The following is a 116,788-nucleotide window of genomic DNA, read 5'->3' as shown; positions in this document are numbered from 1 at the left end:
ATTGCAGTGTCTGCAAACGGAATGCACGGGCTTTACATTAGTTACATACATGTGGAAGAAACCATGCTTGATCTTAGCACCAAAGATCAATCCCCACATATCATTAAACTTCAACAAAGGTGACTTTACAATAGTAACAGAAAATTGCTCCTCAAGCCTTCCATGTGAAGAAAACGAGCCATAAAATCCACCAAAATGGATTTTATATCAACTATCCAACTAAGTCGAAATTTCTCCAACAAATTGTTAATGTATCAATTAAAAATTTAAACACACTTCACTAATGATTTTTTAGTTGAAGTTTCTGCTTGTTCCTATTATTATGCAAGAGTCGATTACAACTTAAATCGAAAAAGCTAAAAAACTCCAAAACTACCTTGATTTCAACAAACTGAATTCATCATTTTGAGTTCATTCTCTTAGTTCGCTTAACGGTCATCAACTACAAACTAGGTGAAACCTACATCCCACATCGGATATGGTTTACACCTCGGGAAAAGAATTTCGCCACAAGTTTTAGGTAAAACCTACATCCCACAAAGGATATGATGTACGCATCCTCGAGGAAGAGAACTTACCACAACAAGTTCCACCGCAAATTAGGGCCCAATTACTCAAAGGCACAACAAGCAAAGTCTACCCTTATCATTGGATCCTCTCCTACTAATAATAGTTGTTAATTGATGTTTACACTTCAAAGAATGCTATAAATCACCATGAAATTATGAATTTAACCCTAACGACCTTTAGTTGCCGCCGGTCACTTGGCAACGATAGTTAGTTGTAGTTGCGATATGAAGTTAAACAGAACTGCAACTGCAATTAACTTCATAATTTCCAAACACATTTTTCTTCCAAATATCCTCCAGTCTCCTTCAATCTTACTTTGACGAAAAATAAATCATATCATTTCCAAAAAAATCACAATTAAGTAGTATTAATCATTTTAAATGATAATGTTAGTTTGTGTAGGTTTATTTTTGTTAATTTTGGTAGATTGCATGTGGTTAGAGTTGATGTAGAAATTAAAATTTTGGTTAGTTTAAGATGTTATAGATTAATGTAGTTGTTGTGAATGTTGTTTAGATTATGTTTAACTTCAATGTGGATGTGTAGAAGTTCAATTAACACAATTAGTCTATGTTTCATACTTTGCACTCAAAGTGTTTGATAAAATGTCTTAATGAGCCTAAATGAGCATTGCATTTATTTTTTTGTTAGTTTATGATTTATAGATGAATGCAGTTGATGTTAATGTTGTTTAGGGAAAAGAAAGAAAATGAAAAAGTAATTTGAACATGATATCAATGATAAGGGAAGAATTTAAGGAGTGGGTGTTTTACCTATGAGAGTATATGAAATAATGAGTTGCGGTTAATTTTATGAATTTATTGAAGGAGTTGGAGATTATTCGATTATTATGCTGCCAAAATATTATACTCATTTAGAAAATGCTAAATCAATTTAAAATGTTTAATAAACATGTATTTTTTTTTTAAGGATAATAAACATATATTTTGTCAACTCAGCTGAACATATATATATATATATATATATATTTTTCATTGTCTGGTCTCACAAAAGATTGACAGTGAAAGAATTCAAAATAATAGAGGTTGAATAAAATAAATTGCATAAAAATGAATGATATCCAAAAATTAAACTAATGATACCTAAAAACTAACCAAATAAATCATCATAATATTGAGACTTCTGCGAGAGTGTACATTGAATTGTATCATCATATTAGACTAAGAGTAACCACATAAGTGAGATTGACATCACATTATTATTCAAAGTCTTAAAATATTAGGTATATGGATCATCTCACGGACAAAGTCTTAAAACATTATATATTTGGGTCATCTCTATATACTGCTCAACATCTACTAAAATTTTAACTCACTTGACACATCAACATCTCTCCACTTAGTGTTGATCTCTCCACTAAGTTTTTTATATGGATCGACATATTGAAGAAAGAGCAACCACACAAGTGAGAATGATACACCATCTTCTTTCAAAATTTTAAAGCTTAAGTATGAGTTTTTTCACTTAATTTTGGTTCCACTTCCACTCTTTTATTAAAAGTTGAGTTTTAAGTGACACTTGATAAATTACAATATTTTCTACCTTAGTATTCTCTACCTAGAATCAAACCATTGACAATTAAAGCATTAGAATTGGAATGTATAACAAATGAATTCTTTGACGTGGAAAAGAGACAAAAAAGGGACGGCATCCAGACACTCTAAGATACCTTCAATCCTTGCTGTAAAGTTTGTACAAGAGGCATAATTTAACTTTAAAAATATTACTTTAACCCCTCAAAAAATATTTTTTATTGATTTTTAAATAATTTGTTATAGGGACTAATATGTTCTATGGAGTTATATTTTTAATCCCTTTTTTATGATAATTTTGGTCTCATATGCTTCCAGGTGCTGGTTTTGTGCTTCAGGTGACGTGATATCATTCAGATGTACAAAGTGTGACGTTAATGGACTTTCTATGGCATTGAAATATCATGGATAAATTGCAATAGGTGCAATGTCTTCTCTTCGGCTCCGAAATTAACACTGTCTGAACCACTAAGGTGTTTATATACTGAAACTTCGATTTTTCTATTATCTGATAGAGCAGCTCCAATATTCGCATACTTAGTTTAATTTTATCTATAATGTCAGTATCCATCTGTTCTTTCTCATTTTTCCTATTGTAAGTCGTAACTCATTTTTGATACAATCTGCTATGTGTATCCGTCTTTTTTTTTCTTTGTTCTTTGGGGCGCCTATGTCTATGTGCATGCACATGACAGTTTTGTAGTCCATTTATCTAGCCTTTTCTGTTGTGATTTTTTTTTGTTGGGTTATTTTGTAATATGCTCAGTTAAAAAATGGTGGCCATTGCAAAAAAATTATGTATGTGATAAATAGTTGGTGTCTTTGTCATTTTTTGTTATACTTATTTGTTACACGATTGAATAATTACAAATTCGTGTTAGATGTTAGGATGAATCAAGTGTATGCACGAAATTAACTTTGTATATATAAGGGTTTCCGCTATAGAAATCATGGAATTAGAAGGAAACTATATATAAGGGCATATGGTAGAGACATTTCGTTAGGTAAGGACAATTCATTGTGTATGCATTGGTTGGGCTCGAGACCCTAACACCCCCAGCTATAGGCAGAACTCCCAAATAAATTTTAGTCATCCGTGTAAAATATTCCGGCGTTAAATATTAATATTTCAACGTTACATCTGTTAAATCGTTATTGTTTAAAGATACGAAAATCCAAATAACTATCTACGCGTTGATATTTATATATAATATGCAATAAAAAAATACGGTAATGATACATTCAATTGATATATTGTGTATAAAATAATGCATTTGCCCTTTAATTAGATTTTAGGAAATAAAAAAAATAGTCGTAATTCTAGCCCGTGCTTGGCACTGGTGTCCATTGTAACAGCCCGATTTTTCGCTAGATTTATTTTATTATTTATTTTATTTATTTATGTGTGTTATATGTGCTCTTATGTGATTATTTGACTCTGTGTGTATTTTTGGTCGGGAATTGTAGAATTCGGTGTTAGAAGGGTATTTCGGTCATTTCACGAGTAGGGGTAATTTTGTAATTTTGATAAGATTGTTTTTAGTACTTAGTAAGAGTGGTTATTTTACTAAGTGCTAGGGAGTTGTAGTAATTTATTTTAATTACCGGTAGTTGACTGTTAGTGTTACATTTTACCGTTAAGTGAGTAGTAACATTTGTGGGTTAGAATAGAAATGGGTTAGGCCCATTAAGGTGTGGTGAGTTGAGCCCAATTAGGTGAACCTATATAAGCTCTAGTTGGTAGAGGGAATAGGGTTTTGCCAACATTTTTCATTTTCAATTGAGAAGAGATAGAGATAGAGATAGAGAGAAGACAAGGGTTTGAAGAGGAGATCTAGAGAAGGCTAGAGGGAGGTCAAGCTTCAAGGATTGGAGCTAGGATTGGAGCTAAAGTGAAGCCTTAGTTGGCGTTGAGAAGAATTAAGGTAAGGGGGTTAGGCTTTAATCATAATCCTTTAGTTTAATTCTTCCCTAATTCTTTGCATAATTGTGGTTAAGTGCTTAATTTGATTTTGGTTGTAGAATTTCATGCTTAATTTTATTGACATGATTATATGCATGAATTGAATGTTAATTGAGTTGTTGTTGTTGAATTTGTATGTCAAAATGGGTAGATATGAACATGATATGTTTTTGTATGAAATTGATGATGAATGAAGTTGTGGTTTGTTGAATTGTTGATGAATTCATGTTCAATTGTTGTTGTTGCTGCTTTAACATGTGTTGTTGATGAATTGATGCATTGGGTATCATGAATTTGTGAATTGGTGATGAGAAATGTTGTTGTTGTTGTTGAAAGTTGTGGAAGTTTGGTGATTTGATGAATTTTGTTGTGTTGATGTTTTAATCTCAAAACTTATGTATGTTTAAGTGTTTTGAATGCTATATGACCTATAAACACCTTTGGGATTAAGTTTTGGGGTTTGGAATGATCAAAATTGGGATTTTTGGGTGAAAATGGGTTAAAACCCGAAAGTTTAATTTCTGAACTGAAGCAAGCCTGTTCAGAAGCTGACGCAGTTCAGAAGTTGACGCTGTTCAGAAGCTGACGCTGTTCAAAAGCTGATACTGTTCAGAAGCTGACGCAGTTCAGAAGCTGACGCTGTTCAGAAGCTGACGTTGTTCAGAAGCTGACGCAGTTCAGAAGCTGACCCTGTTCAGGAGCTGATCCTGTTCAGAAGCTACTGTTAGATAGCACGCCTGTTTTGTGTTCTTGCGTCTTTTTCTCACATTTCTGTTTTGATTTGGCTTTTGACGTAAACATGAAAGGTGTAGAGAATTTTGTTAGCTTTCCAGAGGCTTTGGTTTGACTTGAAAATGATTTTTGGTTTGTTCTTAGGGAAATTTTACGAAAATTCCGCATAACTATTTCTAAGTCAACCCAAACTTTATGGAATGTTTCTTAACTTCAAACTTGAGTTTTATGAGTTCAATTAAGGTGTTTAATGGTATTTAAACTATGGTGTGAGGGATCTAACTTGTTTTGATTTGAAAATGGAAATTTCTTGAAAAGTGATAAAGTCAGACGAATTTTGTGATTTTCATGATTTCGTCACATTCGGCCGGTGAAACGTAATTGTATCCTCTATTGTACTTATAAGTAGCCTAGAGGTATGCTTAGTTGAGGCTTTGGAACTTGTTTACTCAATTTTAGCTTAAATGCTCAATTATTTCTAATGTTGTGATTTTGAGAGACAAACCTTGTTGAAAATGATTTTAAGAGTTGATTACTTTATGAATCCTTTGTGGATGGTTACTATAATTATGTGGAATGATTGATAATGACAACTATATGTTGATTGAATTATGGATGTTGTTGGTGATTGTATATATGTCAAGTGGTGGTGAATTGTTGTCGATTGCATATATACTAAATATTGGTGATGATGAGGTGATTATTGTTTGTGTGAACATAAGCATTGTAGTTGAGTCATATGTTCATGCATTCATGACTGATGGAGGCGGATTTTATATCCAATTGAGGTGATTACGATGTTTTTGTTGCATCGAAGGTGACGACCTTGAGGTGATTTGGTACCACATGCATGTATGTGTCAAGTTTAGGCAAATCACATTGCATGAGTCTTGTTTGTTGTATTGAATGGTGGGTGTTGATTGATGAGTGTGCTTTGTAAATGCATACTTGTAATGATTGAAGTTGTTATATGACTATGTATGTGGAGGTTAAATGTTCATGACGATTAAATGAGATTGGAACTGTTTTATATTTGTCAAATTATATTTATTGATTATGATTGATGTAATACTAACCTCCAGTGGTTTTGACCGCCTACCTGTCTGTATGGATGGGTAGACATTGCGCAGGGTTAGTCGCTTGGTGAGTTGCTTGTTGGATGTTTGGATAGCGGGAGCTTTCTCCGCTGTCGTGTCTTAGAGTAGGACGGGCTCTGATTAGGTTGAGTCAGTGTCTGTTAGTTGAGTTGGACTTATTTTATTTACTTGAGATGTACTCATCGTTGAGATTTGGAGAACTTTATGTTGATGTAGTTTGACCATGGCATATGTATTGATTTGATATGGAGATGTATGATTTTATATCCGCTGCGACTGTGAAGGTTTATATATACTAGTATAGTGACCCGTGCCAAGCACGGGAAATAAAAAACTTTTTTGATCAAATATATAGATTTTATATTATGTTATCTTAAAATTATAAATGTGGTTATAATTTAAATTTGATATGGAAAAAAATATCATCTTAATGTTGTTAATTTTGTATATATTTTGAAATATCTAAACATTGCACATAACGATTAAAGTATTTGGATTTATACTTATACTAATTATTTGTAGTATAAGATGTACTCATTGTTAAACTTAGCATATGTAATATTTATGCAAAAATACGCCGACGTACTGTATATTATTATTTGTTGACATAATATATTTTATTAATCATAAAAACTAAAAAGATTATATTTTTTTATATAATAGTCAGTGTCAGATGTATACCCATAGTCTGTGAATGCAAACGTTAAATTTTTTATGGGTGTGTCTAAATATAGTTTGGGCTACAGAAACGTCGATTGTTATTTGTTTTTATTTTTTACAAAACCAATGGTCTAATGTAAATTTGTATTTTGGGGTAACAACGATGTAAAAAAAAAGTTCTACGTACTGTTATACCTGAAAAGTGCATCAATTAAAAGTCAATGGCAGGAGGATCTGCTTATATAGAAATTGCATGTCCTGTAATGACCAATACGTAGACATGGCAACGGGGCGGACCGGGGGCGGGTTTGAGAATCCCTGTCCCCGCCCCCGCTTCCATGCACCCGTACCCGCCCCCCGCCTCCGTCCCCAAACCATATCAGGGGTAAAAATTGAACACCCAACCCCGCCCTCAACTCCCGGCTCCGCCCCCACCCCCACCCCCACCCGCGAAAACTTTATTTTTTATAAAATATTTAAAAAATGCATATTTTTTCATAGCAACAAAAACACAATAATTATATTAATAATTATTTATCTAATAAACTTTTTTCAAAAGAGCAAAATAATTATAATAAATATGTTTCTAAAGAGTAATATTATATTAAAATAGGTTGGTACTTATGGAAATAAGATTATAAAATTTAAGAAAGAAAGTTTTAAAAAACGGGTGCGGGGCGGGAGTAAGCATACCCCGCACCCGCCCCCGTACTAAAACTCCAAATTTCCCCCACACCCGTACCCGCACCCGGTTAAATCGGCTTTTCCCCGTTAAATTCCGGGGGGGGGGGGGGGGTGGCGGCCGGGGCTTGCGGGGGCGGGGTATGTTGCCATGTCTACCAATACGCCTTACAAATAAATTAAAAAAGAAAAATGACTTCCAAACAATACGTAACTTTAGTTTTTTAAATTATAGCAACAACAATTCTAAAACATAGCCAATGATCATACTTTTTGAAAAACTTCACGATACACAACATTTTTGGTTTCCTTGCAAACATTATTATCTTCATCCAAGATGAGCAGCTTCAAACCTTTTCTAGAAGTAACTCGAGAGACAACGACATAGAGTTGTCCATGTGTGAACACGGGCTTAGGAAGATAAACTCCCACTCGAGATAAAGATTGACCCTGACTTTTATTTCTTGTCATCGCAAAACAAAGCGTCAATGAAAATTGCATGCGTCTGAATTTGAAGGGTAGTTCTGGATCACTCGGAATAAGATTCATCCTGGGAATGAATACCCTGGTACCTGCCCTTTCTCCTGTAATTACAGTAGCAACTACCATGCTCTTCCCTAGATGTGTAACTGTCAGCCTCGTACCATTACACAGTCCATTGGCCTGATCGATGTTTCTCATCAGCATAGCCGGACATCCCACCCTTAGTTTCAACCGGTGATTTGGAATTCCAGAGCTCTTAATACCATTAAGAAATTCTGTTGTGAAATACTCCCTTTGGACATCATAATTTTCACACGATCGACAAACAGAATCAGAGCTTAAATACTCTTTCTCTTCACTTGGAATCAGCGACATCATATATTCGTTAACATGCTCAACTTAATCAAGCGTTGGTGCGAGTATTCCCCTTTCTTGGAAAAATAGCTGGTCACCAATGTTATCATTCAAATCAGGATACACAAAGTTTATAATTGACATCAACGGATTTGTTGTGTCCGATATGAGCAAATATTCAGGAATTTCTACCTTCATTTCACCATTCTCATCCGAAGCGTCATTGTCGTCTCCAGTTGAGAGTATCCACTTGCCAAAATTAGGAATTTCTTCCTGCTCTGCAGGTACCAAAGATGCACCCAATCTCATATTAACAGTAAGCCTCAACAAATTACAATAAGCCCATATCTTTGATGAATTGATTGAGGGATCAACAATATCCTGCCTCGTTCCTTTTCGGACAACAGACAATATCTGCCTGAAATCACCACCTAAAACTACTGTCATTCCACCAAAAGGTCTAAACTCGTTTAGGGGATCATTCTTGGACATCACACATTGATTGGTCAACTGCACTTGTAGGCAAACAAAACAAGCAAAACCACACTACCAAAGCTATCCACCACAAGCCAATACCCCTTAACAATTATTACCTTTGCAAAAAAAAAAAAAAAAAAGATACTACAAAAAATTTAATTTCAAAAAGATAGGCCAACGTTTTCACATACTTATTAGTTATAGACAATATAATATACCCTTCGTAACCTCAAGAAAGATTTCTAGCGATAGTTTAGCCCAGATCATGTCAAAATAATACAATGTAAATATAACTTAGAAATTACAAACCATTTTTACATAGCACACAACAAAACCATATAGAGTAAAACACAATAATAGTAAGAAAACAGTCACATAATTAACACAACAAAATGAAGCTGATATGAAAGAAAATGATTGACACCTCACTAACAATGCACCCACTAATTTTGAATGGACAGATTTGCTCTGATACCACTAAGATGACACCATAATTTCTAAAACACAAATGTTTATATGAAAAATATATTTTACAAAAATACTCTTTCAGAATCATTTTGCAATAGAGCAAAGTTTATAAAATATAAAATAATTGCTAATGAAATTATCACAGCCAGTTCAAGGTACCTAATTTTCTCTTACTCATCAGAATCAAATATAACTAAATTAAATCATTGTTGTGGCAATAGAATATGATAGCTTTCTCTTTTCTAAAATACATCATAGATGTTAAAACTAAAAACAAGGTATAAGATTATATAAAATACATCACAAACAACGAAGTTGTGAGTTTTGAAAACATGTAATAGTATAAAATAAATTAAAAGAACATGCAAGAAATCAAATTTAAACTAGTATGGAAACCCGTGCCAAGCACGGGCTAGAATTTTGTCATATTTAAGAGAGAGGATATTGTGATATATCAAATGCAGTTCAAGATCAATATATACAACAAATAAATGTGGTATCATTCTCACATGTGTGGTTGAACTTTCTCAAATGTGTCGATTCACACCAGTGGTTTGTCCTTCAGAAGGCCTAACAGTTGTATGATATCTCAATTTAACATTGTGAGAGAGTGCACGGGCGTGGTTATTTTTTGTGGATCACGAACACATATAGTCTGACATTTAACAAAGAGATGTGAATGTATCAAGTGAGTTACAATTCCAGTGTATGTCGGAGTAGATGTTGAACTACATATAAATGATATGACCCATACACCTAATGTCTTAAATTTTTGGGTGAAGATGTGATGTCAATCTCAATTGTGTAGTTGTTTTTAGCCTAATATGATTCAATTGTGTAGTTACTATTAGTCTAATATGATTATGCAACCCAGTAATCTCTAACGAAACTCTCAACATTATGATAAATTATTTTGTTAGTTTTTGAGATTTGTTTAAATTTTAGTTTCTGGTTGTCATTCACTTTCATGCAAAAAAACATTATTTAATCTCTGTTATTTTAAATTGCTTCACTTTTGTTCTTTGGTAGGATCTGACGATGGAAAAGTGTAAATGTGTTCTACTGAGTTGACAAAATACATGTTTATTTTACAATTTGAATTGATGTGGCATTTTTCCTTTAATAAGTATACTATTTTGGTAGCATAAATACCAATAATCTCCAACTCATTCAACAAATCTGTAAAATTACCAACAACTCACTATTTCCTATACTCTCGCGAATGAAACTAACATTCCTTCATTTTTTTTCCTTATCGTTTCTCTCTCATGTTCTAATTTATTTTTATTGTTCTTTTTTTTAATTTACTTTCTATCTTTTCATGAAATAAATGAACAATCCCTCAATTAAAAAAAATTAACAAAAATATTTATCTATGAAACCGCTACCAACTCACCCTTTTTTAGTGCCTTGGTCTGACTTTATTTGACTTTATTTGGATGCAATAGTAGATGTTGAGAAATGTATGAATGATATGATCAATATAACTAATGTCTTACGGTTTTAGGTGACGATGTGGTGCCAATCTCATTTGTGTGGTTGCTCTTAACCTAATGTGATGATACAATCCATTGTAGGCTCCCTCAGAACTCTGAACATTACGATGAACGCTTTGGTTAGTTTTTAGATTTCATTTGTTTAATTTTTATATCCAATTTAATTTTTTGGGTGTCATCCGTTTTAATGCAACATTTTTTAACCAATTTCTATTATTTCAAATTCTTTCGACTATGATCTTTGTTAGAATTTAACCAAATAAAAACGCTGATGTGCTATGCTGAGTTGACAAAATACGCGTTTATTAGACATTTTTAAATGTTCAAACATTTTTTTAATTGTGTCTAATTTTTTGGTAAATTAATAACTCATAAATCTTCAACTCCTTCAACATACCCATAAAATCACCAACAATTCACTCAATCTAAAGTTTCTTTTTCATTAGACATATTTCTCAATTTCAAATATATTTTTCATCTTCTTTCTTTTTCTAGTTTTCATTATCTCTTTTCACGAAAGAAAAGAACATAAACCTCCCTCCATTTGATTACAATCAAATCACCTTTTTGACCATGTTGTGCCTTCGTTTAACCTTATTTGACTATGTCACATAATTAAAGACGCGGATAGTCACACACTTGAGGGTGAGATGTTAATGTGTCAAATTTGAGTAAAACTTATACAATGGATGAAAGAGTAGATGTTTTTTTTTTGATGGAATGAAAGAGTAGATGTTGAATAATATATAAGTGAGATTATCCACGTACATGGATCTAAAGACATTTATAATTGATAAAATACATGCTTATTAGACATTTATAATTGATGTGACATTTTCTTAATGAGTCTAATTTTATGGTAGCATAATTATTCAATAATTTTTAACTCCTTCAACAAACTCATAAAATTACCGGTAACTTACTATCTTCCCTCATCATTTCTTTCGTCTTCTTTCTTTTTTGTAATTTACTTTCTCTTCCCTCGTAATTTATTTCCCTCATGAAAGAAAAGAGCAAAACATCTTTTGTAACTTACTATCTTCCCTCATCATTTCTTCCGTCTTCTTACTTTTTTACCATGTTGTACTGACACCTTATTCGGCTATTTCACCATACCATAGACACAGTGAGTCTCACATTTAAGGGAGAGATATTAATTTGTCATGTGTGAGTTAAACTTTTATATTAGATGCAAGAGTAGATATTGAGCAACATGTAGGTAAGATGACCAATATACCTAATGTCTTAAGTTTTTTGATGAAGATGTGTTGTCAATATCATTTTTTAGGGTTTCTTTTAACCAAATATAATGATCCAACCCATTGCAGACTCCCTTATAACTTTGAACTTTATGATGAACTGGTTTGTTAGTTTTTTGATTCCATTTGCTTAATTTTTTTTTAATAAATATAAAAATTATTTCAAATAAAAATTAAAAAATTAGAATAATTTAAAAAGTGAAAATAAAATTACATTCATAATATACATAGGCATATCCATGAGAACCATATCTAGATAAAACGGATGTGTGTCTCAGATGACATCATGAACGAACCAAGCATATATTTTTGATTTGAAGTAAGAAAAATGTTTATTATATTAAGAGTAAAGAAAAATAATTTACGTGTTCATTCTTAAAAAAAAATTATGTGTTCAATAATGTACGAAATAGGAAATTATGTGATGATGTTTGTAATAACTTAGAATATGATACAAATATACAAAAGCATGTCATTTGATTGACTTATTATATAAAAATGACACATCTTACATTGGAATTAGTTTAAATAATAAAAGGTGATGATTTAATAAAATTTGATTTGTTAACCTAATATGTATAATATATATGAAGTAGGCGGTGGATGTTTGTGGAGGGTGTCAATCTAGTTGGAATGTTGTGGATCCATCTTGATGTCCTCCCTACCTCTTTGCTTATAAAAAAATAAATAATTATGTATATTTTTTTTTTCGTAAATTAAAACAATAGTTAAAATGATTTTCCTCGCATTGCTTTTTAGCTACATGATTTGAAATCAACCACGTGATATTGTTTTCCTCTCAATATCAGACTCAAATATTAGCTATACGTTTTTTTTTAAATACCCGTAATCTCTATTTTAAAACATACACTTTTTTTAGCTATACGTTTTTTATGACACGAAGAAATAATTAATACTCTTTAGAAATTTAAGATGACATGTCTACTCTTGAAATATGGAAAAGCTTTTGTTAATAGAGAGATTAGTTGATAGATTTTTTTCTTTATAAAAAAATTAATTTTTTTCTTCTTTGTCCGAGTTCCTACCAACAACCTCTAACATCATGGAAAAAACACAATCAAAGAAAACCAATAAATACGTTGAATTAGACAATTGTTATTATAATTAAATGCTAACATTATTTTGGGTCTAAGCTCTGAGCGATGAGAGGGGGAGTGCGAGTGGTACGCGACGGCCAGCGGCACCGCCACGGGCAATCGCGCCGGTTCATCATGCCGGATGAGAGGTACAAAGGGGGGGTTAGGGTTCCAGGCAGGGTGCCACAAATGGGGGGGGGGGGATGAAGGGGATTGGATCGATGTGAGACCTAGAAGGAGGAAAGCGCTGCGACAGGAAGGAAGCGGTCAGGACAGGATTGATGCAGGTGAATGGTTCAGACAGAGGGACGGCTTATACAATCATCAGTCTAGGTTTAGGGCTAACTTGCGGGAGGACCGGTTTGCTGGGAATTGTGATTCAGGGTCAGAATTTTCTATCGACAGGCCAAGATTGTGGGGAGACCGTTATAGTGTTGAGGATTATGCTGACAATGATGGTTATCACGAGGAGGGTGAATGGGTTCCTCCATCAGGACGGATGCGATCAGACCTGAGAATGCAGAAATGTGAAGCAGCTGCGATGCCAAAACAGCTGCTGCGAACAGGAACTGTGGACGGGACTGAGACAGACAATGCTTCATCTTTTAAACGGTTCGTTACTTTTTATATAACAAATTTTCCTCCACAGGCATCGACGTTTTTCTTGCGAAAAGGGTTCGAAGTGTGTGGAATTTTAGAAGAAGTATTTGTTGCAAAAAACAGAAATTTGAATGGTGAAGTTTATGGTTTTGTACGGTATGCTAAAGTCCGCGATGTGGATAAATTATTAAAGGCTTTAAACAATGTCTGTTTTGGTCAGTTTCATGTCTGTGCTAAACTAGCGAGGTTTGACAAGAGGGTGCCTAGAGAAGTAGGGAGGGTGATCGAGGGAGAAGGAGGTAGGGTTGAGGGTAAGGTGACTGGTGTAGGAGGGAGGAGAGTCACAACGGAGAAGCGGGTGTCTGAGGGAGAAAAAAGCGTGAGTTTGGGGAATGAGAGGACGGAGGAGAGGACGAAGATGGGGATGGAAGGAGAGGTGAGAGTGGGTTCGGTGGTGTTGAAAATGGGGAGGGAGGTGAGGTCGAAGGTTGGTGAGGGTGAGAAGGTAGCGGAAGTAGGAACGGGGAAGAGTGTTAGGAACATTAGCACGGACATGCAAGCTGTATCAAAATCATTTGTGAGACGGTATACTCCTCGTGATGACGATGTTGCATGGGCACGTAACGGTTTGGTTGGTACGGTGTTGAATGGGGAGTCGATACCGGTGATTCAAAAAAGAGTAGAGGATGCGGGTTTTAAGGATATTAATATTATTCCATTCGGAGCCGACAAGGTCTTTGTTCATTCATTAACAGATGTGAGTGTTGTGGATATTGTGGGGAAAGCTAGACCATTTTTTGATCTTATTTTTTCGAGCATTAGTAAATGGGAAAAAGGTGTGGTGCCGTTTCATAGAGGTGCTTGGTTACGTGTGTATGGGATTCCGTTTCATGCATGGAATGAAAATTTCTTTAAATTATGTGTGTTAGATTGTGGAAGGTATTTGAGAACGGATTCGTGCTCGTTGAGCCGTGACAGGTTTGATTATGCAAGGGTCTTAGTAGCTACGCCGTCTCTTGACGTGGTGAACGTGAAGGAAAATATTCTAATTGAAGGCGAGAGTGTTGAAATTAAAATATTGGAAGAATGGGGTTTCAATATGGGCGAGGATGTTTGCTTGTATGAGGAAGATGAGCAGTCCGAAAATCATGGCCAGGATGAAGATGTTTTTTGTGATGAGGTGGAAACAAATAATAAAGGGGAAAATCTGGCTGAAGCACTAGATAAAGAAATAGCAAAAGTGACAGAAGAGGAGTATTTGTGTGATGAAAGGTGTAACGAGTATAATATAGTGACTACGGAACCACACGCTTCAGTTGGTGGTCCGGACAGTCCTATACATTCTTCGAAAGTCGCAACGTTTTCTTCTAATGCGACGGAGATTTCATCAAGTGGGGGAACAAAGATGGTGACTCAAAGTAAACAGCAGGCTGAAGCGGGTAGTGAAGTGATGGTGGCGTGTGAAAAAATAATGGTTCAAGCATCGGATGTGCATTGTGATCAAGTTCCTGGAGGTGTTCGGAAACGAAGGGTTCAATCGACATCTAATTGTAGCAAAGCACCGCAATCTTCAAGGTCTGGCCCGTGGAGTGTTGAGTGGCTTTACAATGCTCAAAGTGGAGATGTAGGCTTAATATCTTCTAAACATAAACGCTTGAAAAAGAAATCAATGGGAAAAAGCGTTAAAGGCGGTGAAAAAAGATTTGTTGAAAGAAAAAAGAAAGTGGGAGGAGTACTACGCCATCCGGTGATGACTTTAAAAAAGGTGGCACGGCTGCCTAGCAAGGATAGACTTGAGGTCATGAAGGTGTTGAAGAAGGCTAAGATTATGCAGGGTTTGAAACAAAAAGTTCAACACCGTCGCCGGCTAAGAGCGAGAGTCACAAAGTCTTTAGAGGTGAACAATAGTTCCAATAATGAATCATCTTCTTTGGCATCAGTTAACAATGATTGGATCCATTGGGTAAAGTTGCAAGGAAAGGAGGAAGCGGTGGACGACGACATACAGGATATCGGTATAGGTATTGGTGTTTCTTTTATAGGCGATTCCAACAACAAATTTAGTGTGCTGTCCCGAGCCAAGAAGCCTGAGTTCGGACCAATTTTGACACCGGTGGGGCTGGATGGCCGAGAGTTGGAGGGGGTCGTTTAGGAGGTGTGCTGGCGAAGTGGGGAGTTTGCGGGGTGGGAGGTGGAAATGAAGTTGATTTCGTGGAATGTGAGGGGTTTAGGCGGGATGGAAAAGAAGAGGGAGGTGCGCAAGTTGGTGGTGGAGAAATTACCGATGATTCTTTGTTTACAAGAAACTAAATTGATGGCGTGTGATGGGTTACTGGGTTCCTCTCTGTGGGGGGATTCGAGTCATGATTTTTCTTATCGTCCTTCGGTGGGGGCGTCTGGTGGGTTACTAACTTTGTGGGATACGTCGAAAGTGGAGGTGTGGTCTTCAGTTAGTCAGGAACATATGCTTCAAATTCACGGTAGATTTGTTCGTTCTAATGAGGAGTTTTATTTGTTTAATATCTATGCTCCTTGTGATGTAAGAGAGAAAGAAGAGTTGTGGGCGGCTTTGTCCATGAGATTGCAAGCTCTTAGGGGCCAGAAGGTGTGTATATGTGGTGATTTCAATGCCGTTTGTAGCATGGAGGAACGTTGTTCTGCTAGAGGTGGAGGATTGGCTTTAGATAGTAATCAATTCAATTTGTTTATAGATGGTAATGGGTTGGTGGACTTACCGTTGTGTGGTAGGCGGTTTACGTGGTTTAAGGGAGATGGTACTTCGATGAGCAGGATTGATAGATATTTGTTGTCGGAGGAGTGGTGCTTATGCTGGCCTAATAGTTTTCAGGTAGCTCTTCTCCGGGGACTCTCGGACCATTGTCCACTTTAGTTATCTATAGATGAGGAAAATTGGGGACCTCGACCGTCAAGAATGTTGAAGTGTTGGCAAGATGTACCAGGTTACCATCAGTTTGTCCGTGATAAGTGGAATTCTTTGCACGTTGAAGGTTGGGGCGGCTATGTGATCAAAGAAAAGTTAAAATTGATCAAAGCAGCCTTGAGGGAGTGGCATTCGACTCATGTTAAAAATTTACCAGGAAGGATGGACATTTTAAAGGCCCGTTTGTCAGAGTTCGACGACAAAGGAGAGGAAGGTGGGTTGTCAGGTGAAGAAATAGATGAGATGAGGAATATGACTACCGAATTACATTCTCTGTCACGTGTAACAACAAGTATCAACTGGCAACAATCGAGGTTACTGTGGTTGAAAGAGGGAGATGCTAATTCTAAGTATTTCCATTCGATTTTGGCTAGGCGGAGGAGACGCAATGCTATTGTATCACTTATGGTGGATGGTTCTCTTGTTGAAGGGGTTCATCCTATTCGTCAGGCAGTTTTCTCTCATTTCAGAGATCATTTTGCGAGTTCTAATGTCAGTAGGCCGGGGGTTGAGAATTTGGTTTTCAAAAATCTATCTGTTGGCGAAGGTAATGGGTTGATCAAGCCGTTTTCAGTAGAAGAGGTTAAGAATGCAGTTTGGGATTGCGACAACTTTAAAAGTCCAGGACCGGATGGTGTAAATTTTGGTTTTATCAAAGAATTCTGGGAAGTAATACATGGGGACATCATGCGCTTCATCACTGATTTTCACAGGAATGGTAGGTTAACGAGAGGTATAAATTCTACTTTTATAGCACTTATTCCTAAGGTGGATAGTCCTCAGAGTGTACATGATTTCAGGCCTATTTCCCTTGTTGGCTGTTTGTATAAAATATTATCGAAAGTGTTAGCAAATCGGTTGCGGATGGTCATGGGGAGTTTGATATCTGAGACTTAGACAGCATTTGTGAAAGGCAGACAGATTCTAGATGGAATTCTTATAGCTAATGAATTGGTGGACGAGGCTCGAAAATCAAAGAAGGAGTTGATGCTATTTAAAATTGACTTTGAGAAAGCATATGATTCCGTCGATTGGGGTTATTTGGACGAGGTAATGAGAAAAATGGCGTTCCCGGTTTTGTGGCGAAAATGGATTAAAGAGTGTATGTCAACAGCAACGGCTTCAGTTTTAGTCAACGGAAGCCCTACAGAAGAGTTTCATCTTAGAAGAGGATTGCGTCAAGGGGATCCTCTGTCACCTTTCCTTTTCTTATTGGCAGCGGAGGGATTGAATGTCATGATGAAATCGTTGGTTGAGAACAATTTCTTTACTGGTTATGGGGTGGGTCACGCCAATGACATGGTAGTTTCCCATCTTCAGTTCGCGGATGACACTTTGTTACTGGGTACTAAGAGTTGGGCCAATGTTAGAGCGCTTCGAGCGGTTTTGTCTTTGTTTGCAATGATGTCGGGTTTGAAAGTGAATTTCCATAAAAGCTTATTGGTGGGAATTAATATCGCAGACTCTTGGCTAAATGAGGCAGCATCGATTCTTCACTGTAAGGTTGGTAAGATTCCTTTCCTTTATCTTGGCCTGTCAATTGGAGGTGATCCTAGAAAGCTAGCATTTTGGGACCCCGTAGTGCATAAAATTAAATCTAGACTGATGGGTTGGCAAAGTCGTTTTCTCTCGTTTGGTGGTCGTTTGGTTTTGATCAATTCTGTCCTGACATCTCTACCTGTCTATGCTCTTTCTTTCTTCAAAGCTCCATCAGGTATAATCTCTTCCATAGAATCTATGTTTAAAAATTTTTTTTGGGGAGGGAGTGAGGATAACAGGAAAATTGCCTGGATCGCTTGGAGCTATGTTTGTTCTAGAAAGGAGTATGGGGGTTTGGGGGTGAGACAGTTGGGTAATTTTAATTTAGCTTTGCTAGGTAAGTGGTGCTGGAGGATGTTGGTTGATAGAGGTGGGTTATGGTATAGGGTTTTGGTGGCGAGATATGGTGAGGAGGATGGGCGGTTGGAGGTAGGGGGCCGGAGTGGTTCTATTTGGTGGAGACAGATAGCGGAGATTAGGGATGGAGTTGGTGTAGATGGAGAGGGCTGGTTTGCTGATAGGGTGGTGAGGAGGGTGGGAGATGGTTCCGATACTCTTTTTTGGCAGGATAGATGGTTAGGAGATGTTCCGCTGTGTAGGCGTTTTGCCCGTTTATTTGGCTTAGCTGTGAATAAACAAATTACGGTATCTGATATGTTTAGACACGGTTGGGAGGTAGGCGGAGAGGCTTGGCGATGGCGGAGACGGTTGTGGGCGTGGGAGGAGGAGATGTTACACGAATGTAGAATTTTACTTAATAATTTTGTTCTGCAAACTAATGTTAATGACAAGTGGCAGTGGCTTCCTGACACTGTGGGAGGTTACTCAGTCTGCGGAGCATATCAGATTTTATTTTATCAATTGGCTCCTATGATAGTGACAGCGGGAGAGCTGGTTTGGCATAAGCAGGTACCCCTGAAGGTGTCGATTCTTGCTTGGCGATTGCTCCTTGACAGGTTACCTACGAAATTGAATCTTTTCAGACGTCATATTCTTCAGCACGCGGACCTCTTGTGTATGGCGGGTTGTGGGCATGACGAATCGTCATCTCACTTGTTTATTCATTGTGCATACTTTGGATCTATTTGGCAGCATATAAGGAATTGGTTGGGCATTTCAGGAGCTGATCCGTTTTCATTGCATGATCATTTTTTTCAGTTTACAAACTTCTTTGGAATGTCACGAAAACGACGTTCTTTTATGCAGTTATTGTGGCTCTTGGGAGTGTGGTTAGTTTGGAATGAACGTAATAACAGAGTTTTCAAGAATGTTCAAACGACCATGTTAGATTTGTTAGAAAAGGTTAAATATCATTCCTTATGGTGGCTTAAAGCTCATAATGTCAATTTTGTATATGGCAATCATAATTGGTGGTCGAACCCATTACTGTGTTTGGGTATTGACTGACCTCTCTGATGTAATTATGAATTGATTGGTTGTTTCTTTGTGGGTTGGCTTCTTGAGTACACCTTGTGCTTAAGAGGTTTCAGTGCCAGTTGTTAATATATTTCATTTTAGTTTCTTCAAAAAAAAACATTATTTTGCATCTTTTGTAAAACAATAAAATGAGACTACTCATAACATTATAATTAAATCAATTGTATAATGAATAATCTGACATAATTTTAGGATCCGATTTTTTTTTAAAAACATATTGACCATAAATAATTTGAATTAATTCAATTTTATAAGGAATTCAATGGTCCTTGCAATGACATATACTCATATTCAATGGTCGTTGCAATGACATCAATTGTACATTTCTTATCTGAGAAAAGAAAAAAAATGGAAATTAAAGATCAAGGAAAAAATGTCACGTCAACATGCTATGTTATTGTTGAAAGTTGAGAGGAAAAACATTTAACATTTTCCTTGTTAGGAAGTTATATTTGTTCTACCAACAAAATTTATATTTGGCTTATTTCATTTGATTGGTTGAGAAATCAAGAAATGATGATAACTTGATGTCTGCCATTGAAACATAATTAATAAGTAATCGAAAATTCATTTAGTTTTGTCAATTATAAGACTTTTACAATTTTCCGCTTATAAATAAGGTAATTAATAAAAATATTAATGCATGTTTACACAGACACATTGTCTTGTCAAATATATCACATGTGTAAACTTTTTTATGAGGTATATTAGTATTTATAATAGAGATGTCTTATTGTGGTCTGTCAAAAAACTTCTCAAATAAAAAACTAAAATATTACATGATAAAAAAAAAATTAACTGAGGAAGTGAGACATTAGGTTGCAATCCAACACAAACAAAATACAAAATCAAACTGTTAGTAGCATGAACCAAAAAATCATCATTAAATAGAATCAAATCTGCAGTACATATCTTTGCAATATCATTTTTTTAAAAAGGAATTGGTGTAAAATATGATGAAATATTTAATCTGATTATTCTTAGAAAAGTAATAATGCACGTTTATTGGAAATTATATTGTTTGATTATTTATAGGAAAAAGGATAATGAGTATTTATTCCCTAAAAAAATCGGTATTTATCCGTCTTGATATTTTTATTGTGGGTGTTAACCGTACAGTTCCTAGGAGAAATGAACTTTACTAATTCAAATTTCTATCGCTAAGTAACTAAAATTCAGATTCTCTCAATAAATTATTTATTTGATGGAGTTAATAAACGACTTGAGCCAAAATACCTGATTTCCATTTTATTAAATTATAGTAATTACAATTTCAAAATCAATCAATTTAATTTTTAAAGTTTGTAGAAGTGTGAAAGAATTGTTTTTTTGTAGAAATGATGGATGAAGCGAAGATTACGGAAAGAGTTAAATATGTAGTCGGTTTTAAAGCATTTGTGATTATTAGTTTTAATAATAGAATGAATGCATTGAATACAAAAATATGGATTTGAATAAAACAATTAATATTTTTCTCTAAAAAAACATAATAATTTAATAATCATTAATTAGGATATTAATTTTAATAATTGTATGAGTTCATTTATATATTTAATTTGGATAAAGAAATAAAACATAAATGATTACTGGGTTTATTATTTTTTAAAATGCACTTAAAATTTTAGGATAGCACCTCGCTCCCTTGTAGTTAAAAAAATGAACTTTTTACCCAAAAAAATAAATTAAAGATGCCATAAAAACGATTTTCTTTTTTGACATATACAGAAAAGTATCATCTTCCTCTCAAAAAAATATCATTTGGAAGATGTCACTCTAAAGTTATCAATTCAACCTGTTTTGTGAAAATGAGATGCATTTCTTCTTGTCTATCTGGTTTTCATCTCAAGTATCAAGTATAAAGTAGGAAAAATAGAGAAAAATCAAATATAATCACCAAAGTAAAATATAAAAGAGCAAATTATCAAAAGTAAAATAAAAACATAAGAAATATAAGAAAAGTTAAACAAAGAAAAATAAATAGATAGAAAAAGTTGCGAGTATCGAGAGATTAAAATAAAATAAAAGGGTTATAGAAATCCTCGATATATTTTTTGGTTGATATGTGATGCATTTCTTCTTTTCTCTTGATTGACTTCCACGTCTAAACTAAAGATCCAGTCAAAAACAAAAAACTTATAAACACAAAAAAAAAATTGAAAAGAGAGAATATGAATAAGAAAACAACAACATAAGAAATCACAATATAAAGTAATATAAGAATAAGAAATGTTGAATAAATTAAACAATAAAACAATAAAAAAATAAGAAAGAAATAAATAAATAAAATAAAAGAGAATGGGGTTGAAAGCAATGATTTTTTTATGGAAGAAAGAGGTAGATGAAAATAATGAAAATCAAATTGTCTATATATAGGAAAGAATATTTCATAATCAACTTTGATTGGTAGATGAAAAATAAATGAGTCATATGATTCATTTTGATTGGCTAATAGAAAATGAATGACTAAAGATCCATTTTGATTGGTTGATGAAAAAACATTAAATGAGATGGAGAATATGAAGACGCCACGTGTACTATTACTTATAGATGTATGCTTTTGTATTATATAAAGATACCGTATGATATTAAATCACATTTAATATAAATGATCAACAATAAACATCAACAAAATTCAAATCAACAAAATATAAACAGTGCATATAAATCATCAAGTATGAACAATGCTACAACAATCGTCTTTAACTAGATTCATGAAGATAAAACAATAATATAAAGTATTTTTTCTGTTATTTTCTGTTCGCTATTTAATTTTCTTGTAGTGCGTAAGATTTGTCACCTCTGATGCATAACCCTGAATTAGACACTTAGGGAGGTGACATACCTAATCTTGATTTATATTCGTCTAACCATGAAGTAATTAATTAGTAACTAGTGAAACAAACTGAAAGCGAGCGTACCCTGATGATAAGTACTTAGGGAGGTTACATACTTAATATTGATGAACATCTACTGAAACTAGGTAGTAACTAATTAGTAATTAAGGAAACAAGTGATTTCACGACTTAAATCAGCCCAGTAACTCTATTCTTCATTCACCTTGGTAAGTTAGACATTGATAGGGCTTCCCGTTTGTAGAACTACCGAGAGGGATAGTGTGCTTTGTACTTCTGAGATTCATAAACGAGGGAACCTTTAGGAACACTGGGAAGTCATACCTTTGAAAATTTAGGAACTCTAATTTAAGTTGTAATATCCCGCCTGTCAGCATCGGTATATTACCCGTGATAGTGCCAGAGGAATTAAATTCATGGAAAAGTAAGTTAAGGGAAATAATTTATGACATGTCAGCTCTTTTACGGGAAAAAGAATCAGAGTCGTTTTAAACACGTTCAAGGCAAGGGCAAAATGGTAATTGCGTGTGGAAAGGATATTTATTTGGATTTGGACCAAAAATATCTCATTCTTCAATCTCTTTCTCTCTCTAGATTTTGGATTGGTTTTTGCTCTTCCTTCTCTCTTCTTTCTCACGCCCCCTTTCCTCTTCCTCTCTATCAAATCTTCTTCCTCTCCATGGCAAGTGAAATGGTATTGCTTCCTCGTGGTCTCTTGAACTTGTAGAAGCTTGGTTAAGGTTTGATTTCTCTTATCCACCTCATGTGAAGTTCAACCCATCTATTCTCCTTTGAAGAAATTCTTCCAAGTTTGTTAGAAGTGAACCAAGCAAGGATTGTTAGGAACTTAACAAGCAAGAAGCAATTAGGGTTTGGATTGAACTCTTCCTTCTCTTTGGTTCTCAAAGGTGTTTGATCAAGAAGCTAGGGTTTTGGTTGTTGTAGCATGAAGCTTGTGTTGGAGCATGTATCAAGGAATTGTTGAACAAGATCAAGAATTGGAGTTTGAGGATGTGAGGTGTTAATGTTTGAAAGCTTAAAGATCAAGTGCAAATCATTAGGTGAGTTCCATAGATAGTTTCCCACCCTTTGGGATTATGTTTATGCCATGTTAGCTCTATATGAAAACTATGAATAATTCTAGGGTTATGTATGAAAGTTTTTGCCCTTTTCATTGCTATGCTTTCTACACTTGTGAATGCTTGCTTCCAGACAGTTTTTCAGGTTTCCATGACCACTAGAGATGTCATATGCCTTGGGACACTTAGTGATGATGATTTGTGGTTCAAAACAACAAAAATGCAGGTGCTGCCTGCACCAACTCGCCACGGCGAGTATGGAGCTCGCAACTGCGAGCAAGATGGCCAAGAAGGGGTGGCTGCTCGCCACCAGCTCGCCACTGCGAGTTCAAGGCGAGCAAATAGTGGTTGCTGCCCTGTTTTCTCGTCTTGCCTTTTTGTCGTGCTCCGGTTCGGCTTCCTTTCACGTAAATTTTTATAAATGTAAACCCTTCATAACTAATCCCCAAGGCATAGGTTTTTCAATGTAAATCTCTAGTAAGGTGAAGCAAGTATTTTTATAATGTAGTAAAGCATAACATTCAAGAGGAACATGTCACAAAACGAGTAACCAGTTTTATTGTAAGCAAGGGAACTAGAGCCTCGACGTAGTTGTCGAGAACTAGCTAGTTAGCAAGAATCATTAGAATGATAAGACGCAAAGTTTGTTATCTTCGCACATGAACAAGATTAAGGTATAGCAAGCATGTTAAGTTGTGGTTTGATTAGTTAATTACTCCACCATGATTAAGGATGTACAAGCATGAACAAGTAAGACATTTACCATTAATCGGATCGATCAAGGTTCCGAGGTAAACATGTATGTATGATTAGGTTTAACCTAAATGAATGAAAAGTCCATGACATGAATAAGTAGGTGGCAGGTCTCTTGCAATCCATGAAGGTATGGATTCAAGGGGTTCTCATCATGAGAACGATTCAAGCCGTAAGGGACCCGCATGTCACTGAAATCGCAAGACTAAGAATTATAACCGCATGTCGGTGTTTGTGTCTCTTGTTATCCGTGAAGGTATGGATACAAGAGGTTCTCGACTCAAGGGGAATGATTCAAGCCGTAAGGGACCCGCACGACACCGAGGGAGTCCGATGTACGTACATCCGTCATGATGGGATTGTTTTCGGGGTTACTCCACCCGGGGCTTTCCGTAAAATGAACCAAGATAATGATTGTTTGTTCAACGCTATCATAATAAGAATGAACTTATGTACGACCATGCATGTTTTATTTAAGATTATGTTCATGATTATGCAAGAATGAATCCATGTATGTTTAGGTTTAAGAACAAGAGCACTAGATGCTATTTGGCAAGTACAAGGCATGGATAGAGCAAGTAATGAACATGATACCGAAGACGATCTTAGGTTTCCCCTAATCGTCCGGTTTAGAATCGTGCCATGATCATGTTATGTTTAGGCCTCGATACGTAGAGCGTATCTTTGGCAATGCGGTCTTAGGTTTCCCTTGATCGACATGACACATATAGGAAGTGAAACCCATAACAAGTGAGATAAGATTATGACGGCTCTAGTATGCACTACCGTCTAAGTATGTAAGTCCCCGCACACGTATAATCAACCGGCAGGTTGTAAAGTAGACACGTGGTGACCGTAGGTTTCCCCCTTGAGGTTGCCTATAGCCTAGGATTTAGGGGAACTCACTGAGACATTATGTCTCATCCCAATCCTTATTTGTTTCAGATATCAGGTTGGACGTCAAGGTAGTAGCCGGATGGATTTTTCAGCAAGAGCTCGTTCGTACCCGAAGCATGAAGAATATGGATCTCAAGGATGTATTTATTTTAAATTAGATAAGACATGATGTATTGATAATGTACGAACGCGTTTTGTTGTATATAAATTCATTCGAAGTTTTTATGTTGTATATTTTAATGTATCCAATACTAAATTCAACACACATGCTAGACTTTCTAGATACGTCTAGTATGGGTGTTACATTTGGTATCAGAGCAGGTCGATTCAGACCGTGCCTTGGGTCATTAAATTGCAACTAAGGAAGGGGGACCATTGGGTTTCGGGTAAATGTTCTAGTTGTTGTTGTTAGTTGAGCCTGATCAACTCAATTTAGCATTCAACGATTAAAATGGATGGCTGAAAGCTGAATAGGACCCAGGAGGAATGAAGTATGTGATGAAGAAGTTTGATCGTGCCAAAGGTGGCCGGTGAACTACTCATGTAGAAGTTTGAATCCTCCGGGAATATCAGGTCATGTTAAGAAGGAACGTTCCGACAATGTCGGGTAAGATGATAGTGATACTTCATGTACCCGTAAGTGAAGAAGGTGGATATATATATCTAAGCATGACCGAAGGTTTTGGTTTGAGTTGTTGTTGGAACGGGTTTATGATATTCTGGGATGTCAGAACAAGGCTACAAGAAAGTGAGAAGTCGACATATGTTGACGGGGTCAGCTGACTCTCAGGAATAGTATTATATGAATGAAGTTAAGGACATGTATGTTTGGAAAGTTGCGTAAGTGGCAACGTAATGAGAAACGCTATTCGTAGTGGAGGAAGTTAAGGATTCAAGAGAAAGTTTTATGTTATCAGGATTAAGGCATTGATTTCCTACGCACCAAGAATTGTATCAGAAAAGGTTGATGTTGCCATGCATATGTTGTAGAATATTTCACGGTGATAGGAATGAATGATGTGCATTGTATACTTGAGGATAAAAACTTTATGAAAAGAATGTTTTCTGAAAAATAGAGTCGGAGAAGCTCACCAATAGCAAGTCTGGGACGAAACTTTCTGTTTTTATGAAATCTACCAATTCGTTCCTGTGGTTTGCAGTGACTATTGGGGAGATATCTTCACAATAATCTTTTATGTGATGAAAATCTTTTGTGATATCAAGTAACGAATGCATATCATATCCTAAGATTTTCAAGGGAAAAAGGCATGGGCAACAATCAACGAAATCGATATGGTTTAAGGTAGCTTTGGGAGTTAATGTGTCAAGAGTCAAGAACAAGCCAAGACCAAGAGTATAGAAGTTCCGGTGTTTAGAAGGAAAGTCACAGATGTTTATGCATGAGGTATGAAGTAAGAAGTTAAAGAGATGTATAGTTGTGGGAAAACACAAGGTTCTCAGAATTATGACGTATCTCTCGAATCTATGTTTTTCTTAATAGACTTGCTAAGGCTCGATATGATGTTGAAATATAAAGTTTAAATAATTTTAGAAAGATTTGTGCGTATGGGTGATTGAAAATGACATTTTGAAAATTCATAGGAAATTTTCTAGGAACCGGGTTGCTACGACACTCGTAGAGTGGGCTAGACTCATTAGAGTCTAGGTTTGGTGGCACGTATGTGTTATCAACTCGTTCTATGATTCCCGAAGCAATGGTCGGGGCCTAAACTTAATATATATTTATAAAGTAGAAAATCATCAACGTCAATGACCCGTGCGTTAATTTACGAAGTTTTCTTTAAAAGGAAGATCAACGAGCAAGCATTGGTATGATTAAGCAAAATATAGTGTGAGAAGGTACCAGGCTAGATGTTCAAGGAAGATATGTTCAAGTGCTAGGTGAGTTTGTTAAAGGAATTCGAGTTTACTCGGAAACAAGTTCAAGTATGTTATGTATACCTCAGTAGGTAAATCCAACCAGCAGAAACGTAAGGTTTACCCCCAAGTCAAGTATCATGAGCATAAGATGAGTTATCCCGAGTAATGGTTTAAGCCAACCGGTGGGAATCAGAGTAGCGCCATGGAAGCTAAATGTTAATCATAGAACATGGAATTTTAATATGAAAGAATCTTCGTAAAGAACATTCGGTTGGTAACACAAGTTTAACAAGAAAGCGTCAAAAGACAAGCGAGGAGTTCTCGATGTGATAAGTAAGGATGGATGCTTATTCAATTAGTGTTGGCTAAGGTAAAAGTTTTAAGTATGTGTGTCTTTACCTAAGTAAGATGAGAAAGACAGGAATTGCCATATACGAATTGGTCAGGATGCATGAATGATGATAATGGGAAATATGTAAGGTTCAGAAGTTTACCTTCCGTGACTCGAGTAAAGAATCAAAGCATCAAGAATGATGATCGGTTTCCAGAAAAGGTATTAACGATCAAGCGATAACCGAATGAGATGATGTGGAGAATCAAGTTATGTGTTCCTGAAGAAGAGGAACAAGTTACCGTCAAGTGGGCCAAGGATCGTCTATGGTCTATGTTATGCAGTAATACGTGTCTGAGCTACGTATATCAGTTAAGAAGGTAAGAATCCACCTTCGAAGTTAAGTATGTTATCATGAAAGGAGATGCAACTCTCGAGTTTGTGCAATGAGAATCATACTCTCGTATGTAATACTTGTTGATTGAAAATGATACTTGTCAAGACATGTTAAGTCATGATTTTATAACTTTTAAAAGTTAAGGTTGGTATTAAGGAACTTGGGAACGAAGCTTATTTTAAATTCATGAAATTATACATTTTTGAAACTGATAAGATATGTCATAAGTTAACTCACTTAAGACGTACGAACTTCAGGACCAACTTGTCGTGGACAAGTCATAGACGAGTGGTAGAATCTTTTTCAGAAACATAGAAAACTCGTCTGGTGGTTCTATGGTACCATTACAAATTCAGTTTTGGAAATAATAAAATCTTTTTAGTCGTGTATATATTCGTTCCAAGAACCCGAATACCAAAGTTTAAAAAAAAAATTCTTCAAGAAAGATTTTAGAACACGTATCGTTATCATTTAACAAGAGGCGGCACTTGAAAGTATGCACATGTTATAGAAACGACAGTGTTCGTATGAAGCCAATATCCTACGAGATACACGGAAATGTGTTAAGAATGTATGATGTATGTGCAAGTGAATTTGCTAGAAAGTTTCAAGAACATGTTAACCACAATGTTGGTTATTAGATTGTCAGATGAAGTAATAGTTTGATTTCACTCCTTTATGTCAAGCTATATGAGGTACCAATTAGTTCAGGTGCAATAAGATGCAATGAGATTCCAATGACATCGGAAGATTTCCTAAAGCTCTGAAAGGTGATAAGAGATATGTGGAATTGTTTATATGAGTAAGGCAAGTGAGAGGTGTGTGTCTCAAGGTTCAGTAAGAAAAATTGATGTATGAATTATATGTTTACCCGATAAAATTATGTATGCATGAAAAGATGTTTTAAAGTTACAAGTAAGCACTGCAGGGCAAACCTGGTTTCCGTAGGATTCCAGTTAAAAGGCAAATCCTGAGTGTTCATGTTTATGATAGAATACCTTTATGAATGGTTTATGTTAAGCGGGTAAGATACAATCCGAGACAATAAGTTCATGTATAACAAGGAAGGTTCCAAATCATGATATACTAAAATAAAAGTTTGAGTGATATTAAGATCAAGAAAGCTATATGTTTATGTATGTGAATCAAGAAACAAGAAGAAACACAAGCAACAATGAACTTCTTGAGAATCTGTGTTTCGAATATGTATGGCTTAGACCAAAGATGGTAAGATTTTGTCATGATGATCGGTAGATGATCTCTAAATTTCGAGGACGAAATTTTTTTTAAGGGGGTAGGATGTAATATCCCGCCTGTTAGCATCGGTATATTACCCGTGATCGTGCCAGAGGAATTAAATTCATGGAAAAGTAAGTTAAGGGAAATAATTTATGACATGTCAGCTCTTTTACGGGAAAAGAATCAGAGTCGTTTCCAAATGATTATGTGTAGTTTGTTGAGATATTTCTGCTACATAAGATATTAGAAATTCAATAAAAATTATAAAAAAATATTGAGTGCATATGATCGAAAGTTTGTTGAGATATTTATGTTAAATAAAATATTAGTTTTTAAAAATAGAAAAAATAATAAAAATATTGAGAATGAATGTGAAAGTGACACGTGGCATAAAAAACCTTACTTTATATATATACTATTGATTGATACTATTGATTGATTGATTGATTGATAGTATCGATTGATGATTTATAGTTGAAGGGTATCGTATGTAATTTGTTGAGATATTTCTGTTACATAAAATATTAGGAATTCAATAAAAAAAGTTAAGAAAAATATTTAATAGATAACACAAAAAGTTTGTTGAGAGATTTATGCCAAATTAAATATTGGTTTTAAAAAATAGAAAAATAATAAAAATATTGCGTATAAACGTGGAAGTGATACATGACATAAAGAACCTTACTTTATATATACTAGATTTTTGACCTGTGCGACGCACGAGTTTATTATTAAGGGATTGACATACGAATAATAAAATGCAATATATAATTGGTAACGGTGAAAAAAAATAACAGGTGATAATATATAGTAGACAAAATAAAACACTCCATAAAATTTATAAAATCTGAAAATATTATAAAAGAAAATTCGGCAATCCTATCAATAATTCAGTAAGAGAAATATGAAATTTTTAGTACATTGGCATGTAGTTTCATCACACATTGCGAAATACTTCTTCATATACGACGTTAGACGTCACATTGCTGTGTGTGAAATTTACCACGGTTTAGGGGCTTTTTTTTTTAGAGAAACACGGTTTAGGGCTTGGAATATATAGCCAAGTTGTAACATCCCAGACTGCTTTTAGGATTGCCGACTAACCCCACAAACCAACACGAGTCTTTTCAGCGTGTTTTGTCCTCACTCGCACGCTTACCGGGAAACTTCCCGGTAGGTCACCCATCCCAAAATTGCTCCAAGTCAAGCATGCTTAACTGTGGAGTTCTTATGGAATGAGCTACCGAAAAGAAGATGCATCTTGTTGATATGGGTAGTACCTAACAATTCTTATAAGCCTTCCTTCAACCATGTAGTCCCATACCTACATGGCCTCCGGATCCCTCTCATTTCGATGTGATTCGGTTCCTCTTATTAACGTAGGGTCATCCTTACGGATAGTGCCCGTTCCAACTGGCGGGAACCTTTCGTATCCAACTGGCGGGATATCGAAAGCCACGTCGTGGGTGTTACATGCCCACCAGCTTCCGCCTGGTTCGTCCCCGAACCACACCGTACTGGGAGAGGTCTGCTCTGATACCATTTTGTAACTTCCCAGACTGCTTTTAGGATTGCCGACTAACCCCACAAACCAACAAGAGTCTTTTCAGCGTGTTTTGTCCTCAGTCGCACACTTACCGGGAAACTTCCCGGTAGGTCACCCATCCCAAAATTGCTCCAAGTCAAGCACGCTTAACTGTGGAGTTCTTATGGAATGAGCTACCAAAAAGAAGATGCATCTTGTTGATATGGGTAGTACCTAACAATTCTTATAAGCTTTCCTTCAACCATGTAGTCCCATACCTACACGGCCTCCAGATCCCTCTCATTTCGATGTGATTCGGTTCCTCTTATTAACGTGGGGTCATCCTTACGGATAGTGCCCGTTTCAACTGGCGGGAACCTTTCGTATCTAACTGGCGGGATATCGAAAGCCACGTCGTGGTTGTTACACAAGTTTGCATGGAAATTAGGGTAGTCGAGTTTGCATGAAATTTAGGGTATTCTGTTTGTAAACGTATTAAATAAGTGTACAAAATATTGTCAAAAAAAAGGATGCATTTTGTTAGAATTAAAGAAGTGTAGAAAATATTGTCAAAAAAAAAAAGGTAAGAGGATAGGAACGATGCATTTTCTTAGTATTAAATAAGTGTACAAAATATTGTCAAAAAAAAAAAGGCAAGAGGATAGGAACGATGCATTTTTTTAGTTTTAAATAAGTGTACAAAATATTGTCAAAAAAAAAAAAGGCAAGATGATAGGAATGAAATTGGTGCGATGCATTTTTTTAGATGGAATTTGTTAGGTTAAATTACTGCTAACCTAATACAGCATATGAGCGGGAAAATATTAGGTTAAGTTGCTGCAGACGTAACAAAATAAGGATAAATAAGGATTACTGCTCACCTAATACAGCAAATGAGCGGGAAAATATTAGGTTAAGTTGCTACAGACGTAACAAAATTAATAAATAAGGATACTATTGATTGATTGATTGATGATTTATAGTGGAAGGGTATCGTATGTAGTTTGTTGAGATATTTCTATTACATAAAATATTAGGAATTCAATAAAAAAGTTAAGTAAAATATTTAATAGATAAGATCAAAAGTTTGTCGAGATATTTATGCCAAATTAAATATTGGTTTTAAAAAATAGAAAAATGATAAAAATATAGCGAATAAATGTGGAAGTGACACGTGACATAAAAAACCTTACTTTATATATATACTATTGATTGATATTGATTGATTGATTGATACTATTGATTGATATATATTATATATATATATATATATATATATATATATATATATATATAAACACACACACACACACATATATACACACACTATTGTTTGATTGATATAAATGAAACTCAAGAAAAATATACTTAAACCTAGACAAGTAATAATTATTTTCCAGAGAAATTTTTTAATAATTGACGGAATCCTTGATCAAAAATTAATTGACTAAATCATATTAATTTAGTTCCGCTATTAGCTCCACCAAAACTGGATCAAAGAAACGAAAACACACTATTGTAGAACTGTATCATTCCATTTATAAACAACCCTTATTTTTGTTATTCCAACACATCCAATTCTTATCATTTTCATCGTTCCTTCCATTCATCGCATTTAAAACAACCATACTTTCACTCTTTGCATCATGACAACAACGTTGATGCCGTATTCTTATGCAACAACCATATGTTATAAACAACCCTTATTTCTGGGTATTCATCGTTCCAATCCACCCAATTCTTATCATCTTCATCGTTCCTTCCATTCATCGTATTTAAAACAACGTTGATGTTGTAGTCTTATTCAACAACCATATTTTAAGGCCAAATCTACCTTGTTTCCCTTTCTCAACAAACGGAACTAAGGATAGTTACTCCAGATGCTGCAACTTATGGAATGATTATCTGCGCTTCGTCGAATAAAGGTGCAAATGTTAAGGCATGCAAACGTAGTGAAATGATTGCGGAAGGCCTATTATATGACGGTAAAAAGGTATGATGCTTCTCTTGTTACAGATTGCAATTTTGTATTTATATTTCGACTTTATGCCATTATTTTAATTTTGTCTTTGCCTCGCCTAATGAAAAATAAACGTGTTTCATCTGTTGTAGAATATAATTGTTATTGCTGTATTGGGATTTTACCAATTGTATTACACTTTATCAAAAGCGTTTCTTTGAAATAATTATCTATAAATCTTACAAAGGAGAAGTCACCAATTTTACTGTGCGATACACTTCCAGCTGAATCCGGCCTTCTCCGCATTTGGCGCTGACTACCTGCCATGCTTCTGCGTTCTGGGCGTTTGTAGGCTACGGCTGCTGCTATTTTTTTTTAACTTTTATGTGGTTTGTAGGGTTATTGTGTCCTCCTGGAACCCCTTTTCTGAGATTACTGAAAGGTGCTACTGCTGTGCTATTTTAAAGTGGTTCAGCCAGCTAGAATTTCCTTTTCAGTTGTTTAAAGTGGTTCAGCCTACAGATCCTTTTTGTCAGTGATTTTTTTGTTTTTTCCTCTTATCAGGTTGAAGGGGAAGGAGCGTCTATACTCTATTCAAACCATAGGGTTTTTTTTGGATTTTCAAAACCCCATAGATCAGCTTTTCAGAGAGAATAGAAAGACTCCACACATCTCTCTCTTTCCAAACCATTGCTTTTCTTCTCCTCCCTTCGTTCTCTACGGATCTTCCTTCTTCCTCTTCTTCTTCATTCTCTCTTCACTTTAATGCATGGTTGCTGAAACAGATTGGGTAATAAAGCTCAACAAAGGATTTGCAAAATCAGTTCACTCTCCACACATATCTCTCTTCCAACCATTCTTTGTCTTCTCCTTCCCTTCATTTACAATAGTTTCACATCAACAAAGGGCTTTATTTTCTCTTCCTCTTTGTTGCAACAAACTTCTGATATGGCATCACCTTGACAGGTTTATTTTTGAATGTTTGTTATTAGTATCAGTATTAATTATTAGAAATGAAATAAGAATCTTGCTTAAGATGTTTTCTTATTTTAATTTTTCATTTTGAAGATTTTTGTTGAAGTTGCTGCAAAATCTGGTGGATATTGATATTACATTCCAAGAGTTGAAGGTGATTGATGATATTTTTTTGCTTTGAAATTGTTATTTTCAACTTTTCATGTTTGTGTCAATTGTTATTTTTGCTTTGTTTTGTTTTGATGATAATTTGTTTTTAATTCGTGTAAGAAACTGACATAGGGAGGAAAATGAATCAGTTGAGTAAACATTCATCGAATGATGTTCTCCGATTATTGAAGATGCTATTGTTATGTGCAGGAAGTAGAAAGAAATTATAGATGAATGATTGAAGCTGAATCCACAAGTAGTCAAAAAAACACTCTCATGGGTAATCTTTATATTTTGAGAAGTATTTGTCAGAGAAATATTTTATTCTATTCACTTTTTTATTTTGGAAAATTTGAAGCAATTAAGCTTTGATTTTGAGTGGCTAATGTTGTATCTAATCTTATTCATTTTTGTAGATTCCTGATTTTGTGTAATCTCCAAATCCACATAAGTGAGTTTTGATTTCATTCCTTACATCATTTTTATTTTCATTTGCTTCCATCCTAAAATGTTATGTGGTTATTAATTCGCTTTTATTTGGCTTTGGGAATTCATTAAATGGGTTATAATTCATGCCTATAGATTTGACAGATTACAACTTATTATTCTATGGCTTTTGTTTTTGGTAGATTTCAATTTTATGGCTTCTTACTCTTATGCTTTTTGTTTCTTTTTGAGTTTCTGGCCAAATGAATTCGATTTGAGCTCCTGTAAAAATTGTTTAGTTTATGAGATATGGTTTTGGATTTATGGTTTGATCTTTTTGTGTTGTAATTTGGAACATTTTCTTCAAGATTTTGTGTTTGGTCATTGGTGTGGATGTGATTATGACATTGAATTTGTGTCAGGGGTAGTTGAGGCAGAGAGGTGGGTTGGTGCAATCCTCACAGTTTTCTTTGGCGAGTTATGCTGGACAATCATTGCAAGGAATGCAACAAAATGGATGATGGGGTTGTTCAATCTAGCCTCTTTTGAACATGATGAGTTTTCTTAAGCCTTGAGAGTTTTTTCGTTATTTACTTTTAATTTATCATGATGAGTTTAGCTTTGCGTTTTGGCTATGCACTGACCTTAGTTTGTGCAACCTACCCTGGTCTGGTTGAAAATATTTCCAATCAACAATTTTTCCAAGATCGTGCTATTCTTGCACCGATACTTGACTTGGTTGAGAAAGTTAATGATTACATCATGGGGATGATCCCTGGGGATGAAAAAGAGTACTTGAGTGCTGATTCGGTTTGTAAGTGTGATGACGACATAGGTCTTGATGACATTAAATGTTCAGGTATGCCCAATCATAAGCTCATGCTAAAGGTCGGTGTTCCTATTATGCTGCTTTGAAATGTCAATCAAGCGTCCGGGCTTTGTAACAGCACACGTTTGACTGTTGTTTCTCTTGGAAATTCCTATTATGCTGCTTTGAAATGTCAATCAAGCGTCCGGGCTTTGTAACAGCACACGTTTGACTGTTGTTTCTCTTGGAAAAAATGTGATATGTGCAAGGGTGATTGGTGGCACACATAACGGAGAGGTTGTTTACATACCTCGGATGAATCTTATCCTATCTGGTGCGAATGTCTCTGTTACCTTTGAGAGGCGGCAGTTTCCATTGGTTCTCTCTTTTGCGATGACCATAAATAAAAGTCAAGGGCAGATTTTGTCTCGAGTCGGTCTTTATCTCCCAAGATCGGTCTTTACTCATGATCAATTGTAAGTGGCGGTGTCAAGGGTTAATAGCAGAGGTGGATTGAAAATCTTGATTACTAATGAAAACAGAGAACCTTCAACATCAACTGTGAATGTTGTCTATCAAGAGGTTTTCCAGAAGATATGAATTATCCTTGAATTTTCTGTGAGGTCAGTTCTTTGTAATTGAATTCTGCTGTTCCTGCATAATTATATGGTGGTATTGAGTGAATAATGTCTGCTCAGTTGTTTAGTGTTTTGTCGTTTTTTATCGTTGTTTGTGTTTGCAAATGCTAGACTGGAATCGCAATTAAACTTATTGCACCGGTTGTTTTTTGGTATATTTCTGTTTCCTCTTCCTGAGGTCTGCTTTCTTCAGAATCAGCTGGGAATTGTACCATGCTTCGGATTCATTGTTTCTGCCTGTTGGCTGTTTCTTTTGCTGCAGAATTTGTTTCGATCTTTCCCTTAAGTTTATGTTATCCATTCTGCAAGTGTGCTTGGTTTTATAATTTCCCTGTTGCTGTTGTTTTCTCGGATCAGATGCCTCCAAGGCAATGTTCTGAAGTTGTTTTATCACAGTAAGACTCAGTAGATGCATGTTATTCATTTATCAGTGTATTGGTTAGGATATGTTGTTCACTTATGAATTGAACGATTTTATTCGGTTATGGATAGCGCGCAGACTGTTGTATTCACTTATGGATAACATGCAGATATTATTTAGTTGATTGTTGAATGATGTTATTGATTTATGGAGAAGTCGTAGTTTGTTGTAGTCCCGGATAAAAATTGTTTATAAATTTTATGTCGTTGAACTGTTTTGTTTTGTTCGAATAAATTAGATATTTTTTTTATCGTGTTGAGTCTAATGTTATCCGTTAATTTCAATTGATTGGTTTTTCTTATTCGATTGGAATAACTATTCATATTGTATTTCAATATTGATTAGGTAATTGAAAAACATCACAACCAATTGTAATCCCGTGCAAGGGCTATGGGTTGGCTGTCCCTTATGAGATGTTCAAGGACTATGTCGTTGAAGGCAACGCTGGTGCTTTTGCTGTGGATGGTCTTTTTCAGATTCCTGACAATGATGAACCGATCCATATCCCAGCTGCTGATGATGAGGCTGAGGAGTATATCTGGACCTTGAAAGTTACCCGGGCTGTGGCTGATGGCAGAAGTGTGCTGGTTAGTGTTTTTCATGCTATATGTTTTTTTGTTTTTAATTCCCTTGTGTTTGTTACTGACACATATCCCCGTTTTCACTTGCAGCATTTTCCTAGGTATGTAATCGAGAACTTTGATTTTTCGGTTGGGACTCAGATTGATGTCATGGATGATGCCACCGGTGAAATGTTCCAGGGCAAAGTCAAGATTTCTACCAGGCCTTCTGGATATGTTATTAAGCATCTCTCACAGGGTTGGTACCAGTTCGTCAGATCAAAGGAGCTGAACCCCTATGATCGCATTGTGTTTGGCGTTGTGAATCTTGTGGCTGATCTCATTCTTCGCATCCATCGTGCATGAGCACTTTTGGTAGGCACATGGAATTCGTATTGTTGTCCAAATGTGTTTGAACTATTTGCTTTAAGACTGTGTCTCTATGGTATTCCTGTTTTGGGTTGTTTTATTGTGTTCTTTGGATTCAAGTTTGTCCTTCTACTCTTCCAGTAATTCATGTCTATTGTGGATGTAAGGCACTTTTGATGTTTAGTCATCACGTTGATGTTTATTTTAATATTAATGTTAACTTTAATTATCTGGAATTGGTCTGCTTATTAGATTGTATTTGTGGCCTATGTTTTGTATTTTCATTCTTACTGGTAGTAGAATATTTCCCGGGTTTGATTCTTATTGTTAATTTTTTTAATTAATTAGGTTCCCTTGCCATTTTATAATCAATCCGACCCTGCCATTTTTTTTGCCAAGTCTGCATTGATTTTGATGCTTGAATATTTTTGTTTAAATTTTTTTTTCCCTCTATTTTGTTATGAAACTGCACTAAGTCGTCACATTATCTGCCGGGTTGTATTTTTTTGAATAAATTTATCGGGAGATTTGCAAACCTTTATCTTTTCTTAGTCTTTATTATGTACAATTTTGATTCATATTCATGTTTTTAGTTTTATTGTTTGATTAATTGATGATCGCTGCAATTTTTTTGAGCCCGTGGCATCGACACGGGTATCACACTAGTACTTCTTCATAATGATTCTATACTGCTAAGACCTGAGTTTTACATACAACATGCAAAGCTCTATCAGATATATGTGAATCACCAAAGCTCTATATGTGAATCCTCCATTTAGACTCTTGAATTTTATATTTAAGATTGAAATACTAACAATGTCATGACAAAATGGAAAATTGTAGGCATTGCTCCCCTGAACGAAGTGAAACATAGCTACAAGGCTGAAAGCTCATGTTTGCAACAAGGAGGTGAACAACTGCAACATCAGCACAAAAGATGCATTCACAACTCACAAGTAACTCTTTCAAAGAAAAAAAACTCACAAGTAAGGGTCCATGTTCTATCTTTTAATGGAAAAAATGAAAAGTAAAATATTACCCTTTTGGTTATTAGTCCTCACCAAGAGCAACTTTTGTGCATGATGCACTATGCCAAATTTTTTATAAATGATGACAACAATAGAAAACTTACATTGAAGTGAGCATGACATGGTATTGGGTGAACTAAAACTTAGAGTACATCAACTATAGAAGCAACCTAAAAAAAATCTCAAACATTAAAATCATTAATAAAAAAATCTTAAGCATATGGGCCTTTGGCCCTCTTTGGTACCAACAAAAAAAAATCTTAAGTATTAAATATTATTATTATTTTATAGCATTAATTTTTTTATAACAGCCAATGACTATATCATGAAAAATGATGAATGTATTACTTAAAAAAAAAAAAACAAAAGCTAACCTAAACATTTATATCTTCCTATGAATACGGTAGTACTAACTTTTTTTCCTTTCAAAAAAGACATATATTTTTACACACTTTTTAACTTTCTATAATTTTAGTCCTTTGTTTTCCTTCAATCTTCTATAATTATGCCATTGAAAATGTAGTTTTTATTCATTATTGTTGTGTACTTTGTATCAATTTTAATTTCAAAATTTATATATTTATTACTATTTAAAATTTGTTTAGCTAAATTTGATTAAAGTAATTTTTCTACACCTTGAATATTTAATATTTTTATGCATTTTAATTAAAATAATTCAATTAATATTAGTTTTAAATAAAAATTAATTACAAATAATAAAATATAAACAGGATGCTCAAATTTGAGTTCTTTATAAACAACCACCATAAAAGTAAAAACTACTTAGATCAACTATAAATTAGTTACATCTGACATAGCAATTTGACCCCACAAAAATAAACATTATTTACCCACTTTAATTCATCCCATTAAAGATGCTCCAATATGATCAGTCAGGTGCTACTTTATTTTCATAAAAAAATTAATAATAATAATAATGACAATAATAATAAAAGAAGAAGAAAATCAAAGTGATATTAGCAAAAAATTAGAAAAGAAAAAAGTCAGATAGAGAAAGAGTGGGGCATTGCATCGTAGTGTTTGATTTCTCGTTCCTTGTTTATTTCTTTCTCGTTGATTCTTTAATTTCAATGATAATCATACCCAGACTATTTTCAGGAGAAAGAATTATATTAATATGTACTTAACTGATGACATGTATATATAAAAACTAAAACTATGCTACAAATATTTCCTTTACTTTGATGTTTAACCCATGAAAAGATTTCAACTCTAATTAAAATAATAAAGTTTACTTGATTAAGCTGAGATTTGTAGAAGTTGTACTCTGCTAAATTATCATAATTTAATCATTGATAAATTACATTGTATTGAACTCTTGCATGTTGGTTGAGATTAAGATATTCTCTCCCTCTCTTTTCAAAATAATTATGCAGATCAAAGAAAAAAGAAAGATGAACGTGTGATTTATATATGAAGTAGGACAAATACGGAGGTGGATCATTTAAAACATAATAAGATGTTAAATTTGGATAGATCATTTAAAACATAATAAGATGTTAAAACAAATAAGCAATATTATTGAAATATTCATGAATAAAAAAAAATAAAAGAATAACATCAAACCTTATTATGCTAATGTTTATCAAAATTCACTATAGCACTTTATCAAACACATTGTATGCATATATGAATCTAAAAAATATTTGAATATAAGCAAAAATGCATGACTTGAAGAAGACGCAACAATACATGAAAACAAAACATGAGAACTGTACTTGCATTAAGTACAATATTGATAGATTAGTCTGTTTTGGTTATGCCTTGAAAATGATCCCAAGGTAGGTATTTATAGCTCTTTTTGGGCTTGTATTTTCGTGACTTTGGCCCTAAGTAACTTAAGCCCTAGTCATGTTTCATATGTAGAACACAAGCTCTACATGCTTATAGAAATCTTTGAAGCGGTGACGAGATTTTAGGAGAGAGGGCGCTGCCTTAGGTTAGTTAGCCCTTGTGAAAGGATACTAAGCCCTTAATAGAATATTGATGGTCCACAGCCCCCGAAGCACAAGTATTGAGACAAGTCAAAATGGTTTGTGTCTAAGTTAACGGTTCAATTATGTTCGGCTTTTAGGTTCCACATGTCGAAGGATAACTTTTAGGGAACAATATGGGTATATGTTTTCAAGTAGTATGTTTTAATAAACATAACGTTGTCTTTCTTAAACACGACAATAACTTCCGCCCCCAACATACCTATGCCCGTTGGGTTTATACCCCATGAACACCAACCGTCAACTTTTGGCGGGGCAGCTATGAGGACAACAGATAGACTTGATTTTGGTCTATTATATGTGTAATAAAGGGTTGCGTTCAAAGTGGGGAGGTCTTTGCAAACGGCGTATCTTTGCTATGTTTTGGTTGGAACAGGCCGCAGATGAATCTGACAGGGTAAGTTTTAGTAAGAGACATAACATAAAAGAACACATGAATATGTTTCATCCATGTGTTTTTTATGCTATGTCTTTTACTGAAACTTACCCTGCTTATTCATCTGTAGCCTGTTCCAACCAAAACATAACACGATGCACAATCTGCAAAGAACTCCCCATTCTGAACGTAACTCTCTATTACACATGTAATAGATCAAAATCCACTCTATATGTTGTCTTCGTTGATGCCCCTCCAAATTCGGATGGTTGGGTTTCATGGGGTATAAACCCAACCGACATGGGTTTGTTAGGCGAAAGTTATTGCCGCGTTTAGGAAGAACAATGTTATGTTTATTGAAGCATACTACTTTATACCCATTTTGTTCCCTAAAAGTTGTCCTTTGATGTGTGGATCCTAAAAGCCGAACAAAAATGGACCATTAACTTAGACATAAACCACTTTGCCATGTCCCAAGACTCGTGTTTGGGGGCGGGCCGTCAATATTCTATTAAAATCTCATCACAAGGGCTAACTAACCCTAGTGCGCGCCTTCTCTTCTATAATCTCATCACCACCTTCATGAACGCTAGTAGCTTCTAGAATTCGCGTTCTACATAAGAAATGTGACTTAGGGCTTATGTTACGTAGGTCCTAACTCACGGAAATACAACCCCAAAAAGGGATATAAGTACTTGCCTTGGGATCATTCTCACGGCATGACCAAAACAAACTATACCCTAGTTATTGATATTGTATTCACTGCAAGTACAAGAACAAAAAGAGATTTTTATACCTTTCATATAACAAAATCACTGTGTGCTAAACATAAAAGTTTTCACAAATCCAAAGCAGCTTTGGCTTTATCTAGCTTAGTGTTCTCTCATATGGAATTAATATTAGTAGTGTAGTTATTTTAGAAATATACCACCACTTATACAATTACATACAAATGGGAGAAGTGAATCATGAAGATGACACTTCATATCATAAACAACCATGTTTCAATTTTCTGATATCAAAATTGCCCAATGTAATTTTGCATAATATTCTGCTTGCAATTACAAAGCTTTGCAGGTCGGTTAACTATCATTTGGAGAATACAACCTGTAAATCATGTACATCCAACACATATAATCATGGTTTGCTAACAAGATATGTTATAATTATTTTGTTCAAAGTGGATATTATAGGGATCACATGACAAAAAAAAAAACCTACAGTGCTATTATTCACTCATGTGACAACTCAAATACACGAATAACGTCAAAGACACTTCATGTGCAACTATTATCCTACATGACATCACAACAAAAAGTCATGTTGGTCTCATAGAAGATAGAATATGAGCGTAAAGCTTGACAGTGCTTCGACAACACCAATCAGACTCAATGTTTCCAACATCACCATTGGTTCAGAAAAAATGACATCTTAACAATGCTAGAAGGCTTCAACATTCCGCAACAATGCTAACATCATCGACATTATTGGTTGTCGAAGTTTTCTATACAAATTCAATAAAAGAAATTCTCTTACTTGGATCGATTCCTCCTCGAAATGGTTTAACAAATTCAATAATATTGTGTCAGGATTGTATTTGGATTCTTTCACCTTCTGCTATGTATATAAGTGTCAGGAGTTCTGCTATTGCCAGGCTTGGCAGTTGTTTTGTATGGATTTTCTTTACTTGTAAAGATATTTCTTCCATTTCTCACTCTCAAATTCTCTACAATTACTCTTTCACTTCACCCTCTCAATCACCAAAATTTGAAGCTTCTTCTTCTCCTTTCTCATTGAGATATCTTCAAATGACAGTCAATTCCAAATTGTGTAGATTCAAAGCATTGACAGCCAAACAAAATGAGAAAGAGGTAATTCTTTTTTTCTTTGTACATTGTTTGTTTCTTGCATGAGCTTCTCCTCAAGTTTCTACTCATGGGCTTCATCTTCACATAATATCTATTTTCATTAATGCTAGCAATGTTCATGTTTTTCATCTCTGATTTACATCAATGTTTTCGTAAATATACTTATTATTAGAGTTCTATGGTGGTTTTGTTATCAAGTTGAAGAACACTTTTTTTCATATCAACCATCCGAAAGAGCATATGGATCTTTATTTAGCACCTAAACATGGAAAGTAATCTGATTGAAATGGTGTATACCAATGGAGCTGCTGTATTATATGTAAGTTATTGACATAAAATAAGGTCAGTTTAAAGACTGGGTATGATCAATTCATCATCATTTTTTCTATTTGATTTTATGCTCATAGCATGTTTGTGAAATTAATGTGAAACTGATGTTGAATTGACACAATTTTTTTTCTTCCAAATTTGTCATTTCTCTAGATTATCATATAAGGGTTGTTGTCATTTGTATTGCTTTTGTTTAGTTAGTATTTTTAAGCTTCTCAAACTTTACAAGTGCAGCAATTCCTAAAAACATTAAAGTTGAAGAATTTTTATTATGGCGTGGTTTTGTCAACTTCTGAATTTATAGTTGCATTTGAAAATTTGAGATGAGTTATGCAATTTGAAAAGGCAGGTTTATGATGTTATGCCATGGAGCCTTTTATTCTTTGTTTGAATAATTGTTTTGAAGTTAAGAAGTTGTCTCAATGTTTCATTGTTTATTGAAGTTGGAGGAACTTTGACTTTTTAGCGAATGGCAATTTTGTTTGACACAACCAAATATCTAAATGAAACAAAGGACATGTGAAAGCTTCTTTTTACAATTGTTGATCTCAATAGAGAAGAGGCTTAAGTTCAACTATCTTCCTTTTTTCTTCATTTTAGTATTAGAAGTTCTCACCATTTTTTTCAGGTTTAAAATGACATGTCTATGATCTCATACTATAAACAAAAATAAAATTCCAATTATGAATTTCAAAAGTCTTTTAAGCTTATCCTTGAGATAGTACCACACATACTTTTTAGCATTAAGATTTATTGATCCCTTTGTTCTGAATCAGGCAATAAAACTCAGGAACATTACAAACAAGCGTCATGAAGAAGTTTTGGAAATAGTCTTCAAAAACATTTGTGAGATATGTAGAATGCAGCATGAACTGGGTGCTAGTGTGAGATAAATGTATAGGTCTGTTGCAAATATATGCATATTTTATTGTTTTTTATTCATCTCAACCAACCATTAGGTGTTAAAATTCTGGATAAATTTATTAGTGTATTCTATATAGATTGAGTTATTTTTTATTGGTTCCTTGCTTTTTTGTTTTTTTAATTTTTTGTTGTTGTCGAATTCAATTGCACTGTTTCCTTTGTTTGAGATGGAAAACTCATTTGACTGACACAAAGAAGAAAGAAAGTTGACGAAAGGAAGAGGATGCTAGAAAAGAGTACAATCCGATGAAGGAACAAGAAATGAGCAAGTGCCCATGGAGTTTTCTAGTCAGTTTTAATTTAAGGGAATTTGTTCTTCTTTTCCTTTTATCCCCTTTCTTTCCGTACCATACCTTATGTTTGTACTTATTTATATAATTTAAGGTAACCTATACCTATGAACACACACACACACACACACACACACACATCAGTTAGTTCGATTGTTTGCAAAAGCTGTAGACCCCCAAGTATTTCCCAATCTATTTCCCGTGTTTGTTTAATTTGTTCTTGCATGTGGTTTCATTTGCAAAAGCTTGAAAATTTTGTCAGATTTTCTGATTTGCGCCGCAATTTGTTGAATTCCAGTCGTTTTTATCGCTTTCTCCGCCTGACATAGATGTGTGATATTCTTTTCCAGTTTTTGTGGGATCGCAATATGTAAGTGTTTGAATCTTTTTTACTTTGTGAGTAAGAATGTCAGAAATCTTAATTGTAGAGTTTTTTTTCGTTGATGAATCAAAATTTATATTAATTTGTAATATAATTGCAGAGTAAGAATGTTAGAAATATTATCTATTCAGTGGACAATTGTGAGTTTTGACAGGTAACTCTAAGCATATATCATTTTAAATATACAATTGAAAAAAGTTATTTTTCATAAGCATAATGCTTGGTCTTGAGATGCGTGATGTTTTGCTTCACATTAAATAAGTTCTTAATTTGCACATCCTTTTTTAGAATATTCTTACCAATTGAATTTTGTCCTAATCAGAAAGTGTTATTCAAGAGTTCTTGAATTCACTACAAGAAAATTTGCATTTTGCGACTTTTAAAATGACTTATTACGACTGTTAGAAGGGTCGCAAATGTACATTTGCGACTGTTCCTCAATAGTCACGGATGCTGGGGTTGCAACTGACTTTTTCGACAGTTCAAGGAAGGGTCGTACCAACTGCCGCAAAAGCTATTGCGACGGTTTAAACTGTCGCAAAAGACATTTTTTGGATAAAAAAAGAGGAATTGCGACAGTTTGCAAGGGTCGCAATGCATAAAATTTATTAAAAAAACTCATTGCAACAGTTTAGAACTGTCGCAATATGTTGAGTTTCTTTAAAAAAAATCAAGTTTTTCATGAATTTTTAATATAACTTTTTACTAATAAAAAATATATAAAACTAAAATGATTATGACAACACTAAATTAATTCATAATAAAAAAAAATATGAACAAATTCATAAACTAAAATATGAATTTTGAATTCATATAAAATACAAACAAGTGATACAATAAGGTTTCTTGAGTTTCTAACATGAAAATTTAATCAATTATGTAGATGATCTTTGGCAAGGAAGTTGTTTTGATCAACTAGAGATGAATAGACTCCAAAGAATGTTACATTCTGTTTGGTGATTCCAAGTCTTCCACCTAAAAATAAGTCAAAGATTATATAAGACACACCAATTAACAAAAATAAGCAATAATGTCACGCAAGTCATGATTCTAACTTATCGCGCAATTAAACTATAATTACTTTCTGATATATTTCTCAAAAATAACCACTATGGAATAACCATTAGCTATTTATTACAGAGAAGCTCACAAGACCACTTAATTGCATTCGATGTGAAACAAATAAATCGTTACCCTCTCCTTCTTAACTCCTTACAAAAGTGCTCCTGAAGACAAGAGTGCTCCTGATGACGTCATCAGAAGCAAGTTCATCAGAAGCAAGATCACCATAAGCAACCTCATCAGAAATTGGAATTCACCAGAAGCTGAAATTCATTAGATGGAAGAATCAAAGCTTCAAAAGTTGTTTAACGTATTCGAAAGCAATGCAGAAGACTGGGAATGCAAAGCAACTGTCATTTTGAATGGATTTGAAGGCATTAGATGCTTATCTTCAAAAAGCGTTGACAAAAGTACAATTATACGAAGTGTACAACCACTACCTCCACTACTCTGCTTTGTCCCTGCTATAAGACAAGAAAAACAGCTCTGGCTGCAACAATGTTCCTTCACAATGGGAATGCATTTCAAATTGATCCTTCGTAGGACAACTACCATATCAGGCAAAAGATCATTGGTGATTGATCAAAGCTTCAAACGACTCTTTTTGATATGCTGGAAATTTCACAATGTCTCTTTCACACCTCTATATAAAGGAGTGAAGACTCATAGATTGGTAATGCATAACATCAGACTCAATAACAATTTACAAGTGTCAAAACTCTGCTAAAATTGTTCTGCATTCAAAGTTCACTTAGAATTTCTGTTTTCAAGTTCATATCTTAGAAATTCTAGAATCTTAAAGAGTCTGTATCTGATTTGTAATTGTGAGCACCTCTGATTGTATATCAAGTGTTCAACCTCAAACATTTTTCCTTGTAATTGTGTTTGATTAGAAGTCTCTTGCAGTTTTGCTTAAGCAATAGAAGTCTCTTGATTGTGTTCAGAAGCATAGGAAGTCTCTTGCTTGTTGTAGCAGTGAGCAGTTATAAACATTATATTGAACTCTCCTTGGAAGTGCAAGGGGGACAGGACTACTTCCAGTTTGTGGAAGGAACCTGTATAATTGCTTTGTGTCTTTCTTCTTTCTCTCTTTCTGTTTTTATCCGCTGGATATTAGTCCTGAACTTCATTTCAGAAGCAGTTCTCACTTTGCTTCTGATCAGTGTTTTCAGCTTAGGAGAAAACGAAGAAAAAGCTAACCCAATTCAACCCCCCTTCTTGTGTTTTTTCTCACCTTCAATTGGTATCTAGAGTCTTGGTCTGTTGTCTTAACACTTGACAGTGTCACAGAAAAAGATCTGAGAAAAACATGTCTGGTGATACTTCTAGTTCTGGATCTGATCATAATCATACTGCTGTTGCATATGATTATGGTGACAACAAAAAGTCCAACTCTGGAAAAGTTCCTAAATTCAATGGAGATCCTGAGGAATTTTCTTGGTGGAAAACCAACTTCTACAACTATGTCATGTGTTTAGATGAAGAACTATGGGACATACTTGAAGATGGTGTTGGTGACTTGGTTCTTGATGAAGAAGGAGCTGTTGTTGATAGAAAGAAACATACTCCTCTCAGAAGAAGATTTACAAGAAGCATCTTATTATCAGAGGAGCACTTGTCACTGCTATTCCTAAAGCAAAGTACATGAAGATGAGTGACAAGTCAACTGCTAAAGCAATGTTTGCTTCTCTTTGTGCTAACTATGAAGGCAGCAAGAAAGTTAGAGAAGCAAAAGCTCTTATGCTTGTACATCAGTATGAGTTGTTCAAGATGAAGGATGATGAAACTATTGAGGAGATGTACTCAAGGTTTCAAACCTTAGTCTCTGGACTACAAATATTGAAGAAGAGTTATGTTGCTTTTGATCATGTTAGCAAGATACTAAGAAGCTTGCCTGCTAGATGGAGACCAAAGGTTACTGCTATTGAGGAAGCTAAAGAATTAAACACTTTAAGTGTTGAAGATCTTGTCAGCTCTCTCAAAGTTCATGAGATTAGTCTTAATGAACATGAACCTTCCAAGAAGAGTAAATCTATTGCTCTACCATCTAAAGGGAAGTCATCAAAAGCTCTGAAGGTTGTTGAATCTGAAGAAGAGTCATCTGATGGAGACTCTAGTGAAGATCCTGCTGAGAAGATGACTATGCTTTTCAACAAGCTTGAGTATCTGGCAAGAAAGAACAAGAAGTTCTTGAGTAAGAGAAGTGGTAGCATGAGCTCCAAGAAAGAAGATCAGAAGGGATGCTTCAACTGTAAGAAGCCTGGACACTTCATTGTTGATTACCCTGATCTTCAGAAGGAGAAATCAAAGGATAAGTCAAAGAAATCAAGCTTCAACACAAGGAAATTCATAAAGCAGATTAAGAAGAGTTTAATGGCAACCTGGGAAGATTTTGATAACGAATCAGGGTCTGAAAAGGAAGAAGCTGATAAAGATTCTAAAGTAGCTGTAGGGTTAGTGGCTACTGAGACTTCAGAAGCAGATCTGATTCAGATTCTAAAAATGAAAATGAGGTATATTCTAAGATTCCCAAAGAAGAACTTATTGAGTCTCTTAAAGAACTCGTTACACACTTTGAGCTTAGAACCAATGAGTTGAAACACTTAAAAGAAAAATATGTTGTGTTGATGAAACAACAAGAATCAACTCTATTGGATCTGAAAGCTTCTGAAGAAGGACTTAGAGGCTTTGACTTCATTTGTAAAACTTATGAAGAGAAGCTCAAGTATCTTTGTCATAAGCTACAAGAAAAGTGTAATGGAAAGTCTTTACGCAAACATGAGATAGCTCTTGAAGATTTCATTATATCTGGTATTGACAGAAGCAAAGTTGCTTCAATGATTTACAACATTTACAGAAACAATGCTAAAGGGATTAGATTTACAGGAGGGAAACCTAATGAAATCAGTCTCAAAGCATGTTGTGAATGCATCAAGGAAGGATTGAAATCCTTTTTTATACCTGAAAGTGCTAAGTTGGAAATTGCTATTCAACCAGAACCTGAAGCTTCTAGCTCTAAGGCTAAGATTACTTCAAAGCCAAAGAACTCTAAGCCAAAGTCAATGATAAACTCTGATTCTAAGACTTCAAAGATCAAGATTCTAAAGAGATCAGAACCTGTTCCTCAGAGTCTGTTGAAACATGAATCTGAGGTCCTGAAGTCTAAGTTTCAGAAGAAGACAGTTACTGCTTCTGAAGTACCAAAACCAAAGGTTGTTAAACCTAAGGTAATGGTTAACCAGAAGCTACCAAACTTACAGCACAAGGTACAAGAAGTGAAGAGTAAAACTTCTAGTACTAACCTGCAAGGACCCATAAAACAATGGGTACCTATATCTGAAATTGTCAATACTGCAGATATGTCTAAGAGGAAAGGATAAGCAAAAATCATAGTACCAAGACAGCGGTTGCTCAAGGCATATGACAGGAGAGAAGTCAATGTTCCTCACCCTCACTATGAAAGAAGGAGGAAATGTGAAGTTTGGAGGCAACCAGTCTGGCAAGATCATTGGTACGGGAACTATCGGTAACACCTCTATCTCAATCAATAATGTGTGGTTGGTAGAAGGTCTTGAACATAACCTATTGAGCATTAGTCAATTTTGTGACAATGGTTATGATGTGATGTTTGAAAAGACCAACTGCACTGTAATCAACAAAGAAAACAAATACATAGTATTCAAAGGAAAGAGGATGGAGAATGTCTACAAAATTAACTTCTCTGAACTGGTTGACCAAAAGGTAATCTGCCTTCTGTCAGTGAATGATAAGAAATGGATGTGGCACAGAAGGTTGGGACATGCTAACTGGAGATTAATCTCTAAGCTTAGTAAGTTACAACTTGTCAAAGGCCTTCCAGACATTGACTATCATTCAGATGCCCTTTGTGGTGCATGCCAGAAGGGAAAAATTGTGAAATCATCTTTTAAAACAAAAGACATTGTTTCAACCTCCAGACCCTTAGAATTACTTCATATTGATTTATTTGGACCAGTTTGCACTGAATCCTTATATGGAAGTAAATATGGAATGGTTATTGTTGATGATTACAGCAGATGGACTTGGGTAAAATTCCTGAAAAGTAAAGATAATGCTTATGATGTATTCAGTAACTTCTGCACATAAATACAGTCTGAAAAAGAAATGAAAATTTTGAAAGTTAGAAGTGATCATGGTGGAGAATTTGAAAATGAGCCATTTGAAAACTTTTGTGAAAAACTTGGAATTTTCCATGAATTCTCTTCTTCTAGAACTCCACAACAAAATGGGGTTGTAGAAACAAAGAATATAAATTTGCAAGAAATGGCTAGAACCATGATTCATAAAAATAATTTGGCTAAACATTTCTGGGCAGAAGCAGTGAATACAACATGTTATGTCCAAAATAGAATCTATATCAAACCTATCTTGGAGAAAACAACATATGAACTCTTTAAGGAAAGAAGACCCAATATCTCTTACTTTCATCAATTTGGATGTACATGTTACATTCTAAACAACAAGCTCTACCTAAAGAAATTTGATGCCAAGACCCAAAGAGGAATTTTTTTAGGTTACTCTCAAAGGTCAAAGGCATACAGAGTGTATAATTCAGAAACATTATGTGTTGAAGAATCAATGCACGTTAAGTTTGATGACAAAGAGCCTGGAACTAAAACTCCAAAGAATATGAAAGTTTTGCAGAGATACAGGTTCCTGAAGATACTCCAGAACTTGATCAGACAGCTGAATCTGAAGACAGTCCAAAAGCTGAACCCACCTCAGAAGCACTAGATGAAGTTGCTTATGATGAAGCTCACGATGGCTCTCAGCAAGCTGATCAATCCAAGAATACATTCAAGTACAAGTCTTCACATCCTGAGGATCAAATCATTGGAAATAAAGAAATTCCTAGAAGAACAAGATCATATTTTAGACAAGAAGAGTCTATGATAGGATTGTTATCAGTGATTGAACCTGCTACAGTTGATGAAGCACTTTCAGATGATGGATGGATACTAGTTATCCAGGAAGAGCTTAATCAATTTCAAAGGAATGATGTGTGGGATCTGGTACCCAAACCTCAGCATAAGAACATTATTGGAACAAAATGGGTATTCAGAAACAAGTTGAATGAACAAGGTCAAGTAACCAGAAACAAAGCAAGACTTGTTGCACAAGGTTACAGTCAACAAGAAGGCGTTGATTATACTGAAACCTTTGCTCCAATTGCAAGATTGGAAGCAATCAGGTTACTTCTTTCCTATGCAGTTAATCATGGCATAATATTATATCAAATGGATGTCAAGAGTGCATTTCTGAATGGAGTCATTGAAGAAGAAGTGTTTGTCAAGCAACCTCCTGGTTTTGAGGATCTTAAGCATCCTGACCATGTTTACAAACTTAAGAAATCACTATATGGCTTGAAACAAGCTCCCGGAGCTTGGTATGATAGACTAAGTAATTTATTGATCAAAAATGGTTTTAAAAAAGGCCAAGTTGACACAACACTCTTCAGAAGAACACTTGAGAAAGACATTCTTGTTGTGCAGATATATGTTGATGATATAATATTTGGTTCTACTAATTCATCTCTTTGTAAGGAATTTTCTAAGTTAATGCAGGATGAATTTGAAATGAGTATGATGAGAGAGTTGAAGTTCTTCCTTGGAATTCAAACTAATCAATGCAAGGATGGAGTGTATGTTCATCAAACAAAGTATACTAAGGAGCTTCTGAAGAAGTTCAAGCTAGAAGATTGTAAAGTGATGAACACTCCAATGCATCCAACCTGCACCTTAAGCAAAGAAGATACTGGAACAAAAGTTGACCAGAAGCTGTACAGAGGTATGATTGGTTCTCTGTTATACCTCACTACATCTAGGCCAGATATTTTATTCAGTGTATGCTTGTGTGCAAGATTCTAATCAAATCCTAGAGAATCTCATTTAACTGTTGTTAAGAGAATCTTCAGGTATCTGAAAGGAAGAACTAATCTTGGACTCCTCTACAGGAAATCCTTAGATTATAAGTTGGTTGGATTTTGTGATGCTGATTATGCTGGTGATAGGATTGAAAGAAAGTCAACCAGTGACAGTCGTCAATTTCTGGGTGATAATCTGATATCCTGGGCTAGCAAAAGACAAGCAACTATTGCTATGTCTACAGCAGAAGCAGAATACATTTCAGCTGTAAGTTGTTGTACATAACTACTTTGGATGAAACATCAGTTGGAAGACTATCAGATTAATGCTAACTGTATTCCCATTTATTGTGATAATACTACTGATATTTGTTTGTCTAAAAATCCAATTTTTCATTCAAGAGCTAAGCATATTGAAATCAAACATCATTTTATCAGAGACTATGTTCAAAAATGAATTTTAGATATACAATTCATTGATACTGAGAATCAATGGGCTGATATATTTACTAAGCCTTTAACTGTTGAAAGATTTGATTTTATAAAGAAAAATTTGAACATGCACTTTGTGTCTAATTAAAGTTTGCTTGCTCCTGAATAGGTATTTAGGTTCTGAAGTCTGTTCAGAAGCTATGGTCCATCAGAAGCTCTTTATTGAGGTTCTGAGGAAAATGTGCTTCTGATGATGACGTCGGCATCTGAAGTCCAGAAGCTGGGTTTTGTGCTCCTGAATAGCAGAGTTAGTAGAAACGCTGGAAGTTACTTTTTAGTGACACCTTGCCCACTAACTTGGCAGATACTCTGAGAACTTCTGACGTGGTTTATGTGTACGGTTGTATAACGTAAGAGGGGAATGATAATTATAGCTTTGAAAATACATTCACGCGCCCCCTTTGTCATTAATGTTGTGTTTGTTTGTCCCATTTACTGAATTGCAAACTTTTTTACTAAAAACACTTAGACAATTCACCCACTACTCACTTCACAACAAACACTTTCTTCTTTCAACCGTTCTTTGCGAAGTAAGCGCAATCTCTCTGCAACTCAAAACCTAGAACCCTAAAACTTCTTCAATCATCAATGGCATCATCTAGTTTGCAACAAGATATTCCAGAATCAACTTATAACATACAAGAAGGTGCTCCAGAATCGTCCTCACAAGAAGCCCCTTCCTACGAGATTAAGGGAAAGACCATGTCCTTAGAAGAGTGGGAGTTAAAGGTTCAAACAAAGAATCTTGTGGATTTCAAACTCTCTAGCGTTTCATGGGTGTGACATCAGAAGCTACTACGAAGCTCAAGGGCTTATGCCATACTTCAACATGCTGAATGCACCAACATATGAAACACTGGTAAAGCACTTCTGGGTAAGAGCATCAGTTTATGACAAAGCTGCTTCTGAAGCTGAAGAAAGTCAGAAGATTCTGCTCAATCCCTCTCTCGCTGGGAAGAAGAGAGAAGAAATGGGCTTGGCACCATTCACTTGTGTGGAAATTAGATAAAGTGTTATGGGGATTCCTGTATTTATTGTTGAATGGGAAATAGCATCTGTACTCAGAATAGATGCTTTTGGTAAATACTCAGGAGTAGAAATTCCAAATGCCAAGAACAACCCCTGGAATGAAACTGTCAACATGACCATGTTCAACTCCAGTACTCCAGGAAATTATGCTGATTTAAGCATTGAGAAGAAAATGCTTCTGAAGATTCAGAATGAAAATCTGTTACCAAAAGGTGGTTGCAGTGATCAACCTTCACTGGGTCAGAAAGTTTTCCTTCATCACTTCATTCAGAAAGAAAAGGTAAATGTTCCCAAATACATTTTCAAGTACATGATCAAGGAACTGAGGGAGAGTCAACAAAAGAAAAGGTGATGGGCTCCTTATGGAAGGCTGATATCAGAAATCCTTCATCAAGGAGGGATTCTGGATGTACTTTGCGGTGTTCAAATCTATTCAGATGCACATATGGCCACTCTAACAGGAAAGTTCGTCAATGGGAGCACACTCAAGCACATGAGGCTGATTAGTGCAGTTACTAAACATGCTACTGACTTGAGTGAATCAATGGCTAAGTCTAACTTGATGGAGAACTTCCCTCTTATCTGCAAGAAGGACCCAATTGAAGTTCAGATGAACTTCATCAATGACCACTATGAAACCTATGGGAAGGTCATCAGGTTGGATGATGTTCCTGAGGAAATGTATGGAGGAGCACTTCCTGTGGCCAGAAGTAGAAAGTCAAAGAGGAAGATGACCTCCAAAGAAGAATACTTGGAAGCTGAGAAACTTTCCAAGAAGGCCAAGAAGGAGAAAGCTTCTGAGAAGCTTAAGATTGGTGGCTCTGGCATGCAATCAATTGAAGAAGAAGTTCAGGACCTGGACACTGATGTGGTTCTGAACAAGAAGACCAGAAGTGGTAAAACAGCTACTTCCACTCAAGCTGCTCCTGAACAGCTTTCAGTGCCTAAGAGAAAGAGAAAGCCAGTGCTCAGGAAGATCAAAGAGTCACCCTATGTGACTAAAGAAGTAGAAGGTATTGAAGGTTCTACAGATTTGGTTACAAGCGAGGTCAAGAGGAAGAAAGATGAGGATGCTGCTGCACTCCAGAAGGCTCTGGAAATTGTAAAGGAAATAGAGGTCCCTGCATCAAGCATTACAAGGAAAGATGTTGGAGTGGTTGCACAACAAATGGTTGAAGCCACTGAAGATCTGCAAAAAATGGCATCTTCAAAAGTGGGGAACTTGCTTTTGGTTGTGAATGCTGAAGATGGAGTCCAGGCGGACATTGTTGCTGGATCAGAAACCGCTGCTCCAGAAGACACTTCAGGTAACCCTGAGTCTTCTCACACTCATATTGTTGTAGATGTAGAATCAGACTCAACCCAATCATCATCCTCCCAATCCTCACCTGCATCATCATTCTTTGACTTAGATGACATACCCATTAGTCTAGCTTTCCCTCTCACTAAAAAGAGCTTGTCATCATCAACCAAGACCTACAAAAAGCCTTCTCAGAAAATTCCTTTTGAGCCTATGGTTCCTTGTATCAATGAAAGGATAAGCGAAATGTCTGAGATGAGGAACAAAGTCTGTGAAAGACTGCCTCTGAACCACCCTTTTCAACCACAAATCATTCAACCCCTTAACATGGTTGTACCTGATGAGGTAAATGTTGAACCATCATCATCTCAACCACCCTCAACCAACCAAACACAAGACACCACTGTCATAGACAATCTAGTTAGTCACTATTCTGCTGAACTACCAGAGGTTAGGCCAAACTTAGAAAGAGCCTCTGAAGTAGCCTCTATGGAAGATGCTTCAGAAAGCCCCCAACAACAACTACCTAACCCACAGATGACCTCAACTACTAGCCCGGAACATGTCTCTACTTCTGAGCATGTTTCCTCACCTGAACCTGTTGTTCCTGAACACATTGTTCCTGAACAACTTGTTCCTGATCAACCCCAACCATCCACCATTCCATTACCTGAAATTGTACATAGAGGCTAAACCAATCTGCATAAACAACTTTGTTTCTATAGCCACATCTATGGATACTGAATCTGAGGATGATCAAGTTAATCCTCAATCATACACCATGGTTATAGAAACTACCCATGATCAACCTTCATCCAGTAACACTCAATCAACTAACTCCACAAATAGCCAACCTTCATCATCCAACTTAGCCATTGTACCCACAGCTCCACCTAAACCTACAAAGATACCCTCATAACCAACCATCTTTCTTGATTCTACTCTACTTCAGCATGTGTGTGAGAATGTAGGTCAGGAGTTGGTCAAGCTTATCCAAGCTAGAAATGATCTAGTGCATAAAGAAAACTATGAAAAGCGATGGAGCAGACTCCAGGAAAGAGTTGACTACATTATGTCTGCGCTCCAAACAACATGCACAAATGCTCAAGATCTAGCTTAGAAGAAGCTTCAAGACTGGCTGAAAGGAATCAATGACAGTATGTAGGAAGTCAAGATTCTCAGGACATGGGTGCAGAATCCTCCAAGTATCAAAGGAAGAGAAGTTACAGACTTCATCCCTTCAGGAGTGAATCCAAGAGACCTAGACTTGACTTTCCTCAACAAGATCAATATCAAAACAACCTCTCCTGATCTAGCTCTGATTCAAAGGAATACAATTTTGGAAAAGGAAGTTAAGAAGCTTCAGAAGGAAGTGATAGAACAGAAGCTGCTAATGCTTGAATACAAGTATTCTACTGAAGCAAAGCTAGAAGAAGCTAAAGAAGCCTTGACAGAAGCCAAATTCAGAGAAGAGAATCTGATAAAGAGCAATGAGGCCTTCAAGGTTGAGCTGAAGAATCAGCAGGAAGCTATGCAGAAGAAGCAAGATGAAACTCAACTGATGATCAGACAGATCATGGAAATGATGAATAAACAAGCCAACCCTTAGTTGCACACATTTAGCTTGTTTAGTTTTAGTTTCTTTCTTTTTGCTTTGATATTATTTTTGCTTCGGTCAAACACTTTTTGCTTCTGAACATATTGCGCTCCTGATCAATTCTATATGCTTCTGATCTCCTTTATCATGCTCTGATCTTTCTTATGGTTATGCTCTGATTTATATATTGTGTTGTGCTTTGGTATATATATTTATAATTTATGCTATGTATTTTAAAAAAATTTCTCACTATCCTTTTACTTCTTTCTTTTTGTCTTTAGTTTTTCTTTAAAAACTTTTTGTTGATGACAAAAGGGGGAGTAGTATGTATAGTATTTATAGGCTCTGAGCCCCATTAATTTAATGTTAATCAAGTTAAATTAATAGGACCAACTTCTTTTCTCTTAGTCTATATAATGTGAGAATATTCTGAGAGTTATTACGTTTTTAATGATGAATTTAATTAACTTGGATAGAACTCAGGGGGAGCTTACAAAACTCACCATAAGAACTATTAGACTCAGGGGTAGCTTGCAAACCTCAAACCCTTAGTCAACTTGTTAATTAGATTAACAACAATTGCACATTTTAAATACTATTGTTTTGTCATCATCAAAAAGGGGTAGATTGGTGGAACAAAATGTGTTTAACAATGAACCTTGAGAGTTTTGATGATAACAAGGTATTAAAAACTGTCAATTGGACTAGCTAATATTTGTTCAAGTGTACAGGACCATAGACAAAATTTGACATCATTTATAGGTTCTGAAGAACAAAAGAGAGCTTAGAAATCAAGAAAATGGAAGCTTAAAGCATCAGAAGAGAAAGCGCTCCTGAAGACAAAAGTGCTCCTGAAGACAAGAGTGCTCCTGATGACGTCATCAGAGGCAAGTTCATCAGAAGCAAGATCATCAGAAGCAACCTCATCATAAGCTAGAATTCACCAGAAGCTGAAATTCATCAGATGGAAGAATTAAAGATTCAAAAGTTGTTTAATGGATTCAAAAGCAATGCAGAAGACTGGGAATACAAAGCAACGGTCATTTTGAATGGATTTGAAGGTATTGGATGCTTATCTTCAAAAAGCGTTGACAAAAGTACAATTATACGAAGTGTACAACCACTACCTTCACTACTCTGCTTTGTCCCTGCTACAAGACAAGAAAAACAGCTCTGCCTGCACCAATGTTCCTTCACAATGGGAATGCATTTCAAATTGATCCTTCATAGGACAACTACCATATCAGGCAAAAGATCATTGGTGATTGATGAAAGCTTCAAACGACTCTTTTTGATGTGCTGGAAATTTCACAACGTCTCTTTCACACCTCTATATAAAGGAGTGAAGACTCAGAGATTGGTAATGCATAACATCAGACTCAATAACAATTTACAAGTGCCAAAACTCTGCTGAAATTGTTCTGCATTCAAAGTTCACTTTGAATTTCTGTTTTCAAGTTCATATCTTAGAAATTCTAGAGTCTTAAAGAGTCTGTATCTTATTTGTAATTGTGAGCACCTCTGATTGTATATCAAATGTTCAACCTCAAATATTTTTCCCTGTAATTGTGTTTGATTAGAAGTCTCTTGCAGTTGTGCTTGAGCAATAAAAGTCTCTTGATTGTGTTCAGGAGAATAGGAAGTCTCTTGCTTGTATGCTTGAGCAATTTGAAGTCTCTTGCTAGTTGTAGCAGTGAGCAGTTGTAATCAGATATTACATTATAGTGAACTCTCCTTGGAAGTGCAAGGGGGACAGGACTACTTTCGGTTTGTGGAAGGAACCTCTATAATTGCTTTGTGTCTTTCTTCTTTCTCTCTCTCTCTGTTTTTATCTGCTGCATATTAGTCCTGAACTTCACTTCAGAAGCAGTTCTCACTTTGCTTCTGATCAGTCTTTTCAGCTTAGGATAAAACGAAGAAAAAGCTAACACAATTCAACCCCCCCTTGTGTTTTTCTCACCTTCATAATTCTCTTTGGAGTCTTGTATAATATGTTTAGTTGAACTAATGTATGCTTTTGATAGTAATTTTAGTTGTCTATGACAAAATCTCATTAATACTTTAAGATTACACCAACACCTTAGTTGTTTGAATGATTTTAAATATTTATTTGGTCCTCAATGTGCACTTTTTAAATTTAAAATGGTCCAAAAGTCGTAGGAACTAAATTATTGTCATGCTGATACGACTAAATATCATATTTCATGAGCCAAATTGTGGGTTTACTCTTAATTTAATTATATAGAGTTCATAAAAATAAATAATATTCTTATTCTCTATAATAGTATAAATACCAACATGTAAATACAGCACTTACTACTACTAGTAGATCACTAAAACCAGCATGTAAATCTAAAATGAGACGAAGTCCAAGGAAAAGAATACATGTGATAAAAACAGATCTTGCCGAACATGATGTGCAATTTCTGCCAAAAGACTATAAGCCAAGGGCCTCAAGATCTCAAAGCATGCTCACCCAGCCCCAAGCAGATCCCTGAAAGTTTGAAAATCTATGAATTAGAATATGCTCAATACATTTGTATGTTGTTAGGCTTAAACAAAGGAAGCTTAATCTAACAGTTAATCATTTGACATTAATATTGTAACTAAGTAAATAGTTTTGATGAAGTTGATCTCAAAAACTCTCAAAATCTAGAAGAAAAGGTTCAAGTGACATACCTAGAGCCTTATTGTTAGAGACTTGGCTACTTGCCTACAAGTTTTTGAGGTTCATCATTTGGAATAGGTACATTCTTAACCTATAACATGACATACCACAATGGTTAACCTTTTTCCAAAACACACTATTCTTTTTCCAAAACACACTATTCAATAATTGGTGCATTTGTATAGAAAGTTAGAAACAACCAAATTCATGAATAATAAGCTAGAGATCATGAATAAAAATTTATTCGTTCATCATTTGTAAAAAGAAGTATTTTGATTTAGTTTGACATACTGCTACCAAGTCCATTACTAGACTTTGTATTGACATCCACCTTAAGATGTCTTCAACGTCATCCAACTACCAATGACTTTACTGAATATCAATTCAGTAAACAAATTGTATTTTTATTTAACAAGTCAAAATCCAAATATCAAGACAAAAAAGTTAATTATAAAATATGGTCATAAACAAGGACAGAGGGAATTCCACACAAATATATCTCTTTGTTTAATAAGTATCTCGGTTTACCTTCATTAAAGCCATCTTGGGTCTTCTGTGTGTTCAAGAACTTTCATTATGTCTTGTTCATTGCTGCAACTTAGAAGAACAAGCCAAGGCATTCACTCCTCAGCTCTAGTGTTTCCACAACCTTGTACTCCTCATCTTTAATCATAAAAGGGGTGAGCTTTTTTGCAAATTAGTCTGGCAATATTTCAACCCATCACAGTTTAAAGTAAACTAAAGCATTAGATAGCAGTCAAACACACACACACACGAACCTAGTTAAAATCTCAAAAGAGCTTACATAGTTACACACAAACACATTCACATCACATTTACACACTTGTGCAAAACATTTATAAATCTTCATAAAAATAATATTCATCTCCATAAGAGCTTACATAATCACATTATGCTAACTTCACTTATCAAATATCCAACAACTTTTTCCTTCAAAAAACAATATCGAACAACTTCCTTTTATAATATTGACTTTTAATAATCACTTCAGGTTTCATGAAGCATCAAGATATTGCAAGTCATCGCAATTAACATAACAAGCAAAATAATCAATTATAATGAAATCCCCAATATCTAATAGCAGCTTTGCAACCCTTCACTCTAAAATAGACCCCTTTTTTACTGAACAATCATAAGTCAAATTGTTGGCTTGTTAATAAAAAAATTCAAAATATTAATTGGAAAAAAAATCTTAGGTTATGAATTAAACATTGATATTCTAATAAATCACTAATTTGGGTTCCAAATCCCAATTAGAAGTGCCATATCATAGGGAAAACAAAGAATTCATAAATAAAAACACAACAGAACTGAAAAAAAAAAAAACTAAACAACTCACTGGTTTTTGATTGATTGAAAGCGTTGGATTTGGGTTCAACTTCTTTCTCCTCCCTCTCTCGGATCTCATGAATGATTTTGAAGATTTGGGTATGAGATTCAACGAAGGTGTCAGCTCCAAAGGAATAACGGCGAGATGTGCTTTCCTATAGACGGAGACAAAGTATTTACCTTGAGAAAGTGAAGTATGAGAGAAGCAAATTTGACGTGAATAAAGGTTATATGAAACAATAGTCGTAGTCAGAACAATACAACAATCACAAAACACTCCATACAAAACCTTCAATAGTCGTAGTCAAAACAACACAACAATCACAAAACAAAAGACACGTCACAAACACGATAGTCATCGCATCATGTAACATACTCCCTCCGTCTCACAATATTAGTCGTTTAAGGTTTGTGCACGATTATTAAGGAAATGATTAATTGTGTTGATTTCAATGGTAAAATTAGAAGCATTTACTAAAATGTCCTCATTAATTGTAGTTAGTGGAGTAGTTAAGTTGGATGAAATTCAATAAAAAAGGGTATAATAGTGGGAAAAAAATAATAAATGCTGCATTGGTATTATAAAGTGACAATTATTTTGAGAAAAAGAAAAAATGTTAAATAGACAATAATTCTGAGACGGAGGGAGTACAACATATCATAAACCAACAGGTTCCAAAACAATTTAACTAACATCTCTCAATCTTCCTCCCATTACACCAATATATCACATACTATTTCCAAGCAATCGATAACATATACAAATTAGAGAAAAACACAATCAAGAATCAAATACAATATCAAACAGTCCGAGAGCACAACCTTATCTTATAAAACAACAAAATGAAACTTGAACATTGTCTTAAAAAAATCACAACAAGAAATTAAACTTCAATAGTATCTTAAAAAACAACAAGATGAAACATCAACATGCATGTTGATTAATATACCCAAATTTTAACAACCACCCGTTAAACCATTTCACATTAACACCAAATCAAAACTAAATTTAAATTCATAGTTACACTTTCAGCAATCCCATATCAATTAAAATTAACCTCAGATCAAGCAAATTTGACGTGAATAAAGGTTATAGGCAACAAGGTATTTACCTTGAGAAAGTGAAGTATGAGAGAAGTGCAAAACACGGTGAAACCCAGTGGCGAAACCGAATTGCACTAAACTGAGAAATTAACAAAATCAAGAGATTAACAAAAATAATCACTAAATTAACAACAATAAAAAGACTATGAATTCTTTAAAAAAATAAAAAAAATAACCTGAACAGATTGGGTCGCAGCTGTTTCGCAGTGAGAGAGTCAAATTGAGTGTGGTGAACGATTGAGAGTGAGAAGGATAGAGAGAACAAAGATTCAGAGTTAAGCACCGACTGAGCGAGGTTGAGTTCCGATTCAGAGATTCAGAGCACCACACAGATTGAGCCGATGGAGTGAGATTGAGCACATTGAGCACCGATTCAGAGACCATTGAGCACCGATTGAGTGAGATTGGACCGATTGAGTTCCTAGGTTAGGTTTCGGCAAGATTGGAACAATTGAAAGTGAGAAGATTCAGGGAACACAGATTGAATGCAAGTGAGAAGGCGTTGGAGCGTGTTTTGGGAAATTGGAGATTTGGGAAAATTTGGGTCTTAGGGTTGTAGCCCGTTTTGGGAAAGTGAGATGGAGAAAGCTAGAGATGAAACTGAGTCTTGGAGTAAGATGGAAAATTTGGCCAGTGGTAATGGGTAATTTCAACGTGCCTTTCTAATTTAACAAAAAAAAACTGCGACTGTTGACTAGAACAGTCGCAACAACCGTCGCAAAGATGCACTTTGAGGCAGTTATAAGGTAAGGGTCGCAAACGAAGTGTCGTAAATTGCTGATTTTCTTGTAGTGATTGTGTATTTAAATATGATCTGATTCACACCTTCCAAGATCCACGAGGCTTGCCAATATTCTTATGAATGCTACCTATCTGTTTCAGCAACAGAAGAAATCTGAAATGACTTTGTTAAGTGATTGTTTCAATTTTGATTTTAAACCTTTTCATAGGTTATTAATTATTCAATTTTCTTTCTCTTAAACAAATGTCAGATGCAGGGTTTCACTGCTTTGTACTTGACTGAATGGGATTTGGTTTCAGTGCAAGCCACAACATGTAATGGTTTTCATTAAATATGTGCAATTAATTATTATGAATGATCCTATATCATAATTAATTTTTGTTGCATAAACCTCATACATGTTCTTTCTCAAAATTCCTATAGAAAAGGAGTTCCATGATGCAGAACCTATTTATTTTTTAATTTTTTAGAACATTTTAATAGGTATACACATGTTATGGTTTTTAACTACTGTTGTGTTTGGTGTAGTGGCAAAGTTGAGTGTGCTTTATTCGGGGATTATGTTGACTCTACAGAAATTGATGGGCAAGGCTGTTGAAGGAATGCTCATTGTTTTTTTCCACTTTGCTAAGATAAATATTTTACTCTGATTTTAGAGGCTGCAAAAACTGTGATTTTAGTGGTTTTTCTTGGTGAAGTGTATATGTTGTCTCATTTCAGGTTGATGCTTTGTCTCAAGGAGCTAGAGCACTAACAATGGTATGGTTCTCTCTTTTTCTGCACATTTGTTTATCCATCATTGTTTATTTTTGTTTTAAGGTATTTCTACTTTTACTCATGTAACACTATTATTTCTATGTGAGCATTTTGAATGTTATAACACACATAAACAGAAATAAATATGTTATTTAATGAAATCTGATGTGTCTCATCCTTCTTCATTACAACAACTTCTTCCATTGCACCCATGATATAATGTTTAGGCTTGAAATCCAATGTCACCTTTTTTGGACATACTTACAGAAGACAAAACTCATGGGTGTCAGAAAAAAAAACAAAAAGAAAAAAACTAGAAGTACAATTGAAGGAGATATAAGAATTGGATGATATTCCAAAATGAAGAAGGTATTTGTAATGGTTTCGGGGTAGTTTTTTTTGGGATAATATGGTTTCAAGCTACTTGTCAGTTAAGGAGAGTGACAGGACATGCATTCTTCCTCTCTCTCTCTTTATAGTTATAATGTTTGAAAAAAATTTAGTATCAAAGTTATTGGTGGAAAGACATGAAGAAGTGGGATGCAATTAAAATTATTGAGTCTCAAAAAAAGAGGACAAAAGAGGGGAATATATAATTTTGTATCAAAATCTTCATCTTTTCTCTATTATAATTAATCTGGACATTTGTTTTGCAACCTGGAACAACATTCTTTGTGCATGAAGACATTATAAAAGTGTAAAAGATTAATATCACAAGTAGAATTATGTTTGATTGGAGATTTATGGTAGGCAACACCAGGGCCGTTCCGATTAAATCGGAGGCCATGTTCTAATAAAAAAAATAGGCCCCTAGTAAACAAATGCAATTAAAAAAAAATCACCAGAAAATCTAGACCGTAAATAACATAAAAATAGAGTGAATTATACTCTCCTCCCCTCAATGATGTTGGAATTACTCTTCCCTCCCTCTTATGTTAAAATATACACTTCCCTCCCTTGAAAAATAAAAGTTATACTTCTCTCCTCTTGAATTACAACTTCATCCCTTAATAATTAAATATGAACTACACTTTAATCTATTTTAACATAAATAATTTTTTTTATGATATATACTAATTTTGAACCACCATTTTAGAAAAATGGAAAAATTACACAATTAGTCCCTTAACTTAATTTTAGGTAACACTTTCGTCCTTTATCTTTTTTTTGTAACGGTTTAGTCCTTTATGTTATAAAATAACAACATAGTTATCCTTTTTTAAGAAAAAAATAATCAAAAACTCCAAAAAAAAAATCATCAAACTCATAGACAAACGCAAATCTTCATCGTACAAGCCTAGAAAATCAAATTTCATCGAAAAAATCTCATAAAAAATGATAAAATATTGTCATTTTATAACATAAAGGACTAAATCGTTACAAAAAAAAGATAAAGGACGAAAGTGTTACCTAAAATTACGTTAAGGGACTAATTGGGTTAACATAAATAATTTTTTTTTATGATATATACTAATTTTGAACCACCATTTTAGAAAAATAAATTCATTTCTTTATAGTTTTAATCTATTTTAACATAAATAATTTTTTTTATGATATATACTAATTTTGAACCACCATTTTAGAAAAATAAATTCATTTCTTTATAGTTTAAATGTCAGTGATAAATAAATTAAAATATTTTGCTATTAATTTTATTAATTTAGAGTATAAAATTAACTTTTAAATAACCATATTTTATTGTCTTTAGTAATTTTTCACATATTTAAATTTTATTTTGAGTTGTTTCATATTCTATAATAGGGTTTAAAACTATATGTTAATGAAAAAATATGTATTCAAATTTTGGTTATATTAAAATAGACCCGCAATACTATTTATTTTTGAAGTGTGTTAAATTATTATTTTTTGCTAGATTATTAAAATAAAAAAATTTATTGACAGAGTAAAGTGTAGATTTTAATATAAGAGGGGAGGGGAATGTAATTCATGCTTCTCTAAAGGGAGGAGATTGAAATGTTTTCTAATATGTTTTGAATAAGAGGGGAGGAAAGCGTATATTTTAACATAAGAGGGAAGAGAAGTGTAATTCAAGCATCTTTGAGGGGAGGAGAGTGTAATTTACTCTAAAAAATAGGTATACTTATAACCAATCAGATAAAAAAGGTTAAAATGATGGGAACCAGCACATGTCAGGACCTGTGATGGTACAAATCCACTGCAGCAGAGTGCGAATCTTGACAATTTAATGGCCCCTAAAAATGTGTGGCCCGACACCATAGAGCTGGAAAAATTGTTGTTGACACATTTAAAAAGGCTGAAAAACACCAGTAAAAGACGTAAATGCCTCGGCAGCAATTAACTGTGCCGAGGAAAAGAACCAGCGGCAGTTAAATGACAAGGAAAACTTCGGCAATTAACTACCGCCGATTCCATCGACAGTTAACTGCCGATGCTTCCTTTATACAGAACAGAAGCAACTGAAACGTATCAGTTCCTTCATTCTTTAAAATTCTCTCAAATTCTCTCCAATTCTTACCAAAGCCATTTTCACGAATTTCAAGTCAATCATCCCCACATTATCACAAGTAAGTAGCATTAATTAATCATTGTAATTTTAATGTTAGTTTGTTTAGGTTAAGTTTTTTAAAAAAAATTGAGTAATTTGCATGTGGTTAGGGTTTATGAATGAATTGACATTTCGAAAATTGCATGTGTAGTTTATGAATTGATAAATGAATGTAGTTGTTGTAATTGATGTTTAAATGATGTTTAAGTATAATATGGTTTTGAATGGTGCCAAATGAACATAATTTGAATATGTTTGATACTTTGGACACAAAGTGTTTGATAAAATGCCTCAATGAGAATTATATTGATTATTTAGTTAGTTTAGGTTATGGAAATGATGTTAATTGTAGTTTGATAAAGTGTATATTGATTATTGATTATTTAGTTAGTTTAGTTTATGAGAATTATATTGATTATGTAGTTAGTTTAGGTTATGGAAATGATGGGAATCCACACAAAGTCTTTGATAAAGTGTTTGATTATAGATAATTGTAGTTGATGGAAATGATGTTTAGGTTATGTTTAGGTTGAATGTGGTTGAAAGTGGTTTTGATTTTCACCGATGAATGTATGTTGTGAATGATATTTAGTTTATGTTTAAGTTGAATGATGTTAATTTTTTAAATTTTTGTGTAGATATGTCTGATCTGGAGCAGAGCCAACAGATTGATCCATCTAAGCTTATAAGTTGAATTTAACTTGGCGCATGTAATTTATATTGAAATTATACATGCGTGCCAATTTAAATGTTTAAATTTTTTTATTTAATGTTTACAATGTTTATGTTGTTTAAATTTTTTATTATTATTTCAGATTCGTAAATAGCGCAAAGTAAAAGCCATTAATTAGGGGGTTAAGATTTTGGATCCCTGACGTCCACATGGTAATCAGGAACGGTTTTGGGGTCCGCTTAAGGCGAGCAGGCTACACGATTTGGTTTACACAAGGATGCGTAATTATTCTTGGGAAGTGATGACATAGGCATACATATACCACTGTCTATTTGAGGTCTCTTTTCCTGCAGGCAAAGCTCTTAGGGGAAGTGTGACACTGCTCACTGTAAGAAATTGTCACATTTGAACCTTAACTTTTTTTTTTTTGTTTTTTTCCTGCGTAATAACCTATAAATGTGATTTGTTTGGTTTGTGAGAGATGGTTTTTGGCACATTTTCCTAGCTTTTATAGTGTTGATCCAGATCCCAACTATATCCCAAACTATCTAGTTGCGGCAAAATGGACGTTACAGAATGGTCATGGAGAGGGGGTGACGTATCGCTCATTGCTTGATAAGGTGGGGTTTGATGACGTTACCTGGAGGTCATACGAAGAGCATAAGGAGATCAAGGATTTTGAGGAGATTTTATGGTATTCAGGATGGATTATGTGCGGTGTTGACAAGGTGTATCGTCACTTGCCCGAGAGAGTTAGGCGGTAGTACAGATATGTGCAGAACGTCCCTATACATCCGACGGATGTTGTTGAGTTGCGACCGACTCAGATTGTGCAAGCTTTCATTGACTTCCGTTATCACACAATTAAGGAGCCCGATTGGGGTGAGCCAGCACAAGAGGCGGCATGGAGGATGGAGGATGTCTGTATACTATGGTACACTAGGGTGTCTCACCCTCAGATTTTGCCACTTTTTCTAGGACATCTTATGAGGCCAACAAATGAGGAGCAAATCATTGCACATTAGTGGGAGTTGTACGAGGCAAGAGGCTCACCTGATACCAATGAGATGCTCAGTGGCGTTGTTGCCAACGCTGATGAGCAGTTGGGTCAGGAGGTGATGAGCCCTAAGCAATCGTTTGCGGCCATGCGCCATGCGAGGGAGCAGATCGCACCGATATTGACCAGGAGGCAAGCCCGGAGGCTGAGGAGGCACCAACAGGAGCATGAGCAGGACCATGAGTAGTGTTATGTTGTTTGTTATAGGACTAGTTCGTTTTGGCCTTAGTTAGTTTCATTTTCAGACTTTGATGACTATTGTCCATATTTGGTTGACATTTTGTATTTTAACTGATGTTGGTACATTATTATTTCATCGTGGTAATTTGCGTTTATTTTGAATCAAATGTTGATAATTTATTATTGTTGTTGATGTGAAAATATTGGAATAAGTTGTGTTATGTCTTTAAAACACATAGGTCCAGAAACTGAAGCTTCTGCCAATTCATAGGCTTCAGGACACATCGGCAGTTAGTTGTTGAGGAAAAGGAAACCGGCGGCAGTTAACTGTCGAGGAAATTAAAACTGGCGCCAGTTAACTGCCGAAGGGTATTTTGGTCTTTTACTAGTGTATTTTTGTTTAAACACATGTGTGAACAACAATTTTCACAAAATAGTGAAAGACATGGACCATATGGAAGCTTTTAGAACTGGTTTGACAACTTGGGCTAATTGGGTTAATGTAGAAGTTGATACAAGCAAAACAAAAGTTCTTTTCCAAGGAATTTCTCCTATATCCACTACAAGTGAGTTTGACAAATCATCTCACTTTTAATTAAAATTGTGCCTTTGTTCTACTATACCGGATCTAAGCTTTTTACAAGTGATTTTAATAACCATCTTACTTTTTTATCAAAATCAAGTCCTTTTTACTTTTAGAGATTGAGACTCTCAAATCTTACATATAAATCCTATCTAAAATTGTCTGAAGCGTAGGTTAACAAACACCAAACCTAGATTGAAAATAAACATGTTTGCAAGCGTTGAAAATAAACATGTTTGCAAGCAACAAACCTATGAATTACGACTCTGGAATCTACCAATAAAAAGGAGATAGACTCTCTGAAATTTTATTGAATGAAAATGTGTCTCTTTGGCTACAACCAAAGTGTTTAAATACTAAGGGAAACCCTAATGGGCAAAATGTCCTAACAGAAAATTAATGAAATTGGGCTAAAATAAAAAAAGCTAATTTTCGGGCTTCAGACAAACTCGGATGACTTAAAAAGACTATATGTCAAGGCAAAGCGATGGAGTTCTGCTTGAGGGCCAATTCCCTTTCGGAAAAGGTATAATAATAGTCATTTTGACATCGGACGCCAAACTTACACAATTCCTATTGAACCTTTCTTACACACAACTTATTATATACTAGCAACCAGCCTTTCTACGTCATTGTCTTACTTAAAACAAAACAAAAAAAAAAAAACAAAAAAAAAAGTCTCTAAAAATTTAGGGCCCGTTTGTTTTAGGGTCTATAAAATCATTTTGAATGTTTTAGTTATGTTTATTTGTAGGTTATTTTCAAAATTCATATAAAAAATTAATTTTTATGTTGAAAGTCAAATAACTATTTTAATGTGTTTAGCATGATTATTGTTTATTAGTGTTAATGTCTCTCTAATTATTTTTATTTTGTGCATATAAAAATAGTGGAGCATAATGGTATGAGCCAGGAGTGACAAACTGTGGAAAAGAGACAACACCAATAAATGGATCATTATTCTGTTTACCTTGATTTTTGGTAAACAACCGCTGGTTTCTAAAATGGTTTACTTGCAAGATCAACCAGTAAATCTTGGGACATGTTGTGTTTATGTTTTTCAGAAAGTATGAATGTTCTTGATGTAAAATATGTATGTAACCGTCGGAATCAAACACGCATCGAATCCGTTGAAGTAAATTGCTAGAAAGAATAAGTAAACTACAAGGAATTTAAAGGGATAAACTTAAATTGTATAAATTGAATGTAAATTGGTACACAGATTCATACATTTGCAACTTGTTACTTGTTTCTCCTTGAATGCGGATAGTTTGAGTGTGTAAGTTTTGTGTGTGATTGAATTGTGACCCGTTTTTCCTATGAAAAACTCTTATTTATACTAGATAACTGCCTATACAGAAACTATCGAACATAACCGTTAATAACTACTCTAGACATCTTTTGAATTTCAAATGACATCTTTCGATAGTAACTGCTGCTTGACTTATTAATCCGGCACCAACTTATCTTCGATGTCTTGCTTGCTTGTCGAAGCTTCACCATCGAACTGCAAAATCTCTTTAAGTCCATAGACTCGATCCAGCTTGTGAGTCGAACTCATTTAGTCTTCTTCAAAAACTAAGTCAAACTCAATTGACTGCATTTATTGTAGCCTGTCGAAAATACAAGCTAACACATCCTCACTTGGATTGCCACCAGCATCATATGCATTGCAAAATGTGTTGCAAAAAATAAACAAGCCTGTTCACCTTCTCAACATTACAGCTCTCTCAGAATTGAGAAAAAATGGAAATCCTAGAATTCACAATAATTTCCATCAGATGGATTGTACTCATTGGTGTATAGCAGGGGTCCAGATACTTGGAATGAGATTTTGTATGCATCAATCATGAATTAGAATTAAGTGATTATCAATATTGGTTTCAAGCATTAAAGAAAGATGAACTCATTCCTTATTTCTCTCTCCATTAGAGGAACTTAACGCGACAAATGAATAGCATAAAAATTGTAGAAATAGCTTAAATAAGGAATGGAAACACCATTGATGTTTGGATCCATAATAACATATCATGTCATCATTAATATAATGTATCTTATTTTCTTACTATACTAGTTACAAACCCGTGCTTCGCACGGGTTCAATAACGTGTTCGATTAAAAATTTCTTCGAAAGAAGAGATGTTAAAACGACGGAACATTGTGATTCATCATAAAATATGTATGGACTGATTAAGAGTGCATGTAATCTGTTTGTGAGATTAGAAATTGACATAATATTTAGGATGAAAACAATTGGAACCAATAAAGGAAACAATGATGTGTGAATTATGATTACATATTATCCAAAATTATAAAAAAGAGTGTTGTTGTTATAGAGTTACCAAAAAAGGATTGATACCCATATTTACATCAGATGAAATCAAGCAAAGAAGTAGTATCGGTGAGTGAAGATAATCTAGTCTAGGATTAGAGTTAAGGTGATTTGTTGAAAGTGCGGATCATGAACACCAAATCTTTATTTGGGAACGATTTGAACGATTTTTAGGTGGTTTCTCTAGATCAAAAATTAGCTTATCACCTACCTCTAACATATGTTCTCGGCAAAAGTTGAACCATTGGCCGCCTATGTATTTTTCGTAACTTTCTCTCTTTGCCGTTATCAAGCGACACTTATACCTTTTTTGAGCTTGTTTGTCGATGAGTGTGAATGTTTTTCGTGTTCCTTTTAAAAATGTCCTTGATATCTCATTTGGGAAGTGCTAGTTACGAAACAAATTGCAGTGTTAATTAGATGTTTTATATATATATATATATATATATATATATATATATATGTACATTTCTAAAACATTTAGCAAAGCATTATAAAGATCTTCTGTAGGAAAAAAGCATGTTCTATTTTGTTCAAGAGATTAGGAAAACAACATTATAATTAACATGATACTAATTGGAACCAATGAAGGAACCAAAAATGTGCAGATTAACGTTACATAATAGTTAGGTTTATAAAAGAGACTGCAAGTGTCATAGACTAACCAAAAAGGGATTTTTGTCAATATTTACATCAGACAAAATGAAAAGAACAAATGGCATTACCAAAGTCAAGATAGTTTACGATTACAGTCCAAAGCGATACGTCAAATAGTAGAAGTTCAAATAGTTTAGCAACAAAGATCTACTTTGGAACAACTCGAACGTGCAAGTTCTTTGGTGACTTTTCAAGATCAAAGATGAGCTTACCACCTTCTTCCATCACAAATTCTCTACAGAAATTGAACCACTGCCCACCCAAGTATTTTTCATAGCTTGCTCTTTCGGCGGTAATGAGGCGACACTTATACTTTTTCTGTGTCTGGTCATCAATGAGAGTGATTGTTTTGCGCTTTCCTTTCAGAATTGTTCTTGACACCTTGTTTGGGAAATGCTAAACATGGAAATAACTGCAATATTCGTCTAATGCATATTAACATGGATAAGATATATGTGAATATATTTACATATAATTTATAAAATAAAGGTAGCATAACTAGTTTTAAGCTAAAGAAAATGTACCATGACTTCTAATTTATCTTCATATTATCTTCCTATAAAGTCTAGATAAATGCATGCATGTGCATTATATGTACCCCGTTGACCAATTAACATTGTTGAAACAAATGGAAATTAAGCATCACTCCCGCATGTGCATCTATAGAGAGCACCATTTGACATTGATGTCTTCGAACATTTGGTGCAACTCTCATAATACCATCCAAACTGGTTAGGATTGAATTTAGTTGTTTTCCAAATAGTGATGCAGTATGTATCCTAACACAAATTATGCACATGAAATAAAGAATAATGCAATATGTATTTTTAATTTGTGCGTAAAAAAACTCAAAGCATGTTTGTGCATAAAAAAATCAGACCTTGACTAAGTTTATAAATTCAACAATTGGCCTAACCTGAGACAGATTGGAAAAATCGTTGTACGAAGTACGTTGAGTAAATTCAACAATTGGCCTAACCTGAGACAGATTGGAAAAATCGTTGTACGAAGTACGTTGAGAAGAAGCCAAACTCTGACTTAAGTACTGACTGAAGCTTTGACTCTGAGTTTGAGAAGTGTTAAGGTCACGACAACAATTCAAGAAACATGGTCAAAAAACAATCAAATCAGATTGTGAAATAATAAGTTACTCTAACACTGTATTGTGAAATCGTAATGCAAAGTAAGTCTTAAACTTCTCAACAACCGGATGATGTAGGTTGATAAGCAGCCTCGAACCTGACCAATTGTTACATATATTTGGATGACCATTGTCTACAAAATGGAAGCAAAGAACTCAAGGTAAATAGATGTTAAATGATAAAGCTACGGAGTATTTTTCCCATAGTGTTACATCCACTATGTTCCCACTACATAAGGAAAGACATCTTTCAGGTCATTATCAAACTTATACAAAATCCTATCATCTGATGCTGACAAATTAGAAATCAATACCTTTTATCTTTCAACACAATGTTCGTACACGATTTCTTTACAGTCCCAATTGGCGTTGTCTTGACAATCTCATGAAGATGCCCGGTGATTTCTTAAAAAAAAAATTACATCTATAAGAACATTATAATTGGAGCAAATACATAAATAAATTAAAGCACATAACTATACCATATAAAACGTCAGTTTTGAATTTTCCATCTTGTATTTCCTTAAATGACTTAAAGCGAAATTCATGAGTAAGAACGTTAGTTAACTTGTCATACTTCTGCACCTTTGTACCAGAACCAAATACAACCTTAAAGGAACTAAATGCAATGTCATTATCAAACACATGACAATTATACAAAGTATAAGTCTTGTTTTCCTCTATCAAAGTCTTCCAATGCTCCAATTCTCTATATCGAGTTATTACATGAACTCGATCACCCTAAATCCGAGAAAGAAACCAAAAAATATAAATAAATCAAAATGTACACTAATAAGTAACATTGATAAATCATAAAGGAAATTACAACAAATCTTAACTAACTCATCTAACCTTTGCATCACAAATAATGAACTTCATGTGTTGATTTTCATTACTACCAGTCACAATCCAAGAATCCAGCACTCCAAATCCTATTTTCCAAATGTCCAAATCATTTTTGAGATCCTTAATGTAGTGATAATCTCTTGACATTGAAAGTCCTATATAGAAATACAATAATACATCATTTAATTTTATTCTCTTTGTTCATCCTGATATAAAAAGAAGCTAACATATTTCTATGTGATCAATTTTTGTATCATCAAATCAACTTGGTCTTAAATGCACAAATTTCTGTATCATCAACTTTCTGGACCTCGATGATATGACCAAAACAAATTTACACCAATCAACTTTCGTACGGCCCAATGATATAAGAAAGACTAAACCAAATATGAAAACTATTACAATACTCACAAAAACTAAAATAACCCACATGCATCAATTTTTTTTCAACTACAGTACCAGAAGCTAAAATAACAATTGTGTCAAAACCTTACCATGAGCTAAAATTCAATCATCATGACCTTTACTATATTCCACATAACAAAGGAAGATTTTTCTACAACCATGCAACATAACAATTTCTGGTACATAATCCATTAACAATTGAAAAAAAAATAAATAAATAAAACCCTTAAAATGCAGAATCGTGAAAAAAGGAAGGAAACCACCTATGATGAAGCAAAAACTAAAACAGTGTCGAAAAATGAACTCCTCAAGCCATAAAAATCAGTCAACTCAAGTCATGCATGGTCTCAGAACTATGAAAAAAAGGAAGAAAATGACTTCTTATGAAGAAGAAAGTGAAAGAAGAAAGTGATATAGTGTTCCTAGCGGAACTTAGATACCGTTTGGCCAAGGTTTTTTACGGTCTAAAAGTTACTTCAAAACAAAGTTAAAATAATGGTCTTTAAGAAAGAAGCTTAAGTAGTTTGATTTCTTTGTTTTTTTAGTTTTAAAGCTATTTTTAAGTTAAATGTTGTTTGGCAAAATATTGTACAAACTTTGAATTTTTTTTATGGTGTTCGAGGTTCGAACTCTGAACTTGGCATATATTTATACATTGTTCCTATCATCGGAGCTAAACTCACGAGGAAAAAACTTTGAATTTATTATGAATTAACATAATAAATAAAAAAATGTTTAAAATATTTTCTGAAGGCTAAAAATGTTAAAAAATAAAAGATAATTTTTTTTACAAATACTATATTTACTCAATAACATTTATTTTGTGTAACATGAATACAAATATGTATCATCATATAAATGACTTGTTAAATATTTGAATAGGAGAAACAATTTAAGGAGCCTGAAATAATAATTTAAATAATATCAAAATAGTTGGTTTTTTTAATTTCAATTATGCTCTATAACAAATTTCGTTATAAGAATACCATATTTTAGGTGTTTTTCAAAAAGATAAGAATTTATATTATATGATATTATATTTGTTACATTGTTGGTGTCATGGAAACATATATGTTTAGTTTTTTTTAAATAAGAAAAAGATATGCATAGTTTGTTACAATATAAAGGGGTGTGGTTATCATGCATAAGCCATAACTTATGCACCATGCTTAAGCCTGCATTAGTCCAGCCCATTATGCACCTAGCCCAACAGAATTACTTCCTACACCTCAAAGAAAGACAGGTGAAGAAAGCAAACAAACCAAAACAGAGCATCACGCGCGTTTTCTCTCCATTTCCAACTTCAACCACCACCGGTAACAAACTTTCACCACCGGAAACCGTCTTCGTGACCGTTGTTCAACTCGTCACCATCGTTCAACTCAACAACACCGTCGTTCACCACCGCATTCACCATAACCGCATTCACGTCGGAAACTGCATTCATCACCACTGAAAATCACGTCGCAAACTTCCACCACTGCAAATCACGTCGGAAACAAACTTCCATCACCGGAAATCGCATTCACCATAACCGCATTCATCAACTTCATCATCATCGCCGCAAGCATCTTCATCATCTTCAACAAAACAGCAAAATGATGAAAACAAAACAGGTTTGAACTTAACTTGTTCTTTTAATTTCGAATTGGGGAAAATCAAGTAATTACAATGAGTTTTGAAAGTGTTTCTGTTAGTTAGAAATGGTTTTTGTTTAATTTGAAAAGTAATTGCATGTGTAACCCAAAATTGACATTTTAATTTCGAATTGGGGAAAATCAAGTCAAATAAATGGTTTCTGAGTGTTTAAATGTGCTTATTATAGTATGTTTTGTTTAAAATTTATGCCAAAACCAATATGCTGTGTAAATGGTTTTTGCAAGTTTTACTCTGAAACCATTTTGTTGTGTACATGGTTTTACTTTGGTTCATTTCCAAAACATTTGTAGATCTGTTATATATGCAAATGATAATTGTTATAGTTGAGAATACATGACAAAATTAAGGAATCTGATACACAATGCATTTATATGCATCAAAATGGTAGCATGATAAATCTTTGGTAAAAATTGTAGCATATTTATATGTTCTGTTGCAGATAGATATGTATGTCTCAACTTCTTTGCTGATCTGTGCTTGAAACTCTGCCATACTTAGCTTTCAATTTTGTGTTTAAACTCTTGTTATCAAGTCTAAGATTGGTAGAATTTTAGTGTTTATGATATGACGCTTACTATATACCACTTTAAATGCATTCTAACCATTGACCGGTTAAATTTATCGCTCTTTTTACTTCTGTCACTCACAAATAAAATATTTGAAAGGATCTAGCTGCAAGTTTCTGATCATGTGCTTGTGATTTTGTTTTGGTCAGCACATGAATTTACTGTCTTAGATTTATTGAAAATCCAATGACACATGATCCAACTTAACAGTTGGATATCATATAAACTGAGATCAAATGTTTTTCTTTCAATGCTTTTGCCGATGCACTGGGATCATATAAACTGAGATCAAATGGCCAATGCACTGGCTTTCTTTCAATGCTTTTGCCGCATTTCAATTACTTGCTCCATCCTTATGAAGCCTGACACTAATATGTTTGGTTTTATTGTATGTGCGTATGAATTATTTGAATATAACAAAAAATTCATTATTGTTATTTTTGCTAGGAAAAAATACACAAGAGCCAGAAATATAAGTGAAAATAAGATGTAATATGGACATAGAGATTTAGAAGCCATACACCACAATGCACTTTGTTAGAACTTTGTTAAACTCTAAAAATTATGCTAAAACCATTGTGCTGTGGAAATGGTTTTGGTGAGTTGTACTCCAAAACCATTAGATGTATTTAATGGTTTTCTTTGATCATGCAGGTGAAAAAAACTAAAAAGCTAGAGCCATTGCCATCATTCAGTTTTGGGCTAACACAAATGGATGAGGAGGAAAGGAATGACACAGCTTCATCATCTGATGGTGGTAAAAAGAAGGAGCAGAAAACAAGAAAGTCCAAGGGTAAAGAAAAGAAGCATCAAATAAAGAAACAACAACATGTTGCACAAGATTCTGACGAAGGAAGTTCAGATGATGAAGAATTGATTCAAAAGCTAGCACGTTAATGTTTTTTTTATTGAATTTCTGGATTTCTAGATTAGTGTTAAGTTTCTTGTTAATGTTTGTATCAAGTTTATGAATTTCTGGATTTGTATAAAGTTTATGGTGAAACAAACTTAGGGGTATGGAATACTAAAACTATAAGTATGGTTTAACGGTTTTGATAGTTAGGTGTGTCTTTTTATAGTATCTATCATATTATACTATTCATCTTATTTAATTTTTGGCCTAATAATGTTCAATTTAATTTAATTTTACTAAAATTAGGGGCATGGAATACTGAAACCATAAGTACGGTTAAATGGTTTTGATAGTGTTCTATGTGAAACCAAAATAACTGCCTAATGGTTTTAAATGAAATTATTAATTTGTTTTAAACAATTTATCTTCTAGAAAAAGAAAACATACTTTTGCTTTTTTTTATGTTTGTTTTTCGTGTTAAACCTCTCGAGTTTCTACGAAAAGTGACAAAATCAGTTGGTTGTGTCTTTTTATAGTATCTATCATAGTATACCGTTCATTTTATTTAATTTTTGGCCCAAAAATGTTCAATTTTATTAAAATTAGTTTTCAATGTAACCACTTAATAGTACACATTTTGACAGTTTTCAATGTGAAACCAAAATAATTGTCTAATGGTTTTGTAAGAAAAAAAATGTGATAAACATTAAAATCATTATTAAGTAACCACTTAATAGTACACACTCATAACCTATTAAATAATTGTCAAATGGTAAATAAAATAAAAGAATAGTGAAATTTATTATTGATAAATGGTTTTAAATAAAAACAATTACTGAAACAATAAGTATGGTTCAATGGTTTTACTAGTGTTCTATGTGAAACCAAACTAACTGTCTAATGGTTTTGTAACAACCTATAATCATGAATACGTAACAACAAAGAATGTGAATGTTATAATTTACAATAACAAGTGCTCCACAACAAGTGCTCCTAAAAGATGCTAGCTATGCCAAAAATGCTAGCTATGTCTTCCGCAGCATCAACTTAGATGTCATAGTAAAAAGATGGTTTTGAGAGAGCTTCATTTCTAAAGAATTCTTGAATTACAGTTGCTTCACCAACCACCATCTCCTTTTGACGAATTGTCATTAGATAGTTCTTTAAGTCTGAAAACCGAAAAGGAAGATTCTCCGTGCCTCCAACTCCTTGACCCATAACTTCATAAGTCGTTCTCATCGACATTCCAGCTTTAGAATTTATTAGAGCTAGTTGTCCTTGAACTTCATTTACTTCTCGAAATGATCTCAGGTAACACAAATGCTCTAGTTTATGTAATGGATGACAGTGATCCACATCCCATCTATATATCTTATACCCATTCAAAACTTCATCCTGCTTCAAAGATATTCCAGCTTTACAACCAACCTTTTCCTCAGGTTTTTCTTTCACTTTCACAAACTCAATAACCAGTGGACTGTCTGATGTTGGCATGTTGTTAGGATTAAGCAAACTTCCCTTCTTGAAACCTTGTTTGTTACAAAGATAACGCACATAATGTACCTTATCTGATTTCTTATTTTGTGAATTGTTCTTCGACTTCAACATAGTCCTAATAGAAAATCCAGTGTTATATGCATAATTACCATAAAAATCTTCAATCTCTTTAATAGATTGAAAGACTAAAGACTTCCATGATTCGTTATTGCTAGGGAATTAACATTGAGAACTATCAGCATGAATCAGTGATGAAGTTTCAACACTCAGTTGTCCACTCTCAAATGAAGTTGATATCAAATCCATCCTGCATTTTCGTCAAATAGTTATTCATATTCACATTCCCAAATACACATCCATCTTTATTCTTTATTCATATTCACCTATTTTAATACTTATATCATCAAGATGCAGAAAGCTAAGAAAAAGCTGCTGAAGAGGAACTTAATTGTTAGGAGTACATTGTAAAGAGCTCCTGTAATGAGATGTAATGAACAATAGTTGTATTATTAAATGTAAAAAACTCTTGTAACATATGTCAAAAAAAAAACTCTTGTAACATTTTTCTGGAAAGGACATGAATGCATTCACAATTAACTTTGTGTGAATTGAATTTTGAAACATCAAGCTAAATTTACAGTGTCATGAATAAATGGAAAAATATACTTTTCCAAATGGATCTTTGTTTAACTTTTGTTGTGATATACATGATACAAATGTATAAAAACCAATTATTGCTATGGGCGAGGCACAATTAAGAACACTATTTAGGTTTGTTCGACTTGGAATGGTCTCGAAGGAGCTTCCAAGCGAATGCAACCACTTATCAAACTCATTATCAATGCAGTCTTATTAACAATTTCCCACTGAAGTGTAGACACACAAGGGTATATGACATGATAACAAAGGAAAGGCACTTAAAAAACAAAAGAAGCTTCCTTTGGAGAGTGACTCACACAAAAAACAATGGCAAAACATATATATTTTCTTGTACATTCTAATGAAATATCCATCCATTCTAGTATTATCTCCCATATTTTGTTTTGTGGCTCATTAATGTCTTTCACAGGTAATTTTTTTCTCACTCTCTCAGCAACCATAGTTAAATTTCTAACTGGATTTTTCTCACTCTCTCATTATTTCATCCTGTTCTTAAATTTGAACCAAATTGTAATTTTGCAAACCATGTTGTTTTGAATTATGACTAAATCTTTGTTGAATTGTTATAGCTTATAGCTTGAAACTATGTCTGCTTATGCACATCAAATGGAGTAGCAGTACGCTGCAGCTAGTCTTTCAGATGATTCTGGTATGTCTCAAATTTGAGAATACATGTCTCTAAATTGATAACAAACATGTTCAACTATGTTTTTCTGCTCAATTATGTAATGTAGCAAACTAGTAAGTAGACACTACATGGTATGACACAAAAGAATATTAACAAGTTCAGTAATAGAGGATCTTTTCTTCCAACTCTCACAACGAGACAAGACCAGAAAGGAAACAAACTGAGAGAGGATACACATTTTTCATTCAATATACAAAACGATTAACACATCAATGCATGTCAATTTGCAGATTAAGCATTCAAGATCATAAAAGTAGACAAGGACTGAAACAACTACAAACAATAACTCCTTCAATTGAAGCTAAATTGTTCATTTCATATCATAAATTGATCCTAATATCGACAATTTGAATCAGTAAATTGATCCTAAGAACAGAAAACAATTAACAAATCCGAATTTTGAATCAAAACCTAAATACAATTTACTGATTACCTTAAAATGCAAGGGTGAAATTCGTGCAAGCTAACCGGAGCAGTGAGCAAGGGTGAATGCCGGTGAAATCAAGCCGGAAAACCACGTCGGAGCAAGCGTAAACGCGAGCAAGAGAGCAACGTCGGAGCAATTAAGTCGGAGCAACGTCGGAGCAGTTGAGTCACGCCGTGACCTAGCCGGAAAACCACGTCGGAGCAAGTTCCAGCGCGAGCAAGAGAGCAACGTCGGAGGAATCGAGTCGGAGCAGTTGAGTCGCCGTGACCTAGCCGGAAAACCACGTCGGAGCAAGGGTCAGCGCGAGCAAGAGAGCAAGGTAACGTCGGAGCAGTTGATTCGGAAAACGCGTGCGAGCAAGAATGAGTTTTCTGCGATCAAAGTGTGGGGTGTGGGGTGTGAGTTGTGAACCGTAGGATTATGCATGATTTGATGGTTGACAAGTCCTTATGCATGGTGCATAAGTTATGGCTTATGCACCATAACTTTTGCCAATATAAAGGTGCAAAATATATATATCACATTGTTGGTGTCATGGAAACATATATGTTTAGTTTTTTTGAATAAGAAAAAGATATGCATAGTTTGTTACAATATAAAGGTGCAAAATATATATATATATATATATATATATATATATATATATATATATATATATATATATATATATATATATATATATATATAGTATATATAAAGTAAGGTTTTTTATGCCACATGTGACTTCCACGTTTATTCACAATATTTTTTATTATTTTTCTATTTTTTAAAAACAATATTTAATTTGGCATAAATGTCTCAACAAACTTTTAATCTTATCTATTAAATATTTTACTTAACTTTTTTATTGAATTCCTAATATTTTTTGTAACAGAAATATCTCAACAAATTACATACGATACCCTTCAACTGTAAATCATCAATCAATCAATTAATTGTATATATATATATATATATATATATATATATATATATATATAAAGTATGGTTTTTTATGCCAAGTGTCACTTCCATGTATATTCACAATATTTTTATTATTTTTTTATTTTTTAAAACCAATATTTAATTTGGCATAAATATCTCAACAAACTTTTGATCTTATCTATTAAATGTTTTACTTAACTTTTTATTGAATTCCTAATATTTTATGTAACAGGAATATCTCAACAAATTGCATACGATAACCTTCATTCATATTTAAATATTTTATTTTTTTTAGGAAAAGAAGCTTTAATTAGTTACCATGTAATCTTTCAACACCATATGATTCAATTAGTTTTTCTTTAACAAAAAAAAGACTTCGGTCAGTTATTATATTATCTTTTAACAACATATTCTAATAAAAATGTTAACTATAAATAAGGAGTTTTTTAATTAAAAAAATAAAATTAATGGAATTTTTGTTAATCACATATTCACATACTTTGAGCATAATCCGAAACACAAACCTTCTTTTGATCTAACCTTTTTTTTCTTCAGGTTTGGCAAACACCTATTCTTTTGTTATTTCTATTACTTAAATTTTGATTTTTATATTATATATATCAACCGCATTCCAATGCAACTTTTTAATATAATATGTTTTTGTCTTTTTGTTATTTTTATTTTTGAAGATAACTTTTCAAACAACATCTTAAATATTTCTAATGATGTTTACACACATACTTACAATACCTTCATTCAATTTTGATTCCTAACTAACCAATAAATTTCATCACTCTGATTATTCTTTTTATTTTCTAAAAATTATGGCTACAAAATTTGACCTCATTGATATCATAGCCATCTATAATAAATACAAAGTATTGAGATTCAAGATTAGGATCGTTTGAATATAGACTGTCAAACTTCAAAGATCGAGACCAGATTGATTTATTCGATATGGTTTTCATGGATAAAAAAGTATGCATTAGTTATTTTTCTTTGTTAACTTTTACAAACTAATTAACATGATTTTACATTACCTAAAATTATTTTTTATGATAATTAATTTTTACAATTTTTATTTGTTATATTTTGTTATTGTTTTTAGAACATTTGTATGTATAGTTATTCACAGTTTTTGTTGACTTTTGTTGTTTCTAATATTCTGTGGGAGCAAACTTCAATGCATTGTGTGGAGTGACAAAATGTCAAAATATCAATTTATGTTGGTTGAGGAAATGTGTTATGAGATAACAAATATCTTAGTTTATAAGAATAACTGTAAGTTTAATCCAACTTGCCATGACTATAGACTATTCTTTTTTAAGGATATGACTATAGACTATTTTTTTTGATGTAGTCAATTTTTTTTGATATCTATTGCTTGTTTATTTGTTATAGTTTTTTTATTGCATTGGATATCAACTTCGCCTTTCATATTTTTTTAAAGATATTATTGGAGTATTAACTACAAAGGGAGAACTTACATAATAAAAAGGTGGTGTCCAACCAACCAATTATATGCAGGGAGAAACTCATGTGCACACTATTGAAAGAATATGCAAATCAACTTATTGACTATATGCCTAGAAATCCAGATGTACCCATTATGTTGATATTGCAATTGGCTAAGTTTAAATTGTATAGAGGTATTTTTCTTAAGAAATTCTTATATGTTTCAAATTAAAGTTTACTTTGTATATTAAAAATTGTTTGCAAATGTTTATTTATTTTTTTATATTTTGGACTTTTAGAAGAAAAAAAATGGAAGTATCAAACACACCCTATAATAATTCAAAACTAATAATTAACGACGTTGTTCCAGAAGTTCAATAACTCAAAACCAGGTATTCACAAATTAATAATCAAACAAAAATCATTAATTAGGAGATCCAGTTATATACCACATTAGATAAAATCAAACAAAAATCATTAATTAAGATATTCATCCTATACCAATCCATGATAAATTTTATTTGCGGATATCACACATAGATTTTTTTTTATCTTCTTGAATATGTCTAACCCGAGCAATTTTCATTTTCATTTTGATTTTTTTTATCCTATACCAATCCGTGATCTTTTTTAGTTGCAAGTTTCATTGTGAATATCCACATTAGAAGTTTTATTTGCGGATATCATACATAATTTTTTTTTTTATCTTCTTGAATATGTCTAACCCGGGCAACGCCGGGTGAATACACTAGTGTGTGTGTGTGTGTGTGTGTGTGTATATATATATATATATATATATATAAGTATAATTTTTTTAGGCATCTATGCCTTTTTTGAAGAAAAGACATCTACAATTTTACTTCTAATTAAAATCAAATTTTTATAAAAGTAATCGTACGCATTATGCAATGCCAAAAAAAATTATACGCATTAGCATAACAAAAAAACAGACACACATAAAGTATTACTCTAAACGCTAATGTGTGTGTGTGTGTGTGTGTATATATTTGTGAGGTTGAAGAAAGAAAATAAAAATATTTGGTATCTACAACGTGAATAAAAATATTTTTGAGGTTGTGATGATTAAACGATATTGAAATTATATATAAAAGTGATAAAAAGATAGTAAAATTCCTTTGAAAAAAGGTAATAAAATGAAATGGAACCTCAAAAAAAAATTAAATGGAACGGTTCAAAAAAAAATTAAATGGAAGAAAAAAACATATTGAAATATAATATTAAAAAATAAAAGAAAAGGTTCCCAACGTGAATTGAAGAGAGATGCTTGTGAAATAAATTGTCGAGAAGTAGTTTTTTGAAGTAGCATTCAACAACTTTTGGCCAAAGCTCATTCCATTCAATTTTATGCATTAAAAAAAAGTACCTTTTTTAGTAAGTACTTAATTGATATTGTATTTGGCCTAACTACTCCTTAAAAATGTTTAGAAGTTGGAAAAAAAACCGGGTCAAACGGTATCTTAATCTCCCACAACGGCAGTCTAGAAGCAACTGAATTTGGGAGAAAAAATTGGAAAATAGTTAAAAATAAAAAAATTGGAAAATAGTTAAAAGTTTTTAAAAATATAAAAATTGGAAAATAGTTAAAAAAAATCGTTGGGGTAGCACTCAACCAAGCAACACTAAAAAAAATTATATGCATTAGGGTAACAAAAAACAAACAGACGGACATAAAATATTAGTCTAACCGTTAATGTGTTTGTGTATATATTCGCGAGATTGAAGAAAGGAAATAAAAATATTTGGTATCATTAAATGACAACGTGAATAAAAATATTTGTGAGGTTGTGATGATTAAACGATATTGAAATTTACTATATAAGTGATAAAAAGATAATTAAATTCCTTTGAATAAAAGATGATAAAATTATATGAAACCTCCTTAAAAAATTAAATGGAACGGTTCAAAAAAATAAAATAAAATAAAGTTAAATAGAAGAAAAAAACATATTGAAATATAATATTAAAAAATAAAAGAAAAGGTTCCCAACGTGAGTTGAAAAGAGGTGCTTGTGAAATAAACCGTCGAGAACTAGTTTTTTAAAGTAACATTCAACAACTTTTGGCCAAAGCTCATTCCATTCAATTTTATGTATTCAAAAAAATTGCTTTTTTTAGTAAGTACTTAATTGATAATGTGTTTGGCCTAACTTCTCCTTAAAAATGTAGAGAAGTTGAAAAACAGCCGGGTCAAACGAAACCTTAATCTCCCACAATGACAATGTAGAAGCAACTGAATTTGGGAGAAAAAATTGAAAAATAGTTAAAAACATAAAAATTGGAAAATAGTTAAAAGTTATTAAAAATATAAAATTATAAAAAAATTTAAAAAAATTGGTGAGGGGAAAAATGGGAAAATGCACCCACATCATAGTGAGGTGGCAACAACTAAATTCAACTAATTAGAAAATTACAAAAATACCCCTCCTAGGGGCAAAATGAGAAATTCATATGGCTTCAATTTTAATAGTAGTGCATATAGATATAGATAGATAGATGAACGTGTATATAGATATAGTAGTGTATAGAGATGGCTTCAATTTTAATACCCCTCTTATTTCGATGTTGTTACATTGCATATATTGTTAGGACATCTTATTTGTAATAATTAAAATTGCCATTATTGATGAAATTAGAGTTATGATATTGACAATTAGAGTTGTCAACCACCGTGGTCGATGATGTTAAGTATGTCTCTTTGCCTCGTTTAGTTCTATAGCTTATTTTTCCATACATCAAAAAAGGGAGTAATTCAAGATATCCATCATCATTAGTAGATCCTGAATTGGTGTTATCTTTCTATGAGGAATAAAAATGATGTCAACCATATAAGGCCCTATTTAGATAAACTACTTAATTTGCAGCTTACACTACTATATGCATTTACGCATAAGCTATTTTTATAACAAAAGATAAACTCAAGGTAAATTCTTTTTGTAAAAACCGTTGTTTTCAGAAACTATCAAAAATCCATGGCCAAAAGCTACAAAATTTGATATTACACCTGCCAATATTCATCGCTGAAGGACATTATTGTGTCTCGCTTGTATATATGGAGACTGAATTTCGGGTAATTAATGATTAAAACCCTCGTCGGAAATTTAGTTTTCATGTTTTCAGGTGTGGATGAATAAAAAACATATAAAGTTATTCCCTTCAAACAACAATCACTATCCTCGAACACTTGAAAGCATACTGAAGGTCCTTCACTTGTATGGGCTAACCAAGAAGGATAATTGTCACCAGGAAGGAAAGAATCACTAAAATATCTTCGGTTGCCGATCCCCGTATCATGAACACAGGCTTAGTTATTTATGTAATTGTGCTATACAAATGGACATTTTTGTGCCATTTATAAGGTCAACATACAACGTAAAAATATACAACGAAACCAATTTAACCGTCGAATGTTAGAACAGATTTATGCTTTTATAATAGCAGCAAAAATTATACGCCATACGCATCTTATATCATTGACTTTTTGATAATGGTTTTTTCATATAGGTCTTGAAATTGTGGAGGAACCTCGGTTTTTGTTGCAGATATAGTTTTCTATTACGGCTTTCTTCCTACTGGTTCTACCATGCATGCTTTCATCCATACATTAGGCCAGTTTGAATTGTATCACCCCCAATTCACTCATCATTCATCTATAGCATTCTTGAACTGCTTTTAGTCTCAATGTAACAACTGTTTTCAACTTATCGATAAGCTCCAAAGGATAGCTTATGAAAATAGTTTCTTTATTTTATAGAACTAGCAAGCACTTGTATGAAACATTTATGCCATAAGCACTTAATTATTTGTCCAAACAAAACCTCATGAGGAAAGAGAGACTTTCTATATCAAACTTTGGTCAAAAAATTGTTTTCTAAATGCCTGAAAAGAAAGACAGAATAGTGTTACTTGGCTATCACTCAACCTCATTCCTCTAGTATCATTATCTCCATAAATGTCATCATTCAACTTCTAACAGAAAATTACATATTAATTATGTTGTAATCATTATCATATAAAAAAACTTGTGAAAGCAATAAACAATTATATCCAAATACTCGTGAATTCGCAAGACTATCTATCTATAACTGTGACCTGGACCAAATTGTGTTGAATCAATGGAATGTGAAAAGGTGGTTCACATTATTGATCTTCGTTGTTCCGAACCAGATCAATGTATAAATCTTCTACAAACTTCAAAGAAAAATCATGGAGGTCCACCCCATCTGAAAATTAACAAGAATTCATGAAAAGAAAAATGTATCGGACCAAATAAGCTTTCATTTGATAACTGAAGCAGGGAAATTGCATTTTCCTTTACAGATTAATCCAAAGTTAGCAAACTCAAAGTTGACAATTTCGAAAACTTGTTTGTGACGACAGAAGATGCTGTTGTAATTACATCTGTTCTGCAGCTGCATTCTCCCCTCGCCACTGATGATGAAACGGCTGGGAGAGTCTCACCAGCAGGACCAGCATTTATCAATCTGCAGAGAGCAGTACACATAGGTCAGAGGGATTTCGTAAAGTGGCTTGAGAGAGAGACATGATCAATGCATATATATCTCGAGTCCTGATTCGTCATTGATAGCTCTCTTTTTATGCAGTTCACCTAAGATGGATATTTTTCTTAACACTATGCAAAATCTACAACCAAAACTTTTAGTGATTACTGAACAGGTTCAAATCTTTATAGTTGTAATGTAATGAAGAGAATCAACCGAGCATTGTACTTTTACAGTGCCTTTTTTGACTGCTTGGACTCAACTGGTACAAGGACATCAGTGGAGCAACAAAAGAATGAGAACATGCTTCTTGAGGAGCAAATAAAGAAAACCATTACTTGACAGGGAGTTGATAGAAAGAAGAGACGTGAGATGGTTGAGAAATGGATTAGTAAGCTTGAAATGGTTGGGTTAGTGAACGAACCTTTGAGTTACAATGGGAGGACAGAAGCAACAAATCTACTGCAGCGACATAGTCATAAGTACAAGTTTAAAGAAGAAAATGATTGTTTGCTTGTCTGTTGGAGTGATAGACCACTATCAGCCTGGAATTTTAAGAGATAATGTTCAAATATATGTTGGCATATATGAAGGTCACCTTATAATTGGTAGACGCAAGTTATTCTCACGCCTCTTTTTTCAAGTCTCGTGTTTTCTGGGAACCTGAAATTACAAAGTCACAAAAATATTAAAGAGACCCCTAAAAATGGATACAAAGTTACAAGAATAACAAAGAGAATATTGTATGGTTAATTAAATTAAAAACAATTACAAGCGCAACAAGTCTCCGCGTCCACACATCCAAATGTGGGGCCTACAACTGGACCATGCATGAGCTTTGTGGAAGTGGAACAAACAGCCACATCCTTCTCGTTGTGTGAGAGAGCGGTGACCATGCCATTCATCTGGTCATGAATGAGAATGGTTTCAGGTCAGATGTAAGCAGTCAGAAACACGATGGCAATATATATACCACAAAAGGCATGCACTTTTCAACATAAAACACGGTACGTTATGCGTTGTTTTTACTATTCAAAAGAAAATTTACTAATGTTTGACAACTATAAATAGATTGGTGAATGTTGTGCACCTGGCTACAATAACATCTCATCTCAGCTGCCAATCAGGAAATTGTCACATAAGGAATGTGAGAAATTGTATGCCAACGCTCGCCTTGCTCCTTTTCGTACAACTGCTTAATTAATGGACAATCATGAACGGACAAAGTAGAAAGGGAGATGGGAAGACCCTCCTCTGGCAAGCTCTCAAGACAAGGACAGTCTTCAATATATAGAGATTCAAGTGAAGTGAGGTGGAGAAGACCCTTGTAGTTTATTTTTCTTAGGTTGGAACAATTTCTCAACTCAAGAGAGTTAATAGTTGATGGCAGCATATTCTCCTCTGGAAAGGATTCCAAGATTTCAAAATCATCACTAAGACTGAATTGTTTCAGAGATTTGAGTTGGAACAAACCCCACTCCTCTATTGAAGCCATCAAATTAGGGCATCTTTCTATTCGGAGGCTGCCTAGGTTGGAAGGCAACTGCCTCCCAAAAAACGTTTCCAGCCATGGACAATCGTACAACACGAGAGAATTAAGATTGGTGAACAAGTGCAGTGCAAAAGGCAAGGAAGAAGAGTGCCAACTTGTTATAGTTAAAGTGTGAAGGGAATTATAGCTACACATATCCAAAGAGGACCATTCTAAATTTGGAGCAAAGAAGTCTTCCACTTCCAATTCTTCAAGAAAGGCACTGCTAACGAGTATTTTCTCTAGGGTGGTTTCAATGACCTGAGTTCCACAAAGGATGGCCCTTTTCAAGCTTGATGGCAATTCATTTATCAAAATGCCATCACATCTCTTTAGCTCTATATCACTGATAGCAGCCTTGGGAATTGAAGCCTCCAACTCTTCGCAATCAATAATCCCCAACTTTTGCAAACAAGGAAGGTGTTGAGGCAGGGCACTTTTCAACTTGGGACAATGCTTTATACAAAGCTCTTGCAGCAAAGGGAAAACTTCAAGACATAACCATTCCTTCAATTCATACATATGCTCAACCCGCAAAGTTTCAAGGGATCTAAATGGAACATTTGATGAATTATAGCCACAAAACTCTGTTCCTATTATCTCTATTCCATCACAGCCTGAAATGGAAAGCTTCTTGAGAGAGGGGAACTGCCAAAGTGGTGGAAACTTGGAACATACTTTACATCCCAACAATTCAAGAGATACTAAATTTGGTAAATGATGATCCCCAAGCCAATTAGGAAAGCTACTACCTCTGTAGTCATTTATGGTTAGCCTCATGAGATTTCTATTTGGTTGAAGAGCCTCCAAGACCGAGACATGTGCTTCAGTTTCTGAGCCATCCATTTCTCTCCAGTCATCGTACGACATACTTAATTCTTCTAAATGTTTCTTATCTTTCAAATTTGCAGCCAATGCATCTGCTGGATCAGCCACATTTTTCAACCCTGAAATTTGAAGCCTTCCTTTAAGGTGGTTGAGTTCTGCCAACTGCTTAATATCAAATCCACGCTGCTCTCCCACAACAAAATCAGTCAGCATCTCAAGATTGATTAACCCTCTGATCCCCTTTGGCATCTTCTTAATATGAGTGCCTTCAAGATTAAGTATTCGTAAATTGATCAGTTTGTAAAAATCTGAAGGGAGCTCAGTCAATTTAAAACAATCTTGCAATAAGAGTGTATCCAAATTGTACAGCATGCAAATGGAATTAGGTAAGTTTGTAATCTCGGTGTAAGAAAGGTCTAGATAGCGCAGAAGCTTTAAATTTCTTATCTCATCCGCTAGCACTGAGAGATTGCAACCATAGAAAGATAACATCCGCAAATATTGTAGCCCTGAATATAAATTATACTGCACGTTGGTGGATATCTTAAAGCGTTTGTCACCGTAGCCTTGTGCTTCTACCATCAGACCATGTAGTCCGTTAATTTCATTAATCTGCTTTAGTTTTCTATCACCATCTTTCAAATCAAGGCAGCACCAAATATGACGTATCCTTCGAGGGATAACTTGCTCTTTCTCACCCTCTATTCGTAAGCAAAATTCTCCGGACACCGATTTCGCTAAATCACGGGCAAAATCATGCATGATGTAGTACTTGCCATCCCATAATGGCATAACTGTTGATTGTTGGAAAAACGACAATGACACTAGATCATTAAAGAATTCATTACCCAACTCTTCTTCGTTTTTGTCTCTTCTCCAGCACTTTAGCAAACCTTCTGCCATCCAAAGCTTGATTAATTCATCTTTCTCAAACTCATAGTCCTTGGGAAATATAGAAGAATAAGCAAAACATTGCTTCATATTGGAAGGGAGGTTAAGGTAACTAATTCTCAGAACAAAAGCAATGGTGTTGTGACCCCCAAGTAAACAACACAACTCAGTCTCTGATATTTTAACCCATTCAGGTTCAGAGAATTTTATTCGCAAGAGATTCCCCAGTGTTTTCAGGGCTAAAGGCAACCCCGCACATTTATCTACTATTTTCTTGCCGATGGATTCAAGATTTGGATATTCAAACACATTCCTTCCTTGAAAAGCATGTCTCACAAATAAACTCCAAGAGGCACTATCCTCCATTTGCATTAACTCAACTATCCGGGTGGATCCCACGATTGATGCTACTTTCTTGTTACGTGTTGTCACAATAATCTTGCTTTGTGAAGATCCATATTTAAAAAGAAGTAGTAAGTGCTCCAAGAAATCGTCACCTATATCCCAGATATCATCTAGAACAAGCAAATATTTATTGCCAGTAAGCCTCTCTTGCAATTGACCTTGGAGTATTTCCAAGTCTTCACTATCTGATGCTGAAGCATTAAATGACCTGAGAATTGATTTGGTAAAATCAAGAAGATCAAAAAATACTGAAACTTGGACCCAAGCTTTAAGTTCAAATTGCTCTTGTATCCTGTGGTCATTGTAAACAAGTTGGGTAAGGGTTGTCTTACCCATCCCACCCATACCCACAATACTGATTATGGGTACCTGGTTGTCACCACCATCACTTTCCGAAAGTAAAAAATTGATCATTTCCTCTTTCTCACGCTCTCTACCATATATGACATATTCATTCACCGCAGACGCAGTTGGTAATACTCCGGCAGTGGCTACTTGACGTTCGTAATAGCCACTAGTTGATTCTTCAAGTCTCAATCTACCTTTTTGATCTGCAAGAAACTCTAGCCTCTTCACCTTTAGTTGAACCCAATATTGAAATCGTCGATTATTAAAACGAGAAAGAAAGCGTCGTATCTTTCCCTTTCTCTGTGCCTCAGTAGTAATAACATCCAATAGTTGCTCCACTTGGTATGTCTCATTACTGAGATCATCAAGCCAAATCTTCACGTTCACGTCTAGGTTCACGTACTGCTTTGTCTCTGCGTCATCCAGTACTCTATTGATAGAATCCAGTGTGATTTCAAGTTTTTTCCCCAGCTCTTCTTGAAAGTAGTCACTGAACTCTGTTGAAGATAACCTCTCACAAATCACTTTAATCATAGACGAAAGAAAGGCCACACCTACCATGATATGATTGATATTGAACAAAAACAAAATGATCTTAGATCTGAGCGAGCGTGGTTCACAACTCTGGGAAGCTGGCTGTCTATATGCAAGAAGACTATATGCAAAAAGACCAGAGTTTCGTCAACTAATCCCCACACCTAACCTGAATTCTATGGTTTAGAAATTCCACACAATTACAGGCCGTAGTGGATCTAAGAAGTATATTTCAGGTCGAACTATTTAAATTTCAAACCATAGTCACCAGGTTCGCGATTCGCTTGGTAGGCATACGCGGTTCGTCATATGTCAAGAATTCGATACGTTAGGGGTACATAGAGTCGGTACGCTTGGGTTCGTATAATATACATATGATATACTAATAATTATACTATCAATAATTTTTTTCCTAATAATTTTGTAAAAAAAACAATTTATCTTTAATTAAACATTGAATTACAAATTAAAGCATTATTAATTATTAATTAACAAGAAAGGTCACGTGGACCAAAGCATTTAATTTTATTTACTTTTTAATTTTACACGAACCAATGTTAGGTCACGTGGACTGGAGAGTTGATTTTTTCTTTACCAAAGCATTTGACACTGTGCATTTAAACAGTTTTTAATTCTTTTCTCTCATTTAGGACTTGATATTACTTTTATATCCCTATTATATGGAGGAGAGAGAACCGCTTCATCTTCACCATTTTCTCTCTGGCTTAAAGCTTTACCACCGCCGCTGACCACGAATTTGAACGAACCGGTACCGCGAATCGGTACGAACGAACTGGTTCACGGTTCGCATGGGTGGAGAGCGAATTCTGTGACTATGTTTCAAACACAGTTTCATATAGTAAAACAATCTCAACCACCTATTTCAAATCAAACTGACCATATGTTACAACAACAACATGGCGATATCCAATTTAAGTAAGGATGTTTGTTCATTGTTCTTACCCTTTTTTTTTTTGACAAAAACAAAAGGATATTCATTCATTCAAATCGATAGAGTACATCAGATACAAACATCGCTAAAAACGTAAAGGGTGAATCTGCGAACAAACTCACAGCACCCATGTTAATAGCATACAACGGCAAAATGCCTACAAACAATATGATAAAACCTAAATCACCGAAATACCTATGCTTCCGGATCTGCAACGTTGAAGTCCAAATCATTGGTTGAATTTGTAATTGACTGATGTAGATCTTTCAATAGGAATTAAACGAACACCACGACAAGACGAGAAATCAAACGCCGCACAAGACGACGAACAACACAACGCCGCACTTAGTCGACGAAATCACAAAAAACACAAGGAAAAAATTGATATATGTGAAAATCACTTATTTAGATTGAAAGGAAAGGGGAAAAAGATGTAGATGGGTGATTCTAGGTCAAAAAATGACCTAAAACCACCCCTCCTCGATGAACGAAAGAGAAAGAAAGTTTAGTTTAGAGAGAAGTTGAAGTTTCTCTCACTAAAAAAACTAGAATTGTAAGTGTGACAGTCAAAAACGATTTGTTCTTACCCTTCTATCCACTCATTTGTTTCAAGAATATTTTGCTATTCAATTTTATATTATATATCTATATCTATCTATCTTTATATTATTATTAGAGTAAATTACACTCTCCTCCCCTCTAAGATGTTTGAATTACACATTCTCCTCCTCTCTTATGTTAAAATATACACTCCACTCCCCTCTTATTCAAAACATATTAGAAAACTTTTCACTTCTTTCCCTTAAGAGAAGCTTGAATTACATTCCCCTCCCCTCTTATGTTAAAATCTACACTTTACTCCCTCAATTTCTTTTTATTTGTAATAATCTAGCAAAAATAATAATAATCTAACACACTTCGAAAAAAATTGTATTACGGGTCTATTTTAATATAATAAAAAATTGAATACATATTTTTCACAATTTCATTAACATGTAGTTTTAAACCCTATTATAAAATATATTTTTTTTGATAGGCAAATAGAGAGGTTAGATAACAAGGAAAGCTGAAACATCCCAACTAGGTTGGCACCCAACAGCAAAACCCATCCCTTACCGCCTCTCTAATACGTAATAATATTATTAAAAAAAGGGAAAACTGTACAAAAGAGGGGGGACTAGGCCAATACCCTCCAAGAAAGAGAAACAGAACAAAAACAGTAAAAAAACAGAAAGGCTACGGAAATCTATAATTGGGCAGCCCATTTCTATCCCTAGTGAAATCAAAGGACAAAGAAACTGGCATAACATGGAACCACGTAGTGTTAGTCAACTCGTGCCCCAAAGAAGCGAAAGCATCTGCACAACAATTTCCCTCCCTGTAAATATGGGAACAAATAACAAATAAACCAAGCTGCATGCAATTGTGCCAACGGTTTTTAAAACGCATAGGAATGGACGAATGATGTTTGAAAGCATGAACCGCACTAGATGAATCACTCTCCAACCACAATCTGGACCAATTATGTCGTGCCGCATATTCCATAGCAATCATCATCCCTGAGAGCTCCGCCTCAAAAACAGTTCCCTCTCCAAGGTTGCTAGAAAAACCGCCCAAAAAAGCACCCGTGTAGTCTCTAAAAATTCCCCCACAAGAAGAGATGAGACCAATAACAGATCCGTCAGTGTTCGCCTTCACCCAAGTGATTGTCGGAGGCTTCCAAATAACTGGGACAATATCCTTTATTCTCCGGTGTGATGGAGGAATCAAAAGATTATTTAACAAATCAACATCACCAATAACACAATTACCGGTAGAATTAACACCCGACATGGTCACCAAAGAAGCAATTTTCGTCAAGGTGTTATGAATAGAAATTTTTGATGAGCTGAACCGAATTGCATTTCTAGCCAACCAAATGGTATGTACCGTATGAACAATGGCAGCAGCAAAAACATCCATAACCTGGGAGCTGCAACGCTGCGGAATGCAATCAATAAGGGAAGAAAAAGATAGCAGCGAAATATTGCTATTTAATTTAGTGCCCATCCATCTCCAAATAGAAACCGCAAAGTCACATTCAAGAAATAAATGTGATGATGTTTCCGCCTGTTTGTAGCAAAGAACACAAACCGAAACTAAGGTACAACCTCACAGCCGTAAATTCTCATCCGTTGGAAGCTTTGCTAGCATCATTCGCCAGAAAACAAAGGAATGCGATGGAGGAATGCATGTGCGCCAAATAACAGCCGGCCAAGCAAGTTTAACATGAGAAGGCCGCAAGAACAAATGTGCAAGCCTAGCAGTAAGCACACCATCTATTGCATGTTTCCAAACATGTTTGTCCGGCAAAGGCGTTACCAGAAGCGTGATATTCAAAATCCGATCTGCTACATGAGGAAAATCAATAAGAGGGCGAGGAACCTGCCATTTTCCATCAGCAATCACCGTTGAAAGCTTCGCCGTTAGGGAAGGATACATATGCATCGGAATATTTAACAAAGAAACCAAAGAAATGCCCATCCAATTGTCCAACCACAAATTAATATCATTACCGTTACCAATAGCCCAAACTGAATTCTCATTTACCACACTCAAGAATTCTCTCACCCCAGGCCAAATGGAAGACTTGAAGTATCTTGTGTGAGGGAGGCCAAAAGAAAGGAAACGTTGCTGAAAAAGGCGAGCACATTGCGTGTCTTGCGTAAACAAACACCAGCTACTATGTAATAATAAAGATGAATTGATGTTGCGAGTAGACTTTAGATCAAGGCCGCCAAACTCCCAAGGAAGACAAACTTGGTTCCAAGAGACAGTACAAATTTTGCGAGTGAAAATGTCGCCACTCCAAACAAAATTTTTTATCCATCTATCCAACATTTTCAATAAACGAACAGGCCAACGGTAAATATGAAATGAGTATACGAGCATACCATGCACTATCGACTTCACCAATTGCACTGTACCCATGATGGTCAAAAGAACTCCTTTCCAAGTGGCAAGCTTCACCTTAATACGATCCACAATCGGCTGAAAATGAATGCATTTTGGCTTACCTTAGAAAATAGGGCAGCCTAGATATTGGAAAGGTATTGTACCTAGTGCAAACCCGGACAAATGGGATAACATATTTTTCCTTGTAACAGTCATAGCCCCGGTAAACAATTTGCTCTTCTCAACCCTATTATAAAATATGAAACAACCCAAAATAAAACTAAAATATGTTCAAAAAGATTACTAAAGACAATAAAACAGGGTTATTTAAAAGTTAATTTTATTCTCTAAATTATAAAATCAATAGCAAAATATTTATCATTGACATTTAAATTATAAAGAAAAGAAATATTTTTTCTTAAATGGTGGTTCAAAATTATTATATATCATAAAAATATTTATTTATGTTAAATAGATTAAAGTGTAGAACATATTTAATTATTAAGAGATGGGGTTGTAATTCAAGCATCTTATAAGGGATGGAGAGTATAAATTTTACGTTGTAAGGGAAGGGAGTGTATATTTTAACATAAGAGTGGAGGAAAGTGTAATTCAAGCATCTTTGAGTTTTATTATTATTATTATTATTATTATTATTATTATTATTATTATTATTATTATTATTATTATTATTATTATTATTATTATTATTATTATTATTATTATTAGTATTAGTATTATTATTATTATTATTATTATTAGGGTTATATATGGTTTTTTTTTCTCTTATAAATTTACCAACTTTTCGTTTTAATCCCTATAAAATTTTCTTCCACTTTTAGTCCTATAAAATTTTCATAACTTCTTTTTAGAGACTCAAAAATACGATTAATGGTTTGGATTTTATGCGCGAAACGATGAAAGCGGAAAAATCGGAAAATCTATGCTGTCAGACGAGCACAACCGTGCGCCCTTCAGGCACAGACCGTGCGTATGATTCGACATTGAGTTGCACGACCGTGCGTCCTATAGGCACGACCGTGCGTGCTGTCAGAACTTCGATTCTTGCGTTTTTTAGCCTTTTCACTCTTTTTTATTTTGAATTGGCTTTTGGTGTACACATGAAAGTTTTAGATAAAGATGTTAGCTTTCTTATGGCTTTGGTTTTACTTAAAAATGATTTTTATATTTTGAGTTTCAGTGAAAATACTCCAGGTAGGTCTTGGTGCAATTTTACGAAAATTCAGCATAACTATTTTTTAGTGAATCCAAAAGCTACGGTTAGGTCCCAAACCCGAGAACTTGATTACTAGGAGGTTAATTAGGATGTGTGGGAGTAATTAACCTATGATTTAATAGATCAATTTGGTTTGTTTGAAAATGAATTGGTTTTTCAAAATGTAGGGAAACGAGACGAACTTTGTGAAAACTTGGAATTAATCGAAATTGGCCTATGAAACGTATATGTATATGCTACTGTACTCATACGTGAAACATGCTTTTACTCGGTGGAGGCATTTGAACTAGTTTACTTTGATTTCGAAAAAATAATCAGAAAATGCTAGTTTTTACAACTATAGAAGAACTTTGTCAAATTAAGACTTTGTGACAGGATAACTTACCACGTGCTTTATATTTGTGATCATATGCTAGAATAGCAAAATACTGACCTCTAACTTCTAATATTCCTATTTATACCTGGGCTCGCCATCCGTTATGATATTTTTCTCCTCTATGCACTACTCTTTTACTCCCCCTCCCCCACTTATTTAAATCTTACTTTCCACACATCTGACTCTATATTATTTTATTTTGACTCTTCCCTTCATTTAATTAAATTCGCATACTACTTCTCAATCATCATCAATATTCTATTTTTCTCAATCAACAAAATAATATTCAAGCACAAGCAGCGTCAATAATAATATTAACCACAAATTCACCTATTCATGTAGGTAACTACTCTGGATAAAACTTCCTCACTCGATTCTACCATGTTATACCTATTATTTACTCCTGCGATTACTGTTCAGTTTTAGAAATCAAGATATTAAATAAATAACAATTCAGCTAGCTATAGTCTACACCTTCACATGTCATTCATCTTCGACATACAACCAATACCTGATATATATATTAAATCCTTCGAACATTCTCTTGGATTTATCGTACCTCGCCCTTCGTTTCTTCATGACATGGCCAGTCAGATTCTCAACCTACTCTCTAATAATCCACACGAAGGCTTAAAATACGACGCAAGGTTGCCTACACTTCACTCGTACTAGGATAATTCAACTGGTCGAAATTTATACTCCCTCATTCTGTTAGTGAATACTACTTAACCTCTGTCCTCAAAAAATATCCTTTTCTTTAACATCTTGTGATTATCCATCTGAAATACATCTCGCCAAATAACCTCCATCTCTGATAACTAACCTAAACCACATCCATCATTCTGCTACAACTTACTCACCCACAGTTAAACTTATAAAGTCAAACAAAAAATCCTCAACTCATATCACCATCCTAATTTGTTAAGCCTCAATACCAAACTCATGCCCCCTATCCCTTCAATCCTATATCTAACCTAATCTTAACTTCGTTCAAATTAAAAGTTATTATTATCGTCAACCATTATAAATATTACCTCTTATCCTCTTTCCTATGCATCTTGCTCTCTTCTAATCGATCCCCGTCTTATTCATCGTTATCATCATTCCTATTATCTTTCATTACTTAATATACAATCCCTTACCTTCCATTATATTTCTTCTTAACGACCCTCTCTTCGTTTATGATCATCTAAAAGTAGACTTCTTTATTCTTTATTCATTTTTACACCTTATACGTTACTGTCAAACAATCATCTTAAGTTCTTTACCTACCCTGACTCTTTTACTCTTTCACTTAAATGTATTCCTAAATTCATTATTGGTTTAAGGAGATTATGATTAAGCTCATTAGTTACTCAGAAAAACACCTACTTCATACCACTTATTATGATCGTTTTACACCCCTTTTACTAAATCATATTTTTTTAGACTCACCACGTACCCACACTATTTGCTCTATTAAATTCTCGTCTTATTAACCTTAATTAACTTGATATCTTTACTCACTGTTATTATCATCCCCTACCTTACCCAATGCTTTAACTCCTACTCACAACATAACCCACTTCATCATTTACTCGTCACCCTAAACAAGATAAGTCATCATCATTACTCTCCATTCACATGCGTTATTTATCACATCATTCAACAATTATTATCTCGTCGTAAATCATCCTCATACAGCAGTAATTTCTCATCATTAATTAACATCTCATACGATCATATATACATATTCCCTTCCTTCATTAATCAATACTACATTTTAGAATCTACTCTCATCATTTGTTCTGCCCATTACTACATCTTTCTAGTTAGTCCTACTCTTGGCTAATCTTCGCTCTAAGGGAACTGCCCTGAACACCTAGACATACCCCACATAATGATTTTCGTCTATGCGACTAGCTTATTAAGTTTTCAAGATCTTGTCAAGCGTTAGTTCATCATTATTGTCGTCTATTACCTTAGACTTCTATCTTCATATTCTTGGTTTGCTCTAGTTCTTGCTCTTCTAATTAGTCTTATCTCCACCTTTATTCTTCTCTAATACTCTTGATACTAATCTTATTTTAAATACATTATGGCTTACAAAACTACTCTTATAACTCATAGTTAAACCCCTCCCATCTACATATCACTTCTCTTATTTTAACTTAAGATATTTATCTCTCGTCATTAGTTCTCTTTGCATCCTTGATTATCTTAAATGATTGTATTTTATGCTTCCTTTATTTTAATCTTCTATTTGGACAGCATCGCGTTTTGAAACTTCCTGTCAAAATCGCCTCATGATCTGTGGAATCGCCTCATCATTTTGACAGCATCAGACATGCTGAAATCACAGATTGCTGCCAAAATCGCTTCATGATCTGTGGAATCACCTCATGATTTTGACAGCATCAGACATGCTGAAATCACAGATTTTTCTACGATTTTCTACCATAAGAGCCTCCTTGGCTCCGTTTTTCGACCCTAAATTCACCAAAATCATCCCTAATCATCACCCTATGATTACCCTATCATTAGAACACTAATTCTTCATTAACATACTGGATTATCCACTCTTTTTAAGACTAAAAACTCAATTCAGAACCTAAACTAGTTTTCCCTCAATTCTCATCTTTCAACTTCATCTTTTAATTCATTCATCTTCATCCTGTCATCCAAATTCACACCATAACAACAACAATATTTTAAAATTTAAGACAACCTTCCCATCAAAGATTAAGATACCCTAAAGTGCAAAGATTATCCCCCTTACCTCGAATTCTTCAGAAGTTACGGCTTTTGGCTCTCTTCTTAGCGGCTAGGGTTTTCTCCTCCTCTGCTCCTCTTTACCATTCTTTTTCACGTTCAGCAAAATACTGACCTCTAACTTCTAATATTCCTATTTATATCTGGGCTCACCATCCGTTATGATATTTTCCTCTTCTATGCAGTACTCTTTTACTCCCCCCTCCCCTCTTATTTAAATCTTACTTTCCACACCTCTGACTCTATATTATTTTATTTTGACTCTTCCCTTCATTTTAATTAAATTTGCATACTACTTCTCAATCATCATCAATATTCTATTTTTCTCAATCAACAAAATAATACTCAAGCGCAAGCGGCGTCAATAATAATATTAACCACAAATTCACCTATTCAACATTATTGAATTAATCTTACTTATTAAAGCTTGTCAGGTCAAGCTAACCCTAACCCTAAAACTAACCTAGATTTTTCCCGCTCTTTTTCAAGCATTTATGTGTAGGTTTGACCTCCTCACCCTTAATACAGGCCATAATAACACATTTATGTGTAGGTTTGACCTCCTCACCCTTAATACACGCCATTATAACACGATTGCATATTATTTTATTTCATTGCAGGAAATTTTAACTGTCATTTATAACACGATTGCATATTATTTTAATTTTAGTCTACAAAAATAACACACGATTGCATATTAATTGCCATCCCAAATTTGAAATGTGAATTAGGTACATTGAAAAGAGTATAGCACACGATACCGTTAAAACGAGAAAAAAAAACACGAGCTTGAAAATTAGACCCGTGAATTACGTACAAAATTGTATAATAGAAATAAAATAACACACAATCAATTGTATATTTATTAGCAATAAAAACACACGGTTAAAAACTTCCATTTATAAGACGATTGCATATTAATTTAATTTTTGAAATATAATAACACACGATTTCATATTAATTGCCATCCCAAATTTGAAATGTGAATAAATAACACAGAAAATTGTATAATGGAAATAAAATAACACACAATCAATTGTATATTTATTAGCATTATAACACAATTTCTTTAGTATTAAAACCAATCAATTGTACATTAAATAGTATTAAAACCACACGGTTGAAAAAAAATCTAGAAAAAAAAGGCCACAAGATTGCATAATAATAAAAAAAAACAGCACTGTGTTCAAATTAAATTTAAGAGCAAGTAATTTTTCATAATGGTTAACGTTAAAAATAAATATTACCACCGTATGAATTATTGGCTTCGCACTGTAACACAATTTTCTTTTTTTCGGATGGGACCATGATTTAAATGGAATTACCGTTTAACTCGACGTATTTAATCCCAACATAATTCTTGAGGAAATTTCCAACGTACCTAATTTTTCATTAATTTATCGTTTGAAATAATTCTCCCACCATAAGAGATATTTTGTAAGCCACTATAACACATTTTCATTGTGTGCATCGAAATCTGTTTCCTGAAATAACGCACTCCACATTCCCCTTCCGATGCGCCACTGATGCTGCCACCTTCAATTTTCATTGATTATGCAAAGTCAACATTACAAATTCAGGAAACCTGTATTTATTGGCTGCTCCTCATTTTTACGTGATTGTTGTGGCTGATTTCCTATAAGTAATAACTTCTGTTTCTGAATTCTCAATTGCAACATTCCATGGATTAAGAAATAGTATATTGCTTTTGTCTGCTGCAGCTATGGCCAACGCTTACACAAACCTTTTTGCTGTAACTGGTGGGAAAAGAGATTTCAAGATGAAAGTGCGTGTCGCTCATGTATGGTGTATACCATCTAAGAAGGATCCTAACGACATCATTTTCATGAACATCCTCTTGGTTGATGATAAGGTTGGTTTTATGTCTCCTTACAAGTGTTATGAAACCGCTCCTGAATTGTTGTGATAAGCATTTTTGCTAATTGTGCTTTAGTTTGTTTTTTTCATTTTTTCTAGGGTAGTCGGATGCAGGCAACTGTCCGAAGAGATTTGGTGTCCAAATTCCAGAAAATGGTGACAGAAGGATGTGCATACGTTCTTGACAGTGCTGTTGTTGGTTTCGATGATGGCCCTTTTAAGCTTATAAGTCATAAGCACAACTTGACTATGATGGGTCACTCAAAATTCACCAAAATCAACACTCTGAAGATTCTGATGAATGTGTTTGAGTTCATGACACTCAAGGATGTATTGAGTTGCGCAGAGGAGGAGAAGGTTATTGGTAGGGATTTTTTATTTTAATTAAATTATAAAACATTGTTATATTTCTACCTATTTCCTGTCAACGTCAAATTTCCACGTTTTGTCTACATAGTTACTTGGAAATGACTATAAACAAAAGCAGTAGCCAATAAGGATGCAAGACTATAAACAAAAGTTTGTCAACTAGAATTCCTTTCAAGTTTCAACGAAAGCAGTTTCCGCTTACCGTTTCTTTTGCAATGACTATAAACAAAAGCCAAGGTCAATCTTTGAAACATGTTGGCGTATATTTGCCATCGCCTAGCTTCTCTCATGGTCAATTGTAGATGGCTTTGTCAAGGGCTACTTCAAGAGAAGGTTTGAAGATATTAATATCTGATGATGATGGTGAAGACACTGATGTAACTTCTAATGTAGTTTATCACGAAGTTTTTCGCACGAAGTTTTTCGCAATGTATCCTAAATTGTGTACTTGGAAGGATTGATGTGAGTTTAATATTCTTCATTGTTAACTATTTATGCCTGACAATTTTCCCTAGGTTGTGTACTTTCTATTATTTAACAGAATAAAAGTTCTACTATTCCTATGATTCATGGCTTGGAATGTATCATAAATTTTGTACTCTTTATGTTTTACGGCTTATTGTTGAATTTATTATGACTTATTCTACATGAAAATAAGACCCGTGTGTCAGCACGGGTCATGGTTCTAGTTAAGAATAAAAAAATTGGGCTGTTACACATCCAATAACCCTAATTTTAACCTAGCTTTTTCCCTCTCATTCCAACGCAATAAATTCTCACATTTGACCTCCTCACCCCTTTGTCACGCAATAAATGTCATTCATTTGAAATTCAATTGTTTGACCTTCTCATTTAAATGTCCTTAAAGCATTTCAAATTCTCACGTTTGACCTACTCACCCCTTTGTCACACAAATAAATGTTATTCATTTCAAATTCAATTGTTTGACCTTCTCATTTAAATGTCCTTAAAGCATTTTAAATTCTCACATTTGACCTTCTCACTCCTTTGTCATTCACTAAATGCTTCTTTGTCATTCATTTCAAATTTTGAAAATTCCCTCATTTAAATGCAATTGTTTGACCTTCTCATTTAAGATCAATCGTTGTTTTCCTTTCCCCTTCACAAAGTAGTGGCATACCTAACATTTGATTCAACCATGGCCGATCGTACAACTGAAGTCTTGCTCTCCTATCACTGACTAACTGATATCTCTTATCCTTTATTATAAAAGCCACACTTGCCACGCTGACAGTGTTGCCCTAATCACTCCTCATTTTCCCTTCCTAATACGTATTTAATGCTAATCCCATCTTCCAACCACTCCCTAAATCTCAGCCGTGGATCTCATAACCTTTCATCTTCCTAGATAAACCAATAAACCAATCAGAATCTTACGTTTTATGTAACGCCCCATTTTCCGTAACGATAGAAAATGGTGTTACGTCTTAATACTTGAGTGTCTAAAGCGGATTAAGTTCATAAATCTTACTTTTACTAGTAAATTAATTAGGTTACTAAAAATTTAATTTAAATAAATCTCTTTCATGCATGTTTTTTTATGTTAAGTAAAAGTCTTAGCTCTTGATCGTAAAACATAAAAATAAATAAAACACAAGGATATAAAATGTAACAGCCCGATTTTTCGCTAGATTTATTTTATTTATTATTTATGTGTGCTATATGTGCTCTTATGTGATTATTGCCTCTGTGTGTATTTTTGGTTGGGAATCGTAGAATTCGGTGTTAGAAGGGTATTTTAGTCATTTTGGACTTAGGGGCATTTTGGTCATTTTGAGAGTAGGGGTAATTTTGTAATTTTACAGAAAGTTATTTTTAGTGTTTAGTGAGAGTTATTATTCTACCAAGTTACTAGAGGGTGTAGTAATTATTTTATTTACCGTTAAGTGACCGTTAGTGTTATATTTTACCGTTAAGTGAGTAGTAACATTTTTGAGGTTGAAATAGAAATGGGTTAGGCCCATTAAGGTTTGTGAGATAAGCCCAATTAGGTGAACCTATATAAGCTCTAGTTGGTAGAGGGTATAGGGTTTTGCCAACATTTTCATTTTCAATTGAGAAGAGATAGAGATAGAGATAGAGAGAAGACAAGGGTTTGAAGAGGAGATCTAGAGAAGGTTAGAGGGAGGTCAAGAATCAAGGATTGGAGCTAGGATTGGAGCTAAAGTGAAGCCTTAGTTGGTGTTGAGAAGAATTAAGGTAAGGGGGTTAGGCTTTAATCATAATCCTTTAGTTTTAATTATACTCTAATTCTTTGCATAATTGTGGCTAAGTGCTTAATTTGATTTTGGTTGTAGAATTTCGTGCTTAATTTTGTTGACATGATTATGTACATGAATTGAATGTTAATTGTGTTGTTGTTGTTGAATTTGTATGTCAAAATGGGTAGATATGAACATGATATGTTTTTGTATGAAATTGATGATGAATGAAGTTGTGGTTGTTGAATTGTTGATGAATTCATGTTCAAATGTTGTTGTTGTTGCTTTAACATGTTTTGTTGATGAATTGATGCAATGGGTATCATTGAAATGATGAATTATGATGAGATTTGTTGTTGTTGTTCAAATTGGTGAAGTTTATGTTAAGTTGTTCATGTGAAGGACCCAAATGAAATTTTGAAATATGAGGTTGTTGGCTGTATTTTTGATATTGTTGGTTGAATTGGACTTGGTAGAATTTCTGTTTTCATGTGGTGGTTGTGTTAGTCGAATCGTTTGGGAGAAAACGGGTTTTTTGTGTGAAATATTGATGTTTAAGCGTTTTTGCAAAAGAAATGATTATGTGAGGTTTGGGAGAAATGATTTTGGGATGGTTGAAACTTGAATTTTTCTGTAGATTATGATAGAGCTAAGTGTTAGGAGAATGTAGGCGAAAACGGCACCGGGAAATAATTGGCCTAAATGCTCAATTATTTCTAAAGTAGTGATTCTTAGAGATGAAATTTGTTGGAAATGTTTTTAAGAGCCGATTGCTTTATGTGTCCTTGTGGATAGTTGATATAATTTACGTGGAGATGATTGATGACGTATATATGTGATAACTATATGTTGATTGAATTATGGATGTTGTTGGTGATTGTATATATGTCAAGTGGTGGTGAATTGTCGATTGCATATATACTAAATATTGGTGATGATGAGGTGATTATTGTTTGTGTGAACATATGCATTTGTAGTTGAGTCATATGTTCATGCATTCATGACTGATGGTGGCGGATTTTATATCCAATTGAGGTGATTACGATGTTTTTGTTGCATCGAAGGTGACGACCTTAAGGTGATTTGGTACCACATGCATGTATGTGTCAAGTTTAGGCATATCACATTGCATGAGTCTTGTTTGTTGTATTGAATGGTGGATGTTGATTGATGAGTGTGCTTTGTAAATACATACTTGTAATGATTGAAGTTGTTATATGACTATGTATGTGGAGGTTAAATGTTAAATGAGATTTGAACTGTTTTATATATGTCAAGTTATATTTATTGATTATGATTGATGTAATACTAACCTCCAGTGGTTTTGACTGCCTACCTGTCTGTATGGATGGGTAGATGTTGCGCAGGGTTAGTCACTTGGTGAGTTGCTTGTTGGATGTTTGGATAGCGGGAGCTTTCTCCGCTGTCGTGTCTTAGAGTAGGACGGGCTCTGATTAGGTTGAGTCAGTGTCTGTTAGTTGAGTTGGACTTATTTTATTTACTTGAGATGTACTCATTGTTGAGATTTGGAGAACTTTATGTTGATGTAGTTTGACCATGGCATATGTATTGATTTGATATGGAGATGTATGATTTTATATCCGCTGCGACTGTGAAGGTTTATATATATGCAAGTTGAGATTTTGGTTTATGTGAGACGTAGCGTCTAATTCTTGAATATTTGCTATATTCGCATGTTTTATTGCTTTAATAGAATTAGGGCGTTACAAGTTGGTATCAGAGTCGTGGTTAGTCCTTGCCCGGACTAGTATCCGTTGAATTTTCCTGTTTGTACGCGAATGGTAATGAGTTACCTTCGGTGCTTGTTTTGTTGTGCTGTTGTTCGTATCTGTTGGTTGGTTTTGTGTAGAAGTGAGATGGCTGGTGGTAGAGATGATGCAGCGATTGCGCAAGCTTTGGTTTCGATGGCTCAAGTGTTGGCTCAGGCTAATGAGCAGACGGCGGTTGGTCATCGTGATCCTGGAGAGGCTGAGGAGCGGAGGCTTGATCGTTTCTTGTGAAACAGTCCGCCGATGTTCAAGGGTAGGTATGATCCGGATGGAGCTCAGACATGGGTTCAAGTCATGGAGAGGATCTTTCGTGCTATGGTGACTAGTGATGATCAGAAGGTTAGATTGGCTACTCATATGCTTGCTGAGGAGGCTGAGTATTGGTGGACCAATGCTAAGGGAAGGCTTGAGGCTTGTGGAGATGTGGCTTGGGCTAGGTTCAAGACTGAGTTTTTGAGGAAGTACTTTCCTGAGGATTTGAGGACTAAGAAGGAAGTGGAGTTCTTGAACTTGAAGCAAGAGAACCGTTCAGTGGCTGAGTATGCTGCAAAGTTTGAAGAGCTTTCGAGGTTTTGTCCGTACATTAATGCGGAGGATGCGATGGTTTCCAAGTGTGTGAAGTTTGAAAGCGGTTTGAGGCCCGACATCTATCAGTACATGTGTATTCAGGAGATCCGTGACTTTGACACTTTGGTGCATAAGTGTCATATGTTTGATGAAGCTGGAAAGGTCAAGGTGAATCATTACAAAGCTATGAATGAGAAGAAGGGAAAGAGTCATGGATTTGGGAAGCCATACAACAAGGACAAAGGCAAGAACAGAGAATCTGGTGGAGGCTCTAAGCTGAATGTTGCTGAGGTGAGGTGCTACAAGTGTGGCACATTGGGTCATTTTGCTAATGATTGCAAGAGTGGAGAGAAATGCTACAAGTGTGGGGAAGCAGGTCACAAGGCGTTTGAGTGCAAGAAGGAGATCACTTGCTACAATTGTGGTGAGAAGGGGCATATCAGTACTAAGTGTACCAAGCCGAAGAAGGCGGCAGGGAAGGTGTTTGCATTGAATGCGGAAGAGGTGGAGCATCCGGATAATCTCATCCGAGGTATGTGTTTTATCAATAGTACTCCTTTGATTGCAATTATTGATACTGGTGTTACTGATGACAGTCCGTCATACGCTGTTTTTAGAGTCTTTTTAGTTAAGTTTTTGGTTTATTTCTATTAGTTTAGTATTTAAATTAGAGTCATTTTTGAATAAATCATCGTTTTCAAGTTATTGGGTCACATAATAGATATTAAAGGCCACATGTGCACATTTGCTTGGTTAATTGAGAAAAGAAGAAACAAATGGCCTAGCATCAACACACGTGAAAAAAGGAATGGAATGAAGAAGGAATCATGTGATGGACTAGTAACATGCTATGGAATTTTTTATTATAAAAGAAGAAACATGTTAAGGCATCATGTGAATGAAAGAAGAATTGTTTAATGTCATGTCATCAATGAAGCATGTTCCAACGTTGAAAGCTAGCAAAACATTATGGCATGTTATTATTTTATTAAGTTCCATTGAATTGTTTATTAAAAGGTATGTCATGTGTATTGTTAATTGAAAAGCCATGGAACAAGAAATACACGGTTTTGGAAGCAAGCAGAAGAACAGAGAGCAGTGTTTGCTTGCCATGGCGAGTAATTTACTCGCCTAGGCGAGTAATGACAGATAGCCCAACAACATAACCTGTCATGCACTTGAAGAAGTGGAGAAAAACTTTCAGCATGCTTGTGATTTTTTAATGGCAATAGATGACAGACATGGAGCTGTTGCACATGGAAAAGAGAATAATGAGTTGTTCTCTAGAAGTGGAATGAAGTTGGTGAAGCATTGTACACATGGTATGCTTGGGAAATTATTCTATATAAGTGGCAAGAGTTATTCATTGAAGATATCCCATAACTTATTCAATTTCCATATCAGTTTATATTGTAGTGTTTACATTCTGTATTTTATTTTCTGCAAGAGTGATAAGGCTAGTTCTTAATAGAGTGAGAGTGATAGAAAGGTTGTTCTTCATTTCCTTTGGTGAGACATCACAAAGTTGTATGAATCCTTCTCTTTCAATTCATCCTTGCAAGGCTTCCATGACAATGAGGAGCTAATCATCTTTTGTTGGGATTAGAGGTACTTGATCCTAGCTAAGCATGTAATCTTTGATCTTTAAATATATGGTTCTAGCATTTGATTTGATATTGATTTTATTCTTGCATTCTAATTACTTATGTTGATTTATTAGTGATTGAGAAATACTTTTAAATCTAAGTTTAGAATAAACATCAGTCAAAACATAGATGCTAGACATAGATGTATGTTTTGATATCACCTTTTGTATTCAAACTTAATGCTTTCTTATAATTTAATAGAGTGAGACATCATCGATTAAATCATAAGAACGACTCTTGTATAATTCAATAGTGTGAGACATCAATGATTGAATAATACAAGAGCTTTCACGATATTGTGTTGGACACAAACAATGTTGCGAGGAGTACATGATTATATCAAAGAAAAGCTAGAATCCATATATGATCATTAGGTTACATGTGATAGTAGGACAAGGAACTCTAATCCTAACAATTCTCTTGCCTTATTAATCTCAATTTTAATTATTGCATAATAGTTAAATTGGTTACAAACAAACAAACAAACCAATCTTAATTACTTAGAATGATATTTGTAGTTAAACTGTCCTTGATATCACACTAGTCCCTGAGGAGACGATATATAAATACTTACTTTTGTTTGATGCAAAAATAGTACATCAGTTACTCATTCTTTTATCGCGGTTAGTTGTGTTGAGCGTTTGGGTTTGGTTGTGACTCCGTTGTCTCGAGGGATGGTTATCGACATCCCGGCTAGTGGTTCAGTGACTACTTCTTTAGTGTGTGCTAAGTGTCCTGTTAGCTTTGGTAATGTTGATTTTGAGTTGGATCTTGTGTGTCTTCCGTTGAAGCATATGGACGTGATTTTTGGTATGGATTGGATGTTGACTTTTGGTGTTAACATTAATTGTTTGACCAAGAGTATAAAGTTTTCTAAGCCGGTATCTGAGGAAGGTGGTAAGTTCTTGACCGCGGAGCAAGTGAAGAAGTCTTTGGATGGTGAAGCTAGTGTGTTCATGATGTTTGCTTCTTTGAAGGAACGCAGTGAGAAAGGAGTTAGTGATTTGCCAATAGTGCAAGAGTTTCCAGAAGTTTTTCCGGACGACATTAACGAGTTACCGCCGGAGAGGGAAGTTGAGTTTGAAATTGATTTGGTACTAGGAATGAATCCTATTTCGATTACGCCGTATCGGATGTCTGCATCAGAGTTGGGTGAATTAAAGAAGCAGTTGGAAGAGTTGCTCGTGAAGCAGTTTATTAGGCCGAGTGTTTCTCCGTGGGGTGCACCAGTGTTGTTGGTTAAGAAGAAAGATGGAAGTATGAGGTTGTGTGTGGATTATCGGCAGTTGAACAAGGTGACAATCAAGAATCAGTATCCGCTTCCGAGGATTGATGATTTTATGGATCAGTTGGTTGGTGCGGAAGTGTTTAGCAAGATTGATTTGAGATTGGGATATCATCAGATTAGAGTGAAGGCGGAAGATATATCCAAAACTGCGTTCCGAGCAAGGTATGGACACTATGAGTATTCTGTGATGCCATTTGGAGTATCTAATGCGCCAGGTGTCTTCATGGAATATATGAATAGGATATTTCATCCTTTTCTGGACCGTTTTGTGGTGGTGTTCATAGATGATATTTTGATGTATTAGAAGTCTGATGAAGAGCATGCCGAGCATCTGAGGATTGTGTTGGGAGTCTTGAAGGGGAAGAAGTTGTTTGCTAAGTTATCGAAGTGTGAGTTTTGGTTGCGAGAAGTGAGTTTCTTTGGTTATGTGATTTCTAAAGGTGGTATTGTCGTGGATCCGTCGAAGGTTGATGCAGTGTTGCAGTGGGAATCACCTAAGTCTGTTTTTGAAGTTAGAAGCTTCCTTGGTTTAGCAGGTTATTATCAGAGGTTCATTGAGGGATTCTCTAAGTTGGCGTTGCCATTGACGCAGTTGACTCGAAAAGGACAAGCTTAAGTTTGGGATGCTAAGTGTGAGAAGAGTTTCCAAGAGTTGAAGAAGAGGTTGACTTCAGCTCCAGTGTTGATTTTGCCAAATCCAAAGGAATCGTTTGTTGTGTATTGTGATGCTTCTAAGATGGGTCTTGGTGGTGTGCTTATGTAGAATCGTCAGGTTGTGGCTTATGCTTCGAGGCAGTTGAAAGTGCATGAGAAGAATTATCCGACTCACGATTTGGAATTAGCGGCCGTTGTGTATGTGTTGAAGATTTGGAGGCATTATCTATATGGTTCTAAGTTTGAGGTGTTCAGTGATCATAAGAGTTTGAAGTATCTGTTTGACTAGAAGGAGTTGAATATGAGGCAGAGGAGATGGTTGGAGTATCTTAAGGATTTCGATTTCCAGTTGAGTTACCATCCTGGAAAGGCGAATGTTGTTGTTGATGCTTTGAGTAGGAAGTCGTTGCATATGTCTGCTTTGATGGTTAAGGAGGTGGAGTTGATTGAGCAGTTTTGAGATTTGAGTTTGGTTAGTGAGTTGACACCGGAGGGTGTGAGACTAGGGATGTTGAAGCTGACAAGTAATATTTTGGAAGAGATTAAGAATGGTCAGAAGGAAGATTTGGAACTTGTAGATCATGTGGTGTTGGTTAACCAAGGCAAAGGTGGAGACTTGAGGTTGGGTGAAAACGATGTTTTGATGTTTCGTGATCGTGTTTGTGTACTAGATGTTCTTGAGCTTAAGAGACAGATTTTGGAAGAAGGTCACAGGAGTAGTTTGAGTATTCATCCAGGAGCGGCTAAGATGTATCATGTAATATCCCGCCTGTCAGTATCAGAATATTACCAGTTGATCGTGCCAGAGGATTAAATTTAAGGAAAGTAAGTATGGATAATATTTATTACGCTATGTCAGCAAAATACGGATAAAGTATCAGTGTTGCTTAAAACACGTTTATGGCGTGGGCAATTTGGTAATTGCGCGTCTATTGGATATTTAATTGTGTTTAGACCCAAAATATCTCATTCCTCAATTCTCTTTCTCTCTCTAAGCTTGGCAAAAACTTTTCTCCTTCTTCTCTCTTCTTCCTCACGCCCCCATCTTTCTTTCTCACCACCAAATCTTCCAAATCTTCTTCCTTCCATGGCAAGTGAATTCATCTTGCTTCCTCTTGATTCTTAAACTTCTAAAAGCTTGGATTTTTGTTAGATTCCTTTATTTCTCTTCTCATGGATGGATCCAACAAGTTAGGGTTTGTGGTTTGGTGAAGTGGAAGCTTGAGTCTTGCTATGTTATGGTCTCAACATGATCAAGGAAGCAATATGAAGTTTGGGTTGAAGTGTTTTCACTACTTTTCCTCCTTGAAAGAAATTTACGAAGAATTAGGGTTATGTGGAAAGAAGCTTTGCTTTGGATTAGAGATGAGCTAGTAAGGAAGATGATGTTTTGGATTGCAAGGAAACATCAAGAGTGAGTTGGTTTGAACAAGAAAACAAAAGGGGCAAGAAGCTAGAGTTGGCTATGTAAAGTGAAGATGATGCTTGAAGCTTGTGAATCATGATAGGTGAGTTCCTTAGATAGTTCCCACCCTAGGGATTATGTTTTTATCTTGTGAGGATAACATGATTATTAGGAATTTTTATGTTAAGATTAGTTACCCCAATTGATGCCATGCTTGCTAACACATGAATACTTGCTGAAAAGATGATTAACAGGTTTTAAAATGATCTTTAAAGTCATATTATGCCTTAAGTCATTTGGAATTGAGGTTTTTGGGTTAAAAACTCCATTTTTGCAGGTCTAGACTGTCATTACTCGCAGATGCGAGTAAATCACTCGCAATGGCGAGCTGGAGGTCGAAAGGGGAGTGTTGCTCGCCCCCAACTCGCAGTGGCGAGTAACACAACTCGCAGTGGCGAGTAATGTACTCGTAGTGGCGAGTAGTAGGGTGCCAGCACCCTGCCTGCTCGCTTCAGGCTCGTTTTGACGCCTTTCGGTCCAGTTTTCCTTCAAGCAGTCTTTTACATTAATAAACCCCTCAAGTCGTGACTCCAAGGCATAGCTTTTTAAAATGTTTTCTTGAGAATAAAGCAAGTATAAAAGTGTTGGTAAAACGTGGCATACGAGAGAATAATATTTATTATGTTCGGGTAGCATAAATTAAGTAAAGGGAAAGAATTAGAGCCTCGATATAGTTATCGGGAACTAGATAGTTAGCATGAATTAACTATGCTAGGATGTGAGAGGTTAGATATCTTTTTACAAGGAAAGTTAAGTAAGAATCCTAAGTAAGGAAAGACGCGAAGTGTAAACTCTTCGCATATGTTTAAGAGGATCATGCAAGTATGATAAGCTGGGGTTTGATGATTATATCTCTCCACTAAGATTAAGAAGTGCATGATCAAGTAAATAAGCATGAATAGGTTTATCCTTTCAAGATATGTTTAAGATTTTATGATTAAAAATGAATATGTAGGTGACATGTCTCTTGCAATCCATGAAAGTATGGATTCAAGGGGTTCTCATGATGAGAACGATTCAAGCCGTAAGGGACCCGCATGTCACTGAGTAAGCAAGACGTAGGTGCTCGTGTCTCTTGATATCCACGCCAGGGGGATACGAGAGGTTCTCGACCTAAGGGGAACGGTTTAAGCCGCAAGGGACCCGCACGACACCGATGGAGTCCGATGTACGTACATTGGTTATTTATGGGATTGTTCTCCGGGTTACTCCACCTGGGGCTTTCCGTAAAATGAACTCAGATAATATGTTTGCTCAACGCTAACCAAGTATGACCCTGACTATATTTATGTTTATGTAAGATTATGAAAATAAGCAAGAGCACGATGTGCTATTAGACAAGTAAAAGTCAGGAAATAGAACAAGTAAAGCATGTTATGCCGATGACGATCTTAGGTTCCCCCTAATCGTCCGGTTTAGGATTGTGTCATGAATATGTTAAGATAAGTCTTGATGCGTTTAACGTATCTTGAGTTGCGGTTCTAGGATCCCTTGACCGCCGTGACACACATGATTATAGTAAGCCTATAACAAGTAAGATGTTTATGACGGTCCTAGTATGCACACCCGTCTAAGTATGCATGTCCCCACACACGTATAGTCAACCGTCAGGTTGTAAAGTAGACACGTGGTGACCGTAGGTTTCCCTTGAGGTTGCCAATAGCCTAGGATTAGATGGAACTCACTGAGACATTATGTCTCATCCCAATCCTATTTTGTTTCAGATATACAGGATGGATGTCAAGCTAGTTACCGAATGGATGATTCAACAAGTGTTCATTCGTACCACTGAGGATGAGACGGACGTTAAAGGATGCACCTTTATGCTTTGAACAAGTTGAGATGTATTTTTTTTTATGTACGAACACATTTAGTTGTATAATATATTCATTCGAAGCATTTTTTTTGTTGTAAATATTTAATGTATCCAGTACTAAATTAACGCACTTGCTAGACTTTCTAGATACGTCTAGTGTGGGTGTTACATATCAGGATTTGAAGAGGTTGTTTTGGTGGCCTGGAATGAAGAAAGAGATTGCAGAGTTTGTGTATGCTTGTTTGGTTTGTCAGAAGTCTAAAATTGAACATTAGAAGCCGTCAGGTTTGATGCAACCGTTGTTTGTGCCAGAGTGGAAGTGGGATAGCATTTCTATGGATTTTGTTGGAGCTTTGCCGAAGACTGTTAAGGGTTTTGATTCGATTTGGGTGATTGTTGATCGGTTGACGAAGTCGGCACATTTTATTCCTATCAAGACCGGTATGTCTGTGGCTAAGTTGGCTGAGATCTACATTGAGCATATTGTTAGATTACATGGTGTTCCTTCTAGTATTGTGTCGGATCGGGATCCGAGGTTTACTTCTAAGTTTTGGGAGAGTTTGCAAGTTGCTTTAGGAACTAAGTTGAGGTTGAGTTCTGCTTATCATCCCCAGACTGATGGTCAGACGGAGAGGACTATTCAGAGTTTGGAAGACTTGTTGAGAGCTTGTGTGTTGAAGGAAGGTGTTAGTTGGGTTGAATGTCTACCATTGATTGAGTTTACTTACAACAATAGTTTTCATTCTAGTATTGGAATGGCACCGTTTGAGGCTTTGTATAGTCGGAGGTGTAGAACTCCTTTGTGTTGGTATGAGTCAGGAGAGAGTGCTTCGTTAGGACCAGAAGTTGTGCAAGAAACTACGGAAAATGTTAAGATGATTCAAGAAAAGATGAGAGCGTCTCAGAGTAGGAAGAAGAGTTATCATGATAAGAGGAGGAAGGACATTGAATTTCAGGTTGGTGATCATGTGTTTTTGAGAGTGAATCCTACAACCGGTGTTGGTCGTGCTTTGAAGTGTCAGAGTTGACTCCTCGCTTTGTTGGACCGTTTGAGATTGTTGAGAAGGTTGGAGTTGTAGCGTATCGGATTGCGTTACCGCCATCTCTTCATGATGTGTTTCATGTGTCTCAGTTGCGGAAGTATGTGTATGATGCGTCTCATGTGATCCAAGTGGATGAGTTGGAAGTAAGGGATAATTTGACCGTTGAGACTTGGCCAGTCAGGATTGAGGACCGTGAAGTGAAGCATTTGCGTGGCAAGGAGATCGTTTTGGTTAAAGTGATTTGGGTTGGACCGACTGGTGAGAGTGCCACTTGGGAATCGGAGAGTAGGATGAGGGTTGCGTACCCGGAGTTGTTTCCTTCAGGTAATTTTCGAGGGCGAAAATTCTTTTTAGTGAGGGAGAATTGTAACAGCCCGATTTTTCGCTAGATTTATTTTATTTATTATTTATGTATGCTATATGTGCTCTTATGTGATTATTGCCTCTGTGTGTATTTCTGGTTGGGAATCGTAGAATTCGGTGTTAGAAGGGTATTTTAGTCATTTTGGACTTAGGGGCATTTTGGTCATTTTGAGAGTAGGGGTAATTTTGTAATTTTGCAGAAAGTTATTTTTAGTGTTTAGTGAGAGTTATTATTCTACCAAGTTACTAGAGGGTGTAGTAATTATTTTATTTACCGTTAAGTGACCGTTAGTGTTATATTTTACCGGTAAGTGAGTAGTAACATTTTTGAGGTTGAAATAGAAATGGGTTAGGCCCATTAAAGTTTGTGAGATAAGCCCAATTAGGTGAACCTATATAAGCTCTAGTTGGTAGAGGGAATAGGGTTTTGCCAACATTTTCATTTTCAATTGAGAAGAGATAGAGATAGAGATAGAGAGAAGACAAGGGTTTGAAGAGGAGATCTAGAGAAGGTTAGAGGGAGGTCAATCTTCAAGGATTGGAGCTAGGATTGGAGCTAAAGTGAAGTCTTAGTTGGTGTTGAGAAGAATTAAGGTAAGGGGGTTAGGCTTTAATCATAATCCTTTAGTTTAAATTCTACTCTAATTCTTTGCATAATTGTGGTTAAGTGCTTAATTTGATTTTGGTTGTAGAATTTCGTGCTTAATTTTGTTGACATGATTATGTACATGAATTGAATGTTAATTGCGTTGTTGTTGAATTTGTATGTCAAAATGGGTAGATATGAACATGATATGTTTTTGTATGAAATTGATGATGAATGAAGTTGTGGTTGTTGAATTGTTGATGAATTCATGTTCAAATGTTGTTGTTGTTGCTTTAACATGTGTTGTTGATGAATTGATGCAATGGGTATCATTGAAATGATGAATTATGATGAGATTTGTTGTTGTTGTTCAAATTGGTGAAGTTTATGTTTTCATGTGAAGGACCCAAATGAAATTTTGAAATATGAGGTTGTTGGCTGTGTTTTTGATATTGTTGGTTGAATTGGACTTGGTAGAATTTCTATTTTCATGTGGTGGTTGTGTTAGTCGAATCGTTTGGGAGAAAACGGGTTTTTCGTGTGAAATATCGATGTTTAAGTGTTTTTGCAAAAGAAATGATTATGTGAGGTTTGGGAGAAATGATTTTGGGATGGTTGAAACTTGAATTTTTCTGTAGATTATGATAGAGCTAAGTGTTAGGAGAATGTAGGCGAAAACGGCATCGGAAACGGATTAACGGTTTGGCTTTTATGCGCGAAAACGTGAAGGTTAAAAAAATCTGCTACCGTTCACGCGTTACCGTTTCAGAAGCACCGTTCACGCTCTACCGTTTTCAGAAGCACTGTTCAGAAGCGGTTACTATTCAGAAGCGGTTACTGTTCAGAAGATGCTACTGTTCAGAAGCGGTTACTGTTCATACAGCGCACCTGTTCAGTGTTCTTGCGTCTTTTTCTCACATTTTTGTTTTGATTTGGCTTTCGACGTAAACATGAAAGTTGTAGAGAATTTTGTTAGCTTTCCAGAGGCTTTGGTTTGACTTGAAAATGATTTTTAGATTGTGAGTTATGAGGAAAATACTCCAAGGAGGTCTTCAGGAAATTTTACGAAAAATCCGCATAACTATTTCTAAGTCAACCCAAACCTCATGGATTGTTTCCTAACTTTAAACTTGAGTTTTATGAGTTCAATTAAGGTGTTTAATGGTATTTAAACTATGGTGTGATGGATCTAACTTGTTTTGATTTGAAAATGGAAATTTCTTGAAAAGTGATAAAGTGAGACGAACTTTGTGAATTTCATGATTTCGTCGCATTGGGCCGGTGAAACATAACTGTATCCTCTACTGTACTTATAAGTAGCCTCGAGGTATGCTTAGTTGAGGCATTGAATCTTGTTTACTTGGTTTTGGCCTAAATGCTCAATTATTTCTAAAGTAGTGATTCTTAGAGATGAAATTTGTTGGAAATGTTTTTAAGAGCCGATTGCTTTATGTGTCCTTGTGGATAGTTGATATAATTTACGTGGAGATGATTGATGACGTATATATGTGATAACTATATGTTGATTGAATTATGGATGTTGTTGGTGATTGTATATATGTCAAGTGGTGGTGAATTGTCGATTGCATATATACTAAATATTGGTGATGATGAGGTGATTATTGTTTGTGTGAACATATGCATTTGTAGTTGAGTCATATGTTCATTCATTCATGACTGATGGTGGCGGATTTTATATCCAATTGAGGTGATTACGATGTTTTTGTTGCATCGAAGGTGACGACCTTGAGGTGATTTGGTACCACATGCATGTATGTGTCAAGTTTAGGCATATCACATTGCATGAGTCTTGTTTGTCGTATTGAATGGTGGATGTTGATTGATGAGTGTGCTTTGTAAATACATACTTGTAATGATTGAAGTTGTTATATGACTATGTATGTGGAGGTTAAATGTTAAATGAGATTTGAACTGTTTTATATATGTCAAGTTATATTTATTGATTATGATTGATGTAATACTAACCTCCAGTGGTTTTGACCGCCTACCTGTCTGTATGGATGGGTAGATGTTGCGCAGGGTTAGTCGCTTGGTGAGTTGCTTGTTGGATGTTTGGATAACGGGAGCTTTCTCCGCTGTCGTGTCTTAGAGTAGGACGGGCTCTGATTAGGTTGAGTCAGTGTCTGTTAGTTGAGTTGGACTTATTTTATTTACTTGAGATGTATTCATTGTTGAGATTTGGAGAACTTTATGTTGATGTAGTTTGACCATGGCATATGTATTGATTTCATATGGAGATGTATGATTTTATATTCGCTGCGACTGTGAAGGTTTATATATATGCATGTTGAGATTTTGGATTATGTGAGACGTAGCATCTAATTCTTGAATATTTGCTATATTCGCATGTTTTATTGCTTTAATAGAATTAGGGCGTTACATAAAATATGCATCAATATATTCTACACGACGTTAATTATTTTACCCATAGGCTTACATATTCAGGCTTATCAGGGTAGTTTTACAAACACCTACAAGTTAAAGTACGTCATACTTAAGTGTCAAACTAATTAAACATAAGGAGAGATAACTAGTCCTTCGATTCCTATGGTTGTCCTACTTATTCATGTGTATATCAGTGTTTGGGATGCCCTATCCAGCTCCCAAACTGCATCACCTAGTTCCTCCAAACACTCAATCTTGCGGGTTCCCGAGTGATTCAGTAACTCTCCCGGCATCATCTAAGGGTGAAATACTCGCACACAAGGTTAACTAAATGCTAATAATATTACATGATGATATATAATATTTTATAGTTAC

The 116,788-nt window shown here is 34.7% G+C and overlaps 5 protein-coding genes, 2 long non-coding RNA genes and 2 pseudogenes across 11 annotated transcripts; 5 read left to right on the top strand and 4 right to left on the bottom strand.

Annotated features, from left to right (window-relative positions):
* The first annotated feature begins 32,585 nt into the window (after positions 1-32,585).
* Positions 32,586-36,926, top strand: LOC146915885 (uncharacterized). 3 transcript variants are annotated; one of them, XM_085718139.1, is made up of 9 exons: positions 32,586-32,763; positions 32,886-33,287; positions 33,390-33,450; positions 33,657-33,726; positions 33,863-33,897; positions 34,301-34,731; positions 34,950-35,303; positions 36,085-36,326; positions 36,411-36,926. In XM_085718139.1, the coding sequence occupies exons 8-9, from the start codon at positions 36,153-36,155 to the stop codon at positions 36,663-36,665; spliced, it is 429 nt and encodes a 142-aa protein (XP_085574265.1). In that variant the 5' UTR covers positions 32,586-32,763; positions 32,886-33,287; positions 33,390-33,450; positions 33,657-33,726; positions 33,863-33,897; positions 34,301-34,731; positions 34,950-35,303; positions 36,085-36,152; the 3' UTR covers positions 36,666-36,926. The 3 variants fall into 3 exon arrangements, with proteins under 3 accessions (XP_085574265.1, XP_085574263.1, XP_085574264.1); XM_085718137.1 differs by having other exon boundaries at positions 34,295-34,731; XM_085718138.1 differs by having other exon boundaries at positions 32,586-33,287.
* A 20,537-nt stretch (positions 36,927-57,463) lies between these two features.
* Positions 57,464-61,026, bottom strand: LOC146915884 (uncharacterized). The gene is made up of 6 exons (XR_015013604.1): positions 60,562-61,026; positions 60,394-60,464; positions 59,292-59,436; positions 58,460-58,594; positions 57,943-58,022; positions 57,464-57,757 (listed from the first exon to the last, which is right to left on the bottom strand). It is a non-coding gene; the product is annotated as an uncharacterized LOC146915884 (long non-coding RNA).
* Positions 61,027-61,377: 351 nt separating this feature from the next.
* Positions 61,378-66,327, top strand: LOC146915883 (uncharacterized). Its single transcript, XM_085721475.1, has 6 exons — positions 61,378-61,441; positions 61,656-61,738; positions 61,848-61,886; positions 65,563-65,835; positions 65,953-66,003; positions 66,109-66,327. The coding sequence occupies exons 1-6, from the start codon at positions 61,378-61,380 to the stop codon at positions 66,325-66,327; spliced, it is 729 nt and encodes a 242-aa protein (XP_085577601.1).
* A 4,712-nt stretch (positions 66,328-71,039) lies between these two features.
* Positions 71,040-72,026, bottom strand: LOC146915882 (uncharacterized). The gene is made up of 3 exons (XM_085721474.1): positions 71,886-72,026; positions 71,627-71,774; positions 71,040-71,167 (listed from the first exon to the last, which is right to left on the bottom strand). Exons 1-3 carry the CDS (start codon positions 72,024-72,026, stop codon positions 71,040-71,042), a joined length of 417 nt encoding a protein of 138 aa, XP_085577600.1.
* Positions 72,027-73,491: 1,465 nt separating this feature from the next.
* LOC146915881 (uncharacterized) lies at positions 73,492-75,621 on the top strand. Its single transcript, XR_015013603.1, has 2 exons — positions 73,492-73,900; positions 75,164-75,621. It is a non-coding gene; the product is annotated as an uncharacterized LOC146915881 (long non-coding RNA).
* Positions 75,622-76,291: 670 nt separating this feature from the next.
* Positions 76,292-77,165, bottom strand: LOC146915880 (uncharacterized; annotated as a pseudogene).
* A 7,772-nt stretch (positions 77,166-84,937) lies between these two features.
* Positions 84,938-90,290, bottom strand: LOC146915878 (putative disease resistance RPP13-like protein 1). Of its 3 annotated transcripts, XR_015014794.1 has the most exons (5): positions 86,624-90,290; positions 86,306-86,438; positions 86,132-86,196; positions 85,958-86,051; positions 85,054-85,515 (listed from the first exon to the last, which is right to left on the bottom strand). XR_015014794.1 is itself a non-coding variant. In XM_085718136.1 (2 exons), the coding sequence occupies exon 1, from the start codon at positions 90,095-90,097 to the stop codon at positions 86,657-86,659; it is 3,441 nt and encodes a 1,146-aa protein (XP_085574262.1). In that variant the 5' UTR covers positions 90,098-90,214; the 3' UTR covers positions 86,256-86,438; positions 86,624-86,656. The 3 variants fall into 3 exon arrangements, 1 of the variants encoding a protein (XP_085574262.1); XR_015014792.1 differs by lacking the exon at positions 85,958-86,051 and having other exon boundaries at positions 84,938-85,515; XM_085718136.1 differs by lacking the exons at positions 85,054-85,515; positions 85,958-86,051; positions 86,132-86,196 and having other exon boundaries at positions 86,256-86,438; positions 86,624-90,214.
* Positions 85,123-86,132, top strand: LOC146915879 (GRAS family protein TF80 pseudogene; annotated as a pseudogene).
* Positions 90,291-100,043: 9,753 nt separating the features above from the next.
* Positions 100,044-101,028, top strand: LOC146915877 (uncharacterized). Its single transcript, XM_085721473.1, has 3 exons — positions 100,044-100,193; positions 100,298-100,555; positions 100,870-101,028. The coding sequence occupies exons 1-3, from the start codon at positions 100,044-100,046 to the stop codon at positions 101,026-101,028; spliced, it is 567 nt and encodes a 188-aa protein (XP_085577599.1).
* The last annotated feature ends 15,760 nt before the right edge of the window (positions 101,029-116,788 follow it).

This window comes from Medicago sativa, chromosome 6 (genome assembly GCF_051527215.1).
Source record: "Medicago sativa cultivar Bolivia chromosome 6, Bolivia_mono, whole genome shotgun sequence".
Lineage (NCBI taxonomy): Eukaryota > Viridiplantae > Streptophyta > Magnoliopsida > Fabales > Fabaceae > Medicago > Medicago sativa.
This window is presented reverse-complemented; position numbering and strand designations above follow the sequence as displayed.

Coding starts and splice junctions, on each gene's coding strand:
- LOC146915885 (XM_085718139.1), top strand. CDS start 36,153: ATGTTCAAGGACTATGTCGTTGAAGGCAACGCTGGTGCTTTTGCTGTG. Junction 36,327..36,410: donor CTGATGGCAGAAGTGTGCTG/GTTAGTGTTTTT, acceptor TTTCACTTGCAG/CATTTTCCTAGGTATGTAAT.
- LOC146915883 (XM_085721475.1), top strand. CDS start 61,378: ATGCAGGGTTTCACTGCTTTGTACTTGACTGAATGGGATTTGGTTTCA. Junction 61,887..65,562: donor GAGCTAGAGCACTAACAATG/GTATGGTTCTCT, acceptor TTGGTTTGTGAG/AGATGGTTTTTGGCACATTT. Junction 66,004..66,108: donor CGGCATGGAGGATGGAGGAT/GTCTGTATACTA, acceptor ATTGCACATTAG/TGGGAGTTGTACGAGGCAAG.
- LOC146915878 (XM_085718136.1), bottom strand. CDS start 90,097: ATGGTAGGTGTGGCCTTTCTTTCGTCTATGATTAAAGTGATTTGTGAG.
- LOC146915877 (XM_085721473.1), top strand. CDS start 100,044: ATGGCCAACGCTTACACAAACCTTTTTGCTGTAACTGGTGGGAAAAGA. Junction 100,194..100,297: donor TCCTCTTGGTTGATGATAAG/GTTGGTTTTATG, acceptor CATTTTTTCTAG/GGTAGTCGGATGCAGGCAAC. Junction 100,556..100,869: donor GTTGCGCAGAGGAGGAGAAG/GTTATTGGTAGG, acceptor GGTCAATTGTAG/ATGGCTTTGTCAAGGGCTAC.
- LOC146915882 (XM_085721474.1), bottom strand. CDS start 72,026: ATGTCAAGAGATTATCACTACATTAAGGATCTCAAAAATGATTTGGAC. Junction 71,775..71,885: donor TCATTATTTGTGATGCAAAG/GTTAGATGAGTT, acceptor TCTCGGATTTAG/GGTGATCGAGTTCATGTAAT. Junction 71,168..71,626: donor TAAGGTTGTATTTGGTTCTG/GTACAAAGGTGC, acceptor TCCATTTTGTAG/ACAATGGTCATCCAAATATA.